The 144,179-nt window shown below is 39.9% G+C and overlaps 5 protein-coding genes across 7 annotated transcripts in view; 4 read left to right on the top strand and 1 right to left on the bottom strand.

Annotated features, from left to right (window-relative positions):
- The first annotated feature begins 6,885 nt into the window (after positions 1-6,885).
- IL18R1 (interleukin 18 receptor 1) lies at positions 6,886-22,593 on the top strand. Its single transcript, XM_064713537.1, has 10 exons — positions 6,886-6,934; positions 7,971-8,211; positions 13,487-13,664; positions 14,582-14,735; positions 15,251-15,313; positions 17,176-17,332; positions 17,513-17,646; positions 18,429-18,590; positions 20,196-20,354; positions 21,992-22,593. The coding sequence occupies exons 1-10, from the start codon at positions 6,886-6,888 to the stop codon at positions 22,390-22,392; spliced, it is 1,698 nt and encodes a 565-aa protein (XP_064569607.1). The 3' UTR covers positions 22,393-22,593.
- Positions 22,594-34,421: 11,828 nt separating this feature from the next.
- IL18RAP (interleukin 18 receptor accessory protein) lies at positions 34,422-47,374 on the top strand. Its single transcript, XM_064734982.1, has 10 exons — positions 34,422-34,545; positions 35,637-35,904; positions 36,049-36,223; positions 37,473-37,647; positions 39,367-39,435; positions 39,594-39,714; positions 41,455-41,609; positions 42,482-42,619; positions 46,220-46,390; positions 47,010-47,374. The coding sequence occupies exons 1-10, from the start codon at positions 34,422-34,424 to the stop codon at positions 47,372-47,374; spliced, it is 1,761 nt and encodes a 586-aa protein (XP_064591052.1).
- A 2,426-nt stretch (positions 47,375-49,800) lies between these two features.
- Positions 49,801-81,325, top strand: SLC9A4 (solute carrier family 9 member A4). 3 transcript variants are annotated; one of them, XM_064713324.1, is made up of 13 exons: positions 49,801-50,078; positions 50,214-50,729; positions 52,880-53,343; positions 58,506-58,546; positions 61,816-62,033; positions 63,976-64,178; positions 65,298-65,384; positions 66,621-66,691; positions 68,930-69,091; positions 74,687-74,783; positions 76,528-76,659; positions 77,372-77,459; positions 80,082-81,325. In XM_064713324.1, the coding sequence occupies exons 2-13, from the start codon at positions 50,450-50,452 to the stop codon at positions 80,378-80,380; spliced, it is 2,142 nt and encodes a 713-aa protein (XP_064569394.1). In that variant the 5' UTR covers positions 49,801-50,078; positions 50,214-50,449; the 3' UTR covers positions 80,381-81,325. The 3 variants fall into 3 exon arrangements, with proteins under 3 accessions (XP_064569394.1, XP_064569306.1, XP_064569469.1); XM_064713236.1 differs by having other exon boundaries at positions 58,506-58,765; XM_064713399.1 differs by lacking the exon at positions 49,801-50,078 and having other exon boundaries at positions 50,453-50,729; positions 58,506-58,765.
- A 21,061-nt stretch (positions 81,326-102,386) lies between these two features.
- LOC135446537 (sodium/hydrogen exchanger 2-like) lies at positions 102,387-136,277 on the top strand. Its single transcript, XM_064710424.1, has 12 exons — positions 102,387-102,666; positions 108,093-108,556; positions 113,849-114,099; positions 120,665-120,882; positions 122,257-122,459; positions 125,034-125,123; positions 126,389-126,459; positions 127,913-128,074; positions 128,651-128,747; positions 129,646-129,777; positions 131,704-131,794; positions 133,817-136,277. The coding sequence occupies exons 1-12, from the start codon at positions 102,387-102,389 to the stop codon at positions 134,185-134,187; spliced, it is 2,430 nt and encodes an 809-aa protein (XP_064566494.1). The 3' UTR covers positions 134,188-136,277.
- A 5,013-nt stretch (positions 136,278-141,290) lies between these two features.
- MFSD9 (major facilitator superfamily domain containing 9) overlaps positions 141,291-144,179 on the bottom strand; it is a 10,184-nt gene continuing 7,295 nt past the window's right edge. Inside the window, exon 6 of the mRNA XM_064710395.1 lies at positions 141,291-144,105. Within this exon, the coding sequence (XP_064566465.1) occupies positions 143,318-144,105 (788 nt within the window). The 3' untranslated portion in view covers positions 141,291-143,317. The remainder of the gene's footprint in view (positions 144,106-144,179) is intronic.

Raw genomic sequence — 144,179 nt, 5'->3', positions numbered from 1 at the left:
GGTTCAGACCTTGGGAAGACACTGGATACTGTATATCTTGTAGAGAGTAAGGTCCTTGACACAATCTCTGCTAGACAGACAGATCCACAAAAGTGATCAGAAGAACAGTGGGACCTGTGGGACCTGAAGGACTAACAGGTTGTGACCAGCATAGAAACCAGCTCACAGCTAATCACTAGAGGCATCCCTCAGGGGATGATATCAGCCCCAGGACTGTTTAGCATCCTTATTGATTACCTTGGCAATGGGACAGAATGCACAACCAATGAATTTTCAGACAGAAAATCAAACTGGGGAGGGATACCTGACCCACTGGAGCACAGGGCTGCTGTTTTAGACAGCAACAGGCTGAAGAAATGGACTGATGGGAAACCCACAAAGTTCAACCCAAGGCATGTGCAAAGTGCTGAGATGGAACAAACCCATTCAGCAACGCAGCCTGGAGGTCAACCTAATGCAAAATAGCTTTGTAGAAATAGACTGGATGTCCTGGTTGGCACTAAAGTGAACACAATTCAGCAGTGTGTCCTTGTGACCAAGGTGACCAACAGCACTCTGCACCTTACTAATGAAAACGTAGTTGCGGAAAGTGATTATTCCCCTGAATGCAGCATTTGTGAGATCATCTCTAGGGCACTATGTCAAGGTTTGGGCTTCTCAGCACAAGTGAGGTACTGACATATTGAAGTCCAGGGGAAGATCCCCAAGAGCACAGATCATACAGGGGGAGGACAAGTGTCCCTGTTTCTACCTACAATAATCTCATGAAAAGACAGAGAGAGAATGGATGGAACCAGACTCTTCTCAAATGAGCCCAGAAATGGGACCAAAAAAGTAACTGTGACTAATTAGAACCTAGGAAATTTATATTACATATTAGAGAAAGAATTTCACCATATGCATGTTCCAAAGCTGGAACAGGTGCCCAGAGAAGCTGTGGAATCCCCGTCCTTCTAAGTGTTCAGGTCTTGTTTGTGTGCACCCTGAAGAGAGGCTGGACCTGAGGACTTCCAGAGGTCCCTTCAAACCTGAATTATCCTGTTATGCTGTGACTTGGAGGAAGATTTCAAAGTGTCCAACTTCTGTATTTTAAAATTTCTGAGAAACATATGAGGCCCTAACAGACACATTATCAGTTTGTAACCTGCTTTCTTGACATCACGGGAAGAAAATGCTGAAAAAGTATTGAACATGACTTAACATGTGCTAAAAATTAATATAACTTGTATACAGAGATAATAGATGAAGTTTAAGAAGAACTATAGCCACCTAAGAGCAAACAAGTTTAAACTATGGTTACAGGAGTTGGATGTGTTGCAATTTATGATGGAAATAATTTCAGTTTTTTTCAGTTAGTACCTCTATATAGCTTATGTTGGATGTAAAGGAAGATGTGAAAACTGTGAAATAACTGGTCTTCTCTAACTGATTCTCAACTGGTCAGGTCATCAGAGCTTCATTCAAAAATCTGTTTTCCAATCTTAGTGCAAACTTTCGTGTTCATCATGACATTTTCAAAATTAACATCTGAGATGTAGCTATTTTTAGTCAAGTTACATATCTATTATCACACTATGAATTCTCCATTAAAATTGCATTAGTCAGAGAACTAAAAAGTGTAAAGTTTACTCTCCTTTCACTTATGTTCATGTATGACTATGACATTAGTTGAAAGGACCAATTGAACACAACATTTTCTGCAATGCAGATTAAATCTCGAAACTTGAGAGTATTTCAAAAGAATGCGGAAGCAAATAAATGTGAGAGAAGCTCATGGAAAATATTGCTGTAAAAGACTGAGTCAGAAAAAGAAGTTTCCAAACTGCAACTATGAAGACAGTCTGTGAATGTAAGAGGCTGATGACATTTTACTTTACCATTTTTTTGCTGGCTGCTAAATAGTTTCTAGACTGTCATTTAAAATCATTATCATCTTTATGATATCTGCTTTCTTTTAGGTTTTGAAATCAGGTACTAAGTCATAAAACCAAAAGCACTGCAAAGTATCTTCTACACATTTTTAAAGCAGTTATATTTAGTTAGATCCTTAGCTTACTCTCCTGGAGCTGTGCTGATTTACATTATGCAAAGGTCCAATTGTGATAGGCATATGCTTCATTCTGTGATAAGGAAAACAAACAAGATTAGACAGTAATATACTCCAGGGTTTCTTCTCTTCACCTCTGCAATGAAAAATATGCAAGAAAGCCAGCCCTGTGTAATCCCTCCCTCCTTTTAAGTGTAGCCTGCTGGTTTTACCTCCAAACTGGCCCCTCCCATTGAAATTGGGAACTTTTGCACCAGCAGCTGTCCTGGGTTAAAACCCCAAAATGTAGCTGTCACCAAACAAATTTCTGAAGATGAAAAGGGTGATATGCAAATAAAAGGATTCCTGAGGGAATGATTTTTTCCCTGATGTTATCAAACTAACTTTATTTAGAAGTATAGTGAATCATTGCACAGTGCTTAGCAGATAAAGCATTCATGGAATTAAAAAGGGCAAGCATGCATTTACTTAGCAACAGGACTCAAACAAGAAATATGTCTCTCAGAAACCCCTGATTGAACCACAGTTCCAATATACCAACATTTGGCTAACAAACAAACTCAACTAATGGCATGACGGCTTATTTAGACATTAATACATACACTCACAGTGCAGCAATGGAGCTACAAAATGTTTAATGTCCTGAAAGTTTCCATTATTCTCCCTTTGAAGAGGATATTGTCATAAAAACTTATGAGAACTGAAGAACTTAAGAACTACACAAGAACTTTTTGTGTGTGTGTTTGTGTGTGTGTGTGTCTTTTGATGTCTTTGCAGAATATCAGCCTTTCAGTGTTAGCTCTTTGCACCACCTCATTCTCAAACCAGGCAGCGGGATGGGGAGGAAGCTGTAGCAGAGGCAAAACTTGATATACTCAGCCCAATACATTCGTTCCTAGCACTCCGTCCTGCCTCCAGCACGCTCTTACAATGTGCGTTCCGCGGAAAAGAGGAGGAAGAGGCGTTTCGGCCCAAGACAGAGGAAGGCATCACCTCCTTACGCCTTTTCTTCCCCCGACAGGTTGTGAGAGGGCAGAGGAACACACACCCACCCCTCTCCGCCTGCTAAAAAAGCCGAGCATCGCTCGCTGTGCCGGCGGGGCGCGCTGGGGGTGTGCGGGGCCCGGCTGTCACCGCTCCGCCCGGCCACGCCACAGCCAGGTAGGGCAGCGGGACGGGGAGGCCAAGGCTGGGCGCGGACACCTCATTTCCCCTCGCTCGGAGAAGCCGAGCGCCCGCCCCGCTCACGGCATCCATCCGGGCGGGTGTGCGGGGAGCCGCTCTTGCCGGCAGGAGACCGCTCCGGGGCACCCTGCCTGTCCCATCCCTGCCCGTCCTCATCCCTGCCCGTCCCATCCCTGCCCGTCCCATCCCTGCCCGTCCTCATCCCTGCCCGTCCCATCCCTGCTCGTCCCAACCCTGCCGTCCCATCCCTGCCGTCCCATCCCTGCCCGTCCTCATCCCTGCCCGTCCCCAGCTCTGCCCATCCCCATCCCTGCCCACTTCCAACCCTGCCTGTCCCGAGCCCTGCCCTCCCTATTCCTGCCCTCCTTATTCCTGCCCATCCCATCCCTGCCCGTCCCCATCCCTGCCCATCTCCAGCCCTGCCCATCCCCATCCCTGTCCATCCCCATCCCTCTCCCTCTCCCACCCAGCCGCGCTTCCCTGTCCGTGGCCCTGCCCGGCACTCCCCAGAGTCACCTCTCTCGGACACCTCTGTCTGGGGCCCACACTGTCCTTTTTCCTTATTACCCAGCTGTCATAAACAGTTTAGCTCCTGAAAAAGGCTTATTTCAACACACAGCCCTTGTCACTGTCTCTGCCCTGTCTGCAGCCCTTTTCCTCACACCTGGGTGGCTTTGGAAAAGGATGGGCTCACTCAGCACTGTTGTAAGTGGTAGGAACAAAAGATTATGCCTAAAACATTTGTGTATCAGCTCTCAAATGCCTTATTAAAAAATATTAATATTAAGGACTTGATATTAACTACTCATTAATGCTAGCAGAAATGAATTTCTCCCATCTCCCTTTTTCATTTTCCTTCCTGCAATCAACAGTTCTCTTTTCCCTTTTCAGAAGGTTTTTCAAACTGAAATATCTATGCATTGAATCACTTGCTGAGAGAGACAACTCTGTTTCAGTGATGAATGAGATTCAGAAGAGTTGTAAGTTCAAATTGCAACTCTCTGGAGTTTGGAAGACTCCCTCTCCATCCACTTTCCACCTGTCAAGACTTGCATAGTAAGTAAACAGCTTTGCTTATGTTCTTTGAAATTAAGACAGATTTTCATTTTTACCAAGAAATTGCAATCCTGGCAGAATGCTGCTTCGATCTAGTACGGTTAAGACAACTGTTTGCTAAATATTTTTGTTTTCTTCATCAATGCTGCGTAAATTATGGCACTGTGTGGTAATACTTATATAAAATCAGCTTAAATTCCATAAGAAGCTGTTCTTAAAGAGCAAAGACTAGTGCTTTCCTTTCTCAACCCCAAGATGATGTTTGGAACCTCCCATGCTCAGAAGAACCTGTTGTGTTTTTTTTTTTAAATATGAAGTCACAACCCTTCAGGACCAAATTGAGTTTTCCACAAGTATTGATCAAAATCAGTTACTTGTCCAAAATTGAGGATCAATCACTTCTGTGTATCAGACCAATTTCAGTCAAAAATCTTCTGGTGATTCTTGAAAGTGGGGAATAATTTTAATGATGCATGATTTTCTAATTCATGAGACATTGGTAATCCACTTTACAGAATTTAAACTTTTGGTTTCTTTGAAGTTTTTGTTGGTTTCACAGTGGCACAAGCATTTTTAAGATCCATATTTTATTATTAAAACTCCATCAGTGGTTTTAAACATGTATAAAACAAAAAAATGCTTAAAGCTGTTGTCACTTTGAACCTTATAGACAACTTGTAATTTAATCAATTTTCATTGAAACTGTCATTTCGCTCTATTACCTTAGAATTTTGCCCATTAGTATTAATGTACTCTTTTATTAGGTAGAGAATCTTTGCTTTTACTTTAAAATTTCTCAATTTTTTTCTGAAAATCAAAAATCTTATTCTGTTTCTCAAAGATTCTCTCTGGATTATCTGACTTTCACTAAAAGCACTTTTTTTTGGCCTGTTTCCCCCCTCCTAGCTTTTGATTGAAGAGTACTCAAACTGAGGCTCAAATATTTTAGCCTATAGTAGAACAATTTCAGAAAAATTGATCAGGTTCAACAGCAATGAGAGAGTAAGATTGAGGTCTTGTGTCTTGATTTTTAGTAGTCATGAATCTCAAACCTGGTCATTACTAAGTCACTTCCATTATGTTGTGTGCATTCAACCAACCTTCCTGGTGTGATATTTCAAAAAACAAGTGGATTTAGAATTAAAGATCTGGCATGAAATGATTCTATCTTTATGCAGTGGATCATAGTCTTGTAGTAACTAACAGCTGTATTTCTTCTGAATGTGGTAGGATAGAAAAGGAAAACAAAATTCAAGAATTTAAAGAGAGAGGCCCTTCTTTCCTTATGAAGTGTAGGAGTTTGAATCTCCGTGTGTAATAAGGAACTTAAATTGTGTTGCAGTATTCCCCATCCAGATTCTTTTAGCTTTCTAAATCTGGATCTGTCTACCAGGCTGTCTAAAAAAGGGATGTGAAACACTTCCTTCATCTCCTTGCAGTGCTTTAAGGGATGATGGCACACTTCTAAAGAACAGAGAAGAAACGCAGGCGAGGGAGGACAGCTACCCAGTTTCGTGTCCTGCAATACTGCTGGAAATGCAGTAGCCTCCTGCCTCCAGACTCTTCAGGTCACAGGAACTTTCTGACTCTAAATCTTAGGGCAGTCTCTTAAAGTTTGTGTTTTCTCAAATTGCAAAAGTTTACTTGATAAAAAAGAAATGGAATGCTGATGAGAGTTTTTAGCAGATCTCCCAGATTTCTGAAATACATCTCATGTGCTTTTGTCTCATCTATCCATCCATGTTTGGGTCACACTAAGCAAGGTTATCTGTTTTGGATTCAGGGGTTGAACTGAGCTGATTGTGTATCTCACCTGTCTGTTTTGTAGCAAAACAGAGGCTGAGTCTCAGAAGCAGCTCTGTCTTTGGTACCTGCTATTCTGAGGAACCTCAGAATATGCTGTAAGCCTGTTTTGCACTTGCCTTTGAAATCAGTTGACTGCACATGAAGCAAGTGAGTATAGGCTGCTTCTGGTCCTCCCCCTCAGTGGAAATGTTAGCACTCTCATCTGGAGCTTATTACCCCCACAGACCAAATTGTGAAAGAATTTACATGTCCCATTGCTTTCCAACAGGCTCAAAGTTAGCCATCAACATATCCAATCTACACTATTGTGCAGTTCTCATTGAAGGCAAGGGAAGTTTCCAGTGGCTGTTACTACAAGGTCCAGTCTTGCAAAGTTTATTCTCTTTGTGGGAAAAAAAAAGGCACTGTCCTGTCCTATGGTAGGTATCTGCTGATCAGGTTTTGAGTGCAAGATACAAGATAATACTGCAAAATTCATCCATGAAATAAGACAATGGTACAAGGAAATCCTGCAGTGCTTTCTGAATTTGAAATGAAATTGCAGAGAGAAATGTAGATACATTACCTGATGTATGAAAATATCTGTTATGATAAAAATATGTAGCTTCCCATTTGGAAAGCCCTCTTCAGCAGCAGGCAATAGTTACACTGCTCACATGCTCAAAGGAATCTGCTTCACTGGACTTGTGGTGAACTGTGAATCTGGTTTTTTTTTATAGGCTTTCAGAACAAGCAAGAGCAATTCAGTTTCTTTTTTTTTGTGGAGAAGAAGTGAGAAGCAACTCAAGAAAATGATTCTGACGATTTTTTTAGTAACTTTGATCATGGAATCTGCCCCTGGTAAGAAAAAGTCTTCAATTCAATAATAGAACATTCAAAATATGTGCCAGCTTCTTGACAGTTGCTTGGAATAGGACAAGTTTTGTTTTTTGCAGCCAAACCTTGTAATTGCCAAGGTTTGGCAATTACAGCCCAGCTCCAGACTTGGGAAATTTGGTCCTAAACACCAAAATTATGAAATGAAAAAGCACGGATGCTACCTGGAGAAACATGATGATGTTGAGTGTGGCCATAACTGTATGAAGAGATATGGCAAACAAGAGAAAGAATCTGCTTCTTTTTGTGCCATTCAGAAGTGTGATCACAATAGTTGCTAAACAACAATAATCTCTGAGAACCTCAGGAGAAAGAGAGCCTGAAGTCTGATTTTATTTTTGACTCTTAATCCTTGATCATGGTTTCTTTTCCGTACTTTTAATAACTTCTGTATGCAAAAGTGAATTTGGCAAATTTGTTTGGAAAGGCAGACTTGAAAACTAAATTTTACACACATAATCTCATTCCAAGGCAGTTTTCCAAAGATATCGGAAGTTTTTCAGGAATATATCTACATAATTATTCAGTTTTAATTAAGAAGATAAGGAAATGCAAATGTTAATTTATAGGATCTGTGCTTTTATCTCAAACATGTTTGTCAAGTCAAACCATATGTGAAGAATTTCTCTTCTCCTCTTCCATTTGTGGCAGCTGCTTTAATGTACAGTGGGGCCAGATTCTGCCTTTTGAGCCAGTGTAATTCTGACACTGTGGAACTCATGTGAAATAATCATAGAGATAGGGAAATGCCCTTCTATTTTCAGTCCTTTTCTCCTTCTGGTGTTGCTTTGGTAAGATAGAAGAAAAGCTTGAAAAAGGCTGAGTTTTTTAGCAAATATTGCAGGAATAAATAAATAAATGCTGCCAAACCATTTTGCTGAAAGAAGTCTTTCCATAAAATGCCATCAGCAAGCAAATCCCTTTATAGTCAGGCTAATGCAATTTTCTGAAATAATAAAATAATGGCTTCCTAATGTATTTTTTTCCCCTTTCTCTGAAGAGAAGCTGTGTCCCCTTCGTGCCTCCATTGATATTCTAGAAGGGGAATATTTTTTCCTTTGTTATCTTGAGTCAAGGCAAGAACATTGTCAGGAAGAATCATATACAATAAACTGGTATAAAGAAAGTGCTGGCAAGCAGCAAGTGATAAAGGAAACACGCAGAATTGTTACACAAATGAATTTTCTGGAGTTTTGGCCAGCTGAACTCAGTGACTCTGGGAATTACTCTGTCATTCACAGGTGGGTACGCAACACACTGGGTAAATGTCTTGCCTGTGCATGTCTATGATGAAGATAATTTCTTTGTCTTGTTTTCTATAGCTAGTGGCATCTGTATAAAAGGGGCTTGGGGAACTGCTCTAACTGCAGTGTCATGTCCCACTTCATTTCACAACAACTATCAAAGTAGACCTGAAATATTTACAAATATCTATAAGGAGTTTCAGCCTTTTAAATGTTCTGTAAACCTTTTGATAAGGCAGGTAACATTTTTGCTGGCTTGTGATTAATTACCTAAGAAAAATGAATGTCAGGCAACCCTTCTGTCCACTGTCAAGAAAAAGGAAACGTTTGCTTGTCTTCTTCCCCAGACTTGTTCTTTCTTGCTGTGTTGAGTGGATCTCATGCTATGAGGCTTGCCAAATCATCTAACTGTATAGTAAAGATTAAACATAGCATAGCTGAATTCTGCTTTCTGTGCAAACCTTTGCCTGCATGGAGCCATTCAAAGAACAAATGAAATAATTGGATTTGATTTCTTACTGCTATAGAACACCATGGGTTAAAAGGAGAAATGAGGATGGGCCTCCATTATTTGGTGGCAATTTTCATTGAAACACCTTGAAAGGGATTAAATCAAAGGTATGCAGCAGTGAGTTCTTATGACTAACCAATAATTCAGCATTTACAGTTGAAGCAATGATTAATTTGAAGAAGATCACCTTGCATGTAATGATTTGTGCTGTTCTCCATGTAATATTTTTAAGGTTCTAGGCAGGTTTATAAAGGGGATGGGACTATGGATACTGAAAAATGCTCTCCACTTTATTCCAGAAATATCTCAAGTTTGATAGTTTACAGTTCTAAAATATACTTCAATTGTTAACTTCCAAGTCAATTTGGAAGCTGAAAACATTTTTTTTTAAATTCTTCCATGTATCATTACTGTTATCTCCTTACTGGTATTATTTTAAAAAGTACTGACTCATGGCATATGAAATGCAAAATATTTTTAATTGTAGGTGAAATATTGAGAAAAATTCCATTAATCTATGTTAAATTCAAGAGGATTTTCTTTAGGGATGATGAATATGGTAGTCTGTCTAATTTGTTGTGCTCTTTTGTTGAGTTGATCAGTTTTCTGTATGGGCACTTCACAAAAAAGCTATTGATTCTAAAAACTCACTCCAATGCCACCTAATTAGTGTCACAAAATGCAGACTGACTAATTTTGGCATGGGGAAAGGTAGGTGGAGGTCATACCAGAATTTCCAGGCTACTGAAGGAATCTGCCATAATGAGTCCTAAATACTCATTAAAGGGCAAAAGAGAAGAGACCTGTGATAACCTCAGCTTTAATTCATGATCATTGTGGTTTTTGATTACTTTAAGGACGTGGGGTAATGACAGTAAACCCACAGTAAGTCACAAGAATTCTACAAAATTTCTATGAAAAAATTTAAACCTCAAAACCAAAGGAAACAGCCTCACGTACAGAAGAAGGAGCTGACAAGAAAAGAACTGAAGTAAATCTATTAGAATAAAATTTTTAAAAATGAGTAATTGTTGGAAAACACAAAAAAGTCAGAATCATTTATGAAATTTCTTGATTTACTCATTTGTTTAAGAGAGAAAGTCGGAAAAAAGTTTTGATTACATCAAAGTATTCATTTGGAATTGAGAGTTTTGGTTTTCTCTTTTTTGTCTTGTCTTCTGGAACTGTTTCATGCTACATTTTAAAAACCAGTTTTGAAAGAAAGTATTTTTGTGTGAAAATTTCTTACTCTGAAACATATTTTCTTTTCTTTTTTCTTTTTGTTTTTAATTTTTAAATTTCTTTCTGTTAGGTCCATATGAACACTCATTTTCTGTTAGGATCAGAATGATGCCAGAATCTGGCAATCCTCCTATGGGAACTCTTCATAGGTCTCACTGCTGGAACAAGAGGCATTAGGGGATTTTTTCACGGGATTTTAATGGGATCTTGGGCTTAGTTTATATGATGGTTCTCACTATTGGCAGGCATATCAAATGAGTTATATTTCAGTAAATACAGAAGGTTATTGCAAAAACTGTTTACTGCAGAAACAGAGGACTTTTAGAAGTTTCTGTAGGGAAAAATTGTGGGCTCTTGTGGGCTACTGAACTTGTTTAAGATTTAATAAGAATGACTGAGTGGAATTACTTTAATTTCAGAGTATTTATAGTAGGTTAAAAGTTCTGCTTTTGAAAGAAGATATGCTAAGTATATTTTTATTTATATTTTTAATTTTTAACTATTTAGAGTTAGGTGTTTTTAAGCTACATGGGAAATAATTTTCACAATACTTTTAACTTTAGGCAGTTTCAGGGAACAATGTGACAATTACATATACTGAAGATTTTCAAGAAAAGAAGACAACATGTTGACAGATTTTGCAAACTAATTAAATGTAGAATTTTTTTTCTGATGTGTTACAGCTGAGTATGTAAGAAGGAAGAGGTGAAAGTAATGTAACAATGGTTTTATGATGTTGTAACCACTTTTTTTTTTTTCCTAAAGAGGAATCAGAAGTTTTACAGTTAAACCAGATGTGTCCTTCTGAGACATACATAGACAGCTGAAGTGTGCATGTATGTGTGTTGACATTCTCATGTGTGTTTGTTAGTACACTAGACTTAGGATACAAATTCAGGAATCAATGGACATCACCTATAGGCCTGACTGTGTCCATCTTCAGCAACATTCTTTAAAATAAAAACTGAACTTAGAGTAAGTGTGGTGAGCAGCAAAAACTGTGTCACAGGTCTTTGGAAAGATTTGTAATTTGTATGGGGTTTTTTTGTAGCCTGCATCCTGTGCCTGTCAAAGAGAAAAACAGAATACAAAAAAGCAGGTCATCAGGTTGCTCTATTTTGGTAACCTTGAAAATGAGAGAACTTAAATGTTCCTGAAAAAACCAAAAAATGGCAGAGGACCATGATAAATACATGGTAAATTTTAAAATCCACATATTGCTCAATTTTTCAATATGTTTAGAACAACTGAAAGCCATGGGAGCATACATATAAAGTTAATACTGTAGTTTGGAAAGCAGAGTGACAGCTTCTGCAGAAAATTGCAATATCAAGATAACACTGGCTTGTTGCAGTAAAATAGCCAAGAGATTACTTAGAATTGGCTATGTATCCAGTAAGCTTGGTTTATATTCTCTAAGGGCTTTCACTTCCCTGTATCATCTTCTGAGTCAAGCAAGATTTTGTGGTTCCTTCTTGCGGGGTTTGTTGAGGGGGGGATATTGAAAAGCTGTTAAACCAGAAACGGTTTTGTTCCGACAGAATATCACTGGAGACTCTCAGCAAGTCAAAACAATGATAAAAATATATAACAATTCAGACACTAGCAGTTAAAAAAATACAACTAAATGTTTACAACTAAATGTGGTTTCGTGTGTGTGTTGAAAACCATGGTATGTGGCAGACAACTAGAAACTATGTATGAAAAAATTCATCTTTGTTTGCACTGGTATGGTTTTAATACCTTCCAGGGGCATTCTCCTTGCCAGATGTTGGCTCATCAGGTAGAATATCTTGATCCACTTTGAGTGGTTTCTCCAGGTAGGATCACAGAATAAATCCTCTGTGGAGTAACAGTGATGGAGTGAACATGTGGCTTTATGAACCCTTTTCTTTTATCTGCTGAATCTAGAGAGTAAAATCATTTGCATTTCATGGCTAGATCTGTAATTAATTCTTTGACAGTATTCAGATTAGTAGAGTAATGCCTAAAGAAACGCACAGACTCAGTGGAATTAATTGGAATTAATGTTTATGTCCACACCTGAACATATCTTAGATACCTTTACTGTCAGGGAGGGAAAGGTCTTTCTGGGTCACAGGTGATCTTGTCCTAAACAAAATATGTAAAATAGGTCCAATAAACTGCACTGTAACAGGTGACTTCTGATGTGGTCCCACTGCAGACTGTGATTAGTAGCTCTGATTTTAATGTGTAAATAAGATGTTTTGTAAATAAGAATAGGTGAGAAGAGCTCCACCCACTGTGAATACCCACATGAGCTCGTCTCTGATGGAAAAGCTTTGGTAAGGCTTTTCCTGTTTGTGACAGCATAGTTGACTCATTTTCCAAAACCACTGTGTTTTGGTTTAAAGAGTTTAAAGAGTCAATTACAGCTAGGAGTAATGAACATCTCAAGTGAGTAGAGAACCTGTGTAGGTTGAAAAAGGGCTACAATGCAGACAGGGTGAGCAGAATACATAAATACATTTGTTTGGGGAGCTTAAAAAGCAGAAAAGAACCCAAGACTTGGTCTAAATTCAATATAAAAATGATGTCCTAATAGCTCTTCTGAATCTTGTACACTCAAAAGACATGTCAAGAATGGTGTTTAAGCTGCTGTACTCACCAGGGATGCTTTTCCATTCCAACCCCTTTGTCCTCTTGGACTTTCTCATTTAAACAATTCTTGATTAGTTGCAGTTCTGGAAGAAATTTTCTTTTCTTTTCTCGGAGTCAGGAAGGTTCAAACATATTTATGAAGACACGACTGACATTGGAGGGAAGTTGTCTGTGATTGCAGCTTTTCCTTTGTCAGGCCTTGCTTGTTCAGAAAATAAATGAGAGCTCTATGCACTAATTGCAAAATCTTACCCATTAACTGACAGAATCTCACCCACTAACTGACAGCAGCATATGGCCTTCTCTTAAGCTCTACCTTTGCCAAATAAAAGTTCTTCAGGTTCCTTTTCCTTGGTAGTCATGTATTTGGATATACCAAACAGTGAAATTACAGCTATAATCTGATTCTTTCAAGGAATATATGGATAGAAGCTAGTAGATATCTAAATATGAGCTATCTTATTTCTAATTTTACAAATATATTTTTCTGTCATGGCTTTTAATCTTAGCAACACATAGGAAATTAAACCTGCAAAATCTTCAGCTGATTCAAGGTCCAAAATTCTTTGATGCTCTCACGTAACTATGGATGATGTCACAGATTGTTACATCCTTGTTCAGGTCTATGTAGCATATATTGCCATGTTCCATAGATATAACTGTATTGTCAAATACTTTGTGATAATGCATTTAGTTTAGGTAACCTGTTTGGTTAAAGGAAATTACACTAATTTGGGAGTGGGAAAGTGATAAAGGGAAATAAAAGTAATTTGCTCACTGTAGGGGCACTTTCTACCTAACAGATGTATTTGAGAATTTATTTGTGTTTTGTAACTCACCAAGCTGCATTATATTAAGAAGCTCTTAAAACTGATTTTGCTTTTTTTTTTTTCTTAGCAATGGAAAACAAAATGTCACAATTCAAAAGTGGACACTGAATGTACTTGAAAGAAATAAAAGCAGCTGTTTCAATGAAAATCATTTAACTACAGATATTAAAAGTGCTGGAGCTGGTCATTCACTGAAATGCAGCGATTTGTCTGTCCATGAAAATGACAGCATAACATGGTATAAGGTAATTACTGAAACAGTGTCACTCAAATCATTGGCTGTAGAAACAAAACATCTGATTGCAGGAAATATTAATTGCAAACAAATTTTTAGAAGCATCTACAAACATTGTAAAGCCTTAATTTCTCATGGGATTAGGGGGAAAATCTTTAGACAGATACACAAACAAAGCTTTTGTCTGCTTTCCAATTTGTTTAAAAAAAATACCTGTTTCAGAAGTTATTAAACTAGTAGTTTGGAATGATAAAAGATCTGATGTGCCTGTCTGTTTGCTGATTTTGGCAGCAGCTGGTTTTGCCAGCTGCTACTTTGCTGATACAGATATTGTACTGATGCTAAATGGGATGCCAAGATTTTTATTTTACAGTTGGCATGTACTTGTAAAGTAGTTGCAAACTTTTCAATTTTGCTGTTTCTGAACAGTGTGTAACAGATCCACTTCTGTTCATTTTTGGCAATTCATCTCCTTGGGGTGTGCTCCTTACTCCTCTCAGGTCTCGTGGTTGGAGTAGCTGACCCTGTCCACCCCAAGATCAGTCAGCTTCAGGAAGGGATTTTGACTGATGCAGTACAGGCATCTGGAGTAGCCTGGCAAGAATGAGCCACAGCCCTGTTCTCTTGTCTTTGTGGGCCTGGGAGGATGGGACCATTGATGGATAGGGCCACAGGTTGTTATGCTTTCCTCAGTTGCAGTGTTCTCAACTTCTAATGGGTTAAATGTTCAAATGTTGCATTTAAGTGACCATGATAAAAATTGGGCCTTTGGGCCTGCGCCTCTTTTGGGTCAGACACATGTAATTGAGATAGTGAAAAGGTGATGGTGACACTGTTTCCAAAAAAAAAAAAAAAAAAATTTAATTTCTTTAACATTTTGAATGCATGTTTGCTGCAGAATAGTATTTTCTGGTTTTATTGATGCAGGACTGTAAGAATTATGAACATGAAACAGAGAGGGAACTACATTTTAGAGCCTTAACAGTACAGAACTCTGGGATATATACCTGTAAAATTTTAATCAGTCATGAAGGAATGATGTACCACAGCACAAATACAATTAAACTTGTAGTAGAAGAAGGTAAGAAAGTTTTCTAAAATTTTGAAGCATACTTTTTGGTTCACTTTACTAAGGAGATTTTAAATTGCAGTTCTCATTTCATAAATATATACCAGGGGATAAAGTCTGGTAATCTGAACTACTTCAGAATAATTTGAGAAGTAAAAAAGTGGAAGTTGAGATATTACCAATTTTGGAAAATGTATTTAGTATGTTTTCCCTGCAGTTTTTTTTTTCAAAATAGCTGCTCTAAGTAAGTCACACAACTTACTAAGAATTTTGCCCAAGGGCCTTTCCAACCATTGTAAATTGTACTCTGTATATATATATATATATATATATATATGTATATATGCATGTGAAAAAAATTCAACAAGACATACTGGGTTTTAAGATACTCAGTAACACCAGAACCCAGATATTGTTCTGTGAATTGAATGGAGTGTTTGTGATTAATTTTACACATAGAGCAATTATGTAACTTTTACTGTGGAAGAATGTAAGTTATTACTTCAATAACAATACTTCTATTTTAGATGCACCAGAGGCTTTCACTTTGGAGATAGTTGGACGTGATGAAGAAATTGAAACAGAAATAGGTATGAAATTAATAAAAATATCTCTCCTCTCCTCTCCTCTCCTCTCCTCTCCTCTCCTCTCCTCTCCTCTCCTCTCCTCTCCTCTCCTCTCCTCTCCTCTCCTCTCCTTCCTCTCCTCTCCTCTCCTCTCCTCTCCTCTCCTCTCTCCTCTCCTCTCCTCTCCTCTCCTCTCCTCTCCTCTCCTCTCCTCTCCTCTCCTCTCCTCTCCTCTCCTCTCCCTCTTCCTCTCCTCTCCTCTCCTCTCCTCTCCTCTCCTCTCCTCTCCTCTCCTCTCCTCTCCTCTCCTCTCCTCTCCTCTCCTCATCCTTTCCAACTTTTACTCCCTCTGTGGCTCATGCCTGTATCTCATTTACTCGTCTAGGACCTCAGATGCTAATTTTCCTTCCTTCCTATCAGTACTGCTTGGCAAGTCCATTTCCCAGTGGTAGTACCAATCCTATGATGCCCCATGCCTTCCAGCCTCCCAGAATGCCCTTCCTGCATGTTTCCTCCTCGTTACTGTGCTTGTCCCAGCCCTTAGAAGCCAGCAGGGTTTGGCATCAAATGCTTATGAACTACCTGTCTGCCATCCCTTATATGCCTTGATAAGATCATTTGATAAGGTCACTGAACTTCCTGCTGAGTGATGAGGCAGATGGCATGGTGGCGAGTGAAGGGAATTGAGGATGAGCCAGGTCTATGATCTTTAAAATCTATCATGATGACGATCTATCATGATGTTGCCTCCAAACAGCTGTTGTGTATGGTGGAAATGCTCGAGTTGCAAGGCCAATGATACTAGGTTAGGTCTGTGCAACTGTAATTTGGATTTCTAAGCTCTGAATCTACGATGGCCAGTTTTTCAGCTGGCTCATGCTTTGAAGGTTCTAGAAGTATCTGATAATTCTTGAGAAGCTTTGTGTGCTCTTAGAGAATTGCTGGGTAATTGCTTACTGGAAAGTGTTTGTGCATGATGGTCTGAAGAAGGAATAACATGCATTTTTCCTGGCTTAATAAAGAGCATTCTGGATGTGCTCCCTAGAAATGATGCTGCAATAGCCTTAAAACTGTGGCTGCAGCAAGCTTCAGGTCAAGCTTCCCTTGAAAGGATTTAAAAAATCTCACACTCCAGAGCTGCAGTCCTCTGCCCTTATTTTTCCCAAGTCTACGGTTGTCTTAGTTCTGCAATTTCTTAAAACTATTGGAACTTTATGGGGTGGTTCCTGTCAGTTACACTTAGTGCTTTGAAGTGGGACAAGTAGCTGACTAATAAATGACTTGTTCAAGTATTCAGGAATTTCCAGTGGTGATACTGAGATAAGAATTTGTTCTGTGCATGTTCAGCAGGTGCTTTGGTTTTGTTCAGTAGTCATATATAGTTTCCCTATTACAATTAGTTGGCTGTAATTCCCCTTACCAGTTACTTACTTCTACCTGGCCCTAGAGCATTGGTGATAGGTTTTCCTTTTCTGTTCTCAGACTGCAGAACACAGTCTGGTTTATTCCTTTTCTGTTCTCAGACTGCAGAACACAGACTGGTTTATAGAATCATGGAATATCTCAAGTAAAAAGGACTCATAAAGATCATCAAGTCCAATTCCTTTTAGGTCTCTAAAGCCTGAAATTCTTAGGTCTATTTAAACCCACATGGCTTTGATGATTTATCTCAAAGAAAGCAATGGATGATTGTCACTCTGCTGCAGTGCATGAGGCCATCACCAGTGCAGGTGTAACACCTATAAAACATTGAGCAGCGACTACAAAATTTAGAAGGGAGCACAGCTTATAGGATATGTTTCCTGGAAAGCTGACACCTTACTGCACTGTGTAAATGAATACTACTTCTCACTAAATCTTCCCATGTTATGCTTTTTTCTTTGTAGGTAAAGAAGAGATATTCAATTGCACAGGTTCCTTGGGTGATTATATGCAAGAAGATGCCAGCCTCTACTGGTTAATTAACCAAACGTTTCCAGAACAATGCACAGGTATCCCTGAGAATGAACCTCCAATATGTGAAGAAGAACTCAAAACACTACAGTAGGTTTCCTGAAAATGCTGCATTTAGTATGTGATAATGCTCTACACTTTGTGGAACTGCAAATTCAGTAAAAAACACAACCTAAGGGTTTTCTCTAGAAACTTTTCCTCAAAATCTGCCTCTCAGGTGGTTTTAGGTTTTTGCACAGATAGTGTTGCTAACGCCTTTCCTTGTTGCAGGTTGGGAAACAAGTTCTATATCACAAGGCTACTACGGATTAAAAAAGTAAGAGATGAAGACATGCATCATAATTTCACCTGCAGGTTGCAAGCTGATGAAACCACACAAATGAAAATAGTAAAACTGAAGAAAGGTATGGCATAAACTACAAATAATTTATTAATCAGTCTTCTCAATCCTGAGGGCATTTCAAAACACTGCTCCAAATACTGTCTGCTTATGAAGGCCCTCACACACCTAGTGCTGGACCTAACAACCCTTGGGTGACTCCTCCTGCTCTCAGACAGGGACAGGAGGAGTGCAAAGCAAAAGAAATACAGACTACAATGAGCATGTCTTGAGAATGTCTTCATAAAAACTTCACAAAGATTTAAGTGTTAAAAATCTGTTTTTGGAACTAAAACTCTCAAAGATTAATGATGATGATGATAATAATGAAGAAAGGCATGAAAAAGACTAGAGAAAAAAAAGCAAAAGAATCTTGGCCAAAGAGATTAAATGGGAAATTAAGGACTTATGGATGGGACTGAGAGAAGGGTGAAAGGTAGATAATGAGAAGAAATAATAAAAAACCTGAAGGAAACTCTTCGCAAAAGTGAGTGACCATCATTTTGGGATCCTCACATGTGTGATGATCTGTAATGTCAGTCTTGATCTCACATACCCTGCACACACACAAAGGAACTGTAGGTGATTGTGTCCCAGATTGTTTCTCCTGTTTTTGCAGTAAAACATGTTTTCTAGTTTCTCTCTATCTTAGTGTGGCATGCATATGTGCCTGAAATATCAGCAGGAAAGGATCAACATAGTGTTTTTTTGAGGTGATATTTAGGTGCCATCAGTATTTGATACTGTAATCTTGTTAAATAATACTCTCTGTTAAGGCTGTAATTTGCTTTTTTTTCTCTCTTACAGGGAAGATCCAAGACTTGCCAGTGCATGTATTTACCACTGGAATGGTCCTTGCTCTGCTATTTTCATTTGTTGCCATAGCTGTGGTGTTTGTGTTAGTGATGTTTAGGGTCGACTTCATTCTATTTTACAGAAATATTTGCAGGAGAGATGATACTGCTGGAGGTATGACTTTGCTAATGCTGACATTGAAATAAGCATATTGATGAAAAATATTTTCTGGCAGGTTCTATGAAGTAATCAGCTTTGAGGAAGATTAAAAAAAATTCTTAAATCCAGGAGTGGTGTGAGAAAAAACAAAGAATATATAAAAGAGAACTTGATGGTCAGGTGCTAACGTGTGTTTGTTGTATGTGTGGGGTACTGGCAGCAGGTAAACACAGTGAAGAAGCTGCCTCTGGAGAAGGCAGTGGAAGGGATGTGGTTGGATGCTGTTCATATGAGCTCTGTTCTGCCACGTTCTTCATCACAAAAGTTGATACGGGTGGAGAGGTTTTCAGTTGTCCATGAAGGTTTTCAGTTATCCATGAAGAGGATGAACACTGGAGTTTTCAGATGGACAGACTGACACAAATTTGTTTTCACCTCACTGATGCACTTCAGGAGAGCAGGAGTGCACATTACCAGTATCTTACCAGGCAGCAGCTCTGTGGCCTTCACAGCAAGCAAACCTGACAATTACTCAATTTTAGGAATGATTTTTCTGAAAATTGTGATGACAAAACTTGCTGTATATATGGGTCTGATTACCTTGGTCTTTTTTGGTCTCTAAATCAGCTTGAATATAACTAGAATAAACTGCAATGCTTGGAGATTTTTGGATAACGGGTGGATGTAATTTATGCCTGCCAGTGTTATTATCTACTTGTTGGTATCAGCTACCACAGTGACTTACATTCACTCAGGGAGGGTCTCTGAGAACCTGGACTGTGCTGTCCTGGAGGAGCTGCCTCTTAGACACTAGGCAATGGATTTCCTATTCCTAGAGCTTTTGAAGGTGTGGGCTTTCACAGTGTTTACTTTGTGCTCTTTCTTATGAACTACCTGCAGTAAAGTATTCACAAAGAGAAGCAAAGAAGTGCAGTTTCAGAAGCAAAGCCACGTGTGCTGGTGTATCAGTCCTGATAGTTTCTCTGTGGCAGTGTGCTAGACCTGGCCGCTGGATTGGTCTTTGATCTTCTGTCTGTAAATTAGTGCCCAAACCCAGACCAGACATGGCATACTCTCATAACAAAAATAATTAACTGAAATTGCTGTTTAAGTGATGTTGCAGATTTCAACATTTACTGTATGTTGTGTCAAAGAGTATCAAGGGGAATGGATGCTCTTTTGCCGGCATCCATTCCACTTGATACTCTTTGACACAACATACAATAAATGTTGAAATCTGCAACATCACTTAAACAGCAATTTTTTCAGTTTACAGATATCTTTTTTGCTTCCCTTCATATCTTGATTTTCACAGATGTGACATTAATTGGTTAAATTAATCTGATTTTATTTAAAAAACACCTTAATGCAGAAAGGAAATATTTTCAAGTATTTTCCAAATGCAATCAGAATCTTTTGTATCAACCTTAAATTTCTTCAGGACATTTTTTTGAATCTGAAGGAGAGTTTTTTAAGACTCTTCAAAGTCTTCAGAAGAAAGATCAGGGGTTTCTAGATGCTTTACCATGGAGATAATAAGTTTCAAAAACTAGAATGGTGAATCAGATACTGAATTTCTAATGGTTGATAACAAGGCAACAATTGTTGATTTATTTTCAGATGGAAAAGAATATGATGCATTTGTGTCTTACCTGAAAGACTGTGTTTCTCCTACTGAAGAAGAGAGAGAATTTGCTTTGAAGGTATTGCCCATGATATTAGAAGAAAACTTTGGGTACAAGTTATGCATATTTGAGAGGGATGTATTCCCTGGAGGAGGTAATTGCATTGAATATTCTTGTCATTAAATAGGCTCATAGTTTTCACACCAAGGTAAAAGTCTATAATTAGAAGGAATTTTGTCATGTGCTGTGCATTGAAAGGTTACATTTTTCATTTAATCTGGACTGTGTGCATGCAAAGTTTGGTTGAAAACATTTTACGTGTTTTATATTTTATGTGAATTATTTATGAATTCATATACCCCTACATATGCACTCATAAATCCCTAATTGCAAAGAATCAAGATGAAAAGATCAAAGAGCAAGCATCAAGAAGGTTAAGGTGAGGACACAGAAGATATCACATATTTCCCAGTAATAGTGCTTTTGCTCTGCTTTTGCTGAAGGCCAATGAATGAACTCACATTTATTGCACAGAGCAGCTGATGACTCTGGTACTAATAATTCTTAGGTAACTTGTATGTTTGCTGTATCTTCAGTGTGATGGTTGAAACCATTTTCTGAATGAAATGAGTGCCATAACAAAATAGAAATAAGAAATGGAATTTTGTTTGGCCTATGGATGTATCTGGCATCTGCCTTTTGCTTGGATAAAAGGTACTATGAGTTTCCATTTAGTCGAAGGATCCAGCTGAGGAATGAAATTTCATTGTGCAAACCACAGAACAAGAGGATCAGTTAGCCTCCTTCATTAGCCAGGATCTTGTCCCTTTATATCCATTCCTGACAAATTTTTCTATCCTGAGAGAAGCCACAGCTCTTCCAAGCCCTTTCTTCTTACCTATTCTCATTCTTTAAGTATTAAAAAATTATTCACTGAAGTGTACAGTCTGATTCTTTCAATAGTTTTAGATTATTTCCTTTTCTTTGGTCTGATCCATTGTGAACACATAAAAGAGAATATTTCCTTCTTTGTACACAAGCCTTTGGTGTTGTAATAATCGGTCATACCCTCCTTTTACCCTCAGTTTTCTCTTGCATAGGTTAGTTCTGAGGTTTGCTTTGCCTTTCTCTACAAGTCATGTTTTCTAGATCTCTGGTTTATGTAGACTCTGTCCCATGGTGTTAAAACAAGCACTGGAAGCTGTTAATGAAAATTCAATTTGATATTTAAAGGGTAGCACCATTCACTTCCATTCATCACTTTTCATACCAAAAGTCAATCTAAAACACGATTGGCACTCCTTTTGTCATCACATGCTGGTCTTCTCAGCTCTGGATTACTGGAAATAGATTTGGGTGTTTGGTGTCATAAAGGAAGGTATAACCCCAAGGTTACAAAATACTTGGAGAGAAGTTGCTGTTTGTGCCTTTCTGTGGAATCACTCAAATGGTATCTATTAGGAAAGAGCAAAGAGATGTCTGGTTGGGGGAAACCTAATTTTGCTGTTGCCTTCTGTCCATGTGACAACTACCAGACAGCAGTCTAGGGTAGATGGAGATTATCAGTAGGCTTATGTCTGCTCTAGAGAACAATCTTTCACCATAACTGAGTTAATTTCTGGAGACTCCTAATATTTTATACATATTAATCTCTTCATCAGGACAGGATACTTACATGCTGTCACTTTATAAGAGGGACATTTTTAGTACATATGTGATTTTAAAAGATAAGTTGATTTGGTCCCTATCCTTTCAATCTAATATAACAATAAATTTATCTTTAATTTGCAGCATTTGTTGATGATATCCACTCATTCATTGATAAAAGCAGAAGATTAATCATTATACTGAGCCAGAACTACGTCTCTGACAGAGCCATATACGAACTTGAGAGTGGACTGCATAAAGCTCTAGTTGAAAGAAAAACTAAGATCATATTAATTGAATATATGCCTATAAGTGACTACAATTTCTTGCCAGAATCACTGTCACTTTTACCATCAAAGAGGGTGGTGAAATGGAAAAAAGATAAATCTCTTCCCGTGAATTCCAGATTTTGGAAGAACCTTCGGTACCTGATGCCAGCAAAGCCTATCAAGACAAAGACCAAAGGGCACTATAATAATCTTGACTCAGGCTCAGAAACTGCTCAACCCTGGACTGAGGGCTGTGACTTTAATGCAATCATATAACAATTCTGTAGACTGAAGATGTAGCAGAAAACTGTGTGTTTTTCTAACTAGTAGAACTAAATAATCTAATATTCTGGGAAATAGCTGATTAAGAGGACAGCTCTGAGATCTGAGAAGAACGCAGAAATCACTGCAGTGGCCAGGATGTCAACCCCAATTGAGAAATCCTATCCTAGAGAAGGTTTCCTCAGCAATCTGCACAAGGAGCAGAAGTTTCATTCTGCTTAGGACTTAGCACATGGCATGAAGCACAATGAAAAACATTTTTATTTAGTGATTTTCAGTGATGTAGAATGATACTATTTTTACTATTTTTTGCATATACTTTTTAGGGCCTTCAATAAATAAACCAGTACTTACAATCTCTTATTATTAGGATGCTCTTTGTTTTATATTTTTGTATTTTCTAAGGATTGTAAGTAGACCCAAACAGCTCCTGCCCTAAAGAGCTTGGCATGCAGGCTTTGGGCAACATCAAGCAGAAAAAACCCCAAACCAACAGAGAAAAGGGAGGTTATAAAAACTAGGGCAGTTTTGGATGGTTTAACAGTATTTACTACTGAATTGTACATGGTCTACAACTGGGAATCATTTGAAGGTATGATAAAGGCTGTTTACATCCTATTTCACTGAGACGATTGCAAATGCTCATTTTCACTGGGAAAAGAGGGGGGTGGGACAGAAATAATGGTATTTTGTTAATGTATGCTGATACCACACTGGAACCAATTGCCTGGAGAGGTTGTGGAGTCGTGGGTATATGTGGGTATATTCAAGAATTGACTGGACACAATTCTGTGCAATATGCTCTGGGATGACCCTGCTTGAGCAGGAGGTCAGACCAGATGTCTCACTGTGGTCCCTTCCAAGCAGACCTGTTCTATGATTCTGTTATACCCTGAGCTGCCTTCAGCTGTTGCATGTAGGGGAATTATGTGAAAATGAGGTCTCTGGTGTGTATACACACTCCTAATCCTTTGGAACTCTTGTCTTAATATTATTTTCTAAAACAATGTTAGAAGAGCTATTCAAAACTATGCTAATCCTCCCTTTTTGTTAGCTGCCTGACAGAAGATACCAAGCTCACATAAATTCCTGGATAAAATGGAACCATATTTCCTCCTAGCATCAGTGGGGAGAAATCAAGGGAGAATAATTTTGGAAGATCTTTTGTCAGGTTGCTAGGAGATCATCAAGGCTCTGCCCACTCTTGTCATTGCTTTGCACACCATTACTGCTGGTTTTGCGAAGGCATCTCTTTTACAGTGCCACTTAATTCACAGAGGTGGAGGAGCTCCATTACCTTCTCAGTGCACTTGAAAATACAAGTGTTGAGTGTCATGACAATGTCTCAAGTTTCATGGGAATGAAACACTGTTTGTCAAATACCCTTTGATCACACATCGTTCCTGGAAGATGTTTAGATAAAAGAAAAGGCTAAGTATAGATTTCCAAAATGGAGACAACACTGTCACCAGGTTAACAGGTAGATGGAAAACGAACAAAGAAATGAAGCAAACATCCGTAGGGACCTTCAGATCAGCTCTAGGAGGTCTCCTCTCTGTCAGACAGCTAAAGAGGTTAAGACAGCTTAAGGTTGCTTATAGAATCACTGACATATGTATTGGCAAAAGAAGATTTAATATAAAAGTGAAAGGGAGAAAAAGTTCATTGGCAAGGTTCACTCTACTACTTACTGGATAGCTAAAGCACACAGAAAAAAATCAATTAATCTAACCCAAAAATCAACCTAAAAATTATCTATGAGGAGGCTGGAGGGGGAGTGGGGGGAAGAAAAGAGCCAGGGTAGGAAAAGGTAAGGATAAAAAGGAATTAGGAAGACGCTCCCATTTAGGTACAAGTTTCAGAGCCACAGCTAAACTTATCTAGTCTTGACCAACAGTTTAGGCCTAAAGGTTTAACAGCACTTAAAAGCACTTAATTGATAGCTTAAATTAAACAATTTAACAAAAGATTTACATAGAATTTACTGCAGCAAAACAGTAACTCATTTACAAGCCTAGCTTACCAACTTAAGTCTTTTAGGAGAGCAACATTCATAGTACATTTGCTATTAAATATTCACACTCGCATGCACGCAGACCTGGAGAAGAATGTATCAGATATCTCTGTGAAAAATGCCCCTTGAATTCAGTGAAGTGCTCCCATCAGATGATTTTGGATCTTCTCAATGGACAAAGGGTTGAGCTTCGAGCAGTGGGGGTTTCAGCCCAGCATCTGCCATTGCCTGGTGATCCTCCAAGTGTGGCAAAGCTGGGAGTTCACTGGCTCTGAGAGGGAGGCTGCTGGCTGCAGCCCACTGTGCTCCTAGAGAGCTCAAAGGGTCCTAATCAGGACTGCCTTTATACAGGGTTGCAAGAGAGTGAGCTTTAGTCATGGTAATATCCCATCCTAGCCACAATTTGGGTTGGAAACTTTCCTCAAGAAAGCTCGACCCTGGTGCTGTTGAAGACCGAGGCCTACTGAACATTTCTCAGCTCATAGTGCGATCTGAGGGGCTGGGGGGAGGGATGCACCATCACAAGCAAGAGTCAAAAATCAAACTTAGGGTATGAAGAAAAATTGCAAGAAAAGCAAGTGTGGTTAGATCACAAGCAACAAATGTCTCATTTGTAATTTAGGAAGATTAAAACAAAGCCAAATCCAAAAAAGCTATTGAAATATGTAATTTCCCTGAGGTGAACACAGATGCGATCAGTAAGGAGACAGCTGTTGCAAGCCACCAGTCTTGAAATTTCTTGTCTCTCTTTCTATGTACTATAACATAGTAACTGGGTGTGAGAGCATGGTCTGTCTGTGCATTTTTTTAGTGTTGCTGGTTGACCACTTTCTACCAGACACAATATAGGCTGGAAGCAAAACAGTATCAAAGAACTCTTCTTGTCTATTGATAATTGTAACATAAATGTAGGAAGAATTAGGACTATTGTGCACTATTGCTGTAGGGTAGTACTGTATAAGGGAGATTATTGCAAAGATTTTGTCAGTTCAAAGGGTTTTTTCCTACTATAAGTGCTTCTGTTCCTTCATGACCATCTGCATTCTTTAGAGACATTGGAGATGTAGAACTTGTGAAGCAGGAATAAATTCCCCCTCCTAAGCAGCTGTGCCACTCCAAATCCAAGCATAAGGACAAATCCAATCAATTGCACCACTGTCCACGTTGTAATGAAAGCAGTAGATTTGCAGAAGGGCTGGGCTCCAACAGATTCTGAGAACACAACTCCTGCGTGTGCAGGGTGAGGTTAGTGTTCACTGGATGTCACAGACCTTAAGGGAGTACATAGTACCCTATGTAAGGGTATATAGTTGATTTATGCAAAATGGTCCAGAATTTTATGTCTCACATTCAGAATTCAGTAGATTGATTCCTCAGATAATTAAAAACGGATAGAAAATAGAGATTAGCAATTATGAAGATAGATGTGTGTTTCTGAACTGGAAGGTTACTCTAGAACTCTGGTTATATATTGAAGTTCTGAGAAATCTATCTTGATTTCTCAGAGAAAATAAAAAAGTCACTTTCTTTTTAGAGACAACTATGGTCTGGCTTGCAGACTTTAAGAATGTTTGAAACTGGCTTGCAGGCTTTAAGAATGTTTGTTGCCTTTCATAATGAGATGCTTGTGATGTACTTAAAAAGCATTCAATATTTTGTAAAAGCAAATGTGATTGCACTTTTTGGGAAATAATTTTCTGAACTAGAATTAGATTGCGTGTCTGGGTGAAGCAGCAGTTACTAAGATTTCTGCAGTATCCACAACTTACAGCTTCCTGTAGTTCAGCAGTCCAAATTTTCTGAACTTCAGCAAAAGCAGCTGCAATTAGGCCACGATAGTATTTTTTTTGTTTGTTTGTTTTGTCAGCTAAATATATAAAAAAGTCATTATAGGGTTTTGTCTCTTATTGTTTGATCTCCCATCTGGCCTTTATGGGTAAAAAATAATGTGTAATTCATAAAGACAATCCAGTGTAATATATTTTTTGCTTGTAACCTATCAAATACAAAAATAATAGAGTTCAGTACATTGATGCCTTAAGGTATTTCTTAAAGGCAATAAAATAGATTTATGGATTATTGGTGTATTGCTTTCAGCCACTACCATAACTAAGCCAATTTCAGTGGTGTGCTGGAGACCTCATTTTACTATAAGGTTACAAAACTATTTTCTATTCATTGCAGGAAAATTGTAGCTGTTTTAGGGGTTTTGACTATGGTGAAGGAATGCTGTTCCATAAGAGGTTCCAAAGCTACTTGTAATGCTGTACAAATCTGACTTTTTAGAAACAGTTGGGCAAATTCAGAAGTAACTGTGTCTAGTTTTGAAGAGCAGGCAGTACATACAAGGGATTATCTGAAAATACTAGCAGGAAGATCTCTTGAGGACTTCATTATGAGACCTCATTACGAGACCTCCTCTTTCAGGAACCTTGAAAGTAAATATTTAGCTCTCAGCTGTGACAGCAACATCTCTATTCGTGCATATTGGGTTGATAAACCATACCATTAAGCATATTTATTTATGTAATATGTAAGGAAGATACTGCCTTTATGGACTAGCAACAAAAATTCATCTACAAGGAAGGAACTCATACACTGGAAATGAAAACTTGTGACAATCTCAGGAGTGTCTCCAGCTTCCAGCATGATGAAGGAAAGACAAATACCAACGAATTGCTTCCAGTGAAACAAGACCTTGAGACCTGTGAGGCAGAGCCATTGAGGGTCAGCAGGGGAGCCATGAAAAAGGATCCTAGAATAGTTTAATTGCCTAGGTTGGTAAAATGACCAGGGAAAGGAATTGTTACCAAATGCATCCAGGGAAAAAAAAGCACTAGAAAGAAGAGTTGTTCAAGCTAAGGAATAATATGCATACAAGGATATGTCCTTGAATAAATATATAATAGGCTTTAAAGTCGTTATAAGTGTAAGGTCTCCTGTGAGAGTAAAGAAGAAACTACTCTGACCTACTCTTAAGCTGGAGTACAGTAAGTTTCTGAAAGAAAACCAAAAATTTGGCAGTGGTCACCTCTGTCAGGTTTATATTTCTTGGCTTGCAGTAAGCAGGCTGGGCTATCACAGAAGGCAAGAAGGAATTGTCATGGAATTTGAGGTGCTAGACAATATTTTCTAATTAACTGGTAAGAATTGTGAGAGTTAAAACTTTTGAAAGGCTTGCATGGTGAGAATTTGCTTTGCTTTTTCTCTGTTGGCATGTGGCTATTCAGTTATTAGTATATTCATAGTACCTCTGTGGCTCTAGATATTAGTCCTTGATTCTCAAGGCAGAATTCACTGTAGTGCAGCAAATTGATGGTAACTAACACCACCTTCCTTTATTTCACAGTCACCCACAAGTTCCACAAACCACCTGTGACTGTATATTATTTCACAAGGTGCATAAGCTAGTACAAAATGGGCAGGGATTAATGTTTTGGACCTTGTTCAGATGCCTCCTGCAACAGCAGAACCACTGACTCATTGTAGAAGATCATTGGAGTAGGAAATTTCTTACCCACTAGGTGTTAACCATAGCTGGGCAGAGGAGGAGGTGATGTGTAAATGTGTCAAGACAGAATAGTGCCAGAATAGTAAAAAACCCCTAATCTTCTCAGCACTATAAGACTACACTGCATACACACTGAGATGGTAGGTTTTCCCCACTTGAGCAGAAGTGAGATGGACAAGGTAAGATAAAGCCCCCAAACTTGACTTTCCACAGGGGTGGGGAGGTAAATTTTTCTGGAGATATAGCATAAAATATGCTAAATTTTAGCAGAGTGGGAGGGTGAGTAAAAGGAAGGAGAGGGCGGGGAGGATACTCTGGAGTGGTCCTTTACCCTCTTCCTTATGCACTTTGCCTTGCAGTCAAAGATAAATATGACCCTTGGAAGTGCAAGGGTGTGAGCCTGCTTTTTTAGTGTCTATATTATTTTTTTAGAAGACAAAAGGGTGAATTGGAGAAGTGGCTTAGCCAAATATTTGGTACTATATGTAGGATTTCCATCCAGTGTGGTAACCAGCATGACATACCACTCAGACTTCTGGTAGTGTGGCTTTCAAAACTCTAAGTGACTGGTGTTTCTGCTGTATTTGTAAAATGCATTTCTGATATAGTAGTTGGACTGTTAGGCTTAATTTTTGACTGTGGTAAGCCTTGGACTCTATGACAATTTGTACTCAAAATGAATGAAGTATATTTTATGTCTTTAAGATGCATCTCTGTGAAAGAGCTATTTTTTTCTGATAATCTGAGTTTGAAAGAAGGGCTTTGACTTCAGCTGTGTAGCACTCTAATTCCTTTAAGTGAAGAGGGAACAGAAGTGCTTTTTATTTCAGTCAGACAGGACACCTTCAAAAGCTTAATTCTTTCTACTGAAATTTTTAGAGATAAATTGGAGGTTTTTTTAATTCATAAATCAAACATGTATTTTGCCATGGGGCAAAACATTGACTATAGTTTAGGAGACAATCACCAAGGTTGATCATCAGTGGGCTCAGGTCTGGAATAAGCAGAGAGCTAGAAATGCTCAGAACCCAACAGAATCAAGCATTAATACTGGTTATTACCCAAAGGAATGTGTGCATAAACAGAGGCAACACTGAAATGCCTTGTTGTGAAACAAACAGCCTTTCTAACCTTCCTGTGGAAATAGAGTGATTGACTCAATATACAGTACAAATAGAGAACTTCACACAAGAAAAGAAAAACAAGTCCAACTGTTCTTGAAACAAGTTTGTTGCCAACTGATGGACAAATATTTACATATCCTCTATTTGAATAAGGATCATTGGGATCTGAATTGATGGCAAAGTGCTCTCACATGCTTTTGTGTAGTTTGGGTCACCGTGCAGTCAGTGTTTTTTGGGTTTTACATGCAAGCAGGAAGCCTGAAAGAAGGGCAGGACTGTGTGGGACTCTATGCTGAAGTGCTCTGCCCTCCCAGCAGGTCCGGGGGGGCAAGTCACAGATGGCTCAGGTTCAGCAGGGCTTCTCTTCCCTCTCTGCCAAGGCTGTGTTTGGCTAACTAGTGAGGCTGAACTAGGAGGACACAGATGGGAGGTACCAGCTCCCACTTACAGTGGGTGGGGAAGGCAGCTGGGGACATTATTGGTCAGGAGAACTCGATTCTTAGTGTGAATATTATTGTATATTGGAATAATCTGGTAGATCTCAGGTATTCCAGATTTTTGTGAACTGTCTAAAAACAGCATATGGAAAAAGAAAAGAAAGGAAACATTACCCTTCTTAAATGAAGCAAACTGAAAAAATCCAACACAATTTTGCACACAATGCAAGTAGAAGATTTTAGAACCCAAGAACCTTTGATCTCTTACTAGGAGGTGTTTCCTCTGTTCTTTTTTACAAGAAAGTGACCCAGAAATTTTCAACAGAGTGCAACTAAACTAAGAAAGGAAGGGATGACGACTGAGGTAGAGGAAATTCCTGTAAAGGAAACAGATTCAACAGTGCACAGCTAGAGCTAACCACAATTCTTAACCATGTTGGGTAGGATGTGCAAGTAAGATCTTGAGATAATTTCTTTTTAAATTATATGTCTTAGCTTTAGATTTTAGTCCTCCCTACCCTATCTGCACAAGGTGAGTTCATTTTATTGCCTTTGAATGTGCATTTAAAAGTAAATTGGCTTTAATTGCTTGGTCAGGCAAAGAGTAGTGTCTTAGTAATTAGCTTCAATAAATATCCTTTTCCATTTTGTAGACAAGATAAGCTTTCTTCATCTCCTGTGTGGCTATTACTAATCTTAGTCCTAGAATCAGATTATGCTTGCCCTTCCACTGATATAAATTGAATACAAGACACAGGAATTGGTAGTTTTGATGGTGAAGTGATTTTCATCAGAATCAGAATTGTATGATGGTAGGATTGTGGTATGCCACTCTCTACTAGACTCTAGAGACATTGTGAAACCTGGCACAGCTCTCAAGAAACTGATTTTGGTTTTTTTGCTTATATTTTATATAAGCAAAAATTTTATAAAAAGCTGAAGAAGATGGTGAAAGGAGACCTCATCACAGTGTACAACTGGTCTCTTCACTGTGGTGACCAGTGACAGGACCTGGGGGAATGGCCTTCAGTTGTGTAAGGGAAGTTTGGGCTGGATCTTAAAAAAAGGTTCTTCACCCCAGAGGGTGGCTGAGCACAGCACCAAGCCTGACAGAGTTAAAAAGGCCTGGGAGTTGGACTTGATGATTCCTATAGGTCCCTTCCAACTCAGCTTATTCTAATACTGTGAAAACTGTATGAAATAGAAATTTATTATTTTCTTCTAACAGTACTTTAGGTGTTGAAACATAGGCAATATAATACAATTCCTATTTTTCACTTGCATTTTTTTAGCACAAGAAATTAGTGAAGATCACATGAATTTCCTTTGCACATACGATATTTTCCAATTAAGTGGCACTCTAAATTCCTAAACAAAGGATATAATAATATGGATGTGTACATGGCAGGAGAAGGTGGAGAGACTTTTGATAACAAGTTGCCTGGAATAGAGTCCTTTCTTTCTCTGCTAGATACTGATAAAGAGAAAGGAGCCCTTGAGTAAACTGAGTCACTGAATTACCGAAGTGCACCTGAAGTGCAAATGCACCTGAATGCAGATTGCTGTCTGCTTCTGCTGTGAATTTCCCTCTTCCTGTCAAGCACACTTGCAAGATGACAATAATTAATTTCACATCCAATCATACTTTTTAAACACTATAAAAATGCAAAGATTACAAGATTCTCTAATAAAAATGTTATCAGTTAGCAAAGAAAAAAAAAACCAAACCAAAACCAAACCAGAAAAATCCTCAAAACAGCTGTTGTGTATTTTCCCATGCCTAGCTAAAGACAACAGAAAAACTGAAAAGATTGCTTACCAAAACTGCAAGATTCATTAGTCAGCCTTCCCTTTGGCACTCTTTTGTGGTGACTTTTTGGAGCTTAAAGAAGGTATCATTAGTATGGAAGCAAATTGCAGAACAAAGAGATTATATATCACTGACATTATTAAATGCTTTGTGAACAGTCATTTCATGTAGCTTCACTCCATTTGCCTGTATGTCCCCAGTTACACACAAATGGGAAGCTGGGAAGTAAATGCTTGCACTGCTTATCCTGTGCCAGGTTAGGCACTCTTCAAATAGCTTCTGGTGGCTTAACAGAGTCACAGGTGGCTTAACAGGTTCACAGGTGGCTTAATGAGTCACCAGGAAGGACCAGAACTGTCACTGGTTGAGACAGAGACAATGGAGAGAATGGAGAGAGACTGCTCCATTTTCCTGGGGTCAAGTGGAGTGCAGAGGACAGAGAAATGGATAATAAAATCATAGAATAAGCTGAGTTGGAAGGGATTCATCAGGATCATCAAGTCCAACTCCTGGCCCTACAAAGGACGCCCCAAGAATCACACCATGTGCCTGAGAGTGTTGTCTGAACACTTCTTGAATTCTGTCAGGCTCGGTGTGACCAGTTCCCTGGGGAACCTGTTCCAGTGCCCAACCATCCTCTGGGTAAAGAAGAATTTTCTGATATTCAACCTGAATTTCCCCTGACACAGCTTCATTCTGTCTCCTTGAGCCATGTCACTGTCCATGAGAATGAAGAGATCAGTGCTTGCTCCTCTGCTTTTGACAGCAGCAACTCCTGCTCACCTGCTCAAGGGACCACAGCACTGAACCACACAAAAGGCCCTTGGGTCTTGATTGCTACTGGCACCAGCAGGCCTTGCCATGTGGGCTGCTGGATGACATAACTCAAAACACCACTCTTGGTTTTATACACAATTAACATGGCTAGAGATGCAGCCTCAGTGAATGCCTTGGGCAAGGTCTTCACACGTGTCTTAAACCCAGATTTGAGAGTCAGGATCCATTGATCTTTTTGCACCAGATAAAAAAGTTGGATAAACTTATGGAGGGCTTTTTCCCAGTGCTGGTAGCAAACTCACTTTATTGAGACATACATAGAGACATGGACTTTCAGGATAATTTTAAAAAATATGTGAGGTGATGAGAGTTAGCAATCAACCTGTAACAAAGCACCAGGATGAGGTCAGACAAATGAGTTAACTTACTTCCTGTGGCTTCTGAGCATAAAAATAGATCATTCACTTGCAAGGAATAGAGACATTCTGAAGAGAATGGTGACTAAAAGTTCTCCCCTCTGCACAAAACAGCTGCCTGGAAAAGTATAGTGTGGGAGTTCTCATCAGCTCTCTCTGTAGCTCAGTGTGCACTGGAGGCTCTGCTGGTGCTAGCCAGTATGTGCAGTGTCTGATTTGCATGAGGTGCCACCAGACAAGGGACTAGCCTTTCCCCAACCTCTCTGCTTTTCCCTTGGGCTGACTCAGAGCCTCTCTGACCGCACTGCAGATGCAGAGTCACTCTGTGGCTAAGGGAAGGAAAAAACCCCTCGAGGACTCTGTTGCCCAACGCACAGCTGCGCAAATTGAACAGCAGCAAAGTGCTTTGCTCCTGAACCAGGCACTGCCCTTTACTCCCGGAGCAGATGCTGCAGACATGTCAGTCATAGGTGTTGGGTATGTCCTTACTAAATACCCAGATTAAGCCATGGCTGTTGAATTTGCACACTGGGCATATTCAGTATGGCTGAGAAGGCTATAGGATGCAGATCAGACTTAGCAGAAGAGGGAAAGCATAACAACATGGTCTGGGGTTTCACCTTGTACAGGGTACTGTCGCATTGGGGTCTGATGCATCTGAGTGCTTTGTGGACCTGCTCCAAATCCCCTGGGTGTTCCCAGTCCCAGAGGGCAGCCCACAGAGCTGGTCCCTTATGCTGGTGGGGGCGTTACCCTTCTCAGCAGGCTCTGCCACCGCTGTTCAAGCAGTGCAGCACAGCCTTGCACTGCAAAAGTGAGGCCTGATGCTGCACACCCAGGTACACCACAGAGGAGGAGAAGGGGTTTTATGTTGCTCTGCTGGCCCTAGTAGATATCCTAAGTTTGCCCGTTTTGGCTGGTAACAAAGCCCACTAGGAGCACGTCTCTTGGGACATGTGCCCATACAGGACATACTTTGAGAGCTTTACTTCTGCATGGGTCTCCAGTCACATGGGCTCAATGCTGTCTGCAGCTGCTGCACATCTTCAGATTTGGTTTAATCCCAAAGGAATCCAATCTAGGCTTGTTGACTTTCAAGCGACAACAGCACTCCATGGATTTTTTGGTGCCATTTCTGCTGTCTCAGTCTGCTGCCGATAGGCATCATTAGCTGAAGGCTGATAATATTTGGTGTCTTACCTCTCATCTTAGAGAACATGCTCCTATCAAAGGTGGAAGGATCTGCATTTTCACTCCAGAGGTGAAGTTCTGTGACTGTGTTCACAGGGGACTTATGATGAGGGAAGAGATGAGGATCTGACTCCATGTTTCAGAAGGCTTGATTTATTATTTTATGATATATATTATATTAAAACTATACTGAAAAGAATAGAAGAAAGGATTTCATCAGAAGGCTAGCTAAGAATAGAAAAAGAAAGAATGATAACAAAGGTTTGTGGCTCGGACTCTGTCTGAGCCAGCTCACAGTGACTGGTCATTAATTAGAAACAACCGCATGAGACCAATCACAGATCTACCTGTTGCATTCCACAGCAGCAGATAACTATGGTCTACATTTTGTTCCTGAGGCTTCTCAGCTTCTCAGGAGGAAAAATCCTAAGGAAAGATTTTTCATAAAAGATGTCTGGTAACAGAGTTCTGCATTGTTGGAGGTATGACTTGGAAATCTGTCTGTAAGCAATTCTATGCAAGGTGTATTTAGAGAGACTGTTGCATATTCTTGAGTATTATCCATCCTGTATTTCTGTGAAATAATATGAGCAGGAAAAGTGCTGCAAACTCAATTTAAAAAAAACACAATATGCAGGAAATAATGTTTGCAAAGTTTTACAGAGGTACACAATGAAATATGCTATTTTATTGGACTTTTATTTACAAAAAACACCCTGTTTTCCTCTTTTATAGAAAGCAAGATGATTCTTAAAGAAAATGTCTCCAAATATCAGCTAAAATTGATAAAGAAAATAATGCTCACTTTGTGCTGGATGCTAACACTATTTGTCAATGGGGTAGAAGTTAGAGAGATTAACTTGCCAGGTAAGAATCTGCTCCAGTGATGTTTGGTGTTTGTGCTGCTTTCTGAAAACTTAGAAAAGGAGATCTTAATTTTTTCCTTGCTTTTGTGTGTTTTTCCTGCATATATACATGCTTGTGTCAGACAAATAACCTTTCTGCAAGCTTCTGAAGTATTGCTAATACAAGCTACCCTAAATTTTACTCAAAAATCAGTTCCCCAATGAAAAGGATAAATGCAAGGGAGAGACATTTCAAGGGACAGATTTCTGAGACCTAAATGAAACAAATGAATTGCATTTATGACTTAGGTCTCCAGCATCTGGTCTAGTGAGGCAGGGGCTGGGGAGAAGGAAGACAAAAGCAGAAAGAGTGATTTATCAAAGCCTCCCACACACACAATATACCTAGAGCAGCGTGATCCAGTTTAGTGCACAGAGAGAAAGTGAAACTGTAAAGGGTTTCCCAGGTTTTTTCCCAGGTGGGCAGGTGAGGAACAGATTTCATGACCTCCCTTCTGCTGGGGTGAAACCCTGCCATACTTTCAAAGGTCACAACAGCCTGATGAGCAGGATGGGCATTAGGATGGCTGACCTCACCTTTCAGAATTAAAAAAATTGTGTCATTTTAGAGACAGTGAGTGAAACATAGGAGAATAAATATTTATAAATATCAGTGAGACAATAATGTTTGTCAATCTTACCTTAAATAGGGCATGCGGTGGGCAGGTTCTGCTTCCTCAGGCTTATGTCAGCCCCTTCTCCATTAATACAGGGAGATCAAGAAGAGCTGAATCTGCTTTTCTACACAGCTGAGGTTTAACAGGTTAGCACGCATACAAAAGTCTACACATCACAAAAACTCTTCACATTAAGCTTTAGAAAAAAGGCCTAATAAACCTTTGGAAACCTTTGGAATAAATTTCCAAGAACATTGGCAAATTACATATATAAGAAACCTATATTTTATTAGTCCATGTTCTGATCAAACAAAGAAATATTCAACACAAGAAAAGGTAAGGTTCTATTTTTGTTTCTAATATTTATTTTAAATTTTTTCACCATGACTCTGCAATTTTTCAGATGATACTGATATCTTACTGTCCTGCTTTTCAGGATGTTCCCATATTGGACCTCAAATATGGTATCGTGCAATTAATGGTGAGGAGTTTGTTCTACAATGTGCTTTACCAGATAGAGATGCTACCAACATTTATGACAACTCACTTCTTAATCAACATAAGGTGAAATGGTTCTGGCATCAGAAAGATACAGAGACACTGAAGGCTATCAAGGAAAGCTCAAATCTGACTTTCCAAGGGGATGCACTTTGGTTTAAACCAATAAGAGACAGTGCTTCTGGAGTGTACATCTGTAGGATATGGTAAGTAATGGAGCAAAAAAAGTAATGGAGTAAAGGAGTAAAAGGTTTCTATTTCTATAGGAGAATTATTGTTTTGGTTTGGTTTATGTATTAAATATTTAATTTTTTTTTCATTTTCTTTTTTTTTTTTTTTTAATCAATCAGGGGAAAAATCCCATGTCTCAAAATTGTTTTGGATGTTCAGACAAAGAAGGCAGCAAAATGTTCAGGTCATGACACAAATATTCTATATCTGCTTGCTGGCAGTGGGAATTCAATAACCTGTCCTGGGACAAAATGTTACAACCACGTAAAAAAGCCAGATGTGAAATGGTACAAGGTAAGAGTCAGCCTCGCTGAGTGGAGGTGGAACTTCAGGTCTGGTTAATGTCATGAGCCATAGTTCTTGAACCCTTCTTTGGCAGGCAATGCCAAAGAAATTCAACTCAAAACTAGAATCTTGGACTGATATATATCAAGTATTTAAAGAAGAGTTTTGAAGAAATTTGCCACACCCAAAACATTATTATAGGAAACAGAAGCCAAGAAATCCTTGCTCTTCAGCTAAGAAATTGAAGTAATTGAGAATTAAAATAGTTTTTTTACAAAACTGACACGACTGAAATGCAACATTTTAAGTTTTGTTTTGACATTTCAAATTTTGAAAATATCCAATATACCAAGGAAAAACTGGCTTTGTTAGACACAAAATTATTTTAGGAATAATGTTTCAAATTGCTCTTTCCAAGACTTCTGTTTTAAATGAAACAGTATTCTACTGAACCACTACTGACTCAGTATTTGTAAGGATAGTAATTTAGCACCGAAACCTATATAAATGAGCAAAGGAAAATGACTAAAATTTGCAATTGTGCATTTTTCTGCTGGTATCATTTACATTATTTTATTCTATCAAGTAGAATTATGATCTAGTCAAAGTTATTCTCCATTTGCCTTAAAATTTTAAGTGATGTTTATCTTTACCTACATCTTGATCTGAAACCCACTGAAGTTGGGGAGCATCTACACATTTGCATTACTGGATTTTTTCAGGAATTTGATTTAAGGAAAATTCTTGCTGATTTTGGTGAAATATGAATGTATTAAGCTGAAAAATAGTGGTTCTTTTCAAAAATAGACCATTTTCATGCTTCTAAAATTAGTGACAGTGTCCTCAGCCTCAGGCCATCCAAACTCATGGTATACCTCTCCTAAAATAACCTGAAAATATTTTCAAAATGATTTCTTTACAAAACAAAAAATACCTAGTCCATCGAAAAAGTGAACCTTTTTGTCACTCTTTAGTAATAGGAGTTTAATTTAGATCAACTTCATTATTTCATATTTATGCATCAACCATAAATTTAAAATAATTTTTTTAAAATCTAGGTTATTCACATATTTTTTAATATAATTGAAAATTGTCCTCAGACTCCTAATGCATCCCATTTTGGACTTCAGTGGAAAGACTTTGGTTTAGCCCTTCTGCCATGAAAATCCTGTCCAAATATATTAAAATATAATTTAGTAACAGCAACAACAGCAAGAGGAAAAACCAACTTTAATTCTTAGGTATTATTTTTCATTAGGATGGTCACCAGATAAAATACAGGAAAAGCAGACCAAGCCTAAAGCTTAAGCAGAATGAAATCTACTTGAATCCAACCTATGACAAAGATGCTGGACTATATGTGTGTGATTACACTTTGTCTGACAACATTACCAACTGGACAGTGAGAACAGCAGTAGCAGTAGAAGTCATTGGTGAGTAGTACAAAAACCCAGAATAAAATACCTGAAGTAAAGCATGGTTTCTTTATTATGTTTATTTCTGTCTTTTGTTCAGGCTCTTATTCTGAAAACTCATAAACTGAATTAGCTACAGGATCATTCAAATCCTCTTCCAAGTATTCTGAGGACATCTTGGGACACCAAGTAGAACATCCAATAGTAATAGCAGTAGATCCTGTAGTAAAGTGTAAATCTATTGTATATCCTGAACTGTATGGATGCAATACAGCTGTTTCTGTATAAAAACAGCACAGGACTATTCCTCAGCATCCTGGTGGAAAGTAGGCCACTCTGTGAAAGGGAGAACAGGATTTAGGGAGCAAAAGAAATGTGTCAAGTGAGGCAGCCTGGTTCTATGGTCTAGTGAAGAAACGCTCCTTTGACATTTCATGGTCTAATGAGGATAGCACTTTTCTGAAATAGGTGATCGTTTTTTCCCCAGGTATTTTAAGCATTTGTTTCTAAGACTTCAAGGGAAAAATGTATCCATCCCATCAGAACAGGAAACTATGTCTTACCAATCTGTGAGATCTCTGTGTGGTGGCTTAAAATACCTCTTGCTCTTTCACCCTTCCTTCTGGCTTTATTCCCACATAATTCTCCAGGCAGGCTTGGACTAGTTCTGCTTTTATTCTGATCTGACTGTATTTGAGCTAACACATTGTCCTTCTCAGTTTTTTTCCCTCACTTTCTAGAGCAGTCAGAAAAATACTTAAAAGGCACGATATGCATCTTACCCTAGACCTCTGCAGACTGGGGGAGACCCTCTTGCATTGGAGGTTGCCATGTGAGGGGAAGAGAGGGGACAGACACTGATCTCTTCTCTGTGGTGACCAGTGACGGGACCCGAGGGGATGGCCTCAAGTTGTGTCAGGAGAGGTTTAGGTCGGGTTTTGGGAAAAGGTTTTTTAGTTTTTCACCCAGAGGGTGGTTGGGCACTGGAACAGCTCCCCAGGGAAGTGATCACAGCATCAGCCTGACAGGGTTCAAGAAGTGTTTGAGCAGCACTCTCAGGCACAGAGCGTGACCCTTGGGGATGGTTCTGTGCAGGGCTGGGTGCTGAACTCCATCCTGTGGGTCCCTTCCAACTCAGCTTGTTCTGTGATTCTGTGCTACATTTCTCTGCTGTGACCTGGTTAAAAAAAAGAAAACAAAACAAAAAACCAGAACAAAAAGGTGTTTTGTGTGGCACTATTTCCTGCAGTATGGGACTTTCCTAGAATATCAGAGCTGTGGGTTTTATTGTTCAACCCGTGGGTGTCATTATCTGTGCCCTTTGGCAGCCTGAGTTTTGAAAACAACACGGCTATTTTGGTACAAGTATCTGGGCTTGTGAATGGGGTGTGCATGTGCTCTGTTCGCGCCTACTGGGCATGAAAAAAGGTTTGGCAGGAAACTGGTATGAGGATTGCACCCTTCAGGGGTTTTGCAAGAGGTGTTCCTAACTTTTTAATCCTAAATAATTTAAAGTACAGACTAGTTGCTGAGCTTCTCAGCTCATGTAAGAGGACAATGCCTCAAAATAAAAGAGATAGCAGATGTTTTAGTAGCTACACAAGTTTTGTTGTCCTTCTCTTGGACTTAGGTGTCTAAATTCCACCTAAATATTGAAAAATTAAATTTTAGGTTATTTTCTTTGGTTTTCTGCACTGACAATAACTTTATACTTAATGATATTCTTGTTAATTGCAGCAAAAAACACTATTCATCCACCAAACCTTTTGTACCCTAATGATGTTGTGATCCTCGAAGTAGAAGTTGGTAAGTTTCAATTCCTCCCCTAGAAGAAAATGAAAATATTTAAATGAGGTATTGATAAATAATGACAGATCTTGATAAAGCAAACTAGCTTTGCTTTCTAGGCTATTTAAGAGAATAATATTCTGCAGGCATTTGTATTCTGTGTTCATTTGTTCCAGGCAAGCCACTTGAATTGGAATGTCGTGTACAGTTTGGGTTTGAAACAGTATCTCCAATGAGGGTAACGTGGAAACGAAACAACGAAGAGAATGTAAATGACAAATTGAATCAGGAAACAATGTGAGAACCTCCTCCCCCATCCCTTCCAATATTCTGGTTACTACTACCACAAGCAGCTGTATAAGTCCTTCTGCAACAGCTTTACTGAATACATTTTATTGAAAAATCTTTAGATGACACTCTTCTTTCACCTAGTAATGCATATGTCCACAAGGGACAGGCATGTGACCTTCACATACAGAGGCACAAATTGATGGCCATAAAATCAAGAACTCAAACTCTGCATAATCTTAGCTCTTAAAACTTTAGCTCACAAACAGCTTCAACATGAAGGGCTCCTGGTTGCCTGTCCCCACATCAGTTGTTTTCAAGTGTTCTTGAAAGCACAGTCTCTGTTGTGCCTTGCTAGCAATTCACACAATCTGCCTTTGGAAGCTGCCTCTGAGTGCAGAATGAACCAGATCAGCTAAACAGTCCTGTGGACATGGAAGGGAGTTTGTGTGCCTCAGACATTGGGGTGTTGCAGACCAGGTCTAATGGCTTGCAGCACTGAATTTTAGGACACTGAATTTTGTTTTTCTCCCTGGTGAGAATTAACCAGACCCTGCAGAGAAGAAACATGTAGGGGAAAGTTTCCTGTGACCTGGGGACAGCCTTTGTAGTGATTGCACTTCCCTTTCCTTCCTGTTTTCATTCACTTATGCAGTGTTCAACTTGGGCAAGCAACAGAGCAGAGGCAATGCAGGCAAGTCTGCCTTTCACACAGCCCTGAGTCAACTTCATGGGTAAACTTTCTGTACACTGAGGGAAGAAAAAGCCCTGCTGCCACTGCTAAAATCAAGTTCATAATAGGAGTCATATGGGGAAAAAAGGATTATGAGGTCATACACACTCACAAGATAGACTGGAAATTACATTTTCATAACTTCAGAATGTTTAGATTTGGAATATTCTTGTTAACAATTTTTTAGCTTTTTTCATGGGTAGAGTTTCTGTTTATCTTTTAAAATACAAACAAATGTAACATCCCCAAGAGACTTTGGTTGAATCTTTGCCTATCCTCACTTCTACATATCTTGGGGTAGCAGAGGTAGAGAGGAAGAGCCATGGGACCCTGTCATTTTGCAGTGACATGGTGTGAGATGACTTTTGGGATGACCCAGAGATGCTTATACTTGCGGCTTTCAAAGGGGAATGCTGAAACTCAGAAACCCTGGGTATTCTGGAGGGATTGCAGATGCAGATCTTTTTCCCATATCCTTCACTCAGCCATGAAGGGATTCCTCAGTTACCTCTTCATTTCCTGTACTTCTGTCCCTTATTTCTGTCTTATTCTGTTTGCCTATCCTGTCTTTGGGCTTTTTACCCTTATGCAACAGGCTGAGCTGCTCATTCTTGTGCCCAGCTAGCACTCTCTTGGGGATCCTTTTTGAAGTTTCATTTCTCTGCATTTCTGCCAGGTGAATAGTTTACATCTTAGAAAACCACAAGTAATCTTATAGAAGTAAAAGGGACTATATATTGAAAACTAGGCAAGTGGTAAATATTTTGCTGAGTAGATGAATTAAGGATAAACCTTTCAGTCTTCAGGCTTATCAAAGTGTTTTCTTACAATGTTAGTTAGTATTTTCTTACCATATATAAACCAAGTGAAGGTTCCAAACCAGAATATTGCTTTACTATTAAAAGTTCAAGATGAACAAGTTGCAAGTTCCTCTGTTTTTGTGTGTAAGACATTGGGAAATTGTGTGAATGAACAGGAAAGTATCATGCAAATACATATTTTTTTTTTCTCTCTAGTGTCTATCCAAAAGGTTTGAAGGGGCACACACTTCTTCATGTTGCAACTTTGAAAGAAGTTACTGAAAATGACCTCAGAAGCAACTTCACATGCTTTGCTCAGAATTCAGTGGGGAATGCCACTGCTGTGATCCAGCTGAAAAGAAAGAAGAGAGGTAAAGCTATCAACCAGTGACTATTTACCCCTGAAGACACATTTTGATTTACTCTACTGCTACTAATTAATTCCCCATTGACACTGGCTTTTAGCCAGCAGCAGAAGTTTCTTGAACCTGAGTGGGAAAATCTGATTTCTCAGATGTCTTGAAAGCCAAGAATTTTGAGGATTACTCAGAAGAACAGGGCTCTCTGGGGAATTATTGCAGGGAGGTGAGTCAAGTGGAAGTTAGAGAGTAACTGGAAGGAAGAAGAGGAGAGTGTAATCTCTGAGCATTAATGGGCAATCTACCAAACTAAAGCAGAGAGGCTGCTGAAAGCAACAGTATTCCCTGCTTTTCATGGGATATTTCTGTTTATTTTCCCAGTCATTAGCTTGCATGTTTCTGAGAAGTTACCATAACTGATATGATTGTGGCAGCCTTTCAAGTACCAAACCTGAATCAGTGTGGAAATTAAAGTGTTAAACCATAGTTCACAGTGGAGGTTCATCACTGGAGTGCTACAGGAAGCTGCCAGAAGGGCACTGGGTGCAGCTGTGTCTGTTCTGATGCAGCTTTTCCATCTCAGGTGATGACTATTTTCAGCATTGCTGAGTGTACCAGAGACTGTTTTCTCTGTGCACTCTGTCATAGATTGTCTTGTCATACCACCAAAGAGATGCCATGCAGAAAAGGTCACTGATGGTAGACTGAAATTCTATGTTAAGGTTTGTGGCTACATGAAATTCTTGTCTTCCCTAAATTTTGCCAGAGGGATAAGGAAAAAGTTTATGTAAGATGGTTTGTTCCCATTTCTGGACTGATTTTTTATCTAAGTGTCAGTATTATTTTGGAAACTCAAGTTATGACAGACTCTTTTCTTTCTGCAGTGTTGTTCTTATATGTACTATGCAGTGCCATTTCTACTCTATTTGCCTTTGTCTTGTGCACTGTCTTTATTTACCAGCACTGGATTGAAATAGTGCTGATGTATCGAAGTTATCTGGTCCACAACAAAAGTACAGAAGGTAAGAAACCTTGTCTAATACCAATTTGATCCAGTTTTTCTACTGCCATTTGCCATATGGGATAATCTGATATGAATTACTCATTTAATTATGTTCTATTAATGACCCTGTTCTCTTTGAGCCAATAAAAAGTCTACTAAAGCTTGCAAGATGCTCAGTGAATGCAGATGGAAAAAAAGTCATACAGTGTGAAAGAAATATCTGACACCAACAGAAACGTCAGTTAGATTTTTACCCAAATTTAGCCATAGAAGATTAGAGTAGGAAGCTGAATTTTGGCAGTCCATATGCAGGGAATAACTTCGCATCTCCAACATTTCAAAACCATTCTCTGGAAAAATTCAACAAAACATTTGGATAAGAATGAAATGACCTTGCATAACAAGGTGAAGGACTCCAGGGTTTATTCTATCTTTCACTTGAAGCCAAAAAGTTTCTCAGAAGAATAAACAAAAGAGAGAAGGAATAAGATGATGAAGGGCACCAGTTGACAAATCAATGTTTGGGAAATATTAATATTTCCTTTCTAAAATCTTCATAAACCACTTCACATTTGGACCTGAGTGATTAGCTTTTGATTTTTCAAGTCTCTGTAGTAGCATTGCCCCACCACATCAGCTAAAACAGGTCCCTGAAATAGTAGACAGAGTAAAAATGTATCAGGAATCACTATGACTACTTCCAAGAACTTAAGGTATGATTTTCTTAAATGTGTTGAAAGAATTCTGATAGTTTGTTCCTGAGAAAATTTTTCTAAAAATTATTGCATCTTGATGCAGTTTGAGATAGGTGTGTCTGAGTCTGTTTTTGCGTTTGTACAAGCACCTTATATGTGAGTGTGAAACAACTGTATCTAGATACCTTTAAGTACATGCATAATTGGAAAATTAACTGCTCTTCTGGAAAATATTTTTACAAGCTCTAAAGCATTTGGCAAAAGCAGTTTGGGAAATCACTCAAAATTTCCCCACTACCTGGTGACAAAGTGATTTAAGGACCTGTGGAAAGTCCCTTTAGAGCACACCCTGCATGTCAGCAGGACAGACACAGACCTGCCAAGGCCTGTGCACTAAGTTGAAGACACCTTTGGGTTCCACCATGACAGCTCCTGTCCCCTGCCTGTCCCCTGCTTCTCAGGTACTTGAGCACACAGCTCCATTTGCAGCAAGGGGTTATGGGGGTGTGAAGACCAACCGTGCACACCCAGAGGGTTTTCTGCCCAAGGGAAATGTGTTCTCACCTGCAGGATTGTGTCCTCACTTCATGGATGCATGTCACCTGAGGTCTGGCAGGACTTGCTCATAAAGCAGCAAAGCAGCAGTTAGGACTTGATTTTGCTGTTTCCTCCTTTATATAATTTCTTCTCTCATGTCCTTCTCAGCACAGAGTCAGACATTTGAAGAATCCCACAAGATTGGAAGGTACCCTTGGCATCTGCTCAAAGCAGAGCCAGCCTAGGTTGTGCAGGACCTTGTGGAGAGAGAAACCACAACTCCTCTGGGGTTAATTGGCCTCTCTAGACAATTCAGAGAGGCCAATTAAAACTCTCTTAAAACTCCTGCCTTCTTCCACATGTAGAAAGAAATAATGCAGGAGATTTGATACTAAAGTTTATAGAACACATATGCCATCACTTTGCTTAAGTCAGCATCCTACACTTCCTACACTTTCAGCATCTTAAATACAACATCAAAATTTCCTCAGCTTGTAATTTTCCTGTAAAATTATGTGAAAAAATGGTCTAAAGGTGCTTATTTTGTATTTATTTTTAACTTGCTATTGTAATAGTAATGTTATAAAGGTATGTGGTTGTTAGTGGTTGTGGTCTAATAAGATTGCAGTGACCTCTGTGGGTGAAATGAGGAATACCTGGCTTGTAGCGCAATTTAATGTTATTTAAAATCTGTTTTCAAGGGAGCTTCAATTTAGGGTATAAATGAATTGAAGTTCAGCTAAACTAACCTAGTGAACCTCTGGCCCACCTTTAATTCCCACATTAGTCCTGTGTGCCTGCTGCTGATGATTCAGTCTTGTGGGCCTAAATTGACTCAAGTTGTCAGAAAAAGAACTCAGTAAAAGACAGTGTGTAGTCAGCAAAGTGAATCATCTTCCCCAATTATCACAAGAGCTTATCCCAAGAACTATCACCAGTAGAAGGATGGGATTGAAAGTGTGTCCAGGAGCAGAGGGGAGGAGCAGAGATGCAACATTTGTTGTCTGATAACATTCTTGGCCTCCAGATCAAGTCTGCACACCTCTGTTTTCTTTTGATGACACACCTTCTGCTATGTGCTGGTTCTGAATTTCAGTGTTCAGCCCCAGCTCATCCATATCAGTTTTCTGAATTTGCTTTACAAACAGGCTCTTCTAGATCCTGTAGGAACTTGGTGTCTGTAGCTTGTGTCTGTGGTCCTAATTTCACATCTAAGGATAGAAATAGGGAGGTTTACACCGAGGCACGTGGGTCATGACACTCAGCACTCAGGTCTCCGCGCTGGATGTGGGTGTCTCAGTTCCCAAGCAGTGAAGGTGAAGGCGCAGTCAATGTGGTGGAATCCAGAGAGCCTCTCAGCTCACCCTGCAGCAGCACCCTGCTCTACACAGGGGAATTTCTTTCTGGTTCCTATTCATTATATTGTCATGTGATATAATTCAGCTAATTGAACATCCGTGCCTGATGGTATTTGGGCTGCCTGATGATGTCCTGCCATTCCAAAGTGCGTGAGTCTCCAATACTTCCCCTGTCAAATCTGGCAGTCTTAGGATAACTTAAACGACCTCAAGTAACTGGGAAACTGGACTGGGTTCACTGTGACTTTTGCTTTCACCAGAAATTATTTTATTTCATGTTCCTTCTCCCTCAAGTGTAGTTCAAAGTTTATTCAGCAGATATAATTTAATTTTGCCTTGTAGTTAGGAATGCACCTAACTCAGGACATTGGTACCAGGGTGACCAAAGCTAAGAAAAATTCTTTACCTTTGTTTCATCTGCACTGTACAAACGTTCTTTTAAGGAGACTTAAAGTTCAATAACTGGTTAGTACTTGGTGTCTGAGCTGATATTTTGATCAGACTTAGCCTTTGCTCCTTAACAGAGAGACACAAGTTTCTATGTTTACAAACATAACAGTGTATAAAAACAGCATATCTTTTGCAAGCAACTAATATTCAAGAACTAATATTCAATTAATATTGTTCCTTTAAGCTTTATTATATTTTAAAATGAGATTGGCCATTGACAAGTTTTTTTTTAATCAGCATTTGGGCAAATGAGAGAAAAGATTGGGAATCATTCCCTACCACATGGCTTTTGCCTGGAAAGGACCAAATCTCTAAACTACCTTGCACCAAACATCTCTAGCTTGCTTGTTTGCTTTGGTAGCATATGTCTCCAAATTTACAAGACAGTGAAACATCAAGGTTGTCTTTGGTGACTGGATAGCTGTAATCTATGAACTCATCATAATTTTAGGTTTGTGTTGTGCCTACTTAAACAGATATAAATGGAAATAAGGCATTAAGAAAGAAGCTGAATGCTTTGGCCAGACTTGTTAATGTATATAGTCATTTATTTATTATTTATTTATTCATTTATTTCAGATGGTAAGGAATTTGATGCATTTGTATCCTATGCAAAATTAAACCCTTCTGAAAGTGGCTCTGCTTTAATTAGCGAGGAAAAATTTGCCCTGGAGCTTCTTCCAGATATGCTAGAAAATAAATATGGATACAAGTTATGTATTCTTGAAAGAGATATTCTTCCGGGAGGAGGTAAGTTCCCTGGGCATGATAGAAAATCTTCAGTTTTTATAAAATTGTGTTTCACTTTTAAAAAATCCCCTTTGTGCACCAGAGCAACAAATTGTATAATTAGGTAGTGGAATTTATGTTCAAATCTCATAATGTTTTGATCTTTGTGTCTAGTCCCTGAGCCTGATGCACACATACTTTGGAGAGAGGTGACTGTGAGCTGCTAGGCTGAGACAAAGCTTCTTGTGCAAGAATTTCTTTGCAAGCAGACTCCTTTCCCTGGAAAGACTACAAATATTCCAGTAGTTACTTTCTGAGCAACTTTAGCCAGTGCTACCCCAGTAATCAGAAAGTTCTGTGGGAGAGATGAAGACAAGTCCAAGTGTCCCTTGAGACCCTGCTGAAGTGTGCTGAGGTCTCAGCTGTGCCCTTCATGTCCTGAGCAGAAAGTTGTGTTCTTCAGTTGTATAAGAACAGCCATGGTACCCCCTGATAGCAAACTCATTTCTAGGTGTTGTATCATTACTCAGCATTCCTATTCTTGCCTTTCCTTGTTTCTGGGTTTTAGCTGTTGATTAAGGAAGTGATAAGATAAAAACTCCTTTGCAGAATGCAGTAACTCTCACCATTTCCTTTACAGCCTACACAGATGAAGTTGTAACTGCTATTAAACACAGCAGACGGGTAATAATCATTTTGAGCCCAGCCTATGTCAGTGGACCGAGCATCTTTGAACTGCAGGCAGCAGTGAACTGTGCATTGGAAGATAAAGGGATCAAACTGGTATTAATAAAATTCCAGGATTTCCAGGAGCCAGAGACTTTGCCTCCAGTAGTGAAGAAAGCCCTTCGGATTTTACCAATTGTTACCTGGAAGTCTTCAAGTTCTGCTGCTCCACACAAGAAGTTCTGGAAATACATGCATTACCACATGCCAATGAAAACTAAGAGGCTGGAAAACTTCAGCCTCAAGGGTTTCTTCCAGAGGTTATTCAGACTGGCGTAGATAGGAGAAATTTCACAGGGGTATGACATCAGGCTCAGGAATGGTAACATGATTGTCAAAGACCTCTTCTGTATCATCTGACAGCTGCCAGCTGTCACTGCAGCCAGCAAAGGCTCGCTCTGGGACAGTCAGAAGGACTGAGGTGTGACAGTGCACAGCAAAACTGTGCCACTGCACATAACTGTAAATATGTAAATATTTAAAAACTGTAAATATCTTCCATAAATTAATATTTTATTACCGTTTTTGTTATACCATTTTTTTACTATTTATGATACCATTTTGCTCTGATTTTGAGACATACAATGTTCTTTGCACTGCATTCCTTTCTGGAATACTTTAACACCTGTTTTCTAGAAAAATATTTTTAAAAGGGAGTTCCAGAGGAAGCTTGCAGTTTAGTTTTCTAATTTTATGATGCAGTGCAGTGGGACATACCCAAATTCTTCAAGTGAGTTACCTCCTCCAGTGGGAACGTCAAGAAAACACCATGAGAGACAGCTGCAGCTGGGTATGCAAAGGGATTCAGAAAAGAAGGACCACTCTGTAGGCTTACCCCAGGCATCTCCATCCTTCCTTCAATGAGGGGGAGAATTCAACCAGTTGTAAAACAGTTCACACTCAGGGACACGTGCACCTGATCATTGCTGATCCTGGCTGGTGCTGGTCACTCAATGGCCACTGAACCTGTTGGCACTATGGGCGTGTTGCAGGTGTAAATCAAAGCCCTGATTGTCACAACTAGTAGACTTCCCGGGTCTCTCAATCTTTCCCTTGCAGCCCTCTGGCTGCCAACTCTCCAAACCATCTTGCAGTCTGTGTGTGTTTCTGTAGCTGAGTGAAATGCAATGGTCAGTACTAAGCAATCTGGGTGGTATGGCCTCTTCTCTGTTGTTCTGCTCACTTTATTTGGCCTTCAAGTTAATAAATCCTTGTTTTATAATGCTAATTGAATATCTCATCTGCCAGATTCCTTGTTGGAAAGGGATTCTAAGAAATACTACTGTTAAAAGGATCAGTATACTGGAAAAAAAGAACTCTTGCAAGCAGGCTGAGCATTATCTTCCTAATGCTACATTGGGTTCAAAGCTTTTTTGGGAGGACTGATGGTGCTGTGAGGCTGACAGAAGATACTGCTTCATGTAGAAGTGGACCATCAAAGGGCATCACTGACCGTACTGTGGAATTTTAACTTCTTTTTTGTTAGGCTCAGTATTAAATGTGCGAGATGGTATTTTTTGTTTGGATTCAGATGTTTTCTAGTTTTATTTATATTAGAGTCCCATAAAACTGTGAGTTTTACAGTACTTAAACTAAAAAATGGAGCCGTATCTCTCACTTTACAAGGTTTTTTTAAGGATAAACTGTCTAATTAAGAAATTATACTTATTTTTACTTTTAATTTAATAACTCATGGCTCATAATTTGGACTTTTTAATTTAATTACACAATACCACCCAAACCCATGAAGGAGAAGGATTAGCTTCTGCTCTAAAACTTTTATTTTGTTTTATATATATTACTTTATTCTAAGACTTTAAACTCTGAGTTTTCTATTATGTGATATTACACACTTCTATTCAACTTACACACTTATAATTTTAGTTCTATCATTTAATTTTAGAATCTTCCTCTACAGCTTCAGGTTAAATGTAGTGCCCTTTTGGGGGTCAGTGCCTGTCAGCACAGAAAGTCTAAAATTCTCAGTAACTAGGGTTCTAACACTGTACCACAGAGAATTTTGACATTGCAGTCGCACCTGTGTTGGAGATTTGGTTCAGATGATTACAATTTTGATGCAAATTTCCCACTTGTCACCACATGTCACCTTTTGCTTTGCATTATAGGCCATTGCAGTTGCACACACCGGATCCCTTCCACAGGAAGTCAAGTGGAAGATACTCTCTACCCATGACGGGACATTCAGTCTGTGAGGCCAATTGCTTTGAGGGAATCCCCTCCCAAGCACATGCAGTGTGGTTTCAGGGTCCTCAGAACTACTTGTTTTGGGTTATCACATCTGTTCTCACCATCTGCCCTTTCTGCACTGTCTTCTAACACAGTCAAATCATTGATGAATTTGAATAATTTGTCAGTACATTAAATGCACTCAGTTCTAAAATAAGAAATACAGGTTTTAGAAGCTTCTAATTAACAGCACTATGTTTGCACACCCTGTTATCCTTACACTAAACATGGTAGTTTTTGTGGAGGAGAAAATATGCGGGCATTTTAAAAAAATTATCCATAAGAGCAGTTGGAGGAGTATTTGCTCAGTAGGCGCCTTACTGGCATGAGTAAAACAAATGCCAAATACAAGACAACCCAAGATCCAATTTCAGGCAGGTGGTGTGACTCAGCCCTCCCTCTTTATGTCGATATTACCTGCTGATTACATACACGTGTTTAAGGGAGGGAGTCCCTTCCCAAGCCCGGCTGTAATTTGCGCGGTCCCCCACCAGATGTCCCTCCCGGGAGCCCTGCACAGTCCTTTTATTTGCACACTGGGCAGTTTTGTCACCAGGTGTGACAGGACCAGGGAGCCGTGCCAGGTGTGGTGCCCGGGGTGCCACTTGTGCTGGGGAGGCAGATGGGGAGCGAGGGCAAGAGAGGAAGGCACGAAGCTGGCTCTCCTGCCTGCCCAGGCTGCCACCACCTCTCACAACCGATGCAATTCCCTCGTGCTCTGCTTTCTGCCTGAAAGGTGAGCATTAAAAGCTTTTTTGATTTGTTGGTTTGTTTTTCTGGCTTTTTTTTTTTTTTTTTTTTTGTGATAGTGGAAAAATCAGAGAGGCTGCATAAATTATGTAGTTGGAAAAGTCCTTTTATTCCTCAACAGGGTAATGCAGTGGCCAAGGTTTTTCTGGGTCAGTGGAACCTGCACAACCGGTATCTTCACAGAAACTCCAGGTCTGTCTGCAGCACAAGGAATGGGACAGGCACATAAGGACTATAAAAAGACCTCTAACAGGCAAATAAAAGAGCCCTGAGGAAGAAGTGGCAGTGGGCAGTGTGAATCACCAGAAGTGACTGTGCACACCTTCATACACCACTATATGCTAAATCGGTAATAAAATGGTCACAGCCCTAGACATGGGCTTTGCCAGGCTTGCACATGCAAAGCTTTCCAGCGTGCTGCTGCTGCTGTTGAGTGTGGTATCCTGTTCTAATGCTGCTCATGGGGCTGAGCCCAGCCTGGGCAAGAGGTCCTTGCTTCACTATGAACATGAGTCCAGTGGTGCTGTTGACTCTTCTGAAGATATGAGGTTACATGTTTTCACACTGGACTATGACTATGTGCAAATTCCCTATGAAGTTACCCTTTGGATCCTCCTTGCCTCTTTTGCAAAAATAGGTAAGTAGAAAATGGGATCTTGGGGCCTCCTAACTTGGAAAGGAGTTAAAAAAAATACAATATAACCAAGTAACTTTCATTCATTTTGTAGCTGGGATTGATTTTACTGTGTCTGTCAAAAGAACAGGTGTGTTCATTACATGACACAGCAGTGCCAAAATTCCACCTTAGAATGATTCCATCTTACTTAAGTTAACATAAGACCTCTAATCTTCAGGCCTCTTGGGCTCTGAGTAGCAAATAGCAACAGAGCTCCCTGACACAGTGCTGTCCATTCATTTATTTTAGTCCTTATAGATCACAAGATACCAGAATTTGCAACCTGACACAGCTGCAGAAATCAATTACATCAGACTGAGACTTCAAGTGTACTGAATTTTGAGGAGAAAGTGTAAAGCATTCTTCCTTTATATGAATAAAAGGAAATATTTCTCTCTGAGTCTTTGTTTTACATATTTGCTCCTTGGAGTTGGTGTAAAAAGTAATACTGGGGAGAGAGAATGAGAGTCTCTGAGGGTGTGGATCATCAGAGATGTAGGCTAACTATCTTTTGAATTCATAGCAATGCATCTAGCTTCTATTAGAGCTCCATATGGTATCTGAAAGGAGAAATGCAACTCAGGGAGCAGTAATTGCAGTAGAAACTGGAATTAATATTGCAAAAAAAGGCTCATCATGTCTTATACATTTGCATGGCTGGGCTGAATTCATTTTGACCATTTAGAATTAATGCAGCAATATCAAATAAATGAAGATGGTAATGATGTGAAGAGTTGCACATATAAAATATCCCTTTTCTTTTGAACTTTTTGTGGAATTTTCAAACTCTTCCTTAGGACAAGCTGGTAGGTGAGATGGATGTTTTTCAGGAGGTGGCCTGAAGATAAACATTTTTCCTGTCATAGTCACCCAGCTGACAAAAATCTTTACCACCATACATGTTTTGTAAGTTTCATTACAGCTGATGCCCTCAATCCCATTCCTACAAATGTTTTCACTGGTAACATAACAATCAAAATTTTCAAAAATTAAATTTGTTATGGCATCAGCAGAGTGTTTTAGTAATAAACATATCGACCAAATTCTTTATTTATTATCCATAAAGCACAAGACTTGACATATGGCACATCTGCACAATATTCTTGCTTTGAACATGAAATAGATACTTTAGAAGAATTGTGTGATGCCTCCCAGGTGGACCTGTTACTTTTACTGTGAGTTTTCAAATAACATTATTTTTGATGAAAAGTGTGGAGCTATTAATTTTAAATACATTTGGAAGAAAGCGTTAGTCTGAATAATCTGGTTACCCAGGGAAGAAGATTTCCAAACTGTTAAAGTTTTCAATGTTTTGTTCAGGTATTATCTTCTTTCTGGATTTCAATATTTAAGGGTGGGAAACAGTTCCAAGATCTTGAAAGGCAAAGCAATCCCCTTATCTGTAAGACTGGAAGAAGACTTAAAAATTATTTTTTAAAGCAAAAAGCAGATGAGTAGAGTTATGATATAAACATACTTCTTAGAAAAAAAAATTAGTTTCCTAAAAAAATTACATTCCTTTGCTTGTGGAAACTGATAGTTCAAGGGTCACAGAAATACTGTCATGGCAGAACCTTCTAGAGTTGCAAGATGAAGGCTGACCTAGCTTCAAACATGGAGTCACAGACACTGGATTTAAAGGTTTCTTAGTCTGCATCATTCTCATTCTTGTAAATTTTAAAAAATCCTGACATTTTTCATACAGGCATATCCCATTCACACTATGGTCACACAGCTCTTTGTATAGTGACTGGACAAGCCAGTAGCAGGTGAGCAGTAAGGATTCTTGAAGAATATTTTCCTTCCAAATTGTGGAGGATCATTTCAAAGAAGTTTCTGCATTTTCAGAACTGGAGCTTAAACTCAGACATGATTGCTCAGGAGCTGGGCAGCAGGAAGAGAAGAAATTCATGGTCAAACTCTTGCCCTGCTTTAGTGATACAAGTGTGGGAATGTTTAGTTTTGAAGGGAACAGTACTGCCTGTTTTTACCTTCATAATCCTTAGAGCAAAAGCTGCCTGTCTAAAGACAAAGTGTCCAAACACAGGCATGACAATTGTCTGACATCAGGTTAATTTAAACTTAAATAATCCTCTAATGTTTTATTCAAGGTTTTCACATCTTTCATCGATTACCAAAACTTATGCCCGAAAGCTGCATCCTGATTGCCATTGGAGCACTGGTAGGAGCAATCATCTTTGCTTCCCATCACAAATCTCCACCAGTGATGGACAGTAGTATTTACTTCTTGTATCTCCTCCCACCCATTATTCTGGAGGAGGGTTATTTCATGCCAACTCGACCATTTTTTGAAAACTTTGGATCCATTCTGTGGTGGTCTGTTCTGGGAGCTCTGCTGAGCTCATTTGGGATTGGCCTCTCGCTCTATGGAATCTGCCAGATCGAAGCCTTTGGCCTGAGTGACCTGAGCCTGCTGCAGAACTTGCTCTTTGGCAGCATGATTTCAGCAGTGGACCCCGTGGCAGCTCTGGTGGTTTTTGAAGAAGCCTCCGTTAACGAGCAGCTTTACATGATGATCTTTGGAGAGTCACTGCTGAATGATGGCATAACTGTGGTGAGTTTGTTTCTGCTCCTTGTCTTCCCCTCTTTGGACTCTTTTGGCTTCTAGGGTTACTGGGCACAGGACAAGAACACAGGAGTTTCTAATACATTATTTACTTTATGAATACTTCACTCAGTTACACACAGGGGATTTTCATGCATGCAAAAATTACACCTTAGATTACCTCTTTCCAAAGCATGTATTTTAGAGCTGCTGGAAGAGGGAAACATCCACATACATGTGAGATGTGCTCTTGCATTCCCTGAAGTGAATGGATAAGCTACAGCTGATTTTTCTGGTCAGATCAGTGTAGGACCTTGGAATGTTCTTGACATTGTGCAAGCAAATAAACAGAAAATTGTGCTGCTTAAAGACTGAAGGCAGTAAGGGTAGAAATACAGGAGATCCTGCCTTGTCATATACCTGAGGGGGTCCTCTGAAAAAAAAAAAAAAGCAAACCAGATGTGGATAATCTCCGGGGCCACACTCTGTCCTCCAGCCCCTTCCAGAAATTTCACCAGAGACCTTAGACAGGAATTCCAAATGCCACTAAGAACTTCGCATAATTCTGTTTCTATCAATAAAAAATATTGACATCTGACAAATGTTTAATTTTTTTGGCTGTCTTGTCATAAATATCCAGAAACAATGTTTCCTGAATAAGAAAGATTTGGTTGGTTGGTTGTGTGTTTGCTGTTGTTGATTTTTTGTTTTTAATAAGAGTGTTTTTTTAAGCTCCTTTTGATAATATTTTCCCCCTTATCTCATTAGTTCTGCTAAAATTGGAGCAACCTGAAATTCTAGCTGTAAGCAGAAATGACAAGAACATTTAAAACATATGTTTTTCAAGGAAGAAATTTCAAGCAGGAAGTTTATTGCTCAGAAACCAACAGGACTGCTCATGTGGTACAAGTTAACAGCAGGTTAAGGAGTTTCACTAGATAAGATCTTTACAGAATTTAAATCACAGGAATCTAAAACACATAAAAACTCTTCAGATACTGCTATACATGAGGTACAGCCCAACTGGGACTTGTAAAATCTGTACAGAGTTCACTGCTGAAAGGCTTCATGGGAGAAGTGCAGTTTGCCAGTACTGAGAAAAGCAAAAGGAGCAAAGTAACTTGCAGGCACAGCCTAAGGATCATAAATCCTTCCTTTAGGTGAGCAGAGATACAGGGCTGATGTAGAACTCAGGGACAAGTGTTATTTCATTTATGTTCAAATTACTTGTGTGCTACAGTGGTAACAGAAAAATCCCCAAGGAATCTATCTCTTATATTTGTCTTTTTGGTTCCTTCAAATACTGACCTCAAAAATCTAATGCCTCTTTTTCACACTGGAAGAGCTTGTTTCATGCTTTTGTTGATGGGCTCACGACCTTGCCTTTGCTTTTCTCCCAGCTATCTATCATGTGGGTCCAACTCCTGCTGGTATTTACCCCACTTCCAGTCAGGATCCTGTTACAGTACAGATGTACAGTGACAGAAAGCCTGTTAAAACAGTGGATTTAGGCACTCCTCAGCAGCCCTGGGTGTGTTAGTAAAGGAGATTAAAGGGCTGTACATGGGGTATGTTGGGTGCACCGCTGAGAGTTCCCATTGCCCCACACTCCCATCTTTGGGGCTCAGAGCAGCTGCGTTGCCATCACTTTGTCAGCTACTGCATCTCTAAATTAGCCACCATTCACCCCCTTTCTGGGCATTTGGGCTTTCAAAATCTCTACCTGGCTTCATGCTCAAGGAGACTGAAGTATTTGTCACCTGAGTGGAGACTGTCTGCTTTCTGATATCCCACCTACTTTTTTCCAAGACTTTAAAACTACTTATCTCAGGTGTCTTCTCTTACCTTTTCCTTCTATTTCTCTCTTAACAGTTTCATTTGAGTTAACTCTAAGTGTTTGAAGAAGATAATATCACCAAGATATATTAAGCATACATATTTTTTTATTGTTTAAATACAAATATCCCCTGGTATTCTCCAGCCTGCTTATCAGCTTGAACATTTTTTTTCACCAGCAGGAAAAACTAGTACGAGTTTTGTTCAACTTGTGTAATACATGTGGGGCAACAATAGCTTTGTCTCCTATATTTAGTTCAATATTCTGGTATATGAAAAATATTTCAAAATAACAGACATTAGAATTATAATCTAGAAGTTATGACTTTGCCTTAAGGGGGTGGGAGAAAATGGATGATTTACTCATTTTACCCATTGGTACCTTTTCTCTTTTTCTTCAGTAGGGCCATGTATGTGGATGGAAAAAAGAAGGTTCCAAGTGCTGTTAATTACTTCTTTTCCCAATTATTTCTGAGTGGGCTGCTAGCATCAGAATAGTTCAGACAACATCAGGGCTGGACCTAGGATACATCATACATTAGTGGAATTTCAAAGCCCTGTTCAAAAAGAGTGTTGTAAATCCAATGCAGATCTCATTCAAGACTGAACTCCGGTGGAATGCCCTGATTTTGCTGTGAAGAGTTTCAGCTATCTGAAGCTCTTCTCCCACATATACACAGACAATTTTGTTTCTAAACAGGAGCTGAGCCGTGGGTATGAATCAGGAACTGGAATATTCCCTGACTGCTTCATCTCTGAGGCTTGATTTTAGAAATACTGGGAACACCTATATATCATGCTGTACTCAAAAGGGGTGGCACTGGCAGTATTCTATAATGGAGCACTCTTTTCTTTGTAAGCAGCAGAACAGTTAAATCTAATACATGTTGAAGACCTAAGTAAAATTATTATTTGAGGAGATTTGAAATTGCCTCTGATGTCACTGAGAAAGACCTTGATCACTAGTTTGGATGCTAGATAGAAGGATAGAGATATTCTCTTCTCTTCTCTTGCTGTAAAAGTTGTTCCACTGCCATTAGAGTAAAACCAACTACAATAGTCAGAAAGAATTAGCAGGGTGGTAAGAAAGAATTATCAAGACAGCCTGTGTTGATGGTTAAGGCAGTCACTTGAAAATCTCTTCTTCCAATGCTTCTGGTGAGGATTGTGTGTGCAGTGATTGTACACAGACACCTGGAGCATGGAGCAGTCCCTGGGGAGTCCCCTGTGGCAGCAGTGTCATGTTCTCTGCTCCTCTCTGTGGTTCTGAGAGCTGCCCAGTGTTACAAAATCCTCTCCAAGCAACCCAAATCATGATGTTCTCAGGGCTGCTACATGAGACCACTATCAATCCATTTCTTCTTCTTCTTTTTGTGTGAACAAAACCCTCCTAATCTGATTCAGGCTTTCCTAATATATAAAGAATTCTAGTAATCCATTTACCAGCATAAACACTGCAATGTAACTTAGCTGAGCCTTCCTTATATGACACAGTGCAGGTTGTGATACAGAACAGTTTACTCCCACAAAGCATGTTACCAAAAAAAAAAAAAAATAGAAATTGTCATATTTCCATAACTTTCATTTTTATGCCAAATCAGTTAAATCATATGGATACTTTAGGAACTAGAAAAGTGAAAAAAAAATTCGTAAGTCATTTGCTGAGAATCTTTCTTCATAAGTTAGCATAGAATCACGCTGTGGTATCATTTATAAAGAATCACAAGTCTTAGGAGGAGGTCAAAGTCTACAAGAAAGGGAAACAGAGAGAAAACAGGCTCTGAAATTAAAAGCTATAGGGTAGGTAGGGTGAGGTTTGCTTACTGTGAAAACATGAACCTTCTTTTCCTTATCTGCTGCTGAAGTGACAAATTTCATACACTGGCATTAGGAAAAAGGAGTCCTGGGTATTTTCTTAAAAGAAATATTTTGTCAGGCTTTGTCTGTCTCCCAGAGCTATTAGCAGTGAGCCTCCTGGAGAACAGACTGTGTGACAGCTCAAGGTTATATGTCCCCAGCAGCAATTTAAGATTGGATAGTAGCTGAGCAATAATTATTATCCTAATGAGCTTGACTCTTCTACCTGCAAATACCTGCTTTAGTCTTCTTAATAACCTTCTGGAATTAACTAGATGAAGAAGAAAGACTAAAGAAAACCATAAAATGCAAATGACTTTGGTCTATTTATTGTTTTCGAACTAATGCTTTAATGCAACAGCTTTGGAGAGCTGGTGTCTAGTTATTTCCCAAATTCTCTTCAAAAATGAAAGGTGACTTTCATGTGTTACACACTCTCTGTAAACAGATCTGACAGGACTTAATATTAACTGATTGTCAGCAACCTATAAGACTTTTTTATTACTACACCACTCTGAAAATTTTCTATTTGTTTCTAAAAGATGAATGAAAGTGGAATTTGCTGAAAATTTTTCATTAACAGTTTCTGAAGAATAGAAATTATTGATAATAGAAGTTTGGTGAAGTTTTCTTCTCTAAGATATTATCTTTTCAGACCAAATTATATAATACATTATATAAAATTATAATTGGCATTAAATTGAATCTTTCTTCTAATCTGATATTTTCTTTTGATTTTAACAATTTCAAGATTTCTAGTCAAAATGTGTATATGTGCAGGGTCTTTAGAACATTTAGAGAGTCACAGCATTTCATTCCTACTTTGAGGTGGTTAAGTAGCACCAAACTCCAAATATGTCATGATAGAGAGGCTTTTTTACCTAGCTAGAGAATGAAACTGAGGTTAACATCTTCCTTTCCCAGTCCCATTCTCAGTGATGTTTCATGATTTTTATGCATCAAGTGCTGCTGAAAAACGTGTAACATTACCATGTCCATCTGATGAAGTTTGTCAAGTCTACTGACTGATCCCAGAGACAAGCTAAATGGGATTTAAATCAAATATGTGACTCTTAGTCCCTCCCCTGCCCCAGCCTGAGTCAGAAGGAGAACATAGAGGATAGAGCCTCCATGGTTTCTAAGGTACCCAGATGAGCTTTTAACCTCTTCTACAAAGACCAAAAATTAAATTAACTGTCAAACAGACCAAGAAAAGAGAGTTTGCCAGTCTCTTACTACTAAGAGTAAAATACTGGGGAGCCTCATGCCATTAAGTAATTTTTATTCCACAGCCATTTACCCTTTCTTTTTTCTCTTTTTCAGGACACTTAATGGATTCTTATTTCTCAAATTCCAATTGTTACTTTGCTGATCTGTCTAAAGCAATTTCTGGCACACACAGACACTGTTTTGCCTGTCAAATAGGTGCCAGGTTCAGAAAAGATGCCCAACTGCTGTTTTCTTATTTTCACATGTAGGTTTTATACAACATCTTCATCGCCTTCACCCAGATGCACAGGTATGAAGAAATTGAGTCCATCGATGTCTTTGCTGGCTTTGCTCGCTTCTTCGTGGTGGGGCTGGGTGGAGTCTTGTTTGGCATCGTGTTTGGATTTGTCTCAGCATTCATGACTCGTTTCACCCGCAACGTCTCTTCCATCGAACCCCTGCTGGTCTTCATGTTCAGCTACCTCTCATACTTGTCAGCTGAAACCCTTTACATCTCTGGCATTTTGGCGTGAGTATTCCTTACGGCTTTTTGGATGCTGTCTTTGAGGAACTGGTGCTGTTTTGTGATGGTTTGCTCAAGGTTGGTGCAACACAGGCATTCAGTCTCTGGCTTAGAGAGGCAGTGCACAGCTTCTTAGAGATCTGTAAAATGCACTGGTGACTAGGACAAGCAAAGCCACAGTCAGCATAGGCACAGATAATTCTACCGAGGGATGTTGGCAAAAGTACTGCAGGTTGTGGATAGAGTGGCCAGTGCTGCCACCATCTGTCTGCTATCTCTGATAAAATCAGCAGAAGAGAATGATTTGATGCTACAGCAGTTTATCTGTATTTATTTCTAAGCAGCTTCACCATCAGACTCTAAGAGAGATATAAAGCGATGGCTATGGAAAATATAAGAAAGCACATCTGAGTTCTTTGTGAACTTCAGCCCTAACACCATTCACTGGAATTATATTACATTTGAATAGCATCACTGGGATTGAAACTGGGGCAAAAACAGGTGAAAGAGAACATCACCTACACATACATACTTATAGTCATGTATATGAATATTGCAATTCTTTGTTTTTTGTGGTCAGGATAGCTTGATACTGCTGTAATGCTGGGGACATGTTCCTCAAAGTATGTGATGGTGTGGGTGCCTGCTGCAGAGAGAAAGCTTTAGGTTCTTGACTGGAGTAAATGCAGGAATGGTGAGAATTGTGGGAAGGAAAGGATGGCAGCAGGAAAGGAGCTGGAAGAGGAAGGAGTAGGGATGGAAGTGAGAGACTTAAGGAGAAAGCTGCTGGCAAGCGGCTTGCAAGGATACCCCCCAAACCAGCCCACCTGCAGGGTGCAGCATAGGGAGATGGAGACCTCCTGTTGCCAAATGCTCCAGCTGGTGCTGCTGGCTGCTGCAGGCTCAGCGCACAGCTGGTGGATGGCAGCAGCTTTGCACGGCCTCTGCTGGCTCTGAGCTTTCGTGATGGGCCTTGGGTGACCTCGTGTTGCAGAAAGTGCTTCCCTTTGTAGAGGGCAAACCAGTTTAAACTTAACAAATACAAACATATGGCTGCTGATGTCCAGACAGGGGCATTTATCCACCTCACCTTGTGAAGCTCTGATTTCACAGAATCACAGAATGGTTTTGGTTGGAAGGGACATTTAAAAGCCATCTAGCCAATGTCCTGGCAATGAGCAGGGACATCTTCAGCTAGATCAGGTTGCTCAGAGCCCCATCCAAACTGGCCTTGAATATTTTCACAGGTGGGATGTCTGCCACCATTCTAAGCAACTTCAGTGCTTCACCACTCTCATTGTAAAATGGTTATTCCTTACATCTAGTCTAAATCTACCTAAATCTTTTAGTCTAAAACTATTATCCCCTGTCATGTAGCAATAGGTGCTACTAACGAGTTTGTCCCCATGTTTCTTATAGGCCTCTTTTAAATGTCAAAATATTGAAATAAGGTGTTCCTGAAGCCTCTCATCTCCAGCTTCAGAGCAGAATTGCCTTTATAAAAATAACCTTTGCAGGATGGTCCTGGGAAACAGTATTTGAATATTTAAACATATTAAATAAGTAGTTAGACTGGATATAGATTATCTTGAGCAATTAGACAAAGCAGATGAGTCTTGTGCTGTGTTTTGTATACCCGACACAAATGCTCAGATTGAGCTGACTGGCAACTTTAGTTCAGCAGGATTAGATGTACTGTGCAGTGAACAGTAAAACCATATGGACTTCTTCCTACCTGCACTGACCAAAACACTGCTTCCCCATCTACTCCTTGCACAACACTACATAGTTCTTAATTTCTTTCACTTCTTATTTTCATTAGAGTTCTGAAATTATTAGTAATTTAAGAATGGTTATATAATTTGGATTTATTATTCTTACTGCTTCATTAAGGAAATTATTGCTTGTTTTAGAGATGGAAACTTATTGCCACCTTTCTGAATTATTGAGGATTCATTCATTTTTCACTTGGATCATGAAAGTCTATTATGTATGTGTATCTGAAAGTCAACAGTATTAATCATTAATGCCTAATGGCCTTGTCTTGGAGTGTCCTTGGACATGCTAAATGACTCAGCTTCACCAGGATACCCTTGAGATTTCTTCAGTGGAAATTAAATGAACTGAAACTAGAGGAAGGTTATCTAATGAACAGTCATCATTCTCTGAATTCACAAGTTTGGAAAAATATCATTACAAGAGGCCCCCAGAGACTAAAATCACATCAGTAGAAACAAGATAGGTGATGGAATATATTACTAGCATAGCACTCAATCTGTGTGTTACCTATGGAAAATGCAGAGGGGAAAAGGAAATCCCCTTCAGCAGGGCTGATCAAAGACTGCTGCTCCATGTGATTGTCACCAGCATCTGTGCTGGGTGGCTGCTGATGCCTCTGACACAGGCTCTAGTCTTCATTAACAGTCATGCAAAACATCCCTTTGCCTTCTTAGGCACATTCCACACACCCTAGGTAACTACAGGGAGGAGGACACCTCTGTAGGATAATTGAATTTTCTCTCGCCGTGCCACAATGGGCTGCTGTGCTTGGAGAGCCCTGCAGCTTGCTCTGGCACTGCTGATGTGCCAGGGAGCCATGGCAGCTTTGGCCCTGGCACGGGGCTGCCATGATCTGCACCGCCACTTCAAGGGACAATGTCACCCAGGGGCAGGTTATGTCCCTCTAACTGATCCACCTGTAGGCTGGTACAGAACCGGCCTGCCCGTTGTTTGAGACAAATATTTGGCGCTTGGTGGCTCCATGTTAGGCATTCAGGATAAAATGGACTTTGAGCTGGAATGTGATACCCTCCCTTCCTTGTCAGAAAGGCCGACTGGTTTGCTTCCTTTATCCTATAAGTAAAACAGATTTGTAAACGTGAATGAAGATCCTTTTCTAGCTAATGAAATAGCTAATGTTACTGGAGAAATAAAATGCTTGTTTTGATGAAGGTCAGAACCTGGTGGTGGAGAGTACAGGTAATGATGGCTGATGCTGTCCTTAACTGAAAAGAAGAACAGGTTGTGGCTGATCTCTGATGTTTTGCTTGGTACAGGATGACAGCATGTGCAGTGACAATGAAAAAATACGTGGAGGAGAATGTTTCCCAGAATTCTTACACCACAATAAAATATTTCATGAAGATGCTAAGCAGCATCAGTGAGACCCTGATTTTTGTGTTCATGGGAGTGTCTACAGTGGGGAAGAACCATGAATGGAATTGGGCCTTCATTTGTTTCACTCTGTTCTTCTGCCTCACTTGGCGGGTGCTGAGTAAGTAAACTCTTGCAGACAACCTTCTCTGCATCTATGAGAAAAAAATCTTTGGCACAAAATTCTGTTAGAAAAGTCCGTGGGGACTGGCACAACTGCTTTAACAACAAATTTACTAGTTCATATTAGTGACAAGTAAATTTCACACATCTAGACACAGAAAAAGAGGAAAGAAGCTCCACACAAATCTGAATGCCAGTCTCCAAGCACAGACTTTACATTTAGGTGAAAATTGATTTTTTTAAAGCAAAATTAAAATATTGCCATGATTACACTTATAGAGATGTTTATGTCTTTATTTACTATATGCCCCTTGGGTAAGAGGGCCTCATAATGATTTCACAACACACTGTCATTAACTTAATAATTAGGTAATGTTTATCATCAGACTTTCAGTGCTACAGCACTACAGGTCCTGGGCTGGGAGTGCTGGAGGCATAGGAAAAGAGGGAAGGTGAAAATCAGCACTGATAGATAACTGAACAGGGATTTATACCACATGTGGGCCAACAACACTATGCTACTACTCCTCACAAGTCAAGTAGAAAGTTTTAAACTGCTAAAAAGTAGTGCCCATATGAAATTACTCTATTTTTGCACATGGTATATCCCATTACTGCAAAGGTGTCCTACTCCCTGACCTGTGGGACAGATTCCTCTAGCATGGTCAGGGCAGTTCATAGATGATGTCAGACAAGTTGTGAGACAGTTTCTCATCTTCTCCTAATGTCCAGGATGGGTTGGCAGTAATGCTGAAAAGGGAGAGGGAATAAGAAGGCTGGTGGTTGGTGTTCTGGAGGTGGTAGCAAAAAGGAAGTAATTACATATTTTCTTGCTGTATCTGGACCAAGTGTGGTGAATTTTTAAAGGCTGCTTTCCATTTTGAAATATCCTTCTAATTAAGACAGAAACAATGCTCTCCTGATATAAAAGCTGTTTTCCAGCCTCATGTCCATCCTTCTCTCAGACACCAAGGGGAGTGCTAGAGCTTTCCAGAGGAAGGACAAAACACTTTCTGCTACATTTGTGTGTTAAAATGATTACATCATTTTCTCTGAAGCTTGAATAAAGAGATGTGGCCTGAGGTTGATACCTCACATAGGCTGTTTCACTCTGAGTACCTGATGCCTAGCATTATAAGCAGTCAAAAAAGGTCTTGCATAAAGTGATATCCAGCAACCTACATAAGAGGATGCTGTTACCTCTAATAATCTGTATGTATCAGTGACAGCTGTGTAAAATAACACCAGTTATCAGCATTTGCGAGCTTTTTTGTCAGTAAATTAATGGTTTGCACATAAAACAGGATTTATATTTATTGTGGAGGATGAAGAAGTAAAACAAATTGTTAAAATTACACTATAAAGACAAGTTGCAGTCCTTACATAGCCACAGATTATCTTATTAATTTTAAATTTTATTAGAAGTAAAATTAAGTTTGAGAAATAAGCAAATAATTAGAGACACAATAAGCCCAAGGATTAAAATTTTAAATGCTATTATTCTTTGTCTTTCAGTGAGCCTGTCCACAGGACTTGTTGGTAAAGTGCTGTTCAAACACTTTAGGCAGATACTGTACAGAAAGCAGGACACATTGCAAAGGAAGGCACAGAGAAAACTCTCATCCAGTTGTTTTTCTTTTCCTCAGAACACTTTTGAGGAAACTATGCAACATAAGTATAGGAAGTTAATATTTTCCCTAATCTCTCTTCTAAACTGTGTTAATGAATTTAAATCATGAAGCTGCTAGGAACCCCAGTATTTAATAGGAGATATTTCACACAAGCCAAATTTAGCAGTTGGTCAAAGAGAAGCTACAAGAAACAAAAAGAGGAAAAAACATGGGTTGTCAACAGTTCCCCGAAACAACAATTGTTTTGCTTTTAATATTTTCTTTTTCTCCTTGATTAATAATACCTGTGGGGTTTTTCCCCCTTCCTAGGTGTGTTTGCTCTCTTCTACGTCAGTAACAAGTTCCGAACATATCCCTTCACCTTCAAAGACCAACTCATCATTTCTTACAGTGGCCTCCGAGGAGCCAGCAGCTTTTCTCTTGCATTCTTGCTTCCAGTGAATCTTTTCCCCAGAAAAAAACTATTCATCACTGCTACCATTGTGGTTATATATTTCACTGTGTTCATCCAAGTATGTATATTTCTTAAGGGATAACTTTCATGTACTAGAGGTGACTGAAAGCTTCATAGTGAAAATAGCATTGAATTCACTCTTACGCTAGGACAAGTTATTGTGTTTTAGGGCCAGATTTAGCACTGTATTGTGTAATTAGCCTTTTTAAGAGATTTTAGGTAATACAAGAATTCTTTTGTATCTTTTAAAATATTCAGGGGAGAGGGCACTTGGTGTCCAAAATTATTTATGTTCACTCCACATGCACTTCCTGGTACTTCCAATTTAAGAAGTCTTTTAGCTTTACCTTTCAGTACTGATTCATTCTTTATTCGTGGTGTATCTCAAACTGACCAGAAAACAGTATGTCTGTTCTGTGACAGATTTTGAATTTTATACTTTTATCTTTGTCTGTCTTGGAGACCAAATACAAATATTTTGAAATGCTTTGCAAAAGAATATTTAAAAAATGAAGTGAATAAGTCACATTTGTAAGTATAGGTGTCTACTTTAGATATTTGAGTTATTTCACCTTGCTTACTGCTGTACCTGGAAGAACTGAAACTTCTAGAGAACTCTGCATCCCATATTTTGCATTTTCCAATACCAAAGTCTCAGATCCTCTAGGGTGCCAATGGGGCACTATGCACTTGTGATAAGTAAGGTGCTTAGGTTCCACCAGAACATTTCAGGAAAAAACCAGTTTGTTTCTATTTCTACTTGTAAAATTGTTTTCTATAGCAGTGCAGTAAGGAAATGGGAAAAAATGAAAACCATTTCTAAGTGAAAAAACCCTGGAATGTTTAATTCTGAAAATATTGAAGTAAATGGTTTTAAGACTTCAAGACCTCACAAAGATAATATTTTCTTTCAAATTAATCCTCTTTTGAAGATGATTGCCAATGAGTCAGTTACTTTACATTATTACAATATGCTAATAAATAGAATCTCACTTAAAAAAAGACCTTTAGAATTTTTTTTTATTTTAAATTCTCTTCTGTAGCTCTCCATAGAAATAATGGTTCATTTCTGTGCTAAGACAGAGCTTTCCTAACTGATTAAAATTATCCCCTTTTGCCTTCTTTCTATTTTTGCCTAAAAGATAATTAACAATTCAACTCATTATTCCAAATACAGGGAATCACAATTGGACCTTTGGTCAGATATCTGGATGTTAAAAAGACGAACAAAAAAGAATCTATCAATGAAGAAATTAATGTGCGAGTAAGTTTTTTATATCAGTAACCCAAAAAGAAAAGAACAGGTATTCTGAAAGAGCTGGAAAGAGGGAGGCACTTGGAGACCTGGCATTGAGTGCATTTGGATGCTCAGTGCTTTTAAGAATGTATGGAGGCAACTTAGGCATGATTTTCTAAGATCTTGCATCTCATTTATGTTCATATTTACTATCATATTATATTATCATCCACAAGTGTCATGGTGTATTTGGTCCTTTATTCATTGGCACTTTGATCATGGGAGGACAGAAAGAGAAAGGTAATGTTTATCAAAGTACTCACCATCCTTCCTAGCTGGATTAGTCAGAAACCCTTGTTGCCATCTTTTGACCAGTTCTAGACACTGAAGTCTTAAAAGTCTTTAATCCAGATCTATTGAACTGAGTTGAACCATTGAGCTGCAAACTTAGTTTCGATTTATTCTGGGTAGTGATCTTTTATCCTCTCAAACATTTACTTCAGTTCCCAAATTACTATTATATAAAATCACAGGAAGCTGTTCAATCTGATTTAACATTACAGAAAACCTATGTACATTCTTTCATTTCACAATAGGGAATACATTTGAAATCAAGAGAAACACTGTGTCTTAAAATGAAACAAACACACAGATGTAAGCTGAAGAGATATTAGCAAAATTAGAACATTGAACTGATTTTGAGTTTAAAGTGAAATTAATTCTTCCTATCTGAACATTTACAATGAACCTTGAAGAGAACTTGCATTTTAAAGCACCCTTTATGACAATATGTCTGTAAGAATTGGCCTTTTTCTGTCTCTATGGTGCTGGATAAGCACAAAAAAGGACTGAAAGTAACAGAAGGTAGCAGTAACCAGTCTCATGTCATTCTGCAAAATCCTCAGAGAATTTATCTGTCAAGGTGAAGGTGTTGGTATGTGGCCCTGTGCCTCTCCCAGGAAGGCCAAGCATGAGGAGGGGAAACAAAACCAAGAATTTATATTTTGGGTTCAGTAGACAAAAAGGACCCAAAAATTTTTTGCTTCCATCAAAACACTTTCAATGCAGCCAAGCATCCGCAGTGGCATCTTTGCCTTGATTTTTAGAAAAATGTAGATGCTTTCAGAATTAACTCACAAGCTCCAGTAAAATGATAAGTCTCAAAATCATGTCAATAAGTGCAGATTTGTGGTAACATTTCATAATGAACACATGGACATTTCATAATGGTCACTTACAATGTTTCCATGTTTTTTTCTGTAGTTGATGGATCACTTAAAGGCTGGTATTGAAGACATATGTGGACATTGGAGTCATTATCAGCTGAGAGATAAGTAAGTATGTCTTATTGCAGTCTAATATAATAAAATAACCTATCTATCAAGTAAAATATAGTAGGTAAATAGGAGAGGAAATCAAAATGCTGTGGTCATGTGCCATATCTCTTTGTAGAAACTGAACTCCTGAGTAACCATTAACTCTTGAGAGTGCAGTGCTCATACGCTGCCTGCTAAATTGGATCTGCACAAGCAGAAAATAAGCCTTCCGAAAGAAAAACATAGCATGGGAACTCATGCTGCAGACATCAAACTGTGCACAGCCTTGGTATAAATCTGAGATACCAGGAAACACTTCTTTAACTCTGGATTTAGAACATAAGCTACACATGGTCTCAGTGCTTTGATGGCTTTTTTTGTGAGCCTCCACAGCAAAAAGGATCCCTTGCTGGTAGTAGAGAATCAGTAATAATTAGTCATCTGTCCTTACAGGTCTTTGCATTCAGTAACATCTAAAATAAGAGTGCTGAACGAGTGTTTGAATTTCAACAGCCAGTAGCATAAGCAGAGCTAGTCTTTACTCAGAAATGCAGGTCCTACGTAGTCCCTTCCATCAGCAGTGTGAGGTGGTTTTGTGAAGCTTTGCAGCTCTTCCAAACTCTGCCCAGAAGTGACAGATCTCCTGTTTCCTTTAAGTTTTCCCTAAGGGAGTCCTGTGGACATGTTGGCCACCACCACAGCATGTGAAGGCAAGTAGGGAAAAGACTGATTTTTCTTTCCCCCCAAACATCTTATTATGATGCTGTGGGATAAAAATTATCCCTAGTTCTGCCTAGGCTTCTGTGCTGGAATCTTGTCTGACTTTCAGTGTTGGACTCCAGTAATCCAGCCAAGGGTGTCTGCTGGGACATGTGGCAAGTCCTTCCCTATGGAAACCAGAAATTCAGATGGGGAAGAGGATGACTAGCTTGCATCCAATTCTTGTCCCAATGGGAAGTAATGATATAATGTACTAGGGCATGCCCAGAATCTGAAATGTCTTCTTGGTTCTGAGTACAGAGATAGCTTTAGGACATCCATCTGCTGGGACCACACCACTGTCTGTGCAGTCAACAAGCTGAACAAATCTCTGTTGGAGCAGTAAATCCATTTAAATAGCTGCATTTACACATATCTGTGAGTAAATGCCATCCATTTGTTCCATATCTACCTGATAACTCTGAAAAGAGAATTTTCCCTGAACTAGCCATAAATGTAGTGTTGTGGTTCATGGACAGATTCAAAAAACACACCGTGTCTGAGGACATTTAATATAAGAAGATTGTATTAAAAAGTATTCCCTGAAGTTTTGTATGCAGCTTTAAAGTTGTGTACGGAATTAATTACCTAAGCAATGAAAATCCAGGAGGCTTTTTATTACACAGAAAAACATAAAGAGCTGTAATCCCTGTGCAAATATTTATGTACCTTCCTCTGCTATTAATGAATAAAAAACGGTCTTTGCTAAGGAAGGAAAGATACAAACCCTGTGGTGCTTTTCCCAGCATCGTGGAGCACCTTACCTTGCTGTGGTAAACAGTTCCTTTGAAAGAAACAGAACTGTTGCTCTGCTGAGGATCTGCTGTTGTTCTGCTAAATGTCTGCCTGAAAGCATGTACCTGTTCCAAGGCACCCACACACATTCACATTCAAATTATGCCACACATTAGCAATATTTTACAATCTGCAGCATGCAAGCACATAGTATTTTGGGGTCCTTTCAATTTCTCTGTTATTCAGAATACAAAGAAATGTATTTTCTCTGCTCTAATTGTCAGGATTCAAAATTATCAGCAATGTAATGGGCCCTAACTACTGTAACTGCTGGGCCACTTAGAGCCTCATTGGTGGCTGACTGAATAGGCCAGGATTACAGTAAGAGCAGCTGCTGCTGTTATGTCCTTCTATAATGCAACATTTGTACAAAAGCATAGAGACTGGCCGTATTCTTTTCTGACAAATGTGGCAGTGTAATATGCAAACATACACGCAGCCCTCTTTTTTGCTCTGATTGCAGCTTGTTTCTTTCTTTTGTCTAGCGGGTTCTGCAATCTCTGTGGACCAGTAGACTATGCCAAATATCCCCCTAAAGGTCTCAGCTCACCAGGCCTTCAGGAGTCCACAGGTGCCTCTAATTTGTATTCAGTTTCCACCACTGAATTGTAGATATATGCATTTGAATGAAGATCAGCTTGTAGTACAGAAATGAAAACATATTTCCTTTTCTACACTTTGATTTTGGTATGTCTTTTGCAGATTTAAGAAGTTTGATAATAAGTATTTGAAGAAAATTTTAATTCGGGAACACCAGCCCAAATCCAGCCTTGTGTCATTGTACAAAAAGATGGAGATAAAACTGGCCATCGAGATGGCTGAGAGTGGCATGAAAATTTCAAAACCATCCACTACTTCTTTACAGTGAGTACCAGCCTCCTGACCCTTTGCAGAGTAGGGACAGGAGGACAGGGATAAAAATGAGGAAGTACCCAAGGTATTCCAAGACTTAATTGAAATGTAAGAAAAAAGAAGACAGTTAAGAAAAGAGAAGGTGCAATTTGGTGTTCATCATAATTGTGCTTTGCTCAGAGTGAAAATTAAAATCATGGACATTTCCTGTTTCTTTTCCATGATGGGCAGTCCTGAAGAGGAATCTTGAGTCACATACAGAAGCCACTCTGGTTGCTTTAAATCACAGTAGTGGCTCAAGACAGATGTACTTATCACTTACCTGGCCAGTGGGTTTTGTTAATCCCTGCCAGGTCCCTGCCATGCAGGAAGGCTTAGCATACAGGTCCTGACTCCATTGTCCCAGTCATGAATTTTTGCTGAGAGCAGATTTCTTTGTAGCATTTGCAATTTTTGCTGCTCCGGTTTGCAATCCCTCAAAACCACTTTGCCATATTTTGCTATTTCCAAAACAACAAATTTGTCTAATTAAACATTGAGAGCAGCCTCCCAAGAATGACTGGAGGATACTTGTGGTGAAATGCTGGACATGAACTGTCAATGTACATTCACAGCCCAGAAAGAAAACCATATCCTGCCTCAGAAGCAGCATGGGTAGCAGGCTGGGGGAGTGGATTCTCCCCTGCTACTCTGCCCTTGTGAGACCCTACAGTGCTGTGTCCAACTCTGGGGTCCTCAGTACAGGGAAGACATGGACCTGTTAGAGTGGGTCCAGAGGAGTGCCACAAAGATGATCAGAAGGCTGAAGCACCTCTCCAAGGAGACAGAGAAGGCTCTGGGAACACTTGTTTGCAGCTTTTCAGTACTTAAAGAGGACTTACAAGAAAGAAAGGGACAGACCTTCTAGTAGACTTGTAGCAGTAGGACTAGGAGAAAGTAGTTCAGGCTAGGTACAAGAACTTTTTTATGATGAGGGGGGTGAAACTCTGGAACAGGTTGCTCTGGGAGATGGCAGATGCCTCATCCCTGGAAACATTCAAGGTTGAATGTGATGGGGCTCTGAGCGACCTGACAGAGCTGAGGAGGTCCCTTGGTCATTGTGGGGGGTTTGGAACAAAATGCAAGGCATTCCATGATTCTATCAAACAGTGATGCCACTTGACATCAGACAGACCAGGGGACAAAACTGGTGGGACCTCCTGAGGGAGCTGAGGAAAAAACCCTCTAGGAAAATGTTGCACAAATCTTCTGTCCTACATACTATTATTGATATGCATGTGTTTATCTTTGCTTTGCAATACACTGTCCAGAGCACAGGTACTGCTACAGGCACTTGCCTCTATCATTTCTTTCCTGGGTTCTTGCTGACCACTGTTGCTGCTCTTTCCTGTTGCATCCTTAAACCACTGTCCATTTTGCAGCAGCTCCTGGTAGGGTCTGGCATATTACCTTTTTTGAATGATGATCACTCCCAATAACAGAAAATTCAAATATCAACTGGCTATTAAATCAAAATCTTGCTTGAAACTCCGGCTTAATCATGTCAAGATCAATCTGCTTTCTTGTACTGATGTCAGCATGCGGTGTAAGACCTAGCCATTTTCTCTCTAAATTATTCTTTGCTGAAAGGGTGATATTAAAAAAGACTGCATGTATGTCAGGCTCCTTTCTGTCTGCTGTAATCCCTTAACCATTGTGAGCCAAGAGAAAATGTGCAAGGTTGATAGACAATCCGTGGCAATCAAACCACATCCCTCTTCTTTTCCTGAGGGAATAAGAAAATAAGACAAATTGCTCCAGCATAGTTCAGAAATTTTCTCCTGAGCTGAGAATTTAGATTGAAAAATATTCTTTAATAACCAGCTGATATGATGGACAAATTTTTGCAATCTCTAACCTGGCTATAATTGAATTTTGCTATGCATCATCCTCTGATGAGAAAGCCTTTTTAAAAATGAAGTGTCAACTTCAGAAAAACAGCCTGTGGCTCAAAACCATTATGATCTTGCAGGCTGTGAGAGTGTTCTAGGAAAATACACATTTCCCCACCTCTGTTCATTGATAAGTGTCTGCTGTTGAGGACTGCAGGAGACAGGATATTGAGCTAGTTGGTGGACCTTTGGTCTGAGCCAATACAGCAGTTCTTGCTGTCTTTCCCCACAGCGATTAAAAGAACCAGTGTAAAAGGTCTCTAAATGTATTTATAAATTCCATGATTGCTTTCATTGATTCAGCATGTTCCTGAAGTCCCTGTCTTCAGTGAAGGTACAAAACTCTGGCCATGAACAAGAGGAGATTTGAAATGAAATTCCAATGTATGGCATGTAAATCATTATTAGCAATGCCAGAGTAGTGAGAAAACTTCTGCTCACACTTCTGATCAGTTTTTTCAGCCTTTATGCACGCAAGGATATTTACTTTATAAGAATCAAAGCAGATCTCCAATGCTGTGAATTAGAGAATTGCATTCATGATGATGTGATTCCTGCAGGTGGAGTGGGTGTCCAATTTACAGTAAGTATTTTCAGTGTGGAGTGAGAAAATTTGCCCATGGATTGTGCAACAAAGAATACACAGTAGAATGAAAGCAGAGCATTTGGTTCTGACACTTTGGAGAATATAAGCTGATAAATAAGGATGGAGATGGCAAAAATAGAATCTAGGAAATATTATCAGAACTGTGGGTTTATGGCTGGTTTTGGTAGGAAATATAACTATTAGAGAGAACCATGGTTTGCTGCTGAGTTTACTTAATGCTGGCTTCATATTGCTGCAATATTGACTTTGATAAATCTTAGAATGTATCAATACAGTACAGATCAGAACTAACTGTTGTGTTGTCATTTGTGGTGGTACAGTTATGAGAAAGTTGTGTCCCAAAATTATTATTCATTCACAGGACGAGTAAAGATTAATGGAGAGTTTACAAAGTTCAAAGTTTTAGATGTAATATAAAAAAAAATACACAGATTGTGCAAGTATCAATGTATCAAATATCAAGTATCTCCATATCTAAGGAAGAAAGAAATAATGTCATGGCAGTCATTACAGAGAGACAGTTTTCATGGCATATTATAATATGACTTTTTTTCTTTATACATATGTATCCTGTGCTATTCTTTGTTGTAACATATTGGAAGATTCAATAAGAAAAAAGAAATAGTTTCAATAAGGATTACTTTATGGGTTTGGTAACATACTGTACATGTTTGAAAGCCCTTTCTTAAGGTAATGCAAAATGTAAAAGCAATCTTTTCCTTATTACCATATATGTGCATTGTTATCAATTGGGCAGGTTAATTTCCAATCCCATGAAAAGAATGACGGTTTTTTATTTGTGCTCCAGAACAATATGGATTATCTTCATGCTATTTTTTCTATTGCTACCCCAGCTCAACTGAGACTCAAGAAGTTTTATTTACTCAATTCACTTTAAGAGCAAAATAATAAGATTTGAAATTACTTAGAGCAGGATACTTCTGTGCTGGCATGTGGAGAAAGACGGGTATGCAGCTGGAAAAGTAGAGATAATCTGATAATCTCCCCTGTGGAGTCAAGATTTTCCCTGTTTAGATGCTTTTCCCTGTTTATTCCCAACTGTAAATTATAAAGACCCTGTGGACACATTCAGTGGAGCACAGAGCAGGGAGGCAGCTCTTCCCTGTGATGTCAAAGCCACCTGCAGCAACTACTCCAGTTCCATTTGCATTACACAAAGGAGCCAAGCCTGTATTTTGGAGACCAATACTTCTTGACAGTCCCCAGGGCTTGTGCTTGTGTATATTTCCCAGGTGTACCTAGGGTCTCCCTGTTGTCCAAAGGGACATCAGACAGGGGCTGCTGACAGCAAGGAGTCTGGTTTCCCTGTGTGGAGGGCAGCATGCACAGGCTGTGCCCCAGACTGAGACACACCACAACCTGTAGGGAGTAAAGGTGCAGTGCACCCAAGCCTGAAAATTGGTGGCATCCCCAGATCCTCTCAGTGTATCTCTGAGAACTGAAAGCAAGTTAAAAAGGAACCAACCAACCAATGCACCCACCCATTCAGCCTGGAACTGGGTGATGGTGAAAGTCTTTTTTTCCTTAATGGGAAATAACTAACTTTGTTGTCATTGCAATTGTTGAGAATTGATGAATGTCAATTAAACATTTGATGGGAAGGATTTATCAGGGACAAGATAAGATTTCTGGTCAAATCCAGAAAGGCAGCCCTTTTCTGTCACACTGACTTGCCAGCATCTCAGTGGCAGACTCATGGGTCACTCATGCTTCAGTGAGGTCCTTAACCTGCTGCTTATCCCAGTCCTAGCTCTAATACTACACCTTAACCTGTTGTTAATTTCCCTCTTCGTTTTTATTTCACAGCAAAAAATCAGGTCTCTGTTTTAGTCTGATGGCAGAATGAAAACACTTTCAAAATCTTGAAATATATAAAAAATTAATTCTTCTATTCCAGGGGCTTTGCACAGGGGCCAGGGCCCCAGAGATCACTGTCTACTTCATAGTAAGAGGCAGTAAAATATAGAATGCAGGCAGTTCATGTTGGTCCTACAAATTTTCAAAATGTTCATGGTAGATTATAGAACAAAATAGTAGTAATATTGTTAAACTAGATGAAATTGTAAATTCCAGCCTTTTTCCTATGCTTACATAGTAATCACAGTTTAGCTTGAATCCATTGTCCTTTGCCATTAAAATTTTAAAATTTATTTTAGAGGAAGTGTGAGATAGATGCACGCAAAACTCTGGCAATACTGTACAGACAACATTTTAACAACATCACTTAGCTGAAAAACACCACTTGCAATCACTTTTTTTTTGTTTTTTTTAAGAGGCAAGAAAACAAAATGGAGAAAGGAAAAATTCAGAAACAAGACAGACTGATTCATCCTGGATGATCGCTATCTATTTTCCTTTCTTTTCCTGGGAATTCACCTGAACACTAACTCTCACAGTGATTGACTGATGTAGTGAAACCCGATAACATTTCACAGCAGCCCTCCTCCACTGTTTTGCTAGTGAAAAAGCCAGGCAGTTACAAGTGACTGTGGGCTTGTCAAAGTTTTTTAAAGACACGAAGATTACTATCTTTGGAGAAACAGGTTCAGTAGCAAGGAAACTCTATATGTTCTCCTCACCACAGGGCAGGTCTCTCAGACTTCATAATTAATATACTCTTAGGATTTTCTTCACTTTCTCAAAGGAGCAAAAACCAGTAAGACGGCAAGGCCCAGACTGCTGGACCATGCTGAGGTTTTTGTTCAGACAGAGGAAGAAACTTGCAGCGTTTTCCTGAGCTGGTTATGGCCTAGTCTAATCCTTAAATAGGAACTTCCTTCTGGAGGTTTAAGAAAGCAGCGTTTCTGCTGCCAGCTGTATGAGGGGTTAGGGCCCAATCTGACTACCCACTATATGGATAAAACCAATAAAAGAGCAAAATTTAACCTTTTTTTATTCATCTTTGGATGATTTGCAGGTGTTGCTGATCACTGAGAGGCCCTACATAGCCTTCTGTTCTAGCACTAAAAATAGTCCATGCATTATTTAATGGGATTAGTATTTAATCAGCTCATTAATAACATATTTAATTTCCCCTTTTATTTACAGGAGCGGCAAGAAGCAGCGTGCACACAGGCTGTCCCCGGCAGAGGTGGAGGCCATGCGGGACGTCCTGGCACACAACCTGTACCAAGTGCGGCAAAGGGTGCGTGAGCCGAGCCGAGCCGTGCCGTGCCGAGCCGCCGCAGCCCGTGTTTGCCCTGCCCATACCGCGGCCGGGGGCACTGCGGGGAGATGGGAGGGCAAGGAGGGAAGAACCCTGGGCTTGGGAACCGATCGGAATAAGGGAAAGCTGGGTTTGCGCCGGTTTTTTTTTGTTTGTTTTTTTGGGTTTTTTTTTTTTTTTTTTTTTTTTTTTTTTTTCCCCCATCAGCTTTTCATCCTGACGGCAGCGCGAAAGGCCGGGATAAATCAGTGCCTGAGCTGTAGAGGTCAGGCTTCGCTCGCCGCTGGGCTGTGAAAGTGCGAAACTGAAACTGCGGTGCGGGGGCGGGCGGGCAAACACCGCGCAGCCCCGCGTGTTGGGAGCGGCAAACACCGCGCCGCGGGAGGAAGAAAAACGAGGAAAAAAAAAAGATTTCCACGTCCTCCGAGCTTCATTTGACACGTTTAGGTTGTTTGTTTCCCTGTAGAAGTGGTGTGGTAATACCTCAGCGGGGATTTGTTTTGTAGAAATTTGGAGTGACCCTGATGCAGCCCAGGGTATGGTATCTGCTTAATCCGGTCTCGGGCACTGAATAGACAATTGAGAGCTCGCCCACAGCAATGAGTGGGAGAGAATACATTACAGTAACCTTGAAATTATGCCGATAAACAAGGCTAACTCATGTAACACACGTGTACTAGAAAATGCTAGGGCCTGCTCATTTAAATGTGGCATTATTAATATGTTATTCATTCCTAACATTGTTTGACTTGCCATGCCTAATTATCCTTATGATATTAATTTCTTATCTTACCAGCAACAATTTGCATATATAGTTATCTCTTAGCTTACTGAAATGAACTCTCTCTCTTCAAAATCAATTACAGTAATGACTATTTGTGCTAGTCATTTCCTATGTAGTATTGAGAATGGTGTGCTTTTGGAAATGAAAGATTGGATGGAAATACTTCTTCTATGGAATACTGCTTCTAATACTCCTTTTCAGCTCTGGAAAGCTCTTGCTCCCCAGACCAGTTTTACAAGGACCCTTGCAAATGAAACTGAGATGAGATTCTACTTTTTAAGAGGGATTATAAATTTCAGTGTATTTTTCTCTTTAAGGCCAATAATTATTTCCTTCATTTCACTATATGTAGATGATAAACTAAGAAGCTTGTCTTAAATGGTGCTCACTTTAAGGGTAATACAAATTTGAAGTTTGCGCAAGTATGGAAAGGAAACTCAGTTGTGCATCTCATTCTGGAGATTCATTCTTTTCTCCTGAGTGTATCTGAATCTTGTTCCAAACTCAGTAATATTAGGACCAAAGCTCAGAGCTGAGTTAACCAGTTATCTCTGTCTTGGGACCTGCCTCCTATCTGTAGCTCCCAACTACACTTAAGGAGATGAGAAAAGAGATGACAAGGCAAGCCCAGAGATGATAACAGCCTTCTTAAGTAGGTATATTTTCTATACCTGCACTTTGGGCACTTAAGAGTCTATCAAAAATGGCATCAAAACACAGCCCTTGATGTCTGAGGCTTACAGCTGTGTTCAGCTCCCTCCCATCTTGCTCTGCAGCAGTGAGATTTGCGCGTGGCTGCATTTTGCCGTGTGATACCAAAGCGGTCTGTGTTGGGTCGGTGACCGAGCTGAGGCAGATGTCCCCTTGGCCCTGTGGTTGATCAGACTGATTAACATTGCAAATGCATCGAAAATGAGCTAGCTGAATCTTTTGTTTCAGGCACCAGCATACAACAGGCACAATCTTCCTACTGAGACAAGTGAGAAACAAGTGCAAGAAATCCTCATCCGTCGGGAACACAGCCTGAGGCAAAGTTGCAGGAAGGGAAACAGCTTGCCTTGGGGTAGACCGGTACCTGTTATCCATCTACTTATGCAAAAATCCCTCTGCTTCTCTGTAAATATGGAAAGACACTAGTTTTAATGTGCCCTTCACTGCATTAAAATGGGTGTTTTCCCGGTGTGCTCATGCAGCACTTACAAAGAAAGAGCTTCACTTAGCGTGGGAGCAGCAAAGTTTTCATGTCCCATCTCCATACATTTGTCAGAAATCAGCTACTCTGGCTGTGTGTAATAAAATAATGTAACTTGCATTGATTTTGCATGTGCAAAGTATAGTGTAATCAAAAAAGGCCTAATGCAAAGCCTCTGGCACGTTGATGATTTTGGTTCTCAGTCAGTAAGAGATTTGTTTGACTAAAGGGAGGCATTGAACAGTACAGACATTTATAGCTGAGATAATCATGGTTAAGGAAGAGAAATAAGTTCTTGTTGGATGGATTAGCTGTATTCAAATTTTTCACCTGAAATAAGAAAGGTGAATCTTAGAAGAACATGTTTTTCTCTGGTGACAGTAAAAACCCCTTTGGCTGTTATATCAGACAGACATTCTCACTGGAGCTGATGTGAGTTCAACCATCCAAACCAAGCATTGATCTTATTCACGCCTATCAAAATTTGGCTTTAAAGGTGCAGCATATTGCCATAACTCTTTACTGTTTCACCAAGTAAGTGCCCAGTGGAGGCAATCATAGGCACTGGACACACTTCTGTTTCCTGCACAGGTTAAGACCACGGAAATACGCTACCTCTCCTTGCCTCAGGGTCCACGCCAGCCCACTAGAAGAAAAGCCAGGCATGTTACTTTTACAGGTAATGGAAGTGCTTTACCCTGTATCCTACTCCAGTAGCAAAAGAAACTTGGCCAGTTGTTTGGTGGATTTAACAGTACTACATGCACAGTCCCGTGGAAGCCTACAGCCTCTTTAAATGCGCTACACCCTTCTCTCCATTCTGTTTTATCTATGTTGTTTATATGATCATTACTGCAGCAGTTTGTTTTGTTCCAGCACCTCCTGCTTTTCTCTTTTTCCCTCTTGAACAAATATTCCTGTGATCCCTGCAGTTCCACCTGGCCAAGCTCAAGAACACAAATTAGCCATTCCCTGCAGCCCTGCAGACAGAGCTGTATGCAAAATTATTATGAATTTCTGAACCTGTAGCCCAGTCCAGGTGAGACTGATGGAGCTCCATGCCCCAAGTCCTGCAGATACCAAGACTGAGTAGGTATTCCCAACATGCAACCCCACACCAAAATTCAGTGCATGTGTACACACAGCCAGACACAGAGAGCAGCACTGGCATGGCACAGGGCTCACACAAATGCAAACAGCACCAATGGCCATGTCCTTGTCCCCTCTCTGGCTGATGGGCTGTTAGTGAAAAATTATAAATACATGCATGCTATCTGAATCTTCAGTAGCTGGCCTGAGATACATGCTCTGCTCAGCACCTGGCCCTGGACCTTCCATCTGCACATTTGGTGGCACTTGGGCATGTTGAGTCCCTGGGGACAGAGCCCCCATCAGCTGCTGGCACACAGACCTACACACATGCACACAGAGACTTGGTATTACGCTCTCCCTCGTGTATTGTAGGACCCTCCAGCAGCTGGCCTTGGGCAGCCAGTCTTCCCTGCCTAAAAGACCTAAAGTATTCCACACAGCAGTCTCAGACCTAAAAGCACTGCAGACACTTGCAAGGAACCAAATGCTGCTGTAGGAGGTAGATGCATTATTTTAGTGGGCAGTGAATGCCAGTATTTTTTTTTCTATTAGGCCTGAATTTAAGGCCTGCCTTGTAATCTATCAAAATAAAACATTTTTTTTGGCCTAGCCTCTGGCCCCACCTTAGGGCCGTTGTGTGGCATTAACACCACTTTAAGCGTCTTCAGCAGGAAAATGCCACCCTAAAGTCTCTCATAAACTCTTGGGATGAGATAAATTGCTCTTGAAAACTAAGAAGAGAAGTACTCAGTATGTAGGGAATTAGAGTGACAACCTCATTTATGCACACATGCATTTTCAGAGATGAATGTCATCTCTTCTGCCTATGCCTGGAAGACCTTCTGGAAAAAAATCTTTCAGCAAGCTTGATTTAGGTCTTATATACAGCATGTGCAGAAATTTTAGTAAATAAAGCTCAGAAATACCTTAAATTGATCCTTAAGTCACCTACCAGCTCTTTCTGACACTCATATAAATGAATTGTTCAGAGAAGTTGTCATTGCCCAGACAAATTATGGACTCCCCATCCCTGAAGATGTTCATGAGCAAGTGGATGGGGCTGACCAGCCTGGTCTAGTGGAAGATTCCCTGTTTATGGAAGGGGGGCAGAGGTAAGGGACCTTAAAAGTCCCTTCCAACCCTAACCAGTCTATGATTTTATGAATTATTTCTTTGGCAGTATATATCATTCATTCTTTGTAGCAGCGATGCTCCCAAAGGGCTGAGTGGAAGCCCTGGAAATCTGAGAAATCCTATCCTGCGTGGGGTGTAGTATGTCCATGTGGCCTATGAGCAGCAGTGCTTTACTGTGCCAACTGTGAAATAAACATTAGCTTAAAAGAATTGAATAGTTATGGATCTGCAATAATTTCTTAACTTTTGAAACTGTGACCACAGTTAATACATGTATACTTGAATTGTAGCAGGATTTGGACTAATTTTGCTGTTCATAGACATCTGTGTTTATATCCCAGATCCTCCTAGCTTAGATTGTTAGGAGTTGTTTCTTAAATTAACTACTTTCCTGCTGTGTAGTTAGACTACAAGTGGCTTTAGGAAAGGGAAAAAGTATATTCTATAAACTCAGCAGGATAAGAATGCCAGTTACTGGTCTCTTGCAGGCAATTTTTTACAATGTACTTGTGGCAAAGCAAGCTGGTAGGAGCAGATCTGACACACCCAAAGTAATCAAAGCACCCCTGGTTTCAGATGAAACTGTTCATCTTGTTAGTCACAGGTCACTGGCAAACTTGATTTTTGATGGATCAGAATTTTCTCCTTTATCCCATTTTTGTTTTGTGCTGTGGGTTTAAAAATGCTTTTTAACCATAGTACTAGGTACACTTGTGAAATTTTAGAAAAATTTAAATTACATAAAGGAAAGCTCTTGCATTTCACTCTTGCTCTTCACCCTTGCAGTGAAGGCATTGGGCAGGTCTGTGTGACACCAAAAGGTGAATGTGCTCATATTCTGGGGTTTCAGAGCTGAGATGAGGTAAAGAAAATCTTTTAAACATCGACTTTGAGATGAAAATTAAAAATTAGGGCTAATTTTAGTTCTTGACTGCTTCCTTATTCTATAGTAATTATTTAAAATGTTTCAGTTCCAGGGTATTGTATTTAATACCCTTTATCTCTCCTTTCCAATGCCATGGCATTTCTCTCTTGCTTGTTTAAAGAAATGAATTATTTGTCTGTTTATCTTTAGATCAGCACAGGAGTGGCTCTGATGCTGCGCTGCCATTGACATCGAGGTCCCAGCCCCGACCACGGCCGCTGGAAGCACAGCAGCGCCAGGAGCTGATTCCAATGGCACACCTGGACAGACGAGCTGCTCCATCCAACCTGCCAGCTCGCAGAGGAAATTCAATCAGGCCTCATCATTTCACCAGAGCACACAAGCCAGCTCCCATGCCAAGGGCTCGCTTCACTGTCAGAGAGGTGGAGGAGTATGAGTCAGAAGAAGAGACAGAAACAATGGCACCAGCCAGGCCATTAGTTATATGAGGAGCAGAGATCATCAGTGTTTGCATCTCTAGGGCCCTTGTTGCACTGCTTCTAAAGAAATAACAAAGCTTTTATATGAACCAAACTATGATTTTCCTCTGGGGACCAGTGTGCTTGCTCTCGTATCACTTTCAAGAGTTGTATTAAGGTACTTAGTGGCTCAGAGAAGACTCAAATTCTTATGGGCTAGTATCAAGCTTTCTTTCCAACAAAACACTCCAGGAAAGAGGAGAACATGATATTTGTAGGGGTTTGGATGTGGATTTAAACAGCAGTAGTTGGGTGCATGAAGTGCTATGGATGAAAGATGACACTGCCTCTGTTTCATGCTATGGTCTGCATCCAGAAATGTCTAAAGGCATCTCTGACTTGTGAATGCACAGATTGATTACCTCAACTTCCATAGAGCTTTTTGATTTCAGATCAGAATCAGCTGCATTCTGGAAAAGAGTTAAAAACAGAAAAGCATTTTTTAGGGCATATAAATGTCACTGAAGTTGCCTAAGCAAGACCTTAAGTCAAAAGGACTTTCAGTGAACATTTTAAGCACTTGGGAACCTCTTGGTAACTCAGGTTTTGGCTCTGCAAAAGCGTGTAAAGTCATCTACGTTGAAGATCCATGGCTCCAGCTACTTAAATCAATTTCAATATGTAGGCTCCTCTCACTCACCTACAGTTAATTTGGAGGAATAAAGGAGGTATCCTTGTATGTAGAAATCCAGAGGAGTTTTCAGGCAGGAGTGCCATCAGGATTTTATTTGTAAGCATCAAATGGCAAGAACATACACAATATTTTTGTGATTCAGCAAGCAGAAGGCTTCCTTGTAGAGTATCTAACTTCTCCATTCCCCACTCCCACCTTGTGTGCCCAAACACATGCACCATTTTTCATACTTCAGCTGGACCAGCAATGCAGATAGGAAGCAAGAAACTGGGATTAAAGGTAGAGGGAGCCTAATCCTGTAGCCTGCTGTCTAGCAGGAAAAAGAGGCCTTGTGTTTGCCTCACAGCTATTTGTAGTGTCTTCCTATATGTTGTACAGAGAGGATTTTCTCCAAAAGAAAGCAGAAATAACCAGAGGGATGTGCAATACAGCACTTGAACTCCCTGCCTTTCTGTGGAGCTCCCTTCCAAGTGGCTCTGTGTGCCCATGCTCCACTCTCCATGGTGGCTCTCCTTAGCAGCAGGAGAAGCAAGTATGGTCTTTAGTCATTTTAGCTAAGTCCTAGACACCTATTTTTTCTGAAAAAGTTCCTTTCTGTAGAATGGAAGCAGCATTGCCACTGTCTTCTGTGTCTTGGCACTGTAGTTGAGCTGATTTTGTCCAAAGGGATGAATCCAGAAGTCCATAAACCCACCCTTACAGTTGTACTGGAGTCAAATCTATGGTTAAGAAATGTACCAAGTTCAGTCACGTTTTTGTTAAGTTTCCTCCTGTTTCCTCCACTCAGACCTTGCTCAAGGTCTATAAATGCTACTCTGAGAGTCAGAGATAGCAGTGCTACTTGCATGTTTCTCTTTTTTATATTGCTGGTATTGCTTGTATGTCCTGGTCCATAAAAGAACTTAAGTTATGATTTCACATTTCTTACAAAGGCTTTCTGATTCAGGACAGGTAGAATCTAAACTAATAAACTTGAAAAGCACTGCCGGAGGAAGAAAGCCCTACAAGCCCTTTTCCCTATTTTCTTGTGTTTGCAGCTTTTATGCTTAGCAGGTTATAATGAATCATCTCTACTGAAATTGTACAAAGCTTTATGAAACTTGAGTTTTGTTTGTATTTCCTTATTGTGCCAGAGAAATTATATGACTTCCTTTTATGAAAACAGTGGTACATTATTAAAACAGGGTAGGATTTTTCGTCTGTACCGAAACTGAATTAGCAATGAAATACAGTTCTGTACCTGAAAATCAACAAATAAACCCAGCTCCACCAAAGGAGGAAGTGCTCCACAGAGTTTTTAAACAAAAGCCTTGCACCAGATCTCAGTCCTACAGCAAGTTATATTGACATATCATAAATCTAAATTAAAACATGATATTAAGGGAAAGAGTTACTATACAAACTCAGTTCTTAAATTGCACTGTGAGCCACACGATATTTGCCACATGATATTTAATTGAGGGCAAAATTAGTACCCATATGATGTGGTCTAAGGCCACAGAGGTGCATGGAGTAGGACAACAGAGGTGTGAAACCTGCTTCTGCAGAGTTGTGGGAGATAGGAACTGCTGGCAATCCTTGGGGACCGAGAGAATGTGGAAATCTGAAGGAAAGATGAAGAAGGGATATTGTCTCATCTTCCAAGGGAGGCTCATGAGAGACAGCTTTAATGGAGGATTTACTGTGAGCAGCAAATTCAGCATTTCATCTTTAAGAAGATTTAATCAACGAATTGTCTCGGGGAACTGGACAGAGACAAACTCTGTGAGACAAGGATTAATGGGATGGAATGGCCTGGGAAGGGACTAGGCATGCACCATGAAAAAGAGGAGTCTGTGTATTTTGACCTGTGTATATTTGACAGATATGCTCAAAATTGACTCCTTAAATATTGTACAAGTTGTGGAGCATCATATAATTACCCATCAGAAGTAGGAAGCAAAACATTCAGTTTCTAATTATATTAGGGTTTATATTAGGACTAGAGAAAAATAATAAAATACTAAGACAACTAGTGCATAGATGCAGTCAAATCTCCCTCCTTTGCTTCATTCCTAATCTTGTTGATGAAATCAGTGACCAAGAACTTCAGAGAGTTAAAGCTGTAGAGAAGCTAGAAGTTAATAGAGTGCTCTCAGATTTTGCAGTCTAGCTCCTAAACTTGTAAAGTCTATTTTTAGTTTTCATTCCTAGCAATTAGTAAATAGTACTGGAAGAAAATTTCCTTCTGTGCCATTAGTTCCTGTTAATGGCTTTGCTGGCCATCAGCCAAGAAGCAATGCTGCAGATTCCTATATAAAATATGCTCCAAAATATAATGTTGCACATCTTATTTTTTTTTTTCCATATTTTTTTTTTGTGGGAAGAAAAGTTCTTCTGAAAGAAGCACATTACTTATATTTTAAGTAGCAATAACTACAGCAATATCTTATTACAAGTAACTTAATCCATGTCCATAGGCTTTCAGACCTCACCATAAAGAATGCTGAAATGGTTTAGGGCATGAATTTAAATCCAGTGTGTGGGCATTCTTAAGCTCTTGAACCTGGGTCACATCCAGGAACCTTGTGCTGTGATTTACAAAGGTGAGTTAATTCAAGACCTCTTTCTTTTTTTTTTTTTTTTTTTTAGACTGGTAGAGTGCTATTTACTCAGGAATTTAAATTCCACACTTATTTAAGGTAAACTGGCACAGGAAATCCATGCCCAGAAGATGTGGAATATTATTCAAAATCCAGAGAGGACATAAGAGCTCAGAAAATTAAGACTGTTTCCTTGGCAGGACAGGTGGGTTTCAGGAAGGAATAATAATTAATAGCCTTTACCTTTCACAGTAGAGAAAACAGGAGATAATGTGGTAATGTGGTGGTTTAAGCCCAGCTTGCAACTCAGCCCCATGCAGTCACTCATTCACTCCCCCATGGTGGGATGGGGGAGAGGAGGAGGAAAACCTTGTGGGTTGAGATAAAGACAGTTTAGTAAGTGAAGCAAAAGTCACACACACACAGGCAAAAGAAAACAAGAAATTCATTCACCGGTTCCAATGGACAGGCAGGGGTTCAGGTATCTCCAGGAAAACCAGGCTCCCACACACATAACAGTGGCCTGTGGAGGCAAACACCATCACTCCGACTGTCCTCCCCTCCTTCCTATTTCCCCAGCTTTGTTGCTGAGCATGACACTACAAAGTGTGGGGTATCCCCTTGGCACCCCCAGCTGGTTCATTGGCGGGGTGAGAGGCAGAGCAGGTCTGTGCTCTGTGTACACAGAACTCTGAGCACAGCTCAGCAATAACAGAAACGTCCTGTTATTAACACTGTTTTCAGCACAAATCCAAAATACAGGCCCATATGAGCTACTGTAAATAAACTCTATCCCAGCCTAAACCACCTCACACCTTGTTAATCAATGAGACTTGATTGATTAACACCTTGTTAATCAATGAGAACTTCTTAATCAATGAGAAAAATAAGACAAGAACAATCATAGTGAGAACATATTTTAGGAGCAAAAGCAACAATGTTCAAACAGAATATTGCAGAAAAAGAGAGCATTTATTGAGGTCAGTGATATGTTGTGAGGAGCTGGCAGTACTTTCATGTTCATTGCACAGTGTAATTGACTGTTAGATCTTGTTGTTCTTTCTGCAGCTATTGCTTTTCAATTAATATCCCTGGCAAGTAAGAATGTGCCGTAAAAGAAGAATCTCTCCCTTAGAGAAGCCAGCAAGAAGGATGCAGCAGCAAGTGGAGTGCCAGCAATCAGACAAGATAGCAGCTTGTGCAGGGAGCATCCAGATGTGATGGATGTTACATCCAAGTTAACAGGGTGCACTGGAAGAAGGCTTTGCTGTGGTGCCTCTTCAAGGGACAGTGGTGCCCACCCCTGAGCAGTCAGGGCTGCTGCCATCTGTGCAGCACCCTTGGGGAAAACTGCTGCCTACAGGATAATGCCAGCAAGCAGGATAGGGAAGGATGCTGTGAAAGACCCAAAAGAGTTTCTGAGTCACACCAGGGGAGGACACTGGCAAGGGATGCAGAACCAGGGGCTGGGGGAGGCATCTCCCCTTGCAGCAAAGCTCAAACCCCAGTGCATGGAGCAGGCAGGTGTCCGTTGAAGGCAGAGAGAAGAAGCTGCAGCACAAGGAAAAGAGTAAATGTCCTGGTGGGAGCTCTGGGTGGACTGATTTAGTGCTGTGTGTGTGCCAAGGAGGTACACTGGCTTAAATGACAAGAGTTCAGATGTGCTCAGAGCAGCAAAGGGAAGCTATATGAGATTCAGGAGAGTAGGTCAGAGTTCAAGGCTTGAGAGGCTTATAGTGATCATGTTTAATGTGAGAAGGATAAAATTCATATTTATCAGAGAAGTAGTCAAAGAAAGAGGACCAGTGATATCTGTAGGGGAAACCATCAAATGGCTGTGGATGCAAAACACAACTTATAAGTGACAGAAGATGAAAAATACTGTGAAATGTTCTTTTTTTTCCTGCTGGTGTGTCAGTTTTGAGAACTAGAACTTTCAAGGTTTTTTTTCTGTGGCCCAAAAACTTAGACCCCAAAACCTCACATTTTATTGTCTTGTATGAGTGGAAGCTACTATTTAAAAGCCTGTGGGTGACTGGAAAATAGCAACAAATATTTCCCAGCTTCCTTTTTTCATATGTAATCTTTTAAAAATTTTCTATTTACATATGTGCATAAAACACAAACACTGAGAGTGGAAAAGCAGATTACCTTATCTCTATATTTTGTTTGCTTTTTAGGTAGGACAATTATATTTACTGTTTAGCCAAACTCACTATACTTTAGAACCTTAAAATTAAACATGTTAGGTTTATGAGTAATATTCAGAACCAGTTAAAATGACTGGAAGTTTATTGAGCTAAGTTACCTAGTTAATTTCATTTTGAAAATCTGTCTCAGTGTTAATCACAAGTGAAACTTCTTTTTCTTTCCTTCTTTGGTTTCACAGGTGTTAAATTTCAAAAGCTAATATTGATTCTTGTTTATTTCTAGTCCACCCATCCTTATGGAAAAATTTCACTACCTTTCAATCATGAGAAAAGTGACATGGACTGAAGAAAACAATGTCAGGTTCTGATTTTCAGAGTTTTCTTTGGCTGGGCAGAGTGCAGCCACACCAACAGTGTACAGAAGTAGACAGCCAATCTGAACATCATACCTTACTTATTTTTCCACCATCCTTGTGGGAGAAACATAGAAAAGAAGAAGGATCTGTCAAGAATAGCCACAGTGAGCTATGGGCACAGGTATTGGTCATCTGCAATATCACTTTTACATGTGCAAACACAGGTCAGATTATCAGACAAAGCTCAATACTTTCTCATCAGTAACCTATTTGGCTAAATATAAAATTATAATAAAAGATGCTTGAAGTTAAACTGCTGGCACCTGTGTCAAGTATTAATTTGGACTCATTATTTGCTACTAAGCCTAGGACCATTTGCTCCTTGCTCCAATGAATCAGCAGTGATAACGGGTGAAAAAAAAATTTAAAAAAGAGACTTTGGTTCCTTGACCCCAAGTCTACCTTTACTTCCCTTTGGTTTTCAGATGACTGAAACCTACAGAACGGAACAAAAGAACAGGTTGGAGCTTTTCATTCATCTCACACCACAGAAAAGGAAACAATTCACACAGAAATTGTGCACTGCTTTAAGCCAGACACCAGGACTTGCTGCTTACAAACACCCAATGTCCTAAAACATGTAATAAAATTTTGCCATACTTAAGAATTGTGTACAAAATATATGTAATGTAAAAAAATAATTTTCCACTCATTTTTCCATTGTACATTCACTGTTGTTCCTTTCAAAATCTATATATGTTCTGCATGTTTTGCTTAGTTCCAAAAGCTGGTGACAGGGTAGAAAGTGAATATACTATGGCAAACACACATTTTTCTTAGAAAATGGAACAGAAACTCTTGGAAGCTGCTCCTTTTCCCTTTTCTCTGATGGGGATGGGAGGCTGGAGATGTTTAGCACAAGTGTTAGAACTAGGACAAATCTCTTAGGGCGAAAGGCACTCAGGGCTAAGGCATATACAGATGCCACAATTCATCTTTGGCCACATTTGGTAGAGGAACCGCAGAAGCGCTTTGCTGCCTGGATCAGCAGCCAGAGCTTAGAGAGGCCCCTGGGGCACCTTTAGGGCAGCTGGACAGAACCCCTGGGACTGAAAGTGGAGGGGATCTGCTCAAGGCAGCCAATGGCATTTAAGGCATAAATTGATTAACATGTGGATGGCTACCTTGGTCACCACCTGATAAACAGCTCTGCTTTCACTGACTCCAGTGATTGCTTAGACACCTTAGTGGTGAACATATTAATGCAGCTTATTGTGCCTGAATTAGTATTCCACTGACCTGATCCTTTTGGAACTCATGAAAGAAAGTGTCTTTTCAAAGAAAGGCATTATGACTGCTTTATCTTTGAGACAAATATTATTTTCTTCCTCAATAAATTATTTCTATATGTTCACATAGAGTACACATACACAGATATAGATATACATATGTATATATTTAACAGTGTCTCACTCTGTGTAACTCCCATATTCTCTTAATTTCTAAAAGACTCTGCCTGCATGTGTATTTGGCTCTGTCAGCTGTAATGCCTTTAGTGATAGAAAATTGCAAGGCTCACATTACTGCAGCTTCAGATGGACCTTTTGGCTTGAACTACACTTAATGATAAATATTCCAAAATCATTCCTCATCATTTTCATAAGTATGCAGACTGATGCAAATGAAAGTGATGACTGCTGACAAAAGTCTTGGCAATTTAAAGGAGCTTTTTTCTTATTTTTCCATAGTGTAGAAATGCCTTATACTGATTTACCAAGAGCTGCAGAGCAGATAGAACAGCTGGTGCCAAGATCAGATTTACATGTCTTGTTCCTGGGTAATGTAAAGAAGGAAAGATGTAGTGACCAAGCACAGAACTTCATATAAACAAGTTTGCATGAATTAGGTTAAGTTTCAAAGCTCAAATGAGCTCATTTTGTTATTATTGTTGTTGTTATTGGTGGGGTTTTGTTTTAGTTTGTTTTGATTTTTTTTGGCTTTAGCCTTCCACTATGTGCAAATTTTCCTGTAGTAATTTTTCTGTCTCTAAAATAATGGATAAACTAAACTTCTACTAGATGACAACATTAATTCTGCTTTATCTGCTGGAAGAGGAACACTTTCACCAAAGAGGAAAGGAGCTGCAGTGACCTCTGTTGATGGAATTAAGCAATGTGTTTAAAGAGCCAAAAAGGAAAAGTGACACATTCAAATCCTCTGCTGTAAATCAACAGAACAAAAAGCAACTGTGCTAAGGAAAAACAACTTTCAGGCTGAATATGAAAAAGATTGACACCGACACTTAACACCCACTGAAGTCAGAAACCCTATCAAAGTATTTGCCTTTTAGAAAACTTGTTCCGTGGTTTTTTGTTTTTGTGTGGGATTAAAAATCATTGGCATAAAGACAGAGGGAGATGTGGGGTTTTTGCAGTGCTATAGTGCATTCCAGGAGTTTATATCACCAAAAGAAAACATCGTGCCTCTATGTATTACGTGATCTTTATTTAGTGACCAGTTCCCCACGCCAGACTGAAACACGGTATTCTTGAAGTTTTGAGGCAAAGAAGCTTCCCAGTTGGCAGGCTGCCTGTGGCAGAAAGAAATATCTAGGAACTGTCATGCCTTATGACCAAGAATTTGGAACGTGTCTTTATGGGCTAGCTCTGATACAGGAAAATAATTAAACACGTAAATACCCACAAGGATCTGGACTTTAATGCTTAACCTCAAGGTTTGGAGGAGTGTCATTAGAGCCAAACACTTAAGGATTCATCCCATATGAATAAAGTTATTGAAATCAATATAAAAGCTTCCATTAAGAGCTAAGTAGTTTGTGGAAATAGGAGGAGTATGACCTTAATTTTTTTCAGACTTGGGCCTTTGCTAAGGACTACTCAGTATTAAACAGAGGCATAACTGAGGGGCAGGGCTTTGTGCTCTTAAATTTATTTTATGTTTCCAAACTGCCCAGTAAACAATTGGTACCCACACTGTCTGTTCCAGGAGCCACAGGGATAGAAATTGGTATTGGTTTCCTTCAGTGTCAGGTGTTGTGGTGGGTCTGACCATCATCATCAAGATGGAATTCTTCCCTCTTTAAGTATTTCAGTTTGATAATGCCTCCACCAGAGCCTGAGAAGCTTGTTTTCTTAGTTTACTTCACAGAACCACTGCTGTGCCTGAAACATCCTTCTCACAAGAGACAAATGGATATTGCTAATGTCTTTTTACTAGTATCTACTATGGTATTCTCATTCAGGATTTGTAGTGAATGATTTCTGCAAGTGTAAGGAGGGAAAAATACCAAATTCATTATGGTTTTTATAAAAAATACTAGAAAATCTACATAATGAAATATTTTATTTTGATATAGATAAATATAACCCCCAAAATAATAGATCAGTACACTATGATAGGATATCATTAACTAGATATTAATTGTGTACTTGGTCTGTCAGTCTAAGAATATCAAGATACACAAAGTGTAAAAAATTCAAACCTATCCCAGTTTGCATATGTTATAGAGGCCATAAATATTATGGTGTCTTTATGCAAATTTCAGAGTAAAGGCAAATATTTATAGCTGCCTCTTTGAGAACTACTTGCTGCTGGGTATGAAGGAAGTATTGATGTATCTTCTATATATAATTAATTATCCTGGTGAAGATCTTAATTGACTGATGGGAAATTATGTCTGGATATTGTCTCTGCATGAGTCTGACAAATTTTTGTTCGCAGTGGTCAGGATATGAGGTATAGCTGGGTGGCAGGTTAGATCAAAGATCTAATTTTTCTTTAATATATTATCATCCTACACAGATCCCTACCTGTTAAAGGACACCAAATTCCCACTCAACATGCTAAATATAAACAAAAAAATGACTATTCCTGGAAGAGTTTACATATTAAGTAAATAAGTTCTGTGTTAGAATAGCACATAGAACCATTCTATATAAAGAACGATTTTTTTCTGCTAATTGTTATCCTACCTTGAGTTGTGAAATTTTTTTATGTTGCTTGACATAATTATAAAAGGAGCTTTTGTAATATTGTACACAGCTACAACTTTTGTACTGAGGCTGAAATCACCTATGTTCTGGCATCTAAGCTAAAACTGAACTCCATTTCCACATGTATTAGTTTTGTGACCTCAGATATCATTTTAGGAAGCAGGATGTGACTTGAAAGGAATCAAAATATCTTATTGCTGCTTTCAACTGTGCATTGTTATTACCCAGCATTCAGGATTTATAATTTAGTTTTTTTCCATTTTAATTTTATAGTGCATTTATGAACAAGTTCCTGAGCTGTTATTTATGTACCAGTCTTTAAAGGTCATTTCTCTTGGCTTATCTTATAGAAGAGAAAGGAAAAAGTCAGTAGTCGTCTTTTTTTATATCTGCAAAAGTATCTTTTTCTTACAATTATAACTGACAGGAATTTGCTCAAAGTTAATGAATATCTTTGGATAGAGATTAAAAATGGAAAATTACATCTTCAGAGATGTACTTTTCTTTAAATTACTAGTATGTGAAAACTGTTTTGGAACTTTAATTGCTGCTACAGGCTTACTACAAAATAAACTTTGCAATAAACCCTGGCTGATCCTTATCTATAACCAAAAAACCTCCACACTGGCAATAGCATAATGTAGGGTGAAATCATATTTGGATTTGGATTTTTTCTTGCAACTGAGTTCAAAAAAGCAGGATTTTATCTTCAGAAAGCCCCAAACTGCTCCTCTCTGTATGCAGAGATTATCTGGATCCTGCAGTAATTGCTGGTTTGGTCAATTGCTTGATTTTCTGCAGTGAGCAGCCTTACATACTTTCTGGTTTTGGCCTTACACAGAAGCATTTGGGTATGATTTCTCAGGGTAAACTGGACAGTTCAAACCCAGAATTTGAGTGACCTGAGTTGGAAGCCAACTTCTCTGCTCAGTGCCAGCTCTGAATCATAACAATTATGTCCATTTCCAAAAACTGCATCTGGACCTGCCATTCTTTTGACCCTTGTGATTTTGGCAATTTGTACCTCTCTGTTCATCCTATTTCAGTGTGATACAGGTGAGAGAATCCTGAGTGTCAAACCCAGGGGAGAAGGCTTCATCTAATCCTCACAGAGAGGCAACAACTACAGAGGTGACAGGTAAAATCCCTTATCATCACAGAATCACAGAGTGGTTGAGATGGGACCTCTGGAGGTCATCTACTCCAAACCCTCATCCATGAGTCCCCTCTAGTAAATTGGAAAATACCTGGACAATGCACACACCTACAAGTTTCTTAGCAAGGGTCAAAACTCGTATTCCATCCCAGCACTGTAAGAAAAACTTCAGGAAAAGAGGTACCTGCAATGAGCCATGAAGGAGGAGTCACCTTGCCTAGGCCAGCCTGTGAGATTTCGATAGTAGCTGTGGGCAAATGTGGGATTTGAATCCACCACATATGGCTTCAGATGTGTGCCCAGCTTATCAAGGTGGGGCATCTTCTGTGCTCAGCTCTAGGAGGCAGCATCTGCAGGCAGTGATTGATGGGCCTGGGTAGCAGCAAGCAGGCCTTCCTGAAGTGCCCACTGCTTTCCAGGAGCCCTTAATGAATCCCAAGGAGCCATTGCTACAGGACAGATGAGGGCACCCTAAAAAAAATATGATTACATTATTTTGAGGATTTTAATGGGGTCAAAGAGACTTTGGTCTTTTTTAGACCAGCATCTGAACACAATTTATGTGATGCCAGGGCTAACCTTGAGAGCAGTAGTTAAAACACATGCTGATGCTTTTTAGTCTACTTCTGTACCAAGATACTTGCATGGGCTCAAAAAAGCAGCATCTAGAATCAAAGCAGCTGTATCATCATCTGTATCATGAGCTCCAAGCCCATCTATTTTCCCTTAAGAATGCATCTGCTCACAAGTGTGTGGCACTGAGCCAGTCTGGGAATCCTGCTGCTGGGACTGGACTGCATGCAGGATCAAAAATCAAAAATCCTTGTTAGCTCTTCTATACAGGACTTCATACAGCTTTGAGTTTCAAGGTATTTGACTTCAGCAGTAGAAACACAGGTCAGACAGATTTCTCTTTCCCCTCTCTAAGGTTATTCTGTTAAACAACTTCTCTGGTTTATTTTACACACTGTGGGATGGTGTTTGCTGCCATTACAGGGCAACATGCTGGTCTAGCTGAGATGAGAACCAAATGACAACTTCACCCCAGGACAAGCAGAGGGTAATTGCACAGGACAGATACACAGCCTCTGCTCCTCTCCTCAGAACTGGCATTTCCCAAGGCACCTGCAAATGGTAAAGGGGATTCACTTATTTCTGTGTATCAAGAGGTGATAAACCTTGTTGCAAATGATGTTATAAATTTTGCTAATTCTGTATTTTGGCAGGGTGTCCTTCCTCAGAAGGCATAGATGGAGTGTCAGGCAGGAGGAGTTAAAAACATACTGGTAGTTAATGACTATGAATATAACAGCTCCACCTTTCTTTTCCATGACGCAATGTTCCAAGAGAGACTGTTGCATAAGAAAGTAATCAGAGGCAGGTTAAATTACAAGGAAACGGATACAATCTTCTCAATAAAGTAATGCTATCCTAACATGGCTTCTGTGCGCAGATTTTGTTTGTTGCTGGCATTGGACACACTTTACCATTCCTCTGCACTTTTCTGCTGGGGTGCTTAGGATGGTTTTCTTCAGGGTGTGGGGGTTTCTGTTGTTGCAGTTGTTGGGGTTTTTTCTTGTTTGGTTTTTTTTTTTCTTCCTAGGGTTTTTTTGTTTGTTTGTTTGCTGGGTTTTTTTCTGTGCAGCCTTTTCTCTGATCTAAAAGTTTGTTTACATTTTGGTGCTTGTGTGTAATTAATTGTGGGATCAAATCCTACTGCTTTTTTATCACTTTTAAATGCTTGCAATTGAGTTGAGAACTCTAATATTGAAGTACCAATGCCTAGCTAAAATGGTTTATAAATACAGCAGCAGATTCTATTTGCAAGATTTGCATTCATGGAAAAGGGGAAAAATAATTTCAAACATAAGACTGCTTATTAGAGCTAATTACATGGAAGATATATAAAATATAAATAAAATCATACTCAAATATATGTGCAAGTATATGTGCACATGTGCTTGTGTGTAGATGTCTTGGTATAGATACTAAATATATATAAAAGGAAAAGAGGCTGTCTGTTAGTCACTGAAGAAGCAGTAAATTTGTTCTCTACTAAACTATTAGCATTTGAGTATAATCAAAACCAGGGTATAGACAGATGAAGAGGGTATGGGAGCCAGTGATACTATGATTACCAAAGGATTGTCAATACTAAAAATGTTAATCAGATCTTTTCAGTGGTATGTTACGTATATCTTGCATTTTAAAAGTTTGTCAAATGCTGAGAAAGTTAACTGAAATAATTTCAGTGAGACAAAGAAAATCTGGCATCTTTCTCATTATGCCAATTATCCAATTTGTTTCTATACCAGTGAGCAACCATTAGTTTGTTAACAAAAATTTCCAGTCTTCTCAAAGCTTTCCAAAGAAGTGTCCACATTTTCCATTCCTGAAAGCTCCTGTATGCATCTTCCCAGTTTAAAATGCCATATAAATTCTTTCAGAAATTGTAGAATATCAGCAATTTTTGTTATTACTTTTCTTTTTTTCATTTGGAAAGCTCTGATAATGAAAATGTTGTACCTGTTTTGTGATACTCTTTTGGAATGTGAAATGAGTCATAGGGTTCAATAATACCATCTTTGAAATAATGAGAAGGCTCTTTCTAGGAAAAAAAGGATTTTGATGCCTGGCTGCTGCGTGCTCTAAGCACTGCAGCTTTGCTCCCTTAACCTCACACACTGCTGCTATTCCACTTCACAAGTGCTAAAACCCAGCCTGTGGGCTGGGGAGGGTTTCTTGTGCAGCTGAATGTTGTACCCTTTGTCTCTGGAGTGCAGAGGCAGAATTTAAAAGCTGTAGTTCTTTTCACTCTAAATTTAGGGTGTCTCCAAATCAGAGTCTTTCTTCTAACTCCACTGGCTCTTCTAACTTCACTGGCTATTCTACCAAACACACCTCCTCTTCACAAAGCAGTGGGAAGGATGGACTTTTCCATCATATGTCTTCTTGAATGAATGAATGATTTTCTTTAATTTCTTACCTGATTCTTTTGTGCTAACTTTCCCAAGGACAGGATTATGTGAAGAGGTGAAGATGATTTATTTTTTTTCACATGAATCATAGGAACAATGAACTGGACTAATTTTTATTGAAAACAAACCACACATAACATTCTGTATAAAATTTAAAGCCAAACTCCACCAAGTCAAGTGGAAAACCTATGTTCACCCCAGCTGCCTATTGGTCATAGATTGAAGCAGCTGAGATAAGCACTTACAGATTCTGCAAGGGTTTCTGAACCTTCTGCAGTGAAAATATAGTGACATAAGAGATGCAAGCAATGGATAAATTATTTCAGTGGGTAGGCTGGATAAAGAGAAATAAGAAGTAATGGAAAACTGAGCAGAGATAAACAAAACACAAGCCAGTGAAAAGAAGAATTAGTCAACTCTTGAAATGCATCTTTCTGAATCCTAAAATAAAAGTTATATAGAGTTTATAAAATTACCAGCTATTCTAGGTTAATTTTTTTCCTAGATAATGAATTCTTACTATTTAAGTCCTGCATACACAGTATTAGTGCACAGACACTTAATTCATTGGCAGCCCACTGCAGCAATTCACAAACTACCTTTCAGTGCAATTCAAAATTCAAAACACCTTCTTTGTATTGGGTCAGGAACACTTCCCTGGCTTCAGTGGGATACATACAGCACCACTCAAGACAGAGTCAGCTTTGAGGTTTGTAGAGAATTCATGGTAGTTTTTTATGCCTTTGCTGAAGGATGGCTCCTTGTAGCTAGTGATGACTGGAGGAGGCACTGGGTGCATTTATTTGTTTATTGCAGGTGGGTTTTGGGATAAGGAGGAGAAAGATGAGGGTGTCAGAAACAAGATATAGATGAGAAAGGGGCCATGAGATGAACAGCTCCCTACACCACATATTAATGCTGTTCCAGCCACTGTTGTCAACTGACCTTCATCATTGCTGCAGGGCGGTGTTCTGTAGGCATCGCAGAGGACATTTCTAGATTCCTGCTTGAGATCTGAGTCTTCTCAGAGAAGTCTTTATCAAAGGCCTTAATGTGACCCACTATACCTATTCAAGCCAGCTGATTGTTGGTGAAAGGAAGCAGAGATTAGGCTGTGCTTAGCTGAGAATAAGGTGGAAGTTGGTTTCCTACCAGGCTGAGCACAGCCTGGACACATTTTTTGCGTGCTTCAGAACTGCTTGGGAAACATTGTAGCATTTTTTTTTTAAATGAAACTTTTTCAGGGAAGAAATCCACAACTCAGCATTTTTGAAAGCCACACTTGGCCAACATACTTGTGTCATTAATCTAGTGGCAAAGAGTGAGTCAGAAATGTAGATTAGCAGGACTGGGTCAGTCTTCACCTTGCCCTTTGCAAACAGAGGCTACACCTCTATGCTTCAAAGGTTGTCAGAGTTGTAAATATGGGTTACAGCACTAAAGGAATCACTTCACCCTCCTATTTCAGCCCTCCAACTTGAACTCATGGGAAAGAGTTAAGAAATATGTTTATCATATCTCTTATAATATATCAAACTCTGCTTTCAAAGGAAATTTCTCATTATTGTTGATGGCATTGTAAGGCTAAAAATGGAAGTGTTCTTTTAGTCATTAACTTTCTTTGCCCCCAAAGTTAAACATTTAAATTAGTATTTCTGTATTCATGGCAGTGACAGGTGCTAAGCTTGAGAACAGTGGCTACTTTTGACAGCCAGCAAGGGGACACAGCCTCTGAAATCATTCAATGACTAAGTGTCCTGGTGCAGAGTGAGCTAAAGAGGGGATTTACTGTTTAAACATTAAACATGTTGCTTAGCTATTAAGCAATTAGATTGTTCTAAGACTTAAGAGAAGGAGACCAGTCTGTCATGTTGAATTCTAGACTTTCAGCAAATGTGCCCAAAAATGTAATTTTTCTGTGATATCCAGATCACCTAAAACAGAAATAATAAAAGAAAAAAACAGTACAATCACTCTCTGGGTGACTCTTCTCGATTTGGCCTGTTTTATGAACAGAAGGGCACTTCACTTTGAAGCAATAGCAGAAATTAACTTCATGGGTTATTAGTCCTCCTGGGTTATATATGTCCCTCTGGAGCTAGAAACATCACTTAGCCCTCCTGCAGTGGTTTATGACAGGTCACTTTTTGTTCTTTGGGATGATATTGAATTCTGATGCCCTGCAGTGCTGCTGAAACCTCTCAGTTATTTGGTGTGAGGCACAAAAGGCTCTCCAGGGCTTCCTGGCTGGATCTGCTGGAGATGCTTACTCATGGTGAGCAGTGTACACAGCTGCTGGCTGGGGAAAGCCTTAGGAAAAGTCTTTAGGAGAGTGTTCACATGGGTGCAATTACTCTGAAGCCCAGGTTAGTCCTGGCTTTGGGGAGGTGGTAATCCACAGAAGCAGCAACATGTTGCTCCCTCAGGGCTTCACACTAGAATAACTGTGCTGGTGCTGTGACTGCTGCTAAGTGTGGCCTAAGGAGACCCCAGAAAAGCAGAGCTCATCACTCTGAATTCAGCACTTCATTTATGGGGCTGCTTTTGAAGGCTAAAAAAATAGTTATGCTCCTTCCCTCATGTTCTGCATCTATTGCCAGGCAATCTGCTGGTTCTACCATTCCTGGAGTCCTGGAATATTAGAAAGCTGATTGTACCTATCCCCTTACTCCACTCTTTCCAATTAAATAAGTTGTGCAGACACAACTGCTAACAGAGCTAGGGCCCTAAAATGGCTAACCAAAGTTCAGACCTGCAGAGCTAAATTGCTGCCATTAAAGTGCCCACATGAGCAAGGTATAATGCCTCTGGTGGACCTGGTTCATGGGGATGGTTGCTAAGCAGTCCTGAAAGGTCTGTGGAAAAACACATCCTAAATGGAGAGTGGATTTCAGATAATAAATCATTTGATAGTTGAGATATTAATTCACTAATTAATGGATTTAGAGACAAAGTTATTCAGTCAAGGCCCTGATGACACAGCCCTTATAAAAGAGTCTAACTCCTAATGGAATAGGTTTTGAGAAATGATTGTTAACATAATGCATGTGGATGAGTGACCAGCCCCCACTCCTAGAGAAAACCACTCTCGTCAAGCATGTTTTTCTTTTATAATCCTTAAATCTTCAATGAGGCTGCTTCTAAACAAGTAAAAAAAAAAAAAAAAAAATCTATGTCCCCTCTTTGATGTGTATTTTCACTTAACTCCGGAACACCATGGTTGCATGCACTACAGGCACAGGGTTTCCTTGTGTAACTGTGATTCCCATACAGCTGCAGATGTCAAGGTGAGCCACCTCTCTGCCTGATATAGCCCAGAAAATTCCTTCCTTTTTCCAATGGAAATACTAGACTTTTTACAAATTTATTTCATTAACACACTAATGTATTTCAGAAAGGTGGTCTGTGTTTGTCTCCTGTGCATTAGGGGAAAATACTTTTGGGGAAAACTGGAAAAAGTGTTTGGCTGTTTTGGAGAACTTACTAGAAAGAATGATGAAATTTATACTTTTCTTCTGAACAAGGAGAACAGATTTTACTGCTATATATGGACTGCTATATGGACTGTGTCAGGGAAAATTCAAGAAGTATGCAAGAGTAAAATTCCCTGCACAGGGCTAATTTCCATCAAAATAAAACATTAGCAATAGAATATATCTGCTGAAATTTTCAGTCAAGCTAGAACAACAATGAAAATTAAGGACAAATGATTGTTATTATATTTATGATTTCCCCTCCAACCATTTTGATTTTTGATCATAATTACAGGAGAAGACCTAAAACATTTCTTGTAGGGGATCCAGTTACTGAAGTAGTCATACTAGCATTCCAGAATGCTTCTCTGATGACCAAGACAGGTAAGAACATCAAGCATGAAAATATCACTTCATAATTTTTAGAGAATCCCTAACATGCGGAGCTAAATTTATGATACAGTGAAAATTCTGGGTTTTTTTTTTTCAAATTACTTATTTTGCTTTTTATTGTGAAAGCAAAGTTTTTATAATAGCAATGGGCTGATCTTTGCTACTAAAAAGATAGATAAAACTGGATTAATAAACACAGATGACATACAACCCCGTAACTCAAAGCCATGCTTACAATGAAAAAGTCACAGTCCCTATTCCAACAAAAGTAAAACTAAACTGTCCTGACACCTGTATGAACCACTCAAGCTACTGCAAACTTGTGTGGTGGATCTGCCAATGCCTCCCTTTCCCAAACAGCGCTCTGTGGGTACCCTGGGCAGTCCCTTGCTCAATAATAATCAATAAAAGGATTAAAAGGTAAACAAACTGAATCATGTGAGTTAGCATCTTGATGTATGAAATAACATGCCCTTTGTCACGTGAAATGCTGTTAGCACTGTATCTGGTAAGCCAGACAGTGCCTGCGAGCAGAATTAAGGAGATGAAAGCGCGCCGGGCGCAGATGGCGCAGCGCTGGGGGCAGGGAGCAGCGCTGGGGGCTCTGGGGGAAGCTCCTCCATGGATCAGCTGGAATCAGGCAAGTGCAGCGTACGTGCTCTCTGTTTGTGCTGTCACTGAAATGGTGCGGAGCGACCTGACAGAAAATTGTTCTGAAGTGGAAGCAGATGCATTGAGCTGTCAGGCGCAGAGCCATGACGAGACACCGCGGCGCCAGCAACACACCTTCACGTCTCCCCTACAGCTCTCCCTGAGCCCCCTCCCTCCCCTTCTTGGGCAGCACTGAAGCTCAGGGATAGTCTTCTCTGTATGGAGAGGTCCCCAGTCATGGCTTCAGGAGAAGCTGCTTCTTGCACAGACACCTGCAGGGCTGGGCACAGTGCGAAGGGCAGTGCAGGGAAGTGAGGCTGTTGCTGCTGTCTCACACAGCCTACCTAGGTGAGGCAGAGGTAACAGGAATATCATAGCCCATTCTGCTGTCCTAGGCAAAGATCTGCCTGGATTCAAACACCTTCCACCCGTGGTGAAACCCTCAGCATCTGTGGGACCAGGACTGGTGGCAATGAAAAGTGGCATGTGTCACAATATTGACAGAATCTTCACAAGCGCTTCAGTACCTCGTACCAAGCTAAGCTTCACTGCAACCATTTCAGCTGGGTCCAAAGTCAAATAGGGTCCACTCCCCGGCTGCATCATTCTATTCTGTAAGGGAAATTCCTGTTCAAATGGTGGATAGTCTCATTTACACAATCCATCCATAAAATATATTGGTTTGGTTTAATAATATACTATCATCTCTAATAATTAATCTCAATACCCATTTTCTTTATTGTCTCAAGTGTTTTGGGGTATGTGACAATGCATTATTTCCCTTTTTCTTACTGGCATGTAAGTCTCCAGGCTCAAGATTAATGACATCTTTCTGTCATTTTTTTTATTCCCGTTTACTAACTTCTCATTTTCTTAATATAAAAAGAAAGTTAGCCTATTAACCAGACCCACAGCAGTGTCATAGCTAGAGGGATTTCTGCTGTCTGTGCCCTTTTATTTTTGGAGTTGAGGAGAATAAGAGGACAAATAATGGCAAATATCTGGACCCCAAGGAAGGGTCCGTTTTCCTGTGTGTGAGTGAAACTTTGTGACGAAAAGCACATGACCTGGGTGCTGAGGCATCTCTCTGTCTCTGCCAGCATGCAGCACCGTGTTCTGTCATCCCTCACTGCCTGTAATGAACAGGGCAGCACTGACGAACATTTTCCATGAGAATGGACCTTCCTCCACTTTAGTATGACTCACTCTTTTCCCACTCATAGTCTTCTTTCCCCTCTCATGTCAAAGTGAGATTCCTCAGGCCATCCACAAATGTCCAAACACTGGTCTGGTGGCTGGTGCACCTGCAGGGCTGCTGCACAGCAGCTCAGTTCCCTGCTCTACAGTGTATTTTGGCTGTGTTATTGGATGGGGTATGAATTCCAGCACAGAACAGAATTATGAGGTGATATTAGAGAAAAGGGTTGATGGGACAGCTTGCTCTTATCAATACTTAACAGCACTGAATAAATGTCTCAGTTAGTGCAGCATCCTGCAGATAGAAGGGATCCTAGGAGAGCAGGTATTGATGCTTTCATAACCTTATTTTTCAGAAAGGTTTTCTTTATCTGCAGAAAAGGTCATAAAATGAAACATATGAGTACCATTACAGATCTTGTAATTTTAGACTAAATTAAATTTATTATTTATAATAAATAGTGCTATCACCTTCACCTGAGGATTAGACTTCTCTTCTTATGGATGGTCTGACTGGGACAAGGAGATTCAAAAATGAAAGATCATTTTCTTCTTGTATTCCTTTTCCATATAAAGGAAAAGTCCTCAGAATTGGCAATATTTATGTGTTTCTCTTATATCAGAGAATGTAATAAAACAAATAAAAGAAGATATGAAGATATTGTATCAAGTTAGAGAGATGATGTATATACTGGTTTGTTATTAAAATATGTTTTCCTGACTGCATTGTAGATAAATAAAGAGCAATTTTTTTATTAATATAATGTCTTAAAATTTGTCATTAAAACCACAGGCTTAGTGGCCTTTTTTCAGGTTCTGAGGTAAATGACAATTACAGATATTCAGCTAATTGATTCTGAACCTTAACACCCTACAGAAACAGTAGCCACTGATAAATTTGTGAAAAAAAATAACTCCTACTTCCTGCTTTAGTTTTATTGGAAGCCAAGAAAGACATGCTTTGCTACAGAGGCATGCAGAATGGTGTGCTCTAAAGATTTTATGAGTTTGAGCTTTGGAATACTGTCTTACTCATGAGTGATGAAGTCATGAGTAAATCATGGGTGAGATTCATTCTTTCATGAAATACAGAAACCTGGTGATCAGCAGTATCTGATGGAATCAGATTGAGGTGCCTTTAGAAAGAGGATTTTGCCAGTCACATGTTCAATATTTACAACACAAACTGGCACATACATATATTATCAGTCGTATATTTATATACACATATATGAGAATATATGTACGAGTGATCATATATGCTTACACAGTGTGTAATTTTAACTGCCTGAATTAATAGAATGTTTATCTCTTAATAACATAAATCAGATTATGACTATCACATGTTTGAGAGGTGGAAACATATGGACAATATACTATATATTATTTTATATATTGAATATATAATATACTAATATAATATAATATAATATAATATAATATAATATAATATACTTATATTATATATTAGGCATATGCATATATATATCAACCTACATACATATATGTATACAATATGCACTCTTTTAACTTTCCAAATTAAGAGAGTTTTAATTAGTAATTCCGAACAGTATGCTATCTTTTGTATATGTGGTAGAGGCACCTATTCTGCATTTGGTAATGGCAAAATACATATGCTTATACACACATACATATGTAAACATTAATGTATATATATAAACATTCATAAGCATATATATATATGTATGTATGTATACATTTACATGTACGTGTATAGATGTACGTGCATCCCTAAATTGCGCTTAGATACATATATTTAAAGACTCTAAATGTATCCGCAGGCTTATCCATACAGAGTGTGTTAACACTTTAGATTAGCTTATGTAACTATATATATATATATATATATATATATATATGTATGTATTTATATAACTGCATATATATCTCTCTTAGCGTAACCTGCAGTTAGAAGAACACCCCCTGGCTCTGCCTACACCTGCGCAGCCCCGTTCTTCCCCGCGGGTGCTGAGGGGCAGGAGCTGCTGCCGGGGTCCCCGCTTACGGCGCAGCGCCTGGCGGCGGCTGGGACCCGGGACACAGGGGCAGGAGGCACTGGGACCCGGGACACAGGGGCAGGCGGCGCTGGGACCCGGGACACACGGGCAGGGTCCCGCCCGGGCGCTGCCCCGCGGCCGGCCGGCCGGACCCGGGGGCGGCGGGGGCGATGGGGCCGGCGCGCAGCTCGGCCCCGCGGGGGCGGCCCCGGGGGCGGCCCGGGGTGAGCGGAGCGCCGCGGGCGGCTGGAGGCGCCGGCCGGGGCTCGCCCAGTCACCGGGAGGAGGCGGGGCCGCGGCGGCGGCAGGTGCCCGCGGCGCGGGGATGGTGGCGGCGGCCGGCGCGGGGCTGTAGCGCAGCGCAGCGGGGACGCCATGGGCGGCCGCGGCCCCCCGCGCCCCGCCGCGCCTCTGCTGCCGCTGCCCGCGCTGCTGCCCGTGCTGGCGGCGCTGGCGGCCGGCGCGGCGGAGGCGCGGGCCACCTCGGAGGGGCAGCTGCCCGGCGCCGCGGCGATGGGCACCGGCACCCCTCCGAGCCCCAGCGGCACCGCTTTCGAGGAGACGCGGCTGCACGTCTTCACCCTGGACTACCCCCACGTGCAAATCCCCTTCGAGATCACCCTCTGGATTCTGCTGGCCTCCCTCGCCAAGATCGGTGAGCGGGGCCGTGGGCGAGCCTCCCTCCGTGCCGGTGCCGGGCCGGGCCGGAGCGCAGAGCCGCGCTGGGGCGGTGCGTGCCCGGCGCGGGGGGCGCGGGGCGCACGGAGGGGCCGGTGCTGCTCCGCGGAGCGGGATGCTCGGGCGGGATTTGGCTGGAAGAAATCGGGGTCCTCTCAGCTAGGACAGGTGCGGAGGAGAAAAGGTCGGGTAAACCCCGGGCTACGGGGACCGTAAACCCCCGAGTTCAGCCGGTGCATGACTGATTTTTTCTTGATCGCTCTGCTGTCATTTGAGCGCAGTCTTCTTTTTCTTAAAATAACGCCGGGTATAATGACAGTCTCAAAGCAGAAAAACGGATCGATGGAAAGCAAATATTTATGAGGGTAGAGTATGCCTCCTTCTTACTCTGCTTTTCCACCATTCACTTAAGTCCCGAGAAAAATATAAAAGACAGCACTGTAAGAGTAAGGAAGGCCACCTCTTCCCTCATGTGGAAAACATTTGCATTGCATAGTTTCACTGAGTTTTGTGCAGCTTACATGTCATGTTTTTAGTTAGCTTCTATGTCCCAAACAGAGAAATGAGTACAGCATAATCAGCTAAAAACTGTCAGGTAATGGTGTGCTAGATAGCTATTTAAAATCCAGTAAGTCTCTATGAATTGTGAACTTTGTATCTTCTTACCTAGAAGATAATATCAGGAGTAAAGTTCTGGGAACAAAATAAGTAAGTTTATCCACATTACAGTTTCATTCAGAACTCTGACTTTGCAGCACAGATTATCATAAAACACACCATCATGCTCATTCTGATAAAACATTTTTATCAAAGTTAAAACTTTTAACTTCTGCTTGTGACATTTGAATAGACTGTGTCACAATTTGGTTAGTGATCAGGTAATTAGGATTCTGAAAAAACAAAAATTTGTACTCACCTCCTGCCATGTCTAACATTGTAGCTGGGGGCCTGATCCTTGACCCAAGTAACCTGGTCTGCTACCATGACTTGCTGCAGAAATAATGTGTTGCAGCCATTAAACAGGCATGCATCCTGATGCGTGTGTCTTAATGCATTAAAGGTGCATGCTTAGTCTTAAGTATGAGTGTTCAAATATGATACACTCAAATATACTGTAAACTTTAATAACCAGGAAATAGGGAGTTTGGTAGAGAATTTTGCCTGTTGAGAGCTGAAAATTACTCTGGCTTCTGAGTTTAGATAAAGCGAAAACTCTTGTATAAGCTAAAACTATTGAAAAAGTTTGTGTTTTATTAAAGGTTTTTATTAAAATTAAAGCCATTTCAAACATGTAAATACACAGACACAATAATACATAATTTCAGTAAAGCTATACATTCTGACTGTAATCATATTTTGCTGGTGCATGGGCATCTAAAAAGCTAAAAAAAAAAAAAAAGTTGCCTGACTGCTTTAATTTTCCAGTCTGATTCTGGAAAGTAAGCAAGCGAACAGCACAGGTAAAGAAAAACAGGTATAATTTTAAAATCCTTTCAGTTACACCATGTGAAAGCAAGTGTGGCTAATCTAGGGCAGGCTGTTGTCAGTGCGTGTGCGCAGAGCAATGAGGGCCAGATGCAGGAGTGGCCCTAGGTGTGGCAGTGCTCGGCTTCACCACACCTATCTGCAGGCGCCCTGACTCCAGGACTGGAATTAGGAACATCCAGTTCTTGCTCCTGGAGCTCTGTCTGTGCTTCCTTATCCAGTGAGTGCATCAGGTAAACCTTCCCAGGTCAGGCTCCCATCGCTCCTAAGTCACATTCCCCATCAAATTTTCACTGCTTTATGCTTTCTTTTCTATTGAAGGTAGCCCAGATAGGCAGTTTTGAACCACCAGTGATGCTCTGCCGTGTCCTACTGGTTACTAGGAATGAGCCATGTGTCCCGATTCAAAAGGATGGAGATGGGTTTCCCAGCCCACCTCACTGCCTGTGGCCCTGAGAGGGGCCCTCTGAGAGGGGAGGCTCTCTGAAGCATTCCTCTCCTGACCATTCCTGCTGGGCAGCAGGGGCATCCTGCCCCTGCCATGCCAGGCAGCGCGAGATCCACCTCGAACTCCCGCACTGCCCAGGAAACTTCGGTGCTTAATCTGGCATCACAAATTCCTTTCTGGGGCTAGGCACTGAATGCTTACACTTGGCACTGCCGAGTATCAAACCTTTATGAACAGATCCCTAAGGTCTTTTCAGCTGTGAGGAGCTCAGAAGATAGGGTCCTGTGTAGCAACAGCACTCTCAGTGTGTGAAAGATCCCAAAGAATACTTAACTGCAGCACCTGGTTATGAATATTTTAACAAATCTGTTTTCACAGAAGTGCAGTTTCACCAGAGCTGAAATGTTCCAGAATTTGCTAATTTTTGTGGGGAATTTACCTGAAAGGTTTGTCTGATCCTGCAGTGATCATGTCACTGTAAGCTTGGTTTAGAGGGAGCAAGAAAGGCAGCATAAGAAAGGAAAGCCTGAAGTTGTCAAGCAGAACTTGAACATTTTAACAAGGTACATTTTCACAAGGATATTAGGAATACGGTGCTTTTTATTCCCGTATAGGACATGAGCATGATTTGAAATCTAATAAATTACCTTGAATGGAATTATTTCATGACTACCTCCACTTATTTCTTGTTTTGTGTGTTGATACCAGAGGTGTTTTACTCACATGCTGATGGACTCCATGGGTGTATTAGATGGGACCATTGCACCTGAACATGCTGGAGTCTCTAAGCAGTGACTAGTCTACCTGATCCCCAGTTTTTCTTAATTTTATGCTATTACGCCTACAAAATACTGTGTAACCGATCCACATTCCCATTATTTCTATGCTTAATCACAAATGCACAATGAGAAGTATTTTTTCTGGCAATTGAGCTGATACCCTTCCAAACCTGCTCTCCTGAAAGAAGGTTTATGTTGTTTATCTCAGTGGCATTTCCAGTATCAGAAAGCATTGGAATTCACCCCAAAAAAAGAAGGAAACTGAGATTCTAAGGTCTTTTATCTTGAAACATACTGAACTTGACTTTAGATAAGTATCCTACTGTCATTTTTGCTATGATATATGGAGGATGCTTACTCAATAAACATCTTCCATGCTGTTGAAGCTGAGTCACTGCATAACCTGAAGCCCAAGGGCAGGGTCAGAGGAGGAGAAAGGAGCTGTAGTCTTGCATTCAGCATGAAAGTCTGAGTATTCTGTGCTGCAGGGGAACTGCTCCCAGGGTGATCCTGACCCTGTGGCTGTGAATCCGACAGAGCAGGGAAGATGTCCCTCATTGGGCAGAGAATCTCCTACTGACTTGATATGCACTGGACTCTAAATCCTTGCTCTTCAAATCAGGAACCACAGCCTGTCCCTAATCACCCTTGAATACTTTTCATGTAGGCAGAAAGTCTTCCAGGAGTTTTGATGCTGTTTATGTTAGTAAAAAGCATATTTAACTTAGTGGGAGGCTTTCTGTTATCTTTAAGAATGAGGTGGAATCCCAAATCTCTGAGAGGCCATGAACTTTCCAGAGTAATTTGTAAAGAAGGAGAGAAAAGATTTTCTTTTTTTAAATTCACAGTAGACATTTCACTGCCATTGTATTACAATTGATGGTATTTTTTTGTTTTTTTTTCAAAAGCTGCGTTTACATAATTTCCCTTCTCTTGAATTTTTATTGAGGAACTTATTTAGAATTTACTTTTGAAGGTTTTAAAAAAACTTCTGGCAAAACCTACTTACTCAGGGGAAACTTCCTGACCATTGTATTGGAATTGTATTTCTGCCACTGCAGAAACCAAGATGAATCATAAAATGTTTATATGTAAGCAGCTGAAAGGTGAAGAGTCAAGTCTCCAACTGCAAAATCTTGATTTTTCCAGGATCATTACCTGTTCTGCCAATATAGGGCATTGGTGGTTCTGGTTTTGAAGAATGGCAATGAATTTGGCAGTCCTAAAGAGTGACATAGGCTGTGTTTCTAATTATTTAAAGCAGTCTGTGTTCATTTAAAAAGGAAAAAAAATGCAGCTTGAGCTACTTGCTTTTAAAATCAGCTTTAGTAGTTACAGAATATTGAAGTAAAAAGTCCATAGATTAAAACTACTTTACTCATGCTCCATCTTAACCATGTGTTTTTCCTAAATATAAGTTCAGGTTTCTTTTAACTGGAAAAAAAATCAATGGTGAAAGGAGAGTTAACAAAATAGGTGTCACAAGATACATAACCCTGAAACTGGGAAACTTGATGTAAACTATACCCAGATTGCAGACATTTAACTGTTTTGACTGCAGGTGTGATTTTTACTGAAATAGTTTTTCTGAAATAGACGCCCGTTATTACCACACCCAGTGTTTCTGTGCAGCTCTCATTTAAAATAATTTAAATGCTTTTTAGTTAGGCAGGGATTGTGGGATCTTGTGGGTGTGGATCAATTTCTATATAATTATGTGGGCCAAATATAGATAAGGAGGAGTCTGGAAGAGATTGGCATCGCTGGGACCTGGAATGTGACCTTGGAGCATAAGGTTGATCATTCCATTAGACTGGCCAGAGTAAGTTCCTTCAAAGCTTTTCCCATTCCTTACCAGAATTATCCTTAAAACAGCCAACTTCTATAAGTAATTGGAATCAATCTTTAAATCAAAAAAGCATGGCTTTGAGAGTTTTAGAAGGCTAAGTAACATTCAACTACTAAGTCCTCATTCAGAACCTTTAAAAATTGATTTTTTCAGTACTTTGCACAGATTTTTAGGAGATAATCCTGACTCTACTACAATTCATATGATACAGAAGAATGAGCATAATAATACAGGCCACAGCTTATTGTCAGTTTATGGAAAATATGTTGACTCTTGTGAAATTAATTTGGAGGCTCCACTAAAAATAATAATTTTGTCTGTAAATGCTTCATTCTGGTTGTGGGGGAAGTGATCATGGGTGACTGGGTGGAAGTCACTTGTGCTAGTTCCCCTCACTAGCTTTGAGACTCTAAAAGTAAAAATGAAATTAAAGTGCTCTTTAAACTCCTTGGTGAAGCTGTCCAGAGAGGAAGCAGTGGTTAGCATGATATTTTTTTCTCTACCTAGATGTAATTTACCCCATAGAAGTGTTTGGATTATTTTTCTGGAGCATTCCATGCTTTAAAAATCCCCACAGTTTCACAGAGAGTACCCTTGCACACAGCTGATAAGTGGAGTGTCTAGCTATCAATGTCCACCAAATCAATTGAATTAACTATGCTAGCCAACATATTTGCCATGATCCATTCTGGATGTCCAGTTCAGTCTTTGCAATTGAAATGAAGTTGCCCTGCAATCGCTGTTTGTTTAGTATAGAAATGACAATAACAGAATCCAGAATAATCTTATGGATTCTGTACAAGTAACCATCTCCCTTTCTTGTGTTTGAATTTCCTTTGAAGGCTTTCATCTCTATCACAAGTTGCCCTCAATAGTACCTGAAAGCTGTCTCCTTATCCTGGTTGGATTGCTTCTTGGTGGGATTATTTTTGGAGCAGAGGAGAAGTCCCCACCTGTAATGAACAGTGATGTGTTTTTCTTGTATCTGTTACCACCTATTGTACTTGACGCTGGATATTTTATGCCAACTCGTCTGTTCTTTGAGAACTTTGGTACCATATTCTGGTATGCTGTGGTGGGCACGCTCTGGAATGCCATCGGCATTGGAATTTCCCTGTATGGAATTTGCCAGATCAGTGCATTTGGTTTGACTGACATCACTTTGCTGCAGAATTTGCTCTTTGGCAGCCTCATTTCAGCTGTGGATCCTGTGGCGGTGCTGGCCGTCTTTGAAAATATCCACGTCAACGAGCAGCTTTATATCCTGGTGTTTGGAGAGTCTTTGCTGAATGATGCTATAACTGTGGTAAGTTGCTTGATAAATGATCAATTGATAAGAATGATGAATGATTGTTTACATGCTGCTCTGTTGTATCTCCTTGTATCTGGTTACAATTTGCTACTAGATGGAAGTCAGGGTGTGCTAGTGTGTCTAATTCTTTAAACTTTAGATTTAGAAATCACAGTAGCCTTACTACATGAGAGTAATGGTAACATATTTACTGTAGGAATTTTACTACTGATCATTCTAGTTTCTGTATCTTTGCAGTTCTATTACTTCTGTAATCTGAAACTGTACATTTTCCTCACCTGCAGAAATGTTGTTGGACAGGAAAGGGAAAGGGCCTGGTGTGGGGTGTTGTAGTGTGTTAATGGGGAGGATGGCAAATCATGGACATGGCACAGGACCTTGCTGAGGTTAACTACTTGCATATGCCCATCCACTTGGAACTGCCCTGAAACCAATACATGTATCCCAGGCTACAGATGAGATAAGACAGCCACCTGGAGGCAATAATTTCTAATCATTAACTAGCTGAATTGGGGTTGTGGTGCTGACCTGAGGACAGCAATCTGCAAATTCCATTATCCCCCCTCAGTGTTCCTCATTTGTACCTGATGACACTGTCTGGGTCATTACTCCCATTTATTCATGCCTTGAAATCCTGCCCATGCCAGCCATATCCTAGCATGCTTTCTGTTTTCTGAGACATAGAAGTACAGTTTTTCATATGCTGGAAGGATCAGAAAGATTTATGAATTGGGTCTGCACTTTCCTGTTTCTGTCCCTGGATTCTTATTCCAGTCCCATTCTATGCAAAATTGTCCTGTTTTCCCCTTCTCTTGGACTTTGCCTTACCTGTTTTTCCCTTTTCATGGACTTTCCCTCACCTGCTTAACACATGTATATGTCATAATTTATTTTGAGCCTTGGTATTGATAAATTCTTGTGTGTCTGTGGGAATACTATTATTTCTTCACTTAGACTGCATGCTTTACCTGAATCTGTTGCTATCCAGTCAGCTGAATCACATCTCCTCTTACAGGCTTGCCTTAAAACCTAGTTTTTCTCATTAGCTTACAGTTGGAACTGCCTGCCAATGCTAAACTGGTACTTTAAGCCAGTCCTGTAAATAAATAGGTGCACATACTGAGTTTCAAAAGGCTTAGCAGCTCAGCCATGTCTGGGTCTGTCTCTAGTCACTCTAATGCCACTTGTGTGATGGATGTCTATTCATACAATTTTTTTTTTGGGGGGGGAAAGAATCTGGTTATTTAAAACTTGTTGTTTGGTGGATTTTTCCCAGCAAAATCACTTTTTTCAATGAAAGTCAGCCACTGAGGCAGCAGTTAATACAGCATGATTTGCTAGGAAAACTCTGCATCCTGATCATGGGCATATTCATATGTGCTATTTCCCAAAGGCAAATTTCTCTAAACCACCACCATTTTTATAGGGGCTGGCATGGCAATTTAATGTGTAACTTTTCTGTAGGCCTCATTATTGTCTTCTTTGGAGGTTTCCTTATGGCCTGCCTCCCCAGATGCCCTAACAGAGGGAAGATAATCTGAGGAGTCTGTAGGGACAGTCCAGTAATGCACTTATGGCCTTACATATATTTATGAAGGAGTGAAAGGAATGTGGAGTACCTTTGGTCTTACTTCCTATCACGCAAAGGCAGCACTTGGACAGAGATCAAGCTGTTTCCACATGCACAGAATTGGTCTGCTAATGGTTCCTTGTTATGTTTTTGCACACCTGCAACCATATGATTATACCTAAAATGTGACTCCTAAAATGTCACACAGATTCCTGCGGCTGTCCTGACAGGACCTTGCCTTCCCTGCCCAAGCAGATGCTGCTGGAGCAGCCCTTGCCAGGCTACTCAGCCCTGGGCTTGGAGAAGGTGGTGCTTTGTACTCTCCCTTCCTCTGTCCCTGTTTTATGGGGAGCTGACAGGACCAGCAACCAGCAGAACTCAGAACCTTTCAGCTTTCATCTTCTGGAGCCCTTGAATCCCACCTGCCCTGGCAGGGGCCTGCAGTGGCATGTGGGGATGAGGCAGGAAGGGAGTTGAATGCAGGTTGGCCATCCATGGAAGCTGCCTAATTCCTATGGCCACTGCAATATCAAAAAACCAGGGGCTATGCAGATAGGCAGTGCAAAACACAGTTGCTTTACTAAATGCACTTTTATTAGAACAGCTGTGTCATCTATGCTTTCCTTTCCAGAGAATGTGCTCCCACACCTTCATTTTGTATATAAAGAAAGGTGTGTTTTCTCAGGAGTTATGAGTTCTGCTGCATTTTTCAGGTTGTCTTCCATGCCTAATAGTTTTTGCAATATGTCTGTGCATTTGAATGTTCTTTTTTTTTTTTTTTTCCACTGGTGGAATTTTGGAACTTGAATTTGACAGAGGACATTATTTGATAATTGGATTCTTGATCAGAGTTTGTGCTTTACCAAGAAACTGAGTCAGACATAACAAGCAAGGTGATAATAAATGAGAAGATCACAGCTGAGTGTTAGAAGTTCAAACTCCAATTCCGGGCTTAAAATCAGAAAGAAGGAGCCAGTGTCATTATAATAATATTATTCCCATGTTAGAAAACATTACAGCAGTACTTTGTACTCTGCATCTGCTGACAACATTATTTTAGAGTGCCCTAATTTTAGAATTAAAAACTTAATAACTGAGAACTGATGAAAATAAGCAATTAGTGTTTCAGAGATACTCTGAGACAAGATTAAAAAGTGGTCAGTGACTAATATTGCTTGGTGTGACCTTCAGTGAGGTCAGGTGAAGGCTATTGAGTAAGTGAAAATCTTGAACTTCAAAAAATCCCTCTGTTATCACATCAGATGCATTAAAAATGTGACCAGAGTTGGTGTTTGATGCTCCTGGAAGTTTAGAGAAAGCTCAGTAAAACTGAACTGCTGTAGAATAAAGGGAAGTGAACCTGATTTTGATCTCATTTGCAACAGTGTAAATAAAAAACAACGAGGTTAAAATCCTGTTCATGACATTCCATAGTTGTAGCTCCTGCTTTAACCATGGCTGAGGTACAAAGGAGAAAATGGCTTTTCTTCTTTCAAATAATTTATGGCATTAGACTTGAGATTTATGAGGATGTCTCCATGTGGAGCAGCAGGCTCCATTCTATTTGCAGGGTGAACGCTTCACTAGGAAGTGACATTATGGAAAAGCTTTGATAGATCAGAATTCTCTGCTTCTTTACAGGAACCTTGTAAAGAACCTTTAGAAACTAGCCTTGTATATATTTATATAGTTACTTTTTAAAACATTAAAAAATACTATTTAAAATGCCAATTAAATAAAATAATCAGCTTCTCTAATATGTACCAAGAGAGTATTCTGCCAGGTCAGATTCTGTAGGTGTCTTAAAGAAACACAGAACTCTGAGATCATCCCAAGTTTCAACAAGTGACTCAGGGCAACTCTTTGCACACAGCACAAGTCAACATTATTCTTCAGACTGTGATTAATGGAGTCCTGGGAGTGTGTGGAATGAGAGGTCCTTGTAAAGTGACCAGCAAAGGCACTCCTACTGTCAGCAGGTTTAATTCTGGTATACTTCTCTCCATGCAAATCCATAAGGTCTACAAATCAAAACAGATGGAAAAACTGTGGAGCCTGTGACATTGTTTTCCTTCCTGCACAGTACATAATAACAAGGAATGGGCAAAAAGGCTGGGAGCCTGCCTCAGGGCAGCAAGGGGTTTGTGCAGATGAAAAAGGACACTTCTCCCAAGTGGACTCATCCTGAGAGCCTCATTGTTATCTAATAAATAGTTCATGATCCTGCTCTTATTGTATTTGCTGCTTTGCAATGAAAATTACTGGCGATTATTCTAGGTTTGATTTAACCTTCTATTTTCATGCTTGCTCTGGAATATATTTTCTCTTTTCTGTTTCATTTCTTTCCTTTCACTTAGCCCAAAGGACCCATAATAAACCATGTCTTTGCATTAAACTTTCAGTTCTGTAAGACTTACCCAGTTTTGACTAAGGAGGGCTGAACAGCTTATGTTCTGTCCTGTGAGAGAGAACAAGAGTGCAAACATGAAAAATCCTTCCACAGCCACTGCTCAAACACCTACTTTGTTGGCACAGTGCGAGTACTGATAAAACATGTGATCTCAAATAGCATTCCTGATAGAGAAACCTGTTTGGTGTACTAAGAAGACTAGAAAGAAAGCTGAGATTTAGCTCCTGCAAGCTGTCTAAGATGACTGGTCACTGGCTTAGTCTGTGAACCCACTGTGGTAGGAACAGGTGCCCGTGACCAAAGTTTGCTCTGTACAAGAGGACGGTGTAGCCACCCTGGCACTGCAGGGCTGGGAGCATACATGCAACACCATGGAATGGTTAAATTTCCCAGGTGGATCTGCAGATGGGGCAACCCTTTAAAGTTTTTTTTTATAGTAACTGATTCCATTGGTTTCTGTTTTGGAGAAATTAAAACACTGTATATTAGAGAAATGTGGTCTTCAGATTGTTCTGTTTCCTGTATAAAACAAAAAGGGTCTCTGGCTAAGGAAATGTGATAGTCCCATAGACCTAGTTTGTTTTGAAGGATGGTTATAAATGCTTTGAAAATTAAACTGGGCAAACACATGGCAACAGGTTTTTTTAATGGCAACAAAATCCAAATCTCTAGGAATACTCAATATTTTGAACAGTCTTTAAACCATTGACTTCCTAATGGCCAAGAATTTTGAGAAAGAGCAGTGACTTAATAAATACCATGTTTCTTTTACTCCTTGAGGTGGTCACTGTCCATCCCCAGCTGCCTCTACATCCCCTCTTACCCCAGCAGTTTAGATGAATCTGTGGTCTAGTTCAGTACTCTACCTCTCAGTGTCATGTAGGTCAAACAGATTTGAAAATAACCTGATTTTTCACTGGTTATGAAACTGTGGGGTTTTTTTCTCCTTCTGTTTTATTTCTTTTAGTCTGGGGAAAATCTGAAATGTACATTAGGAGCTCTGTAAATAAATGATTTTAAAGAAGAATTAGATAGATTTATGCTCCTGGCCCCCAGAGTGGCATGGGTGAAGAAATCTGTCCCCTTTGCAAAAATGGGAGTAATTATATTTATCTGTCTTTGGTATCTCCCTGATATATATGGATGACAAATAACATGCCAGATATAAATAACAGCATATCTAAAAAAGCAAATTCAAGTTAGATAGAGAAATTCGAAGTTCAACATTTAAGCAGAGGAACATTAATGGCATGAAGGGAAATTAAGAATAGTTCACAAAGATAATGTGCTTTCTTTTTCCTCATAGGTCCTGTACAATTTGTTCAAGTCTTTCTGCCAGATGCGCACAATTAAGGTTATTGACATATTCGCTGGGATTGCTAACTTCTTTATAGTGGGGATCGGTGGAGTATTGATTGGAATCCTTTTGGGATTTGTAGCAGCCTTTACCACCCGTTTCACCCATAAAATCCGAGTGATTGAGCCACTCTTTGTCTTCCTGTACAGTTACTTGTCATACATAACAGCCGAAATGTTTCATCTCTCGGGCATCATGGCGTAAGTACCACAAACTTCAGTACTCGTAGCATCCAAGTAAGAGTGCCAAAGGGAATTGGAGAGAGGATCAGCTTTTGCAAACCCTGCCATGTGGCATTGCTCCACAGTGCATGGCACAGTTGCTGGCTTGAGGATTTCCGGCCTCTTCCCTCCCGCTTCCGCCCCGCATTCTCAGCTTGCCACCACACCAGCTGTGTCACTAAAACTGCTCATGGCATCACATCATGAGCTGTATCTTTGAAATGTTCCAAGTTAAAAATATTCACTTGTATTTTCAGTGGGCTTTTTTTTAACCCAGGTCACATTGGTGACCTGTGTCCTAATGTGACCCTTCAACTATTCATAAGGGCATGGGTGTGGAGTGGCCCACAGTGATGTAGGAGCAATGGTGGCAGGGAAGGAGCGGCAGTGGTAGCAGGGAACTTCATGAGCTGCCTTCACTTTCGATGCCAATGTATTGTGAAACTGTGTTTAACAGTTAGTCATGTGAGCAGCCAGTAAATACCATTCAATGAAGACAATGTATATATCATTAAGGCAAACTTCTGTTGGACTACATGCACAATAAGGATTGGGTGAATGTAAACTTTGCAGTCCAGTGGTGATATAATCCTATAGTTTAGTATCTTAATACATGTGCCTGTGTGTTACAATGTTCTCTGTATACATCATTATGTATAAAATAATATTTTTCTTCCCGCTTCCAACAGATTCAAATATTTTCACTTCTGGTTTTGCACTCCTCGTCTTCAGTAAAAAAAGATCACAGCCTTTCTCTTCACTCTGTTTATACTGTAAGAACTTCAACATAAAAAAGAGCCCTTATGACATTTGATATAATTAAATATTTTGCTCTGGTTCCAAGTAATATTTTTAAAGTCAACTTTCTTTAATGACTTTTTATTGTTCTAGTGGCAAATATGAGTCATTCAGGCACGAGAAGTAGAGCTTTTTGTGTAAGCTCAGATGTTGCTGCTGAGTGTCACTAATACTCGATAATACCTCATCTGATTATTATCTTTTAGGCAAGTGAAGATAGGTTTACTATTGCAATCATGCCAGTATAAGGTTTTCTGGGGCTGGGAAGCGATTTTCAAGGAAACTTATGGGTGATGATTTCAGTAGTATAAAAATAGGAATATGCCATGAAACAACAGGGGTTGGAACTTTAATGCAAGTAAAGAGCTAAAGATTACATGGGTTTCTTTCTCTGATATGAGCCTAAATAAAGCAACATATGCATCCACTTTGACCGAGTTCATAAATGTGCCATCTCTTTCCATAGCTTCTATTCATAGCATTTGTGTGGTTTCTAGTTTCCTCCACCTCTAAAGCCAAATGTCCTTGACATCCTATGATCAAATGCTTAAAGGGTTTCTAAACCAAAAACATGTGGCTAAACTGTACATGGAAAAAATTGAGGCAGTGTTTATGAAAATACTGATTTGGACATGCTGCATCCAGGACACAATGAATAGGGCATGCTGGGTCTGCTGGTGGATCAAGGGACCCACCACATGCCAGTGCCTGCCACCAGCACACCAGTGCTTCCCACAGCACTAACAACCTGTTCATTTTAGTTTCTGCAGTGGCCCCTGAATGGGTGCAGAAGAGGAAACAAACTATTTTCACCCTCAAACAGCACAGTATAAAATGAGTTATCTTTAAAATGTTCTGTCTGTTTTTGTCTCTAAGCATACTTTGTAGTAGCTGGCAGAACTGTGTGCAGCAGTAACATCCCAGCTGAGACAAAAGGGTGCTCTGCTGCCCTGTAGGGTCTCAGCTGCTATAAGCCCTAAAGCTTGTCCTCTCCCAGCAGTGCTGCTGACAGCCTTGGAGCTCCTGCAATCTCTGCATCCCCTTGGAGTAAATCTGCCCCGTTCTTGTCACATTTCTTTGGCCTTTGAACTACAGAAAGTAATTTGCTCTGTGTCACAGTGCAAAAACACACACCAGTGTTAACGAGAGTTCCCTGTTGTTTTTTGCAGCGATTGCCTGGATTGCTTGGGTCTGATCTAAAACTCAGCCCTCCTTTGAGCAGGTAGTTGGAGCAAATGACCTTGGAATGTCCCTTACAACCAAGATAGTTTATTTATTATTTGCTTCTGTGGCCATTTACAGTTCAGCCTGTGAGGAATAATTGCCTGGTCTCCCCTTTTTCACCCACATCCACATGAGCCTGTTAAACTACTGATTCCCACTTCTTTCATAACCAGGTTTATAAAGATACTCAGTGAGACCTTGTGGTTACATGCTGTACCATACTTTAGGGCAAGGACATGAGCAGGAACGTACAGTGTTACCAAATAAATAAGATACTTAGATTGCCTCATTCCTGGGCAAGTAGGAATTCACTGGCAGAGGAATAGAAGGGAACGAAAGGCACTTGTCCCTCTTCTGATAAGTTTGTGTACTCATTGTAAGGATAAACAATTCCTGAAATGTCGGTGTATAACCCCTGCACCAGGTTACCTGGCTGCAGCAGTGAAGGGACTGAACCATGCCCCTGCGAGCTGCGGGGAGAAAATCTCTTCCGAAGGAGGGAAAGAGTTTCTACTGTAACCAGAGCTGGGCATGAATGAGGATCACAGCTGTAAAACATACAGATCCAAATCTGAACTTTAGTCACTTGCTTCCATGCTGCATTTTCTGCTTACTGATTTCTCATAAAGGCTATGAAGCAGCAGAAGTTTTAATATAGGTTTCTTTTTTTTCTTTTTTTTTCTTTTTTTTTTTTTTGCAACAATGAATTAGCAGTCTGAAAGGAGCAAACATTGAAACTACTGTAAATTTAGTAGGTCAAGGAAACTTGAGGATTGAACCCAGTGGCCTAGTTTATTGCAGTCCTGACAGAAACTGTACTGTTTATACAGTGGGACTTTTATTCTTCAGAAGTACGGAATGTTTCAGGTTAATTGCAATGAAGTGCTTTTCCCTTCCCCTTCTTGACCAAGGCAACTACTCAGGTCATAGAACTGGAAGCCAGAATTAATGTATGTGGGTAAAAAATGTAAAATAAAACACATCTAAGCTTTGACTTTGATCATTGTGACAGTAAAAATTTAGTTTGTGAAGAATTTATTATAATAATGTATATAAAACCTTGCATAAAGACGTTGATTTTATACTAAATTTTAACACTGTATCCCCACTCAATTTTCAAATGAAGGAGACTTCAACATTTTTTTCTCATGTAAGTAAATACTTTAAAGAGATACCTGATTCCAAGTGAGCAGTGATTAGGTATGGAATATTACTTATCTGAAGAGTAACAAATTGTGTGCAGCTCTATTCCTTGTAGCATTGAACCAACTCTGTTGCTTGACACTAATTGAATGAATGCAAAATGTGACTGAAAATAAGAGTGTTGTCCCTTTAAATTCTAGTGGGTAAGCATGGTAGGTGTTTTAAGTTACAGCTTGCAAGGATTCTGATTAATCTGGTGACAGATTCTTATCTTAGACATCCATTTACAGTGTCTCCATTACCTCAGGTTCCAAAAACAAACCATGTCCGGAGCGTGATTCCCTGCTCCCTATGCTGCAGGGCTTTCCTAAATTACTATAATCATGAGAACGATTTATTTTAAGGAGGTAATAAACAGTACTGTGTGTTTTGTTGTGCCTTTGATGCAGACCTGACAGTCCTAATGCTTCAGGGCACTAAGCTGCTGCTTTGGGACTCTGAAATGACACTGGGCCTAGGAATGGCTGTTTTCCAGCCCACCCACTGCCTTCTTGCTCCTTTGCACTCGCTGGCCCTGCTCTTGCCAGCTCCAGTGAGTGCCATCAGCGGGAGCAGCTGGGCTGCAGCAGACTGGCTACACTTGTGCAGACAAGGAGTGTGCACACAGGAGAGCTGGCACAACCCAGGCATAGCTGATGTCTTGGTGGCTGTGGCAGTGCAGTGAAGAGCTGGTCTGAGTATGAGGCTTTTGGCAGGTCAAAGTGTTAAGTGGATTTGAGAAGATTGGTGCATGTACTTTTGTGGTTGATCATCAGAACAGTGTACAACTTGAGGAACCTGGGAGTGTTTGAAGGCTTCTGGGCTTGAGGGCATGTCCTGACCAAGGTGCTGCTTCTTGTCAGAACAAAATCTATGCGTGTGCCAGGTCCTCTCCCACTTTATTGCTCAGGCACATGATGTGGGATCTGTTGTAAGTCCCCATCTGGGTAACTAAGGTCAGAACAAGAAGGAAAGCTGTGAAAAGCATCATCAGTTTGTCAGTATTGGCACCTCTGTTATCCTAACCATGTGCTCAAACTAGAAATGTTACCTTAACCACTGAGTGTTTCAGAGACAAAGCTTGCATGCTTATGAAATCTACATTATATCTTCCACAGTGGAGCCTGTGTAGACAGGATGAGCTCTGCTTCCCAGGCAGCATGCTACCTGTGGACCACCTAGGACATTTCTGTTCAGGACTCTGGTGAAATCAACTGACAGTGAGAAGAGGGCTGACAATTATTTCAGTACAACATATAGATGGGGGTCTGGGATAGCCTTAGTGAGGCTTTCTTCCTCCTGAGACTTGGACTTTGCTTAGGGATGGAGTTAGTCTTTGCATGTCAATGGGCATTTTGTGCTGACTAGATCCTTCTCCATCACCAAGTACAGGTGGGCAAAACTGCAGGGTGAAGGGCAGAGTGGGTGATCTGTTCTGCCTGTATTTGTAAGCCACTATCTGCCCCATCAGACTGCATCTGTCCCCATATCACATCCTTATCCTTGGGTTTTCTTCACTTTGATGTATATTCAGGGTCTCTGCTGCTTGGGAGAGGTCAACAGAGTACACTGTGTCCTCTCCCAGTGTCCACATGTCCTCCCAGACTTGTCCTTCTGAATTATTGTTGCCCAGCCACTTTGGGGCTGTAGATGTGGTTCAATGTAAGAGAAGGAAACTTCTGGACAAAGCTAACTTTAATTAATCAAGAGAAATGTGTTCAGAATCTGCCAGTGACTACAACCTGAGCTGCTGCTAGAGATTCCCTATTGCAAAATGCAAAGAAAGTTCACTGTATGAAGGTCCTTTTGAAGCTACTGCTGCTTCTGGGATTCCTCCTGCTTTGCAATTTTTTTTTTAATCCCTTATTTAGAAGAAAGAACCCAGGCATGTTCATATTGTCATGTGTTCATAATGTCAGTGAGGTTTTTCTGAGCTCTGTCCCAGTCTGCCTTTCTATTTGCATTCACACATTCAGAGGTGTTTGGTTCAGAGTGATTCAGAGATGGGGCCTTTGGCTTAGAGGCAGGACATGCTGCTTAGCAGAAGAGTTTCTGCAGTGAAATCTCCACAAGATTTGGGAGATTTCAACAGAAATTTTCAGAGATGCTAGCAAACCTGCCCTCCTGCCCCATGAGAGAGAGAAGTGCAGAGATTTCAGCATGAAGAAATATCCCCTGTGTTAACAAATACTTATATCTGAAAACCTGGTGTAACTGGAATAAATAACCCTAGATGAGTTGGCTGTATTCAGAAAGACAATGTAATTACATCTCTCTTTCTTTGTTTAGATTTAGTGTGCTAAAATATTTTAGCACAAACTTTGATGGGTTTGACTGAGAACCCATACAGGGATGTAGATAATGTTTTTCACTAGGAAATCAGAGCAGATGTTGCCCTAGACAGTAGAACCAGGAATGACAGCTGTTTCACAATGTATCTTGCCTTAGTTGTCCTCCCTGATAATTATTAGTGAGCTCAGACTGTCTTTCCCTACACTGAGACACCACCTTGGAGTTATCCTCCAGCCAGCTCTGCTAACTACCTTTAGACTTGTAAATGTGTAGTTGAGTGGTCCTCAGCCATCCCTGGACTGTGGGCAGCCACACTGAGCAAGTGATGTACAACCAGTAATGTTTTTACCCAGGATTAACAAACTCTGCTAATACAAAAATAGACTTGTGGATGCATTTACAGTGAGCCCTTTCTTTTCTCTCATGTATCAGCTGAGATGCCCGTTTCACTCATTTGTAGACGCTTTAAATGTGCAGCAGCAGCAGTGTTATTTCTGCTGATATTTTTCTCAGCCCTATGTGCAGGCAGAACAGGTCTCAACTGGTGAAGGATGACAAATTGTCTGTAGCCTTGCTGCTTACTCTGCTTGGAAAGAGGAGCTGGCTTCTGTCACTGCCACTGAGGTTGGACAGCTGCTGGTAGGGAAGGAGGGAAGTCCTGCCCTGCCCCAGGATATGCAGTTTCCACCCTGTCTGATGTCCCTCAGCAGCAAAAGATGCAGCAACTCCTGTTTTCCAAGGCTATCCCTATCTCTCCTCATCTTTGCCCCTTTCAAAACAGAGTTGGAGTGAGCCCTGCACAGATCATGTGCAGTTAGTACGTGAAAAAACTCTCCATGCACTGATGTCTCCTCAGAAAACTTCCCATTGCAGAAAAAAAAAATAAATCATACCCAAAATTGAAGGCTGTAAATTTGAGATTGGGTATGGAATAAGTTATGCTTTGCATTTTAAAGAGAACTAGGGAAAATGAATAATATTATATAGATATAAGAAAGGCTAAAAAAAAATAAGGCAAATGAAATATGGGATAATGTTTCCATTTCAGGATTACAGCTTGTGCCATGACCATGAATAAATACGTGGAGGAAAATGTTTCTCAGAAATCCTATACAACAATAAAATATTTCATGAAGATGCTGAGCAGTGTCAGTGAGACTTTAATCTTCATCTTCATGGGTGTGTCTACAGTTGGGAAGAACCATGAGTGGAACTGGGCCTTTGTTAGCTTCACCCTCCTGTTCTGTTTAATCTGGAGGGCACTGGGTAAGCAAGTCTCTGACTATGGGTCAGTATTCTTTGCAAGTGAAATGTTTTTTTTTCTTATCAAGTAGAAATTGCCAAAAATTAGACAGAGACCCATCAGGTTGAGGAATGGTTTTTGTATTAGTAACATGCCCTATATCACAGTGTCAGCTTCCACTTTTCCCTAAAATGGAACTTAAAAATCAGTTTTTCCATGATCTTACTTACCTAAAGTGAGAAGCAGTCTGCCTGTTTATCACAATACATGTATTTAAGTAAACTTTTAATTACAAATGAGCAAATTTTGGTAAAAATAATTAGCAATCATTCAGGAATTAAAAAGGTTGTGAGGTTTGTTTTTTTTTTTTTTGCTTTTTTGTTTGTTTGTGGGATTTTTTTGCTTTGTTTTTGTTTTGTTTATAATTTATGTTTACTAGCTTTGGGATTTTCACAGTCATTGACAAGAATAGTACCAAACCGTGAAATGCTGTAATTGAAGTGTAAAGAAAAACTCCTGAAAGAAAATGATCCCTCCTGAATTTAAAGCACTACTCTTTTTCTTTTACCTAGAGAGCTAAGTGCAGGGCAGGCTGGTAGGTCTTGAATCTGCTCCTCTCCCCAGCTTCATCCCTAATGATTCAGTCCCTGCATGTGTAAAGGTGCATCATGCTCTAATCCAGCTCCCAAGTCTCCTTGCAGAGCAGAAACCTGGACTCTTACTACTGCACCTACCACTCCACAATCAATATGCTGAATCAATATGCTGAAAAGCAGCCAAACATCCTGATTGCCACCCAGCTCTTGCCCCCCATGCTTGCTGCCTTCACCTGCCTTTATTCCTTTACTCCAATCATCCCTGGAACCTTTTTCCAAGGTACACCAGCATGCACTGGTGTCTTGTCCCCCCATCCCCAGTCCTGCATTCTTCATGTCTGTGTGAGTAAAATTGAGTGAACAGGAATTTTCAGGGTTCAAAGCACAGATTGATGGAAGAGACAAACCAGTTTTCAAAATCACCTCAAATGCAGTTAAAAAAGCAATTAGGAGTCTTGGTCTTTACTGACACAGAGAATTATTGCTGTTTTAGAGGTATAGTCTAGCAGGTAGCTGTCTTGTGGAGATCTATTAGCTGCTTCAGGTCCTAAATCCAGCTGACTGGAGGTGTTTAGCTCACTAAATATGTTTAAAATGACGTTTCTAAGGCTTTTTAATTTAATATTATGGTACTTCAAGCTGCTAAGTAATGTTTCATTTCTTTAATAATATATATTGAAGAAGCAAATAAAAAGTAAGAAGCAAATAAAAGTTTTTTTAAACAAATATTAGCATCATGGGCTAGTTCTGAAGTTCCCTTTTTTCCCCCATCCTCTCTGTATTTCTGTTTTTTTCCCTCAGGTGTTTTTGTTCTGACTCAGATCATTAATGTATTCCGGACAATACCTCTCACTTTCAAGGACCAATTTATTATTGCCTATGGAGGTCTCCGAGGAGCAATTTGTTTTTCACTTGTATTTCTGCTTCCTCCTGCTGTGTTTCCCAGGAAGAAATTGTTCATCACTGCTGTTATCGTGGTGATATTCTTTACGGTTTTCATTCAGGTAGTACCTTTCTCGTCCTGAACTTCTTCTTTCTCAGACGTGTTGTAAATAAGTACCTCTAATGGATAGAAAATAAAATTTTCTAACTTAATTACTGTAAGGAACATACTTGAAGGTACTTGCCATAGTCATAGTGGAAAAAATGCTGTGCGTACCACAGGCAGGTAGCAAAAGTATGCCAGATATTAAGTCCTTATGCTAACATGTAAGTAGCACTAAGTATTTAAGACTAGTGTTGGAGTAGAGACGGAAGATAATCTGGGCACAGCTTCAGCACTAATTCCTTTTCCTAGAATGTTTAAATTGGTGTGTTCACCCAGCAGTTCAGTGCTGGACATAGTGCACAGTGAGCTAAAGACAGTGAGGGCCCAGGCAGGTGAACTGGAGTCTAGGTGTTAGGAAGTGATGCTGCAAACCAGCTGGACAGCCCTAGAAAAGCACCAGGTGTGTGTTGGGACACAAAGAACTTGTCTCTGATGATCACCTGGCCATGGAGACCTCGTCAAGGATGAGCAAGAGACTGAAACCTGCAAAATGTACAGGATGCCAAGCCCATCAGATAAACAGATCAGACTGGTCATTATCCAGAGCAGTGAGAGAGATGTGAGTGGCTATTAATGAAATTTCAGGTCTGTGGGAAAAAAAGTAGAATTTTGTTACTCTGCCTTTTACATGGAAAAAGTTGGTGTGGGAAGCAAGCATCTGTGCTCATGCTTGGGCAAAGGGCAAGGTGGAGGTCAGGTAGGTCAGGTTGACTTCTATGAAAACTAATTTTGAAGGACGGAATAGTTTAAAATATGGAGATAAATGGTATGTGCTGTGAGATGCAACATGATTTACCAAAGAAAAGCCTGGCATCATTCTTTCATAAGGCAGTTTATTTTCTAGAATAATCTCATTTAACTGAACTATTGTAAAATCTTTGGGGAGGGGGCTACAGAGGAGATTGTTTGTGTAACTATTCATTAAACCAAGGTTTAGATTGACATTAGGATGACTGTAAAATGAATGAAGAAGGAGCTCGCAGTTCCTCCTTTAAATGGAAATAGAAGCAAATTGTCCTTTGGGTCAGAAAGGATCTCTGGGGGTCTCTAGTCCAACCCTGTGCTCAAAGCAAGGCAACCCTCAAGTCAGATCATATTCCTCAGGGTCATGTCAGACTGAATTCTGAATATATTGATGGATGGAGATACCCCAGCTTCTCTGGGCACCTGCTCGAGTGTTCAACCTCCCTGGCCAGATTAATAGGCTGATGAGATATTATTAAAGGAATTCCTCAAGGATAAGTTAATACTCTTGTTAACTGACCATGGCACATAGATGTAGGAGTTTTTGTTGCTGATGTTTTTGATGACAGAGTTTGAAAAGTGTTCTCAGGGTGACAGTGAGATAGAGTATACTGTAGAAAGAATTGAGGGCCAATTTGAAAGGAACAGAATGAAATTGAACAGTAATGTGGGCAAATGTGTTCTTGGCAAGGACTTTCTTACTAGGAATTTCTCTTGTGAAATGGGAACTTTTGGTTTGGAAAAAAAATACGAAGGGAAAAAGATGCAGGTGTACTAGTTGGCAATGGGGTAGATTTTAAGTCACTGATACAGTGGGGACAGAAGAGAGGCAAATGTGATCTTAGGACACACTGAGACAGGTATTTCCATTAGAGCATAGTGGCATGTTCTGGAGTGATCAGGGGACTGGTAAGCCTGTCATGGGAAAGGACACCAGGATTCCTTGGCCTTAGCAAGATGAAGGAGAAGAGGGACTGTAATTATACTGTTTATATGAGGGAGTGAACACTGTTTAAACTAAAAAGACAAATGTTGGCACAAGAACAAAGTGGTACACAGTGACCATGATGCAATTAAGAAACAGCTTTCTAATTATCAGAACAATAAGATTCAAGATGAGTGTTCCATTATGAGCAATGGGGCAAAGAAACCTAACTACTTTTAAAATAAAGCTCGACTCATTTACGAAAAGAAATGTGACCTGGGTGTCTGGGATAGCAGGGACTGATTTCAACACCACAGGAGATTCATTCCTCTCCCCTGTGCCAGTGTGTCTGTACAAGTAAACAAATTATCTTAATTCTTCCACAAATATTTGTTGAAAACCATTATATCATTTAGGGAATAGCCAAAACTTTTTGTTCTTTCTCTGAGAATGGTCAGGAAAGGATACATATTTACAAAAAAACATAGTTTCATGATCTTAGATATCCATAATAGTACTGCTTACATATCTTTGAATACCTATTTTGGATTAAGTACTAAAAAAGAGGACTTTATGTGTTCATTTTGAAATTATAGGGAATCAGTTTATTAATTTCATGTTTTTCTAACACATAACAAAACTGAAAGAAAAAGTTTAAAATTACTATGAATGGGATAGGTGATCTATTCCTGATACTTTCTGTTAGGTTGACCCTCTTGGTGCTCTCAGTTCTAGGGTGCCTCTTTCTTCTTCCTGTTGCATTAATGGAGTCTGAGCTGACAAGGGCTTCATAGTGCAAAACCTGCTAATCAAAGGAATGAATTCACTTTTATAATTATTTTGTTCTGTTTTCCTTGACAGGGAATAACAATTCGCCCACTCGTGGAGTTTCTTGATGTCAAAAGGTCAAACAAAAAGCAGCCTGCTGTCAGTGAAGAGATTTATAACAGGGTATGTTGCAGCTTCAGTAGTATAGATGAAATTTCTAGTCACGTTCAGGCAGAAAAGCATTCAGCATCAGTATTATGGAGAGCGTGTACTAGACTTCTTTTTGATAGCTGTTCTAAGCACAGTAATTGTAAAGCTTATATTTAACTTTTGGCAATTACACAAATTATTGTTACATATCCTTATTTTGGAATCGCTCACTTTCTTAATTGTTTAGATCTAGAAGTAAATTAACTTTCTGTAGTTTATTTTGCACATGAGATACGTGTTATTTTATGATTCGGCTACATCAGGAAACCTTTGGCTTGATTTAATTACATTATAGTGCATTTTATTTAATTTAATTAAACAAATGTAAACTTCTCTTAAACACACTCTTAAACTTACTAAATCTTACACCATCAGCCTTTTTGTGGATATATGTTTGGTACATGTATCTCCAACTGCTGCGGATTATTAGCCATGCATCTTCTTGAATGTTTTTTTCCTTGCGGCATACCTGAGGCAAGTGGTTTGAAATTTCAAAAGGGAGGAAAAATGAGGGCCACATTTGGGGAAGAAGCCAATCTAGGCGTCTAAATGTCTCTCCTTTTAGAGCTTATCCTTTGGACATGTCTATCAGGGTTTTTCCCTGAGACTGAGAGACCGTATGATGGTTCCTGAATTAACAGCAAACACGCTGCCTCTGTGATCAAGTGGGACCTTAGCTGAACTAATTCAGTTTTTCCTAATTGATAATCGACTCAGGAAGTGTGTGTTTCTAATATTAGGTGGACAGGATGCTTTAAGATGATACAAATTCCTAAAATAGATCTCAGACCTATTGCTGGCTCTCAGTTCTGTCTGTGCATCCTAAAGGGTCTGGTGCTCATGTAGGGAGCTTCTGTCCACTGAGATTCTCTTCTCCAAAAGTCATTCTTGCCTCACTGTAGGCCTGGGGAAGTTCCAGGCACAGCAGCAAGTGGTTAGGGAATTTCAAGTAAGTGAAAATATAGGAAAACTCTTTAGTTTCAGGCAGGAGCTAAGCAAGATTGACACTGAGGAAATTAGCAACTAACTTCTGTCCTTTTGTGAGCTAAGGAAGATTCAGGGGGAAAGAAACAGATTCTGTCTTTGAGCTTGGTTTGAACTGCTTTGGTAGGACTGAAGCATTGTCCTGAGTTGTGACTAGATGTTTCTGTTTTAAAGTAAGTTGGAAACCAATAAGGTCTAAGGACAAGGCAAGTGATGTCTGTAAGTTTATGTAATGAACCAATGTTTTCTTTTAGTTCTTTGACCATGTGAAGACTGGAATTGAAGATGTGTGTGGACACTGGGGTCACAACTTTTGGAGAGATAAGTAAGAATGGCATTTGAAACTCTTTATTATACAGGAGAGGCTGAAATGGCTCTGCAGCAACAAACAAAGGCTGTTGGGCATCAAATTTCATTTTCAGCATTTATTCTTGAAAGCATATGGTTGTTTTTAGAACATGTGGGTTTCAAAGGGAAAGTAGCAAAACAATGTCTTTTACAAAACCGCAAGCAAGTAGAACAGAATCTCCAGCTGGGAAGCAAGGCAGCCCTCTGATCCCAGGGTGAAGGATGGTACCTTCTGAGGGTGCATGATTCTGACTGTTGCAGAGCATTTCCTCTGTGTCTGCTGAGCCTTTTTTTCCCACCCAACTGTCCTCCTGCAAGCTGTATTTCTTTGGGCAGTTAAGTGATGGGTTAGTTTCCTATTTGATGGTAAACATACAAAAGCTAGTGGATTTCCTCTAGAATGATCAAGGCAGCAGCTGGCATGGGATACAAGAGAGGTCCTCATGTATCACCTCAGAGGTCCCCTGTAGGCAGCCCCACAGCTCTTGATGGTTTTCCTTAAGACTTATTTAAAAAGATTACCCCTGGCAATACCTGAATAATTCATATTTTTACTTTATCTGTTGAATCATCATCATCATGTGGTTGGATCTAATTCCTTTCACATCCAAATTTTTTAGACCCAAAGCATGGGCACTGCTTACCACCCTCTAGTCTCTGCTCCAAGAATTTAAGTGTTTTATATAAAGAGAGAATAGCACCAGCAGGAATGGCTGAGGAGAGCCGTCACCAAATGACTTGGGGTGACACAGTGAGGATGCTTTCCTGATGGATGCATGACATGGGTGCAGCTTTTCTTTACTTAGCCTGGTTCTCCTCCAGTCTGTGTGAGATCTTTAATGAAAAGATTGCAGAGCTAAGAAGAGTCCCACCTCTTCATGACCTTCACACCCAAATTCAAGAATAATTTCAGAATGTCTGGAGGGCAAAATATTTTCTGACAAACAAAATCAACACCAGCTGCAATCAATATTTTTTCACTAAGCATCCAAGAGGGTGCAGTTGCTTTAGAGAAAGGAACAACTTCTAAAGTTTTACAAAAGCAGGCTAAAATTTCAAAGAAAAAGCAGTTGATGCAAATTTTGGCCTTTTATTTGTTATTACAGTAAATATTTAATGTTCTATTTGACTTGATGAAAACAGAGAATTAAAAATAATATTTTCTAATAACAGAATACCTAAACGTCTTAAGTTGCTTCTAGGGTGACTGCCCATTAACATATTAACCTATCTAACCTATTAAGGGTATCTATCTGAAGTAAAGCTGAAATTGACCCTTTCTTAAGTTACTCAGCATTAAGTTGTTAACATGAACAAACACATTCCCAGACAATAAAATAGTTTAAAATTTCATTAACTGAAATATATTGGCTTCCCTTAACTATGCACAGTAAGAATTAACTGGTTGGGCTGGTTTGCCTCACGTACAGGTTTAAAAAGTTTGACAATAAATACCTGCGAAGACTTCTAATCCGTGAGAACCAGCCCAAATCCAGCATTGTTTCTCTATACAAGAAGCTGGAGATCAAGCATGCCATAGAGATGGCAGAGAGTGGCATGATAAGCAAGGTGCCATCATCGGTGTCTCTCAGGTAAGCAAGCCATGCCAGCATGGCCAAGCAGCTCAGCTGGGTCACATAATTTATCTCACACCCGGGCTGTAGGCAGGATAAGCACTTTGGCTTAGGGTGCTTTGTGCCCTAATGTCACCAGAACAGCGAGGGGGTGTGAAACGAGAGCCTTTGCCTGTAGCTTCAGGTGCAATGCTGTGTTCTGTGGGGTGTTACTGGGACAGCTGCTCACTGGCACATCCATCTGCCCTGTACAGCAGAGGTGGGCTTGGACACGTGCCTGCCTGCCTGCCTGCCTGCTGAGAACAGCTACAAGGGAAGCCTGAAGGGCATTTTCAATAGTACCTAAATACAGTGGACCAATTACTGTAATTTTTATCACATTTATATCTTACCACAGATTCAAATGAAATCAGGATTTCCTTTCTACATGTTAGGTTTTCACCTATTACTCGGTTGTTTTGAAATGTTGTTTCCACCTCTCACAAAGGGAATAATTCAAATATCATTCCTGACCATAAAAATAAAAGCATTCTCTCTCTCTCTCCGCTATTTTCCTTTTTTTTTTTTTTTTTTTTTTTTTTAATTCTGCCACAGTGACTATCATGAAGCAAAGATAAAGCCCCTTTCTCCCACTGAAATGGAAAACATGCGGGAAATTTTAACAAAGAATCTCTACCAAATACGACACCGAGTAAGGATGAACTTTTGCTTACATAAATATCCCACTGCTCTTGTAATATACTGATTATCTTCTTAACACATCTTTGAGCTGGTGCATCTGCTCTATCATATAATAACAAATAATGCTCTTATTTAACTCTGTTGCCTTGAATCCATATCCTGTCATATGTACAGTAGCATATTCACATTCCTCTGTGTAAATACTTACTTGATCTTGTACTATTGATAAGGCTTAATGTTTTTGTCTTATTACCTCTGCTGCAACCACAGCATTAAAGTAGGATCATAGGTGCCACTTCAACCCAACACTGTCTATTTGTATCAGTATATTGGTCACTTCATGATATGGAATTAGATTTCCTATTTGCCTCCAGTTGTAAAATTGTTTGTATTAAGAGCAGAGATGATTAACTGGAAAAATAGTGAAATAAAAGCAAAAGGACGTTTCACATTTGTCCTCCTGTGGCTAAGTAGTTTGAATGCCTGAGCCCTTGGAAAACATTCAAAAACTGAGCAAGCTTCAGCTTGCTGGAGGTAAAAAGGACTTCCCTCTAGGGAACTCATCACTTTCAAATATGTGTCCTCTGCTGACATACTGACCAAGCTACTACAGTGTGGGGGTAAACACGGTATTAAGCCAGCTTCTTACATTTTGTCTTTCATTATAAATATCAGCAGGTTAAAAAAAATGAAACAAAACCAACAAAAAACGCAGGTGGCTGAGAAGCACATTAATAAAAACATTCTCAGCATAATTATTGTTCTTGTTTTAATCATCTGCAGTACAGTCCTATTCACTAGGATTTATGATGCTTATTAAAGCAAAATGCCTGTTTTTCCCTGTTCATATAGTCTACCACATTTGACATCAAGCTTTCCAGGCTGTGATCACTGCTTTTCCATTTCAGACAATGTCCTACAACCGACATAGCCTGGCTGCAGATGCAAGTGAGAAGCAGGCCAAAGAAATTCTGATCCGTCGCCGGCACAGCCTTCGGGAGAGCCTTCGGAAAACCAACAGCCTGTCAAGGGAGAGACCGGTACTTGCAGTTTCTGGTGTTTTTTGTTTTTTTTTTTTTTCTTGGCCTGTTTGGGTTTTTTTCATTTTAATTTTTATTGAAAGCTGCTCTTTGTAGCTAACTGTCATGCAGAAAAAGCAATCATCTGACTTGCAGGGAAAAATCCTGAATTAGGAAGACAACTGCACATGTAGTATCACACACCTTGAGTTGCACTTACTTTGCATTGAGCCCCTTATTTGCATTGACACCTTCAGCAAGGCTTCAGACTTGTAGCATGTGATGTGGGAGTGGGATCTGCTGCCATAATTTTACCTCAGAGAAGCTGGACAGGCTCTGTACACGATGTAGGTATGATCAGTATTCTCCATTAGTATTTTGATGAAGTGTGGATGATTAAAGGTTAAAAATGACTTTGAGATAGAAAAGCTACTTACAATAATCTCCAAAATATAGGAGAGGACTTTTGATCACATCAGTCAGAGTAAGCTCTTAATTTGAAAAATATTGTTTGCACTTTAGTATTCATAAAATGTAGTCAGGGCTTCAGATTTTGACACAGGTTAGGAAAACTGCTTCCACTTACAAGGATTGCTGTGGCATGATAATATTTGGCTCTCTGAGGCAATCCTGCAGTTGTAAACTTCCAGCCATATTGGAATGGAGCGCACTAATTATGACCCTTTGGGTCATATCAGATATCAAGGAAATTAGCCATCCTGTGAATATGTATTTTCATGTTACAGGAATATTTAGTGACTGCTGTCTTCATAGATACAGTTGTCCTTCAGCAGTTGAGGCTGGAATAATTTCTCCAAAAGGATGATAATGTCTCATAGGTGATCATTTCCAGAGCTACTGTGGTGTTAGTTATGACAACATGACTGTTCCTGAATGATTTTTTTTCTCCTCAACCACAGTTACATATGTTATCTTTTTCATACAATTAAATTATTTACTGTGTGAGGAGTATAGTAAGGAGACTCAGCAGGACTTTAGGGGTAGGGAAAGACAAAAGGATGTCTGATAACTTTTTAAAACACACCAGCTATAATTTTAAGAATAATTATCCGTGGATAAATCCTCCACAGAGGGAAGAGGAGAAAGAGGAAAAGAATAAAAATCCAAAGAGGAAAAATCTCAAAGGGAAAATAAATTTCCTTCAGGTTCCCTTTGGGTCGGCCACAAGTAATGGTATTAGCAGAGGAGAGCTGGCAGACTGTAAAGATTTTAAAAATCTTTGTAGCAAATGTAAGAAAGGATGTCCTTGAGAAACTTTTGAAATTAAAAAATAAAAAAAAGCAGCTTGTCCTGGAAACTACCTCTCATGTTCTAGAAGTATGAAGTGTGGTCTGTTCCCAGAGCTTTTAAATCTTAGTCTGGGGAAAACAAGGATTTTATGCCCTGAACTGGTAAATGATCATGCTGGTGCCTAACTTCCTCATCAAGTTCAGTGTGACTAGTCAACTGTATAAAGTCATTTATATGTATAAAGTGCTTGCAGGATCCGAATGCAGATTAGTTCTTGAGCTCAAGCTACAGTCTCACCCATATTTTCGCAGCTGGCTAATAAAAAGTTTTAAACAGGTTTTAAGCTGCATGAAGTGCCATGCTAATGGCATTTGCCTTCCATAGGAAAGCCTGTGCAGGCAAGGTTGAGGTTAGAGACCATACATTTATTAACTCTGATCTCAGAGGGCATTGCACTAGGTTTTCATTTGATTAAACTGCTTGAGTTTATTCAGTCTTTACCTTAGTTAGCACAGCCTTCAGCCAGCAATCAGCACTGAATGTGTAGTAAAGGATCACATATTAGCTAATTCAAAACTACTCTCCAGCCCTTTAGCTACAGAAACCTGTTCAAGCCTCAGTTGTGTATCCTAGCATGCATTATGCAGGTACACTTGGATGCAGTGACTCAAAATGTTTGGTTTTCTTTGCATGCAGGCTGCAGCAAATACAAAAAGATTCCTTTCACTTCCTAAAAACACTAAACTCCCAGAGAAACTACGCGTGAGAAACAAAACATCTTCCAGAGGTAAAGAAATTTTTCTTCTTTTCTCTCTGTGCTGCAGTCATTTTGCTTACACAGAAGAAAGGTTTTTCCAGGGATGATACAGAGAAATAAGCAAACTAGAGCATTTAAAACAGTGTGTCCTAAAGCAGAAATGTGAGTGTAGAGAAATGCTCTGGACAGGAGGGTTTTGTGGGGCATTCTCACCTCCTATCCCATACTGGCATAGTCCTCCCAGCACATTTCCTGTCAGCAAGCAGCTGCCTGCTGCACTTCTGCACCAGGAACACTGCCATGGCTCATTCTTCTCATCTTTATTCCATAATCCAGATATCCCTCCTGGATTATGAGCCTATTCGGTTCTTTTCTCTCTGGGGTCAGGGTAGAGGACACCGCTCTGAGAAGCAAACCAGAGACGGCAATGAGGCCTATAGTTTATTGTTCTCATGAAGAACCTGAAATGCTGTGGTTTACAAGGTTTACAACCAAATTGTTAACTTTTTTCCTCTGCCTAAACTCACAAATGCTTTATATTGTAGTTTTTGAGTTCTAACAAAAAAAATTTAAAAAATCTGTTGGAGCACCATATTTGATGTGAAAACTTTGCCCAATTCTATATATTACTTTTAATACTGGTTTTATTACCATGCTTATATCATACTTGGGAGCATTTTATTTCATGGCAAGCTGTCATAAGGATCCTTTGCTGGGAAGAAGAAACCTGTGCAGAGTTTCTAACATTTCCTGATCTCCACCCCAATTAGTTTTCCACTATTCCCAATTAATTTAACAATATTAATTTAACAAAGACTGTGCTTTTGTCTGTTAATAATGATATTATTGCTCTCCTAAGTGCAGGATGCCTTTTATTCTGTAGTTAGTCTGCAGAGGTCACCTACTGTCACCTAGAATTAAAAGAGAAAATATGCCTCCAGATTATTCAATTGTCAAAAAATATATTATTTGACATACTTAGAAGAGAAAAAGCCTGAAAACACAGTCTGATGAAGACCTGCCTTGATATATAATTATCTGGGTGAATGGGCAATTACATGGTGATATATTTTGTTGACCCCTTCCTCACCTTTTTAAAAGAAATAACATGAAGGCTACTAATCTAATTTATTCATATGACAGTTGCACAGTTGTTTACTTTGATGTATTTAAAACATCGTATCTGATTTAAGTCTAAGAACAAATCTGAGGCATTCATAAACTATTGTTCAAATTATTATCAAATGACTCAAGTGTGCAAGTTTTGATGAAGATGTTAATTATTTTTAAAGAAGTTTGCTGGGGTAAAATATATGCACATGTGCACATCCACACTATCTCCAGCTTGGTTTACGTGGCAATGATCATTTAAGGGCATTCCCTAAGCAATGATGCCACCTTTCCCTAGAGCATATTCTACCCTGCTCTGAGTGGGAGGAAGAGTCTGCAGCACTTGCAACCTATAAGATTTGCCCTGTAGATTCTGTTTCATGTCTTACATTCAGCCTTATTAAGGATGGGATATTTCCACCCATCTGTACATTGACCTTGAGAGTAAGAGTATTAATGCTCCTTTTCCAAAATCAAGTTTCTAGAGGCCCTGTACATGTTGTGCTCCAGAAATGCCTCTCAGTTTAGATTTCATGAGATGTGGGGCTGAGAAATCTAATTTTGGTATCCTCCTTGGATGTAAGCAAGGACTAGACCCTAAGCTCAGAGAGATGCAGTTTTTTCTGTCCAGAGAACTGGAAATTTTCCAGAATTGGGGAAATGTCACTTCAATCAAGGGACCCTTAGGCAATCAAAGAGCAGCTGAGTGAGGCCTTTCTAAAAATCACACTTTTGAGGGTAAGGTAGTTTTAAAGCCAAATCTATCCCCTGTTTTGGCTGAGTTAAGAGGCTGTTACTGGGTCTAATCAGAAAGCACTGAATATAGAAAAATATGGAGAAACTTTATTGTCTGACTGCAAGGGCCTTGTGTGCTGTTACTCAAATATTCCTGGAACAGTTATATTCTACACCTAAAACTATACTTTTGTTTTCAATTAACAGTGGGTGACAGCAGTGACTCTGAGCTGGATGCTGCTACTACAGTGCTCAATCTAAGGCCCAGAGCCGGGAAAATCTTGAGAGACCAGAGACTGAGACAACAGAGGCCACTGCCTGAGTTTAGGGTGGAGTGGAAGAACGAAGTTGACGGGAGCCAGGTCGGACGGGGAGAGCAGCAGGACCCGAGCACCTTGCCTCAGCCATCCATTGGGTTCAGGCAGCCTCTGCTGACCAGACCAAGATTTGGCACTTTGAGCAGGGAAGATTTGACTGCAGACCATGGGTCAGCCAGACCTATGCCACCACCACGGTTAGTTAGGCAGGCGTCGCAAGGGGACAGACCGAGAAATAAGCCTGAGAACCAGCTGTACTGAACAGAGCCAAAGGAGAACTATTGATAATAAACCATGGACATACTGAATTAGGATTCTAAATGATGTGATCAGACTGTGGGATCCATTACAATAACAAACAAGCCTCCATCTGGGTCTAACCACTTCCATTTGAGTTAAGTAAACTCCATTAACTAAGTGAAAGGAATACTGCAGTGATTGCAACGTTAGAAATACAAAAAAATATATCTCTTTTACAAATAACTTATAGCAATGCTTTAATTTAATTACATTATTTCCACTGTTAAAATAGAATGGAAATGTGCCTTATCACATCATCTCTCATGGAACCAAGTCATGAAGGTTCAATACCCAGTTTTCCATTGAAGTCATTGTTGAAAGTCCAGTATATAGATTCTTAAAAATACCCCCAAACTTGTGTATAATTTCAGATTTTATTTATAATCAATAATACTTGTTTTAACCGGAGCGTCAACATGAATACCACTGAAAATTGCACAATGCACCTATCCTATAGACTTCTAAAGAAGAATAAATATATTACTGAAGCCTAGTTTGCTTGAAGATCTCTGATACAGAAAAAGAGGAAGAAGAGAAGAAACAAGCTGTAGGGGAATTGCAAATAAGGCTTATAAAAAGGACTTGCAACAAAGACCTGAATAGCTTGAATTTTTACTTTCTGAATTTTTGGCAATATGTTACCTTTGAAAGGTACTAAGGATCACCAAAGAAAAACTGAATTACCTTGGCTTTCACTTATGTCAGCAAGAACTGAGAGCGCTTAGCAGGACACCAGAAGGCCTGAAAACAGAAAACTTCAAGTGGATAAATAATGTTTTGAATCAAAATTGCTTTTTTGCACCTTAGTTACTTGGTTGCAATGTAATGCAAACACAGCAGTAGAATAGTTGCAGAGCACTGCAGGTAGACAAAGCGAGCAGTCTCCTGTTTGAGTCAGGGACCACTGAGACTCAAGAAAGCTCATGCTTGTGACCCTGGTTAATTTGTTTTACTTTTTGTTTCCTCATCTGTAAGAGGGGAAAGGTAATCTTTTCTTTGTCTGAGCTATGCACTCCAAGGAACAAAAATGTTCCATCTAATTTGTTTTTACAGAAAAGTAGCACAGTGGGGCCCTGGAATCAGCTGAAGTCACTGTGCACCTTAATAACATGGACTTCTTGGTCCTAGAATCAATGGCTGCCATTTGAGGGCGTGTGGGAAGCATTAAAATAAATGATACTTAACTGTAGCTCTCAGGAATTTGCACTTTCTGTCCTGTTTAATCTAAGTACTGAGCTTGCTTTAGCACAGATACACATTTCAGTACAATGCAGAAATAATTTTCTTTCTACTTGTTACAAAATGGATAATTTTCATTGAAGAATGTACACTGTGAAATCATAACTTTTCTCTTTCATTAGCACATTTCTAAATCTGTGGGCAATAAGATTAATTTTTTTTTTATTTAAGCTTGTTTTGAAAGAACTATTAAAAATCAGAGTTTCCTTTTAAAACCACAAAGTAGATTTCTTTCAAATGTTCATGGGTGGGGGTTGATAAGTGGGGATGTAAGACTTCCCTTCTTCTAACAGCATTTCCAAAATACTTATTTCATGTATATATTTGAAATATCAAACCTTCCCAAACTCTTTCCTTAGGTCCTTTAGTCTTTTTCCTCTGTTCAAGCTATGGAAAATTCTGCTATATGGCAAAAGCAAAGTCTAAGCTTCAGAGGAATGGCTCTGTGAACCCTATAATCCTCAGTCAAATGTTCATGGGTATTCTCAACAAATGATTATTGTGGAAATCAATACTTTGCTGTCCTCTAATGATCATCTCCTGTTTGGAAATAAACTTGGGTTCAAGTAAAGCCAGCAAGTTTTGAAAACAAATTTAAATTTGTCTTTCAACAGGAAAGTACTTTCATCTGTTAAACTGTTAGGGAATGCTATGTCACTGCATTATTTGGATCATGTTTGAATAAGAAAAAAGCCTCAAGTTTTGACTTCAGTTTTGAGACAACATCCTCCTTACAGATCAGATTGTTTAAATTAGCTGTTTTATATCAGGCTGATACGAAATCTGACCAAATCAATAAATGTGAAATGTTGCACATCAACATTTAGTTTACTGTCTGTGGAATATTCTTGTTTGTGTGCTGGTAATGACCAAGCACTTGGCTTCTGTCTGGGGAGAGCTGCCTTTCATTTTTTTATTTTTTTCAAACAGTTGTTATTTTTTATGGCACAATTTTAAATAATGAATGCAGGTTTCAGGAGCCTTGCTGCTATGCTGGTTGCCCATTAATGCAGGGCATGCTCACATTATTTGTGCTTAAAGTGGTGCCCATAGTACAAGCACATCAATTTGAAGGTCATTTTTATGAAATACAGTCAGTCTTAAGCTCTTGGTACTTCAAAACCTGATAGCATGTTTTTACCTTTCCAAAGCACTTGAAATCCACAGAATACAAGCATCAAGGCACATCTCCAGCATGGTCACACTGTGAAACAGAATTGCAAATCTTCTGGGACTCCATGTCCTTGTGAGCAACCCTCTGCCTTCCTCACTTCTGCTCTTCCCACCCTTTTTAGGCTCTTTCCCACTACTGCTGAATGCACCCTTGCCATGTCTGGGAACTGATTGCTGGGTACTCTCCTTTTCAGCAGCAGTGACAGCAGCAGGTGGCACAGGCATTGTTTCAGTTAGCCCTTATCATTCAACTCTCACTCTGGTTCGGTCAGAGGTTTGTCTTTGCATTTTTTTTTGTTTTGTTTTGTTTTTTTTTCCTTTACTGCAAAGGAAAAACACATGAGCACTTTTTTTGAGCCTGCAGAGGAGACATCCTTCATGTTGCATCAGTTTGCCTGCTGGAGAATGAAATACCCAATAGATCTGTCCTCGAGCACCATCTGATGGGGAAAGTCACACATTGACCGAGGACAACGTTTCTTGCTTTTTCAAGGAAACCGGATCTTCAGCAGTGACTGGGAAACTTGCCAAAGCCACATACAAATATTTTGTTTCCAGATGGACTCCCCAGTACACTCTGCAGTACAGACATTTTAGTGCATTTTGGATGAAGAAAGTTCAGTTTTAGGGACAGTGGGAAAATACAGTTCCATTCTGAATTAGGGTTTTAAGGATTTTCCCTTCAGCTCCTGAGATGCCTATAAACTGAAATAAGAAAGTAGGCATAACAAGGCCTAGAGGAGATAGACACCCTATTACCTTTTTTAGGCAGATACTTCAAAAAAACCCCAAGAATAATTTGCTGAAAGAGCTAAAATTTTAAGGGCTGTCCTACTTTGTACTAAAATATAATGCAAATTCCACTGAAACCAGTTCAACAAAAGAAAACCTTGCTGCATAACAATTTAAAAATTAGAGAATATCCTTCTGTACTAAAGCCGCATAGAAATCACATGGAAAAACAAAGTTAAATTTTTTGCCAAAATAACATGCCTGCTGTTATGAAGGGTATCTTGGGCGCTCTGGAAGCAAACACACTGCACCCTGCACCAACTTTTTCAAGAGCTGCCAAGTCCACCAATTCCAGACATCAGCTGACCCTCCAAGAAATGCTTTAGCTGGTCACCATTTCCATAATTGTCCCAAGTTCTGTCAACACCCCCCAGCCCCTGAAGAAAAGATGCAAGATTTTGAAACTGGATGCTGGAATGCTGTTTGTACCACAAGAGCCCTGGTCCAATAAAAATATCCTTGTTAATGTGCATAAATATGGCACCCTAATTGCCACAGGTTTTGTTTCAAACAGTAATTTTTTGCTGTGAAAGGGAAAAGAAATTTTAATTACATCAGCTTACTTCAATTTTCTTCTCTGAGATCTCCTGTTTATCAGATATTTGACAGAATGGACCGGTTTTTACTGTGCAGCCCATCTCAAAAATAGTTCCTTGGTGCTGAGATTTAAAATAATTAAAATTTTGAATTAATTTCTCTTTGTGCATTAAAACATAAGTTTTTCAAGACTTCCCTTTATAATAAGCTGCATATTCTTTAATTTCTAAAAGCAGTCTGACCTCCATTTACAATAATTTGATTCTCAAAGTTCAGGCTCCAGTATGCTCTTACAAGATTCATGATCAGTTCTTTGTGAATTAGTCTTCAATATTATAGCAATAACAGCACAGGCAGATCTTGGGTTTTCAAATGCCAAAGTGCCAGGCTGTAAAGGATCATTTACCCAAGGGCATCCTGCAACACCCACAACCAGATTGGCACTGGCAGCACCCACAGAGGTTCCCAGCAGCAGGAATGTAATGGCACTACAGAGAACCTGAAGTAATGAACAAGCCAGGTCACAAACTCTGCTACTCCTATTTTGTTGCTGCATTATCTCCTCAATAATCCACTTATCCTCAGAAGATGAGAAAGGTACTGACCTCTGTGATTGTGCTGCAGTCAATAAATGCAGAAGAAAGAGAATGACAAGAAATGGAAGTCTGAAGAAGTGATATATTGGGTTTGCATGGCAAGGTTTTGGTAGCAGGGGGATATAGTGGTGCAGTGAGGTGTGGCCTTAAAGTCAGGTGTCCGGCTGGCAGGAGGGCGGCCAACACCCAGCTGCAAATGTGTGAGCACCCCTCCGTGTCAGAAGGCTTCAGGCTGTGCTCACAGCGGACGGAATTGCTGCTGGCCGACGAGAGTAAAGAGTCCGGACACTCACTTGGGGACTTGTCAGATTTATTGTAGAACCCAACGTGTCAACCAAGGAGTGACAGACCCCAAGGTGTCGAATCTAACATAGCCGCCAGGAAGTGACCTCGAACAAAGGATGCAACAGGGTTATAAAGGGGGGAGGAATTCATGGGAGGGGTTTACAAGGAACCAATAGGGGAAGGCAAGGGAGTGAACTCAGGATAACGGGCATGAGAGAAAACCCAATAGAAACAATGTAAAGGAGGGGCCCCGGAGCCTCAGCCAATCAAGTCTCCCTAAGCACAGAAGATTCTGGCAAACTAGGAGGAGTGGGGAGTGATTGACTGGGCCCAGAGAGGAGAACAAATTCACATATAAGGAAACACAGGGGAGGGGGAAATTATATAACAGAGAGGATTGACATAAACTGTGGCAGGAGTAACCAAGGTAACCAAATGATAGATACAATGGTGGGAAAAACTGGTGAGGGCAGAACCATTACAGAAGATGGGGGGGACAATACAGAAAATAGGGGAGTAATTAAATAAACTAACAGAACACACTACAACATAGTGGTGGCTTCTCTGAGAAGCTGCCAGAACCTTTCCCTTTGTCTGACTGAGCCAATGCCAGCTGGCTCCAAGGTGGACCCAAAGCCAAGATAATCAGTGTTTGATAATACATTAAAAAAGGAAAAAAATAAGTTATTTTGTAGAAGCAGTTGTGGCCAGAGAAGAGAGGAGTGAGAGAAAAGACACCTGCTGCAGACACCAAGGTCAGTGCAGGAGGGAAGAAGGCCCTGGAGCAGATTCCCCTGCAGCCTGTGCTGAAGACTATGGTGAAGCAGCTGTGCTCCTGCAGCTTATGGAGGACTACGGGGAGCAGATGCCACCTGAAGCCTCTGGAGGATTGTATGTCACAGCAGGTGGATGCTCAAAGGAGGCTGTGACCCTGTGGGAAGCCTACAGAGGAGCAGGCTTCTGGCAGGACCTGTGGATCCATGGAGAGAGGAGCCCACAGTAGAGCAGGTTTGCTGGCAGGACTTGTGACTCCATGGGGAGCTCGCACTGGAGCAGCCCATTCCTGAAGGAGTGCACCCTGTGGTAAAGGGACCCACACTGGAGTGGTCAGTGAGGAGCTGTAGCCTGTGGGAAGGAGTCACACTGTAGAAGTCCATGGAGGACTATCTCTCCTGTGGGAGGGACACCACTCTGGAGCAGAGGAGGGACTCTTCTCTCTGAGCAGCACAAGAAACAACGTGAGATGAACTGACCATCTCACTCCTTGTCTCCCTGCACTGCAGCAGTGGGGGGAGGTAGAGCCTGGGAAGGAGGGAGGGGTGGCAGGAAGGTGTTTTTAAGATTTATTTTACTTCTCATTGTCCTGCTCTGATTTTGATTTGTAACAATTTCAATTATCTCCCCAAACTGAATCTATTTTTCACATTAATCAGTGAGTGATCTCTCCCTGTCCTTAACTCACTAGTCTTTTGTTTTATTTTCTCTCCTCTCCCTTGTCTGGTTCCAGAGGGGAGTGGCTTTGGTGGGTACCTGGTGTCCAGCCAGGGTCAAACCCCCCAGCTGATATGTTTATAAAGGATCTCTTCAAAAGTACACAGCCTACCCCAACAGGAGAAAAAAATCTTACCTTTGCTTCATCATTTAAAAGCAATAAAATCAATACTTATACACAGCCTCTTCAACATGAGCTGATCAAAATAGTCAAAAAAGTCACTTAACTTACCAAAGGGAAGGGCAAAGATCAAAAAAAACCCAAGCAACCAAACCAAAACCCAACCCTTCCTACAAGCCTAAGAAAACCAACCCAAAATAAAGTAACAGCAAGCAAGAGAAAAATCTTAATTTGCAGTGGTTTGCTGACAGAAACTGTTTTCCTTTAGTCCACATTCAGATCTGGTTTGTTAGTCTTCTACAGAAGATCCTACAACTGGATTCGAGAAACAGCTGAGTAATTCAGTAGTTTGCCCACTAGACTGGAGCCAAAATTAGCTGCAACTGCTCCTTCCTCAACTTAAAATGGGGAATCATATCTCTGTATCTGCAGGAATGTCACTGAATCTTCACTCCCTGACCTTGCATGGTTATGGCAACTAAGAGGCAACACAAGGGATGCAAATGTGGCCTCCAGGCACAAGGAACAGTAGCTTGAAGGACTTCATCTCAAAATCGCAGAGTTCTCCATTTTATTTTATTTCGTCTTTTTCATTCACTGCCAACCCACTTATTGGTTGAATCCTTGGTTCCTGTGCCCTTTGTGAGAAATGCAGACAGATTCAAATTATGTTGAATCCTTGGTTCCTGTGCCCTTTGTGAGAAATGCAGACAGATTCAAATTATTTTAACCACAGCTTGAGGAAAAAAAATAAAGCATCCACACTTCACATTGACTTGAACACTTCTATTTTGTGCTGTTGCTTCAGTAGAGGAAGATGGGAACAAAACCACAGTGACTTCATTTTATTTCTTAAAGTCCTTAAAGAAAAAAAAAAATATAGTGCAATTCTTCTGTACCTGTACAGAAAAGTTTCTGTGGCACTTCAGGAATAATTTTGGCCTACAAACAAAAAACTTCTGTCAAATGTGTTGCAATGAGTCCCCAAGACCACAGGCTTCCACAGATTTCTCAAATGTGAGGCTTCTATAACCTCCATTCAGTAGGATAGATATTAGGATAGATGTACACAGAAGTCAGATTAAATCAGTGCAGCAATTTAGAAGGGTAAATGTTATGTCATATAACCAACAAGTATTGGAAAAATTACAAAATCATTCATATATGAAGGTTTTTTTCAAATCTTTCCCTTAACCCCTTGCTAGAGATGCAAAACAGAATGCCCTTACTTACAGAATGGAGGTTTTAGGTAAACGAAAAAATAAGGAAATTAAAAGATGGAAAGAAACAAAATAAGAAATTTAGAGCAACAATGTTTTGGGCATCTACCAAGAATGGCAAGAGAAGATAAGAGACTTGAAAATGCCTCAAGTTCCTAGAGAGAAATGAAACATACATTACTGTAATAAAGAACTCTAAGGATATGTACTGAAATCACAGTAGGAATAAGACACTGATTATGTCAATTAATAAAATTAAAACAATTCAGAGTTCCATATATGAATTCCTATGGTGCTGCCACTGGAATCATGGAGGTTTCAGAAAATATTTGAATGCTAGTAGGCAGTGGAAAAGGTAAAGAAGAAAATGAAAATAAACACAAGCACCATCCATGACTGACCTGGAGCAGGAAGAGTGTTTGCACTGATGTGTTCAAGGGGTAACTGAATTGCATAAAACCCCTCCAAACAAGCACTTACATAGTTGACTTTGTACTTTCATCAATGTACATTCATTAATGTAATGAAGATCATAGAGAACACTATTGGAGCAAAATACATTTTTTCCATGTTTCATATGAAATACAAACAATGGTAACTTGCAAGTAATGAGCTTGAACAGTAAACAGCACAGGAGTGCTACAACTCTGTACAGCTCTGAGAGTAACCTCTTTTCAGTTAAGCCATGCACACAAATGAGGACTAAAGTGCTAACAAAACTGTATTTCTCTTGTCACTGAAATGTCACTTATGCCCTGAGATGAAAGAGGATGCATTAATCCAGATCCATGAACTACTGGTAGATGCTCACACCTTTAGTCATTTGAGAGAATTAAGAAGGACATTTATTCTTAAAGTGAAGGTAGAAAAATTGCACAGGAAATATAAATAAAGAAATTATGACAAAGTTCCTCAGTAGAAGTTATTACTAAACTGAAGCCACCAGTTCAAATTTCAATAAAACTTAAATTCAGCCTCAGTTTCAGTCTGAATGGCCTTGTACTATTCTAAGATTAGGTCTTCTAGTACATGAAGTTAGCATATACCCAATTCTGTTACTTGGGAAAGACCAGGAGTCAGCAGGGGTTGCAGGATTACTCCAAAGTGCCTAACCATAGTCTGGACAAAACATGCTACACAAAAATCACATAAGCAAACACCCTGTTATATAAGGTACTGTCATAACAGACAAAAGGAAAATAGACCACAAAATAAGAAATTAAGGCCAAACATATTGCAAATTCTCCTGATTAAATAACAAAAATTCACCTTTGATCCACCCTTTTTAAACGATCTTTCAATCTAAATACTGTTTCAAAAATGATCTACAAGCAGGATTTGTGCACTTCCTGACATTTTTTCCCCTCCAAAAAGGTTAAAAATGCATTTAAAAAATCACAGCCAGTACAATATAGCAACATGTGCCCCCTCTTAGAAATAGTGGTACCTGTTGGAATAACATCTGTCTAGACGGTTGTATCTGTTGGAATAATACCTGTCTAGACTTAAAATCCCTGCAGCAGAAATACATATATATACTTGCTTCCACAGGAACATAATGTGCTCTCCTTAAAAATCATGTAATTACTGTACAAGCCTGGCAGGTGAAGATACATCTGTGCAATCCAAAATTGTGACTACTGATTCTTTAACTTCACACTTCCATGACTACGGTATTTTTGTTTGTTTGCATTCATTATCACAATAGCAACTAATGCTAGTCCCACAGCTAAACTTGGAGGGCCACAAGGACTGAACTCCTGAGCAATTCCAGAAAGGAGTGGGGCAATAATACGTCCCACTGATGTCACTGACTGTCCCACACCCAGGAGTGTCCCGCTGGCCTCGTTCCCACCGACGGTCAGCTCCAGGTCAATGATACAGGTACGGCCAATAGTGGTGGAGAAGGCCAAGAAGGTGGAGGACAGAATGACCATCCATATGCTCGGTGCTGAGGCATACAGGAGAATCAGTGTGCAGGTAAAAGTGCTGGAGTGCAACAGAAGTCTGTAAGTGTTGTGCCCATAGAGTCTCGTTATTGGTCCGAGCAAACAACCAGCCAGGACTCCCAGCGCACTGCTATAGCTCATGAGGTATCCAGAAAACAAGGGTTTCACCCCAAATCTCTCCTCCAAGGCAAGAGTAAAATTACTATAATACAACAGTATAGCAACAGACATCAGGAACCGCACTAAAAATACATCCCACAAATTAGAGCATGCTATTCCTTTAATTTTCTTCAGCACTGTTGCAACTTGGATCCATGGAGACTGGAAAAAACTACTGTTTGTCATAGATCTACTAGTTGCTGATTTCAAGTGATGTTCATGATTTGATTTTGCTGAGAAACTGTTTGTTTCTTTGTCTTGGCAATGGTTCCTATTGCTAGTGTTTTCTTCACTCCAGGGTAACATCCAGACAAGACCTATACAGATGAAGAAATTAGTTGATTTCATTCAGTTGCATCAACTTTACATGGAAGATATTAGTTTGATTGTA

This window comes from Zonotrichia leucophrys, chromosome 1 (genome assembly GCF_028769735.1).
Source record: "Zonotrichia leucophrys gambelii isolate GWCS_2022_RI chromosome 1, RI_Zleu_2.0, whole genome shotgun sequence".
Taxonomy (NCBI): Eukaryota; Metazoa; Chordata; class Aves; order Passeriformes; family Passerellidae; genus Zonotrichia; species Zonotrichia leucophrys.
Note: the sequence above shows the minus strand (reverse complement) of the source record. Positions and strands in the feature narration are given on the sequence as shown.

What these genes read in the sequence shown, in the direction of transcription:
- IL18R1 (XM_064713537.1), top strand. Translation starts at nt 6,886, where the DNA reads ATGATTCTGACGATTTTTTTAGTAACTTTGATCATGGAATCTGCCCCT. An exon ending in GATCATGGAATCTGCCCCTG is followed by an intron (nt 6,935 to 7,970) that starts GTAAGAAAAAGT and finishes CTTTCTCTGAAG; the next exon opens with AGAAGCTGTGTCCCCTTCGT. An exon ending in ACAGCATAACATGGTATAAG is followed by an intron (nt 13,665 to 14,581) that starts GTAATTACTGAA and finishes TTATTGATGCAG; the next exon opens with GACTGTAAGAATTATGAACA.
- IL18RAP (XM_064734982.1), top strand. Translation starts at nt 34,422, where the DNA reads ATGATTCTTAAAGAAAATGTCTCCAAATATCAGCTAAAATTGATAAAG. An exon ending in GATCCTCGAAGTAGAAGTTG is followed by an intron (nt 39,436 to 39,593) that starts GTAAGTTTCAAT and finishes CATTTGTTCCAG; the next exon opens with GCAAGCCACTTGAATTGGAA. An exon ending in AAATTGAATCAGGAAACAAT is followed by an intron (nt 39,715 to 41,454) that starts GTGAGAACCTCC and finishes TTTTCTCTCTAG; the next exon opens with TGTCTATCCAAAAGGTTTGA.
- SLC9A4 (XM_064713236.1), top strand. Translation starts at nt 50,450, where the DNA reads ATGGTCACAGCCCTAGACATGGGCTTTGCCAGGCTTGCACATGCAAAG. An exon ending in CCTCACTTGGCGGGTGCTGA is followed by an intron (nt 62,034 to 63,975) that starts GTAAGTAAACTC and finishes CCCCCTTCCTAG; the next exon opens with GTGTGTTTGCTCTCTTCTAC. An exon ending in ATTTCACTGTGTTCATCCAA is followed by an intron (nt 64,179 to 65,297) that starts GTATGTATATTT and finishes TTCCAAATACAG; the next exon opens with GGAATCACAATTGGACCTTT.
- LOC135446537 (XM_064710424.1), top strand. Translation starts at nt 102,387, where the DNA reads ATGGGCGGCCGCGGCCCCCCGCGCCCCGCCGCGCCTCTGCTGCCGCTG. An exon ending in TGAATGATGCTATAACTGTG is followed by an intron (nt 108,557 to 113,848) that starts GTAAGTTGCTTG and finishes TTTTCCTCATAG; the next exon opens with GTCCTGTACAATTTGTTCAA. An exon ending in GCCTGTCAAGGGAGAGACCG is followed by an intron (nt 129,778 to 131,703) that starts GTACTTGCAGTT and finishes CTTTGCATGCAG; the next exon opens with GCTGCAGCAAATACAAAAAG.